This window comes from Miniopterus schreibersii, assembly GCF_964146895.1.
Source record: "Miniopterus schreibersii genome assembly, chromosome: 12".
Lineage (NCBI taxonomy): Eukaryota > Metazoa > Chordata > Mammalia > Chiroptera > Miniopteridae > Miniopterus > Miniopterus schreibersii.
The window spans coordinates 8,672,570-8,812,706 of NC_138112.1; the positions used below are offsets into that span (position 1 = coordinate 8,672,570).

At 41.9% G+C, this 140,137-nt stretch overlaps 5 protein-coding genes and 1 pseudogene across 9 annotated transcripts; 3 read left to right on the plus strand and 3 right to left on the minus strand.

The window, feature by feature from the left end:
• Positions 1–16,080: 16,080 nt before the first annotated feature.
• PLET1 (placenta expressed transcript 1) lies at positions 16,081–26,686 on the plus strand. Its single transcript, XM_081154460.1, has 4 exons — positions 16,081–16,412; positions 20,641–20,842; positions 23,855–23,916; positions 25,851–26,686. The coding sequence occupies exons 1-4, from the start codon at positions 16,241–16,243 to the stop codon at positions 26,081–26,083; spliced, it is 669 nt and encodes a 222-aa protein (XP_081010586.1). The 5' UTR covers positions 16,081–16,240; the 3' UTR covers positions 26,084–26,686.
• An 11,312-nt stretch (positions 26,687–37,998) lies between these two features.
• PTS (6-pyruvoyltetrahydropterin synthase) lies at positions 37,999–44,117 on the minus strand. Of its 3 annotated transcripts, XM_081153904.1 has the most exons (6): positions 43,975–44,113; positions 43,014–43,093; positions 41,459–41,481; positions 41,034–41,090; positions 38,495–38,565; positions 37,999–38,306 (listed from the first exon to the last, which is right to left on the minus strand). In XM_081153904.1, exons 1-6 carry the CDS (start codon positions 44,055–44,057, stop codon positions 38,183–38,185), a joined length of 438 nt encoding a protein of 145 aa, XP_081010030.1. In that variant the 5' UTR covers positions 44,058–44,113; the 3' UTR covers positions 37,999–38,182. The 3 variants fall into 3 exon arrangements, with proteins under 3 accessions (XP_081010030.1, XP_081010031.1, XP_081010032.1); XM_081153905.1 differs by lacking the exon at positions 41,459–41,481 and having other exon boundaries at positions 43,975–44,117; XM_081153906.1 differs by lacking the exons at positions 41,459–41,481; positions 43,014–43,093 and having other exon boundaries at positions 43,975–44,092.
• A 3,449-nt stretch (positions 44,118–47,566) lies between these two features.
• BCO2 (beta-carotene oxygenase 2) lies at positions 47,567–90,281 on the minus strand. 2 transcript variants are annotated; one of them, XM_081154360.1, is made up of 13 exons: positions 90,258–90,281; positions 90,110–90,161; positions 76,184–76,388; positions 66,992–67,203; positions 66,467–66,582; positions 65,501–65,603; positions 60,806–60,934; positions 59,636–59,796; positions 58,292–58,459; positions 50,250–50,387; positions 49,499–49,675; positions 48,868–48,978; positions 47,567–47,810 (listed from the first exon to the last, which is right to left on the minus strand). In XM_081154360.1, the coding sequence occupies exons 3-13, from the start codon at positions 76,384–76,386 to the stop codon at positions 47,697–47,699; spliced, it is 1,632 nt and encodes a 543-aa protein (XP_081010486.1). In that variant the 5' UTR covers positions 76,387–76,388; positions 90,110–90,161; positions 90,258–90,281; the 3' UTR covers positions 47,567–47,696. The 2 variants fall into 2 exon arrangements, with proteins under 2 accessions (XP_081010486.1, XP_081010487.1); XM_081154361.1 differs by lacking the exons at positions 90,110–90,161; positions 90,258–90,281 and adding an exon at positions 81,660–81,813.
• LOC308565665 (large ribosomal subunit protein uL4 pseudogene) lies at positions 55,063–56,337 on the plus strand (annotated as a pseudogene). Its single transcript has one exon. The product of its transcript is annotated as a large ribosomal subunit protein uL4 pseudogene (transcript).
• TEX12 (testis expressed 12) lies at positions 86,817–91,330 on the minus strand. The gene is made up of 4 exons (XM_081154362.1): positions 91,127–91,330; positions 90,258–90,369; positions 90,110–90,161; positions 86,817–87,520 (listed from the first exon to the last, which is right to left on the minus strand). The coding sequence occupies exons 1-4, from the start codon at positions 91,184–91,186 to the stop codon at positions 87,376–87,378; spliced, it is 369 nt and encodes a 122-aa protein (XP_081010488.1). The 5' UTR covers positions 91,187–91,330; the 3' UTR covers positions 86,817–87,375.
• Positions 91,331–92,934: 1,604 nt separating this feature from the next.
• Positions 92,935–111,476, plus strand: IL18 (interleukin 18). The gene is made up of 7 exons (XM_081154363.1): positions 92,935–93,495; positions 95,663–95,921; positions 98,079–98,197; positions 102,929–103,015; positions 105,459–105,593; positions 106,814–106,947; positions 110,913–111,476. The coding sequence occupies exons 3-7, from the start codon at positions 98,164–98,166 to the stop codon at positions 111,132–111,134; spliced, it is 612 nt and encodes a 203-aa protein (XP_081010489.1). The 5' UTR covers positions 92,935–93,495; positions 95,663–95,921; positions 98,079–98,163; the 3' UTR covers positions 111,135–111,476.
• Positions 111,477–140,137: the final 28,661 nt, after the last annotated feature.

Consider the following 140,137-nt stretch of genomic DNA (forward strand, 5'->3'; position numbering starts at 1 on the left):
GGAATTGAATGTGCCTATAGGACATCCATGTCCAGATGAATAGATGGGTCTAGCATCCAGGAGACAGGGCTGGGCTGGAAATCATGCAAAGGATTTTCAGTGATATCACTATCTCCATTTAATGAATTAAAAAATAGAATTTGGAGAAAGAACTTATTCAAACTTATATGACAGAAAGGAGTAGATTCCAGTAGTGGATTCCAGCTGACACTATCCTGCCCTGGAAGAGAAAAGGAGGCAGAGATTTTCCCTGGGAGATTCAGGAGACTTAGGATGCTACCGGTGACTCCAGTGGTTTGAGGCACATCCAGGCCTAAAGAAGCCTTTCTTTTGAGCCCCATGTCCTCAAAGGCAGACTAGTGTTGTTGAAAAAGCACTGGCTCTGGAAATGTGTAACCTGTGACTAATTTGTGTATAAGCTTAGGGAACTCACTTTCTCTCTCAGTATCTCAGTTACTTGAACTATAAAAGGAAGTTAAACAAATGATTCTTAAGGTCTCTTATAATTCTAACATAGATGAATTAGTTATTCATTTCTTTAATTCTTTTATTTTTAATCCAAGCCCGGGACCATTTCTCTTCTAAGTACTTTGTTTCTGATTAATATTAATATCATTTTTATAGTGTTCATTGTAGAAAATTTGCCAAAATGAAAAAGCCCAAAGAAAGGGAAAAAATCACTACAGTATCACTAGTTGGAAACATATTGCTAATGTCTTGCTGTAATTTCTACTGGTCTTTCTTTTATTGTGCAAATATACATATGTCTTTTTCCTTTTACAGAAACTGGGTGATAATATCCACTACTAACTGAACATCCGTTACACATCAGGCTCAGAACCAAGTGCTCTGCATACATATTACCAATCGCTGCAGGGCAGACAGCAATGTCCCCATTTTACAGAAAATAAAGCCACAGGATGAAAAATTCCAGAATTCCAGAATTCCTACCAGACTAGCTTTCTGAGCTGGTTTTTTTGTGTGTGATTCTTTTTTCACTTAATTCACCTTTAACATGTTCCCATTTTTCAAATACTTTTCTACCACATTATCTAGATACTCAATACACAGTCCCTTACTGTTTAGCATTTAAGATATTTTCCATTGTCACTATCATGGGCAATGCTATGATTATCTTCCTTCCATGTAATTCTTTCCACTCAGCCATAACTATTTCCTTAGAGCAAATTCACAAAGGTTGAATATCTAGGTCAAAGGATATGTGCATTCTTAAGGCTATTGACAAATGGTATCAGGGTGCCTTGCCCCGAAATTGAACAATTATTCTCCTTTTAACAATTTATAAAAATTTCATTTACCCGCAACCTCATTAATGTTGGGAAGTCCCTTATTTTTATGAATCTTTGATGATGCTATAAGTGAAATTTCTTGTCAATAAAGTTGAACTTTCTATGGTCATAGATTACATGATTCATTTTCATAAGCATTTCTTATATACATCCTTGGGAGATTTGAGAGAAATAAAGTATTGGGATGAAAGAAAGGGAAAATTAATTTTATTTATTTAACAAAGGCCAAGTACCTAACATAGACAAAGCATATTATAAGCCCTACAGGCATTAAAATGAGTAAGAGTGTACAAATATTGAGCTCCTACTCTATGCTCAATGCAGGCATGCTAGGTATCATGAGAGACAAAGAAAAAAAGGTACAATACTTACCCTCCAAAAACTTGCAATCTAGTTGGGAAGGGGAAAACCAGCACCCAAAAAGGTGTTTGGAACTTAAATTCTCCCTTCCCTGGTCTTTCATGGAACTGCCTTTCTATCTCCATGTAGCTTTTGAGTCAACATTAAACCAGTTACTTGTTTATGTTCCTCTCTTCCTGGGTCACCTGAGAGCCCCAGAGCACAGTGATGGTGTCTTACTCACACTTCTGTCACATCATGTCACACGAAGTCCGAATGACTTCATAATTTCTCCACAATTACTCAGTGCTGTAAAATAGTGGCAGGTTGCCATGTCCTCTACCCACTGCCCACCCCACCCCTGCCATTAGCCCACTGCGTGCCTGCCTGAGAGCATCAGAACCACAGGCGGCCACTCAAGCACAAGGTTTTAGGAGATACATTAAATTAGCATTAACAACATTAACTTACTGGTGTCATTAAACTACCACTCTCCCTTCAACTGCCGAAGTCCTAGGATTTCATGCCAATTCATCTGCATGGCTGAACATGTAGGGGGACTCAAGGGTTTGGGGTTTGTTTGCTTGTTACCCTTTCTCATACCTCACCGACGTTCACATGGCCTTCTGGCCCTCCCGGGACCTGCAGACCTCCTGATGGTCTGCTGAAGACCTCATGATTAACACCATGGAGGAATGTTCCCTGAGCTTTCCCTTTACTATTCACTGGCAATATTTTGTCTGTACAGCCCAAAGCATCTAGGACCAGCTCAGCTATATACACATTAGCTTCATTCAAACTCTGATTTTTATTTTGAATTGAATTAATTCAAATTTCAAGAGAGTTTCATATAGATGTGGGCTGGAGGGGTTGGCTGCCAAAGGTGGGACATGAACTGACTGGAAGTGTAAATAAGATTTAGGTGAAAAGATGAGCAGGGGTCCTTGTCCCCTCCTCCGCCCCTTTCTTTCCTTTTCCCCTCCACCCACTTCTTAGGAGCCTTCAATGAGACAGAGAAAAGAGGTAAATTGTTAGCAAAATACTGAAGGGAGTGAGGAGAGGCAGTCAGCGCTGTCTGTCCATGGGCTACACACAGCCTCAAGGGTGACCTGGCCCTCAGCCCCGCACGCAGCAGGGCCCTGAGATAGGCTGGCAGATAGAAAGACTACAAGGCTGCGGGAGAGGAAAGGAGAGGCCTGAGCAAGAGGGGGGTTCCCCGAAGTGTGACTGAGAGGTACTGTCAAGGGAAGAGTGAAGTCATATTTTCCCTACCTTCTGGGACGGCATGCACATCAGCTAATAACAAACCCTCCTCCTGGTGTGGATCCCGAGAAGAAAGATCCATTGATGAAAAGGAATCTACCTGCTGAGATGACACCCCATGGCCAACTGAGGGCTCAAATTTGCTGACAGGGACTCCTCACGTCCTTTGTGTAATGGGAAGAACCTCAGGCTGAACTCCCGGCTTCCCGCACTAGGCCTCATTCTTCACACAGTCTGAGTCAACCACCGCAGGGAGCCTGGTTTTATCTTTCTACCAAGGGACTGAGACCAGCCCCCTCCGAGCAGAACTGCACAATTTGGATACCTCATTTACATAAAACAGACCTCGTTGAGAACCTGGGGGAACCCTTGATGTAAAAGGTGGCCTCCCCTCCCTCTCGGTGGAACACAATTTAAGTTGCTACCTGACTGTGTCTCCCGGCCTGCAGCTCCTTTTTGCTCAAATAAATACTTTTTATTCTCTAATACAGTCTGAAATTAATTTGGTTTACACTGGTAATTGACTGTGCCTACACCTACACACCCTCCCATATGTCACCGACATGACCAAGGGGTTGGCAGTGTGAATAACTACCATTGACCAGGCAGGCCCTATGCTGGGTTTTGTATCAATGTGACCTCATTGGACACTACCAACTACACGCCCAAGACCACTAAGACTCCCAATCAGAGGTTCCCAGGCTTCAGGGTGCATAAGAATCACCATGGAGCTGACTAAAATGTCACACAGATGTGCATTTCCTCAGAGCAGGAGTGGAGTCCAGGAACACGAATTTTTAATAAGCATCCTGTGACAATGACTCAGATGTCCAAAGCCCACCATAGTCTACCCAAATGGGGTCACTCTGCAGTTCCACCTGACCCTGGGAGCTAGTAGCTTCCCTTCCGACCCTCAGAATCAGCCAGTGTATTAATGCCTCAGAGCTCTCCATCCCCAGTCACTGTCAACAGTGACATCCCCTCCTTCATGGGACACTTCAGTGTTGCTCCACCTTCCCTCTCTCACCTCTCTGTTTCCCTCTCTCACCAACTTGAAGGCCCCACTGTGGCATAAACTCCCCTAACATCTTTGACCTTTTCTCTGCACCCTGTCCTATTGATGGAACCCATCTCTGTGGAGGGCACCACTTCCCAGGCCACCACTAGCCTGTAGGTGCCCAGGATAAATTAGAGAAAGGTGGCCCTTCTGGGTGGGGAGATCATATTGGTTAAAGGTACCCCCCCTGGACAATCCAGTCCCTGAGGACCCAAAGCCTGGGGAAAGCTCAGATTTCAGCCCCTCCCATCCTCAGGGCACAAACTGTACAAATTGCAACCTGACCATTTCCTGTAACCTTGCACGGAGATTGCCCAAACTCCCACTCCCCACCACCAATAGGTCCAAGGAAGATTGTTGCCCTTTTCACTCCCCAAACCATTTCCAAACCTTTACTCTTCCCCTTCCTGTAAAAGCCTCTGCCACTCTGAGACTCGGCCAAGTGGTCATATCAGTATCTAATGTCCCTCATGTCAGTCAACTTCCAACCTCGTCACTGAAAACTGACAGCCTTCCTCTCCCCACCTTGCTATGTGACATGGATGCCCATAACCTGTCCAACGCTGAGCCTCACAGCTCACAGACCTCCAGTGGCCTTCACCTCCATTCCCTTCAGAAACCCTGGAACCCTGTCAGAACTGCCCCTCATCAGAAATCTCAAACTCCAGCAGCCCAGCCCCAACCAGCCACCCACTTCCCGCACAGCCCTCTCCTGAGCTCACTCCTGCTCCATCTGCTCCACACATCACAGAGACCCTGTCCCCTGAGCCCTTCATTTCCTGCCTGCCAGCCTAGACCGAGCAGGTAACCACGGGAACCATTCTCTTACACACACCTACCTTCAATCTCACTTTTCTGGGAAAATGCAACCCTAATGAATCCCATGACCCACTTTCTCCTCTCTCTGCCCAGGTGTGAGCGCTGCCGAAGAAAAGCACGTCGTTCTCCCCGGCACCCGGGTCTCCAGGCTCCACTGCGAGTGAGCGCGCACATCCAGGAGCCTTGCTTGTGCTTTGTAGGCCTCTCCCATCTCCTCAGGAGCCATCCAACCTCCACAGCCCTCCTCAAGCCCCCCAACCCCACCAAACCCAAGCCCTTCCATCTCAGCAGAAAACCTCTCTTCCTATTTTATAAGAAAATTAAACCCATAAAATAAGAACTACCTTAAATTTCCAGCCCCCACCTACGCCTCCTGGCAATCCCTGGCTCCTCCCATTTCCTTTCCCTGGGCTCCAGGATGGAGGCCTTCTTCCAACCCATGGCCAGCACTTCCATCTGTGTCCTTCACCTTTGCAACCTGTCCTCACCTGTTTATCCGATAACCTCGCCTCTTGAGCCTATAAACATGCTCAAGTTTCTAACATTTAAAAGCAAAAAGATCCTTCCTTCCCCTGGATCTCCTGGCCCCACTTATCTCCCTTCTTTCTCTCCTAAAACCTGTGCTTGCTCTCCCCGCGCCCTCGCTTCCCCTTCCCAGTCCAGCCCACCGCCGCCTCTGATCCCCCCATTCCCATTCCTCAGTCGAGAACCACCAGTACCTTCCCACTGCCAAATCCAGTGGATAATTTCCTATCCTTCTCTTATGGCTGAATTTCTTGAAAGTGTCTACCCCCTTGTGACTGCGATGCCACTCTCCGTGGCAGTGTGAGTCCCCACCTGGACTCCTCCTTCACGCACCACTTAACCAGTCAATCAGTCCTTAAACTTCTGCTTTTCACAGTCCACACAGGGTTCCTGGACAATGGCATCCACTAGTGACGTTTTCACTGTCACCTGGATCTGACAACTCACAAGTTTATACTCCAGCTTGGACGTCCTTTCTGAACATCAGAGTTGTATATACAGCTACACACTGGACACCTCCATTAGCACATCACCCCGGTACCTCAAACTATACCTGTCTAAAACTGAGCTCACCCTCTCCACCCTCGCCCCAAACTTGCTCCTCCTGTGATCCGCGTCTTAGTCACTCACACCATCTACCCACCATCCCAGGCAAGTCAGACACCTGATGTCATCCTTAACTCCACCCTGTCCCCAGCAGTCTACCTCTAGGACCTGCTCTTCTAACTGCCCTCATTTTTAAAATCTTTTCTCTCCCTTCTAGCCCTGCACCTGCTGACTATTTTGTGATAATTCATCACCACTCACCTGGACTATTGCAACAGCCTCCTAATTGGACTCCTGGTTTTTCCCTCTCGTATCTATTCCCCACGTAATCACTAAAGTGATTCATCTAAACCCAGATCTGGTACGTCGATCTCCTGCGTTAAAGCCCTGTCGCCTGTAAGATAGTTTTTAATTCTTGGCATGCATGATCTCCCTGCCCACTCTCCAGCATCAGCCCATCTTTCCACATCCTGAACATTGCATTTTAGCTATTCCCTGCTCACATCACGCTGTTTCATACATCGACACTTCTCTCGTCCAGGAACACCCACCCCAATCTCCCCCCACTTGAGTGGCTCATCTCCCCCCCAATCCTTCAGAACAACTCATCCACCATTCACCACAAAAAGCAACCTCGCCCTTCCTTTGTGCTCCTAAGACACCTGTGCTTACCTTTATCTTCGAATTTACCATTATTTTGAAATAACCTACACTTAACCTCCCAACACTTTATCAAATTCAAAAGCAGGAATCTTTGTGCTCCCCCCATATTCCCCCCCCCCCAGCGCTGAGCACAATGCCTAACACATAATAGGTGCTCAAAAAAGAATTACTGAATTGATTGTCAGGGCTGGGATATCAGGCAGGTTTTACAAATGAAAAAACTCAGACTCAGATAACAGGTTACACACTAGTAGCAGCGTGAAACCAGCTCTAAGGCCTACGCTCTTTCAGGTATAACCTGGAAAACAAGCTAAGCGTGCAGATGGAGATAAGAATGGGTGCTAGGGCACCAACCTAAGGGTGACGCTGTGAGTGAGCAATCTAGAGAAGTGGGGTTGGGGACAACTCTGGAGGAAGAAGAGTCTGGGCTTGGGCCTGGGCACTGTTGGTTCTAAGCAGAGCGCTGATATGAAAACCTGCCGGCGGCGCCAGGCCTGAGTTGCCCACTAGCTAAATCCAGATGCTGCGCCTGAAATAGCCAATGTCCCCCAAATCCTCACAACTCCGCTTCTCAACTATCTTCTGAGACCCACACGTATTCCTCCCCTGGAAACAAGCCTCCAGGAAGTTCCCGGGATAGATCAAGGCATGGAATAGCCAAAGGATGTTAGAGGAGAAATAAGCATGGACCTGTGTGAACCAAAGCTGCGGAGTCCCAGGAGGCCTCTACCCCCGCCCCAGCGGCCTTCCCCTCCAACCAGAAAAACTGAAGTCAGCCAACAGAAGAAGTGAAGAGTCAGAGGCATGAGATCAGCCAAGGAAAGCTCAGGAACCCACCGAAGGAAGGGGAACATTCTGAAACAGCAGCAAATGGGGGGGAGGCTGTACATGTAGCTAAAGGCCCATACCGAGTGCACAGAATGCGCCCTCCCGCACGCTGCCCCCTGGGCTCGTAGGCTAGAAGATGGTTGCTGTAAAGGAAGGCACAAGGACATAGGGTTGGAGTAACACCGGGGAAAGAAAACTAAAGATTCCATCCTGTGTGGACAAAACACAGAGGAGGGAAGCTATGGCATGGATGACAAAGGGCAAAGACAGGGCACCCTTTTCTGGTAAATCCCATATCAGACAAACATGAAGAGCCAGAATGACCTCATAGCAGAGAATCTGGCAGGTGTCCAAGGCAAGGACAGTCCCACCCTCTGTCCTCACCTGAATCTCTGGGGACCAGGCCAACCTCTCACACCTCCCCTAACCGGTTGTAGGAGCAGGAGAGGACGCTGCCTGCCTGGGGAAGGGGGCTGGGCAGAGGACAGCGGGCCTTGCAAAGGGGGACTTGCACACACCTGCTCGCCACCTCTTTCTGCTCTAAAGGTGTTCAGTTTGCAAAGATTCACAAGAAAAAGGAATTGGCTCTCCTCCTTTCCCACTGCCCCCAGCCGGCCAAGCCCAGCTCCACCCCAGCCCAGCTGCAGGGCGGGCTCACTGCCAGCGGGACAGCCTGTCCCCGAGCCCGAGCGGAGCCCTTGCAGCCGTGACTCACGTTGCGTTGCTCAAGGAGGGGAGAAGCCCACGCATCTTGCAAGTCTGGAGGTGTGGGCAGCTCCCAGGCACCGCCTCAGTGGGATCTCCCCCTGATAACAACGAGAAAAACAAGCATTTATCGAGCACTTTCTCTATGTGGGGCATCGCGCCTCACACGTACCAGCTCATTAAGAGCTTCCAACGAACCCATGAGGTGGGTGCTAGTGGCATTATCCTCATTTTATGGACTAGGAAATAGGGCGGCTCAGTACGGGCCTGAGTCACGCGGGCAGCAAATAGAGAAGCAGGGACAATCACAGGTCTTTCCTTCTGACGTCAGGGATCCTGCTCTCGGGCGCCCACACAGAAGGGGCCATCTTCCCTGCCTGTGTGTGTCTTGTCACTGCATGAACTATGACTTGACCCTTTCACAGCTGCTCAGCTTTTCAGAGCTACGGTTTCCTGCTGGAGTGTAAGCTTCCTAAGGTTAGGAATCACTTTCAAAGGTGCTTTGGGAGTGATACCAAGAGCATCAATGCTGACCGACCAACCGAAGGTTCAAAACACTATGGATGTTTAATAAATGCCACTTATTGGTTGTTATTAAAACCATAATGTTCCATATACCAGATAATTCGGTTCCTTTCTTCTAGAGCAGGGTTTGACAACCTCAGCCCTATTGACGCTTGGGCTGGATAATTCTTGTTGTGGGGGTGGTCCTGTGCCCTGTGGGATGTTTTACCGTACCCCTGGTCTCCACTCACTAGGTGCCAGTAGCACCCCTGCCAGTTGTGACAACTAAAAATGCCTCCAGACGGGGCCCAATACCCCACAGATGGCCAACCACCCCCAGTTGGGATCTATTGCTCTAGAGTAAGCGAACAAAAATAATAGCACTTACCTCCTGAGAGTAAAACAGCAAGAAAGCTTATTTCTACCTACAATAAAATGACACTCTTATTACTTATAGTTAATAAATACAAGAGATCCTGAGAATTACTTACCAAATAAAAGCCCCAGGGCACCAATATCAGAAAATCAAGATAATGTTCCTGTTCTGCCAGAACAAATCACTTCCTGTTTACAGAATTTTTGTAGGGTGATGTTATAGGCTGGTGGGAGCCCATAGCCAAAAAAGGATAGGACTGGATTCAAATCCCAGCTCACAGCCCGAAATTCATTGTTTTAACAGGACAGAGCAGACATAAATCTCAGCTTCTTTACTTACTGGCTTCTGGTCGATTCGCTTCACAGCACTGGGCCTCAATTTCTGTAAAATGGGTGTAGTTACCGAGCTCAGGATCATTGTGAGGATGAAATACAACTAGAAAGCAATGATCTAGAAAGGTTTGGCTCAACAGGGCTCAGAACATATGGCTCCTTTTCCTTCCCTCACTGGTTGCCAGGCCCTCGAGAGCATCGTGAATGTCTGACTGGGTTTCGTTTTCTTGTTTTTGCCCCCGGCTGCCCTGAGAATACCCGCAGAGCCTTTAAAACGCGATGTCTGGGCCCCACCGCAGACGGGATCAGAATCTCCGGCTTGAAAGTATATATTGTAATTTTTCAAATGCTTATTCATGATAAAGGTACTATATTATCTTTCCCATGACTTTATTGATGCCAAAAATAAAACAACAGTAATAGTTGAACCAGTTCTTAAAATAGTAATTGTGTATTAATCACTAATAATTAATACCTTATAAATAATTTAAGTATATCAGTATATCTCCAAATGGCATCTATTGTATTCTTAGGATCCATAAGTCCCATTAGAATTTTTAGATTTTATGTTTTAATTTCAATGATCATTTAAAAATAGACCTTTCATGTTATTTTTTTTTAGATCTTTGAAGTGATAATCCTCAACTGAAGGACATGTTCATAGAATAAACTTAATTTCTTAAGTCAGTGCTCTTCAAAGTGTAGGAAACAAAGCTATAGATAATTTGGAAATTAACATAACAATAACAAATTACATAAGTGAAAAATTCATTTCCACACAAGGCTAGAAATAGAGCCTGTTTGTTACCAGGAGAGTAGATGCTGACGTTTGTTTTATTTTTAGGAAAGATAAGGTGTTGTAGTACACAGTGATGATATTTAAATGCTACTATGTAATATCAGATTAGTACAAAAGGAAAAATCACAGTTCTCAACTAATGGTTAAGTTAGTGGCATCTAAGGGAATTAAGTGAATTAAAGGATGTTCCTGTGACTCCGCTAATGGAGTGTTACTGAAAAGGGAAGGTATGGGCTGGATTCATTTTGTGTTTGTAGCCTCGTTGTAACATAGGTGCTCATCCCTTGAAAGTGTGCACTACATCAGCCCATCATAGCCCCCGGGAGCAGCGTTGGCCTCCTCCCCGAGCCCACGACATCACCAAACCTGCAGAAACACTCAACAGACCTTTCTGAAAGAATAAGCCTGCCATCCTCTTATTACCTTGTTCTTTCTACCTTTATTTTCCCTATACCCTGAATTTCTTACTTTCTAACTCTTGTATTTCTGTAAGCTACCTGAAGACCTATGTGAATGAAGCAGCATATTTGAAAAACAATACACTTTTAAAGAATTGGATGGAAGGGAATTCCCATGAATGGCATGTATCCTTGACTTTGCCCTTGGAGCAGTATCTCCATCACGTTCTGGTCAGACCACACGCTGATCATGGCTAATCCTAGGGGCTCCCATTCCTGCCCTACTGATTAAACTGCACCATATTTTTTCACTATTGAGCTGTCTGGTTAAACAATAGGGACAATGCCTTTGAATTGCTTGATAAAATGGTTTGCCCTCCAAAGAAATTGTAAAGTGTAGCTAACAGGAGCTAAGGAGAGCCCTTCTTTGCAGAGGTCACTGACCTGGGCTTGCTACTCTGGCCTGGGCTCCCTGAAGTGCACTTCCCCTAAGGCAAGGAGTGCTTGCCTCTCTGGGAGGAACCCAGGCTGGCTGGCTGGCCGGTGAAGAAGGTGTCTGAACATCCCCCCTCCCTCTGCCAGGACACCTTTTCGAGTTCCTCTTCTATTGGGGGATTGGGAAGCACCGAGCCCTGACTTCCCTTCTTGTCTCATTTCACTTCCTCACCTACCAACCCGCTCTCTGGCCAGACCCCTAAGTGCCTTCGGCACTTTTATTTCTGCCTAAAAATGAATGGAATCGATTTCTAATTTGGGGGGAGGGGGCACATGGGTCCTAATACTGGAAGGGGAGCTTCAAAGGTCCATCCTCACATTGGCTAAGCCAGGGCCCTTTGAACAGTCTTCCTGAGTCAACTCTCCAGCTCCCCTTAACTGCCAGCAGTCCCTGCTTCCTGCCACAGCAACACAAGGCATTTCTGGGAGTTAGGACAGAAAATAAACCAGAGGGTGTCTGTGTTTCATTTTGCCAAGTAAGGACATTTAAACAATTAACAGATGGGAAATCTACTATCTATAATCTACAATGACCATAATTTCATAAAAGAAAGGATATTTTACAAATAAAATGTCAAAAAGCTGCGCTGTCAGAATAAAAGGCAGCCCTGTAAATTGGATAAATGTTTGCTTTCTTTTTTAAAATCTCTCCATTTTGTTCTCATGCCTCTCATTCTATTAAGACCTAGGAGCAGTTGATCAAGACTGTTCCAGGCTGGAATGTGGCAACAACTGACTATAGTGCAGGGGTCACTGTCCTCTAGAGCTGTGTAGCCCTGAGCAGCTTACTCAGTGCCCACAGCCCGAGTCCACTGACCACTGCATTCAAACCAGGTCCCGTGGGAAAAGCACTGTGTGAATCTGACTGTGCCCCTGACATGAGTTAGGACTAAATGAAGCCACAGATGTGATCAACAAAAATCCTCAAAGATATAACAACTGTTGCAATAGCAAATTTCTCTCCAAGCTCTATAAAATGAAAATTGACTGAGCAAGACCCCCAAATGAACTATGAGATGTACACATGGCATATTAAAATTAAAATGTACCATACTCACCTGAATCTTTCACTTTGACTCACCTGACTCTAAAATGCTACATTGAGCTGGCAGGTATCAACTAAACAGAGGAACTGTACAGTAGAGAACATAACCGGCCAGGAAGGAGGCCGGGGCCCGCCCGGAGTACGCCACTAAGAGGGCCTAGAGCCTCAGGTAACTTTAATCTTTCTATGTTAAGTTCCATTAACATGATCTCTTAGGGCCAATTCAGCTTGAAAATTCTGACCATAGTATACAGTAGCGTGTTATCTCTCTGAGAATTTATAAGGCCTCACGGAATGAGAAGGATGGTCTACATCTCCTAAAAAGCTCACCACTGGATTTTCCCCTAAAGCATAAGGATTCACATTAAGGGATCTTCAAAAGTTTAACACCCTCCCCCTGAACCACAGAGCTAAAGGGTACAACCTAATCAGCCCCTAAATCCACACGTTGACTTAAGAATCCACGGTGTGCAAACGAATGCACGTGAATGCTCTCCAGGCCCATGCTCCTAGAGTTGCACCGTGTCCCACCGTCAGTGGGTAAGAACTGCCATTCACCACGGCAGGCATGTCACCTGCTTTATCCCTTAAACCTGGACACAGTCCTGCGAGGCTGGCATCATTATCTTTATAACATGAATAAGAGAATTGAGGCTCAGGCTACAGTCCAAGGTCACAGCGTGAGGGACGGATTCAGACAGAGGCGTCTCCAATGCTAAAGCCCGTGTGCTTTCCCCCGTGGTGGCCACGTTGCATCCCTCACACCTTCGACACACCCAGGAGAAGACTGGACCAAAAACCCTGGGGTGCCTCAGACTGATGATCCCTGAACCCACCAGCGGGCCTTTCTGGTGAATTTCAGGAACCCTCCCTTCAGACTTTGACCTTGGGAAGACCGGCTGCTCTGTCCTCTCTGAGAGCTCTCCTTCCCAGAGAGGCCAACGAGGTATTGAAGTGCCCTCTGGATTTCGACAGTATGAATAGCCTTAGTATATAAGTTCTCGGCAGACTGGCAAGTTACGGGGCAGGGCAGGATCTGCCACTTAAAGCAAGGAGATCCGAGATTACGAGAAAACTCACCCAAGTTCACCCAGAGCAAACGGGGAGCTGGGGGCACAGTGGACCCTTGCTGGTACCAAGCACCTAGTCAGAGGCCACAGGGTGGTCCGGGGTGTGGGTTTCTCTGGAGTCCTGCCAGCTATGCCAAGTAAATGCTGACTTGTAGAGAATTTTTATAAGAACTTATTTGAGCCAAAATTGATGACAATGCTGGGAAACAAGATCTCAAATGCTCTAGAGAATAAAAGTTTTGGTTTCTTTTATACATTTGGGAGTAAGGAGGGAACATAAGGCTGATTACACAAGGGGATAAAGCAAGAAAGGGATTGGATTACAGGACAGTTAACAAGATTATGTGCTCTCTTAAGGGTGGTTAATACTTCTGAGGGGCCTGAAAAAAAGACGTTTCAAAGGTGTGTTAACCTAGATGCACAGAAAAATGAACAAGACTTGCTTAAGGCAAATATAAACCTTTTACCAACAAGTGATATGCCTGGGGTGTGACTACTCACCATGACCTGCCCAGTTAGGAATTTATGATCAGATCATCCTGTGAGGTTATTTCAGGTTAGATTTATTACAACGCCCCCTTTTTCCTCCACAGAACCTAGCTTTTCCAACTTTAACTATTAGTCTGACATTCAGTTCCAACCTGGTTTACTCAGATCAACTGTTAAACCCTTGCTATTTAAGGCATCACCTAGGGTCCTGTTAGAACCTGGTACAAATTAAGGAAGGAAGGAAGGAAAGAAGGGAGGGAGGGAGGAAGGGGGAATCAATTAACATGTGTTATAAACCTACTATGTGTCCAACCCATCCCATCCCCCAAAACAGCTTACAAATATTTCTCACTTAATATACAGAAAAATACATAAGATTAATATTAGTGCTCTCATTTTCAGAAGCGGAGACTAAAGCTCCGATAGGCTAAAATTCTCCCAAAGCCTGGATTTTAAGCCAGACCTAATACTCAATTTCTGCTGCATTCTTTGTACTATCCCAACTTGCCTACATGGAATATTATATAAAGAAACATCTGTAGTGAGATATAATTCACAAACAATAAAATTCAATTCACTGTTTTTAGTATAGTCACAAGATTATGAAACTATTACTACTATATAATTCCAGAACATTTCCATCACCCCAAAAAGAAACCCCAAACCAATTAGCAGTCACTTCCCAATCCCCCCCCCGCCCCCCCAGCCCTGGCAACCACTTTCTGTCTATAAATTTTCCTATTCTGGATATTTCATATAGGTGATATCATATAACATGTAGCCTTTTGTGTCTGGCTTCTTTTGCTTAGCATGTCTTCAAGGTTCATCCATGTTGTAGCATCTATCAGAACTTTATTCCTTTTTATAGTTGAATAATATTCCATTGGATGAAAATGCTGCATTTTTTATCCATTCAGGAGTTGGACATTTGGGTTGTTTCCACTTCTTGGCTATTATGAATAATGCTCCTATAAACATTTGTGTATCAGGTTTTTTGTGGATATATGTTTTTAATTGTCTTGAGTATATACCTAGGAGTGGAGTTGCTGGGTTATATAACAGTAACTCTATATTTAATTTTTTTGAAGAAATGTCAAACTGTTTTCCAGAGTGGCTGAATTATTTTACATTTCCACCAGCAGTGCATGAAGGTTCCAATTTCCCCATATCCTGCCAACACATCCCCTGTCATTTTCATCATAGCCATCCTAGAGGCTATAAATTGGTATTTCTTTGTAATTTTGATTTACATTTTCCTAATGACTAAAGATGTTGAGCATCTCTTCATGTATATATTGGCCATTTGTATATCTTCTTTGGAGAAAGTAGTCAAATCATTTGCCCATTTATTAATTGGGATATATGTCTTTTTATTGTTGAGTTGTAGGTGTTCTTTATATATTCTAGATACTAGGCCCTAATCAAATATATGATTTACAAACATTTTTTTCTATTATTTGGGTTGTCTGCACTTTCTTGGTAGTGTCCTTTGAAGAACAAAAGCTTTTAGTATTGATGAAGTTCAACTTACCTATCTGGGGGGGAGTGCTGTTTTTGCCCTAGGCAAAACCATTTCCTAATCCAAGCCAATGAAGATTTACACCTATGTTTTCTTCTAAGATTATAGTTTATATTCTTATACTTAAGTCCTTAATCCTTGTTGAGTTAGTGTGATGTGAGATAGAGGTCCAATTTCATTCTTTTGCATGTAGATATCCAGTTGCCCCAGCACCATGTGTTGAAGAGACTGTTCTTTCCCCAATCAAATTGTCCTGGCACCCTTGTGGAAAATCAACTGATCATAAATGTATGGGTTTTACTTCTGATCTCTCAACTGTATTCCATTGATCTATATGTCTACCCTTATGCCAATACCACACTGTCTTGATTACTATAACTTTGTAGTAAGTTTTGAAATTGGTAAGTGTGAGTCCTCCACCTTGGTTATCATTGTTTTTTCAAGATCATTTTGGCTATCCTGGGTCCCTTATTGTAGTTTTCAGTGTATAAGTCTTGCATTTCTTTTGTTAAATTTATTTAATATCTTTATTGAATATCTTCACTTCAGCTGATACTTTCTTTTACCAGTTCTAACAATCAGAGGAGAGATATGAAAAAACATGTTTTTTAGTAGTTCCCTTGTTCTATGGTGCTATGGAGGAAAGTGCCAGGAGCAAAATGGACCAAAGCTGTTTCTTTCCAAATAAATTAATCAATCCAGAAGCACGATGTTTTTAGTTCTATGCTAGTCACAAAATGAACTAGAGTTGGAGACATGTTCGATTAAGGAGAGTTGGAAATGGATATGTAATATTCCCAGAAAAGAGGGCTTTTATGCCTGAGTTTCCTACAGGGAGAAGACTGGACTTCTAAACGAGCCAGGTAGTGACGATTACTCACCCGTAATTTCACTTAGCCAGCATTAGACCTTTCTCAACAGCTCTCCTCAAATAGCAGGTACTGAGCGAATGAAATGCAAAATACATTCCCTTTCTTGAGCAAAACTGGAATTGATAAGGGATCATGGTGACAAATTCTAGAAGCCAGTTCATTCTAGGGAGCGGTTAGAGGAGAATTTGCATGTATGACCTCACCCAGAAACTTCAGCCCCGGAGCATATAAATAGGTGAGGTCTTCCCCAGCTCCAGGCCCGGCAGTTTCCAAACAGGTCGAGACCATGGCGGCGCTCGGTTCCACGCTGCTGCTTCTGTGCCTGGGAACGCTGCTCATCGCAGCCAGCTCTGCAGATTACCCCGAGAGATGCATGCTCTTCAACGCAGTCCGTCTGACCGCCACTCCAGGCATCCAGGCCAATACAGACGTCTATAAAAGCGGCACAGTCTACACAAGTAAGTAGGAGCCATTCTCTCTGGTGTCTTTTTTCTCTAAGGGGAGTTTACCAAAATTTCAGAACATAACTCTCCATCTCTGCTCTCAAAATATGTGATTTTGACCAGCGTGGGAAGTGGGGGCAGAAAGAATGAGAACAGCTGAGAGAGTGGGTTGCCTGGGGATGTTTCTGCATGTTCCCTGTGCCAACCTGAGCAACAAGGACTCATTAAGTCCCAACCCCTAGGTTAGCTGAGGCCCGGCAAGAGCACACCCACACCCACGTCAAGTTCTGACTTAAAATTGGCATGTTTATTATGTTAAGTGATAATGGTTGCATCACAGTTTGTAATCTTTCCACATCCATTTGATAAAGCAATGCCTCTGTGGATGACTGTATATTGCACAACTCCAGGAAGCACTGTTCGCATTTAGTCCAAATCTGAAAAATCCAGTTCACTGGACAGGGAAAGTATTACGATCCCACCTTCTCTGAATGGAGCCTGAAGCTGAGAGAAGATAAATGATTTGCTCAGTGTCTCACTGCTAGCAAGTGGCAGAACTGGCTCTTGAATCTTGTTATGGTCATTCCTAATCCAGTGCTTTACTTTCAAGTGCCTAGGAATATTATATAAATATCCCCTTTGGGATCAGCCAGACTTACGGCGTTTCATATGGTGGCTTCCAAGTATTAATTCATTTAACCCTCATAACAACCTATTAGGTAGAGACCACTGTCATTCCTGTTTTATAGATGAGAAGACAGAGGTAGAAATGCTAGTGACTTGCTCAAGCCACAGAGCTACTTGAGCGGTGGAGCTGGGACATGAACCTGAGCATTCTATCGTCAGAGACTCTGCCCTTAACCACTACACTATATGCTTCTCAGTTTTAGTGATAAGAGCTGATATTTCTCACTATGTGCTGGGTACTCTTCTAAGGGCCAATGCTATTATCTTCCCATTTTACAGATGAGACCTGAGGTACAGGTAACATAGCCAATATCTGAACCTAAATAACAGTCCAGCTGTGTTCAGCCAGCCTGCCTAGCTTCAGAGCCTGTCTTCTTATCTGCCGTGCTCTCCGGCCTCTCTTAGAACTCTAACCACAATCTGAGAGACCACCAGGGCGACATCCACACCCGCGGTCTATAGATCCCAGGCTTCAGCTCCAGCCTGCCTTCACACACCCATGCCAGCTTGTGCTTTTTCTATTTTTTTCACGAGGACTGTCACTAAATGCCTCAGTTGTGATAAAGCTCACTACATCCTACTCGCTCAGGCAGTGGATCTTGTCCTATAGGGCAGGGAGGATGCTCTTGTAATTCAAGATGAAGATAAGTAGGGCACGTGTGTGACCTTGTATATGAGAAAGGACCTGGGGGCCAGAGGGACTACTGACCTGAGATAACACATCACAAGGTAAAGGATGTTGCTGCTGAAATGGTAGAAATAGAAACCTACCTGGGAAGCCTGGGGGTATGGGGAGGGGGGATTGTGAGCCTCTGAAAGTAGGAAGACAGGAGAAAGAAGAGTCCAAAGAGGGTCAGTAAGAGGCCTGAAAAGGGAAAGCCCCCTTGGGAGGGGCCACGTGGGGAAAGGAAAATCCCGGCACTCACAGGGGCAGGGGGAGGAACGGGGCAAGGGGAAGGAGGAAAGACTATCAGGTTCATTCAAGGCCTGCTGCCTGCAGTGGCCGTCCCCGACCTTCACCTAGCTCACCGCAGAATGTGCTGCAGTCCTGTGACACGCTGACTGACTCACCGTAGGAATGATTTCAGTTGAGTCAAAATCCTGTGCCCTCAAGAGGCGTGAAGAGCCTATTGCACACCTAGGGTTCTCCGGATTTCCTTGTAGAGTGTCACTGCCAGACGGCTGGCCAGACTGAGTACATGCCCACACACGCCAACTTCTTTTGATTTCAAAGTTTTCTAAATTTCAGGGTTTGTGTCAACATTAGTTAGTCACGTATAAATGGCTTGGCAGGTCCCAAGACACGGTTGCAGCTCAGGCAGTGTCTTAGAACAAGTTCCCTGGGTCTGTCTTCGTATCACTGAAAGAAACCCATATGCAGCGGCATTTATGTTAGGGCTGGCCTGGGTAAGCATCTGCCTCCAGTGTTTACTTCTATGGCCAAGGGGGATGTAACCTGCCTGCCTTTATTCCTGAATCTTCAGCTTTAGGGGCACTCACTATGCAACACTGGATGCATAACTTTTTAAGTCACTCAATTAGTAGTTATTTACTGCCCTCCAGGTGCCCAGCACTGGGCTGGCCAGATACTGACACAGATGAAACCACAGTACGTAATTAAGCCTGAGTGTAATTACGCCTGAATGTAATTAAGCATTCAACTCTACAGTAAAAAAAGTAAATGTTTCAGGCGTGAGAGGGAAAGAAGGCCAAATCGGGCCGGAGGTGGGACATAGCAGGATCTTGGCGACTAAATGGGAATGAAATGTGTGACGAGAATGAAGTAAGGATTCCACACAGCCAGATGTGAGCCAAGGCCCAGAGCAGGTGTGAGCCACGCGTGTCTGCGGAACAGCAGGAAGGCTGGCCGGCCCCAGACGGGGAGCAAATGGCCGGGTGAGCTAGGTTAGCAGGGTCATGAAAGCTCGAGCCGGGTGCTGTGCCCAGCAGAACAGGAGCAGAAATGTTTCCATGCTCTAGAAATAAGCGCGCTTTGGCGGCTTGGGGGAGGCGTGTCTCCTGATGGACGTGAGTGTGGAAGTCTGATCTGGCCGCAGCCTGAGTGGAGGGGAACGTGGAGACCAGGATCCAAATAGTACAGGTGCCGAGGAGAGAGGAAAGGAAACCACAAGCCAGAGCGAGGGGGAAAGCAGAAGAAAGGACAGAGGTGAGAGCATGCCCAAGGGAGAGCTGACGGACGCGATGACTCCATCGATCGTCACAGTCCGCCTGACCATCACGCACTCGTCTAGGGCAAGTGCCAGGTTCTCACTGAGCAAGTCAGGGCCCATAGGATCTGACTCAGCCCACCTTCACTGGCAATAGCAAAGAAACAGAACAGAGAAGTGTTTTGTGCTAAAAATAATAATAATAATAATTAAACAATTGCAATTTCGCTAACAGCCATCATGTATCAAAGTCTGCATTGTTCTCGTGACTCCTCCCAGGAGCCTTTCAAGATAAGGTTAATGAGCTCCATATAACAAAGGATAGTGTCATCATCTCCAGACCTAGAACCGGGCCTGGTGCGAAGTGGGCATTCAACAAATATTTGTGGAGTGAAGGATGAAGAAGGGAACTGAGGCTCAGAGGCAAATCCCTGTTAGAGCTGGAATTCAGAACCAGGGCTGCCCGATCCTATTGTGCCACCTGTCCAGTTTCTTTGGTTTGTGAAGGAGAAGTCCTTGAGGAATTCTAGGTGTCTGAAGGTGCCCTGGACAACACCTTAGCACCGAGGAATTCATTCAGAAGGGATCTTCTAAGGAAGGAAATGAACCCAGTGAAATATTCTCTTGAAACCCCCTCCCCATTCCACATCAGAACGCTGGAATTAACCAGAGGAATTAACAAGTGTCAGTGGGGTCCCCTGTGAGTGCGTGTCAGGCGAGGTCATAAGAGACTCGCCTGAGTGGAGAAGGTTAGGGAACTCTAAGGGGTCACTTGACAGGTACCTGGATTAGGCCCCCAAGGGCTCAGAGGGCCCCCCTTCCCTCACCCTCAACAGACACCAAGAGCTTCAGCATATCTAGAACTAGGAAATGGGCTCTGCTTTAACTTGACAATAACATTCCCAATTTTCAGGGAATACTTCCCAGGGGGCCCATGTGACCCTTTTGCCTGCCCCAAGCCCTGCTCTCCCCACATGCCACACCCCCTTAAAGAAGAGCAGAGCACACTTACCCCCTCACCTGACAGATGAGAACCAGGCTCCCGAGGTTAGGAAGCAGTCCCGAAGCTCACCCCTGGTAAGTAGCAAAACCAGGGCCAAAGCATAGGTCTCCTTTTGTCTACCTTTTATTGTAGAAAATTTAGAAAACACAAGAAAGCACTAGGAAGGAAATAAAACACATCTGTAATCCCACTACCAAGAAGTCACCACACTTAATATCTTGATGGCTTTCCTTCCAGATGTTTTTCAACTCCTTTTACAAAAATGGGACCATACCCCACGGACATGCTATTTGTAACTTTTTTCACAGTGAGTTTTGACTTCATGACCCTCATGCCTTGTCTTACTACACAGATGGCTGATAGTCTCCTTATCGCTTCTTCCTAGTATTTGTTCCTGTGAACAACAACACCATCTCTGTGGTCTTGCGAGCACTGGACACTAACAACAGCACCGTAGGCCTCTGGGACAGAGCAGACCAGTATTGCAACAGCAGCGTCCTGTATTACATGAAGGACATGCGTGAAGGCTTCTTCAGGACCAGCTGGCAATCTCCACATTCCGTGAACATAACTACAGTCGAGATACAGTAAGAACCTATCTACATATGACTTGCTTTGGGCTTTTACAATTTCATACTGGGTTTATGCGGTTTTACAGTGATCTTGGAGGGCTCAGAATACAATCCAGGTACGATGTGGAGAATTCAGTACTTGCACTCCTTTTCTGCCTCTCCATTCTTTGTCCCACCTTTTATCTGTAGGAGTTTACACACACACACACACACACACACACACACACACACACACACACCAGGTATGCTCAACATAAACAGAAAGAACTGGCTTTAAAGAAAACCAGAGCCTGCCCAGCCAGGGGTGGCTCAGCAGTTGAGCATAGACCTAGAAGCCAGGAAATCGTGATTCGATTCCCAGTCAGGGCACATGCCTGGGTTGCGGGCTCGATCCCCAGTCAGGGGGGACAGGCATGCAGGAGGCAGCCGGTCAGTGACTCTCTCTCATCACTGGTGTTTCTATCTCTCTCTCCCTCTCCCTTCCTCTCTCTGAAATCAATAAAGATATTTTTTAAAAAATGAAAACCAGAGCCAGACAGCAGTTAAAGCAAAATGAATGAATACATACATACAAACATACCTAATATATACAGAGTGGGGCAAAAGTAGGTTTACAGTTGTTCTTATGGCAAATGATAGAATGAACTCTGTTTTGCATAGTCACGACTGTAAACCCATTTTTTTTCCCAACGTTGTATATACATAAAGATTGTATTCACGACTATTGCAATAGGAGAAAGGAGACCTCAGTACAGAACCAGGCTCAATTCTGGACACAACATGGGCAAGTAGAAATTTATAGCCAAGGAGCAGGGTGGGGGTCAGTGGATAGAAAATTACCAAGAGGAAACACCAAGACCCTGTAAGAGGGACTCTGGCTAAACTAACCAAACAGGATTGTTGCTGAGGGCAGGCAACGTGATCAGATATCAGGGGGATGGCAGAAAATGAGAAACTCTATCAGACATTAAGGGTTATCAGATAGTGAGGGTAAGAGGTTCTTGCTAGACCGACTTAGCAGGGTTCTCGCTAAAACTGGATTTTACCAGCAAGTGCACAGATGGGCCTAGGAGGAGGTCCCAGAACCTGACTGAAGTTTGGTCAAGCAAAGAACCTTTGTCACTAGGTACCCCGTTTGCTTCAAAACATTGATCATTTTTGGAAACAGCTTGCTAACAGAAAGTGTGATGATTGTGTAATAACTGGCCTCCTGGTACCACACTGAATGGACACACACTCCTTCGGAGTGGGCCCAACCCGGGGCTAAAGTCCCACTTTCACAAACCCCCCCCCTCCCAGCCAAGTTTACTTTGGAAACAATGTGGAGAGGCCCTTCCGGTCTCAGGCTGCCATTCTGTGCTGAAGGACAGGTCTGACCAGCAGGCCGTGTCCACTGTGAGCAGCCACCAAGTCCCCTGGGCAGTGGTGCTGAGGACGCTGTCGGGCCATCCGGCCCTCACCTGCCGCGCCCGCTCAGACCTGGCTGGCTCCCGCAGAGCCACTTGCAGGAGCAGAATCCCGGAGGAGCTGCTACAGTCCAGCCTCACACAAGGGCAGTCCCTTCGAGGCCAGGCCAGGCTGATTAGGACAGTGGCTTTGCTCACCTCTCATTAAAGCCTCCACACTCCGTGTAGCGACAGATACAAGACCGAGCAGCGACACCCTGCGATAGAAACAGCACATTCCCACTGGCACTGGTCCCCTGACCTTCCTGGCTGGCAGCCGCCACGATGCACTGGCTTCGCTGCTGGTTCATAATGTACACGCACACGCACACGCACACGCACACGCACACGTGCACACACAGCCTCGGTCAGCCAGGCTGATAGGGAGAGGGGAGCAGCACGTGTGAGGGGGACACAGAAAGCAGGGAGCTCCATCCACTGGGCTGGGGAGGGCCAGAAGCAACGTGAAGAGGTCCCTGGCCATGAACTTTACAGTGAGGCGTGGTGAGGAATGATTACCAGGTTAAACATCGCTTGCTCGAGGAAGCATTCCCTGAACTCCCCAATACGTTCCAGAGCCCTAGTTTCACCCTCACAGCTTCCCCTGCTCTGTCAGAGCACATGTCTCCACTGTGATCAATTCTTTAACCTGTTGGTTGTGAATTCACTTAAAATCTGCCTCTCTGAAGGGATGTTAAGTGCCACAAGGGTAAGACCATGCCTGTCTGGTTCACCACTGCCCCTCAGCACAACGCACGGTGACTGGCATGCTGTCCACTCTCATTAATTCATGTTGAATGTGTGAGCAAGAAGCTAGTATAATAACGGACCTACTAATGGAAGAACAACAGACCGAGCTCTACAGATCATTTAATGAACATTAAGCACCCACTGTGTGTCAGTCATTGTTGACAACGGAAACTGTTCTCAAGGAGCGGGCTCTCCAGTGTGGGGAGGGGCTCACAGCAAGATGATGCAGACAAGGAGCACGTCTGAGGGAGATCTGTCGGGGTTAATGACAATAGGGACAGCAACCCCATAGAGTTACTGTTAGATCTGTGGGCAGACGTAGTCTGGACTGGGTATCACAGGCAGAGGACTGGCCTGAACAAAGACCAGAGGTGTGTACCAGCCCATGGGGAGCTGAGGGTGGTGAAGTTGTTTGGGGTGGGTGTGGACATGACCTGGAGCAAGATCATGGAGGACTTCAGTTAAGACCATATAGAGGCCCTGGCTGGGTACCTCAGTTGGTTAGAGTGTCATCTCGATATGCCAAGGTTGGGGTTCGATCCTGGTTCAGGGCACATACAGAAGGCAACCAATGAATGCATGGATAGGTGGAACGACAAGTCCATGTTTCTCTTTCTCTCAAATCGATTGATTTTTTTTTTAATTTAATTTTTTAAAAAGACAAGATAGGGCAGACCAGTATTTACTGATCTGCTAGTTGTGCTGTAGAGAAAGCAAGCACAAAAGGAATTAAGAGGTTGGGATGCTCTGGGAGGGCAGAAATGTGAGCTGAACCTGTGAATTCCACGGCTGAAGTCCTCACCATTTTCTCTCATTGATTTACCCTCCACAGAGCCTTCGTTATCAATTCCCACAGAGAGGCCACATTTTCTTATCTGAAACTGAAAAAACAAGGTAAGTTCCTTTGCAACCCGTTTACATATCTGACAGTGAACTCAGTCTGCCTGGAGAGTTACTTTGTGCCCTAGAAAAAGTCTTCTAATTGTGTGTTACCCAGATACCAGCTGACCGTCTAGCACCTTGACACCCACATAAGATTAGCTCAACCCCTTATCCTATCCCCTGAAGAAAACAAAAGCCATCCCCAAGATTTCTGCCAATTCCTAGGGGCCTTATGTTCTCACAGGCAGCTGTGGCTCCAGAATCCTGCTTCCTCAGGAGCCATTTATATTCACATAGACACCAATATGAAAGTCAGCTCCTTCCTCAATTCCCACAAAGACTTCCAACTCACATAAAACCTTCATAGGTATAGCAGCCTTTATGGGGAGGAGGGGCAGGTGTGCACAAAGAAGGGCTGAAAGCATAAAAATACCAAAAATGGCCTTTGTTCTTAGGATGGCCTTTGGCCTCCGCCACTACCACCAGGAGTTTCTATTGGTCTTTCATAGGCTTTCACCCTCAACTTCAAACCATCCCAAGGCTCCTTGCCCTTCCCTCCCCACTCTGCCCCCTTCTTTCTCTCACTTCCCTCTAGGGAGCTAAACCATAAGGTGCAGCTCCCAAGAAACTGAGGTTCAGAAAGTAAATGGAAAAACTAGGACTTGAATTTCACACCTTATACTTTTTACACTTTTCTTAGACTTGTAGCAAGACTATAAAGACAATCCTTTTTTTAAAAGAAGTTTTTAAATACAAGGTTCAGCCAAGAACAAGACATCAGTCTTTCTCAGTGTCAGATAACAAGTCTTCCTCGGAAGCCCCGAACTCTGAAATGCATCTGCCGTGCTGCCCATTTTCCCGCCAGTCAGACGCTGCAAGTGTGACCAAAGGGATATCCATTTCAAAAACACATGCTGAAGTGACCATGCCTAAGGAAACCAGTATGTGAAAGCCTCAACTGTTTCCTCAGTGCTTTCCCTTCTGTGAAAAGACCGGATGTTCTTTTCTTCCTCAAGGACACTTTTGAGATGAACACAAGTGTAAATGTTAAGAAAGAGAAAAGTTTGCTTCTAGTCAGGACTCCTTACCTCCATGCTAATAAAATTCAGCTGAAAAAAAATAAAGATAAAGTGGTTGTGTCAGACTTTCTGGCTCAGTGAGATGCTAGAGAAACATTGGCCCTGGGGAAATGCTAAGTGAGATAAGATAGTGCCCCAGACTTCCGGCCCTCTCTGGGTGGGCAGAAGAACGCATGGGCCTAAGCAAATCACTGGACATGTCCCTTCTTCTTTTCAGTCCCCTCTGTGGTCCACTCAGACCCTTGCAGGTATCATTGCCAAGCACCAGTTCTTCAAGGATCAGACATCTCACCCCCACCCCCACCCCCACCCCCAGGGCTATAGGACTGGCTCTCTCTGCTTCTCAGGGAACCAATGTGTGGTCAGGTCCCTGCACAAGAAATGGCCGGTGCCTCAGAAACCAGAGATTCAGGGGTTCGGACAGCCTCTTTCCATTTGCCTTAAAGCAGGAATAGCCATCCTCAGGTCTGGATGGGAACTAGTTCTTACGAGCTTTACATGCAACCTTTGAAATTAGCAACCAAAAATAAAATGGTGCCATTCTGGATCATATTTGCACTGATGGATCTAATACAATATTAAGAACACTTGAGGGCTGACAACCTACCCAACAACAAATTCAGTAGTTATATAAATTCCTTCCCCTGTAGGATTGTGTAGACCTTAAGGGTAGATAGTGTTCTTTTTTCCCTTGACATTCTGTACGCCACAGTTTTCCCCTCCTCTACACACCCTTGGCCCTTGAGACATGCTTATTGAATTTTGCTCGTGAACTCTGGCTCCAGTGTTCCATCAGATTAGCCTCATTTCTCTAGTGCCCACCTACCACCCAACAGAGTTTCTGATGCCCTTTTTTTTTTTTTCCAGGAATGACCACCACATCACCCTCTATGAGCTCCATGACCAGGCCAACCACAACACGAATCCTATACCCAACCCAAAGTCCAACTACAACCCGAGTCGTAACCATGGCCCGAATCCTAAATGCAACCTCAACTCCAACCACAACCAAAAGCTTGGCCAACAGAATCTTCCTCAGCCCCATCACAGATGCCATTCAGATCCTGCTTGTCTTTCTCGCCAGCAAACTCCTCTTCTAGAAGGAAGCTAGGGGAGCAGTTGTTCCTGCCTCTGCCCCATCCTCCAGCATTCAGTGCCCAGCCAGGGCTCCGTCATGTGTGTGAACGAAGGCCTCATGTTCTTAAATATACAACTCTACTCCCGCTGCTTTGGGCCCAGAGGGAGACTTGGTTGAGAGTAGCCAGTCCACTCACTGGTGGACTTGGGGCACACAGATGTTCAACTGGATCTTTAAGGACATAAACTAGGCTTTTTGTAACTACTCAGACCGGGTCTTGCTATAATCTGGAATTCTGGCTCTATGTTGACAGCCAGTTTCATAGCCAGTCCGAACTTTTGTTCATTGCCAAATGATTCCTCGGTGTCCCCAAGTCTCTCTGGGAAGAATCTTTCCTCACTTTCAAGATGATCTCCGATTTCTGACCAAACTCACTCCGGTTACACAGAATGTGCTGACTCACATGACTCAGCAGGAAAGGAGAAACAGCCCTCACGCTGCGGGCAACACCAGCAGCATTTGAACGGCAAGGAAGTAGGATGTACCGCGTCTGAGCAGCCAAAGATAGGGGAAGATTATGGCATAAAGGCACTATTTTCTATGTCATACAAATAAACTATATTTCAAACAAGACGAATGTGTTAAATTCAAATGTCTTTAATAAGTGATTAACTTAAAATACAGAGAATGTCTAATTTATCCAAAAAACAGTAATAGAATGATAAGAGTATGTATGTTTTCAAGGCCAGATCTACAGGTAAAATTTTCTCAGTTTTAATATTCCTCAAGTGCAAACTCATCACTTTTCCCCTAACAGTGTTTTCCACTAAGAGAAATGAGCAAACTATTTATGATATTCATAATATAATGTAAAAGCAAAACAGAGCATGCTATTTCCAGTAATAGCCAACAAAGTTTTCTTTTAATAATTATGCTAAACTCCAGGATGCCAGCATCCAGGGACTGGCCTTCGTCAGGGACAGTGTCTGTCAGTTGCTTCTTTTTTCTCTGTCACTAGGCCGGACATTCCTATTTTGTAGGTGTTAAATTTTTTTAAAACTGGACCTTCTGAATATTGTAACGTGGTAACTCACGGTGGTGGTTTGTTGAGTCGTCCATTTGTTTAGTGACTTTTTCAAACCAGTTTTGCAAAGACTGCCTTCTTGTTGCGTGGTCACTGAAGTCTCTTTCCTGTTGCCGTAGCAGTCAGCCAGTGACCCGACAGATTTTCTCAAGCGTCCAGATTTGACAGCCTTTCTTCATTAAGCATTCCCCAACAGACATGAGGTGTCTGGTTTGGTTTTGGGGTTTTTAATTAAATTCTGGAGTTCTGAAAAGGGTGACTGACAGTTTTTGCCAGCCCAATGGCTGCTCCAGTGGAGGGACAGTTCTTGGAGTTCCTTATTCTACCGTTTTCCGTGACACCCCTCGGCAGCTGTTAGGCTCTGCCAAGCACCGTGCTACGCAGTTTGCACGCACTGTCTCATTTCATCCTCATAGCAGCCCTTTGAGATGGAGCCATTTTACAGACGAGGACATTGAGGCAGAGAAAGAAATAATCTGCTCAAAGCCACTCAAGGAGTAAATATGAAGCTGCACCCTTAACCGGGCACCCTAAGGGCTCCCTGAGAGGCTCCTGCATAACCCGAGATCCCCCAAACAACTGGCTCCCTGGGTTGTACGACAAGGAGAGGGTGCAGGGGTCCCTCGCTGACACAACGAGCAGCCGCGTGCTCCCCGGTGCTCCTCCACACCCCGTCCCTGCCGCCGCCTCCAGGGTCAACCGAGGTGAGGCCTGCCTGCGCGAGCCAGGAGCGAGTTTCACAGTGAGCATGTGGGCCAGCCTGGCCCCCTCTCGGGTTCAGTGTGGAAGGTGTGGCAGACATCCAGCAAAGATATTCTCGGAAGCTGGGAACCTTCTAGGCTCAAGGAAACTTGGGTGAATTCAGACGAGCGGTGCAGAGGCCCGGTAAATCCCAGCTGCACTAGCAGGCGGACGCCCGGTAAATCCCAGCTCTGCTGCAAAGCAGAAAGGTGGCTAACAGGGGCTTCACACTCTCCCGCCTCAGTTTCCTCATCTGTTAGGTAAGAGGCATCTGCAGGCCTCAATTCTGATTCCTCTGTCCTAGGCAGGCGTAGCTATAAGGCCTAGTCAGGGATGGTGAGCAGGTGCGATCTTAACGCCTATCTGGCTGATTGAGAGAGGTTCCGGGGGGCACTGCTGAGGACTCTGGGGCGAAAGCCAGGCTCAGAAACGGAGCATTGTACTCAAGCGATCTCTTCCTGGGGTCCGAGACAGGACTTGGAGCCCCACAGGTTCCAGGTAGCTGCCATTCCTGGTCACTCCCCAAGCGGGGTGGGTGGCGGAGTAAGAGGAAGGGCTACAGAAATACCCGCATTCTCACTCTCAGGAATAGCTCATCTTCATCCTCATATTTGTAATCAGCTACCCGATCCTCACAGGGAAGTGCGGTACCCCCACGGGAAAAACACGCACCAGGCAACTGACAGGAAGCCCAGGGGCTCTAACCTCAGGCACAGCAGAAAGAGGAACAATAGGTGGACTGTTTACTCTCACTTGCCCAACCCTGCTCGTCTACTTTTCTTGTCTGTAGCGTCAAGCTTTGTAAATTCAATGCATTTTTAGTCTGTGATAGAAACAGCAATTGCCTACCCATTATAATGTGTTTTGAGAACGTGGGAAAGAAAGCTGATGTCTTGCAAATCCCATTACCTCAAAGATCACACGCCAGAAAGAGTCCCAACTTGTCAATGATCAGCTCAAACACTAGCCATTCAGAGCAGGAAAAAATTTCAGAACAGGCAGAAAATGTAAATAGTATCCTATATTGTCTACCAACACCCATATTAGCCTGTAAAGTAAATGTTAAAAATATTAATAATGAAGTAAAGTTTATTACTTCATAAGAGCCAGAGTTTGGTAGTTATCTTAAAACATAAACTCTGAAGCTAGACTGCCTGGGCTTAATTTCATCTGATTTTGTCCCTTATTAATTGTGGGACCTGATACCAGTTACTTAACTTCCATGTGCCTTGGTTTCCTCATATGTAAAACAGGGAGAAAAACAGTAGTCACCTCATAGGTTATTGTGTTGACATTAAATATGTTAATATATGTAAAGCACTTTGAACAGCATCTGGCACAAAGTAAACACTATGTAATTATTTAATGCCTAAACAAGCATCACAAATGATACATTGATGTATAAGAAAGCCAAGTATTATAACAATATAAATATATTCAATAAAATAGTGTCTATAACAAAGACTAAAATTACTAATTTATAACTGTTATAAGTGGCTAGTGTCTGACTTTTCACAATCTTTCTCCCTCCAACCCTGCCTTCACCTCCACCCTTCAAGCTTCCAACTAGAGAGTACTCTAGCCTTCAGGGTCAGCTCCTAGGCTCTCTCCTTTCCTAGAGAATCTAAATAATGGGCAAAGGGCTTACATTATTCTACAGAATAAATAGTTGAATAAGGAGAGTGAAAATTAGAATTATTTTACTTCTGATTGCTGGGCTGTATTTCTTTGAATGAGGCTCAGCAGTGAAACTAGGACATATGGACTACCCTACCCCTTCTCTGCTTTTATGTAAGTTATACCCATATAAATATAGAGTGAAGGTAAATATATACCTGATATGTGGGAAATAATTTAACATATGCCAAAATATCCACATATTTGTCTATGTGTACTTATACAACCTATATTTAAAAATAACTTTAGACCAGATGCTTGAATTCAACAAACTCAAAAAGCCTTTGGCTAAAGTAACTAAATATGTAGACAAAGCAGATTTAAAGAGCTTGGGGAAATTTTTGAAATCATTATTTTAATTGTTGAGCATGTTTTTCTTTTTAAGCCAGACATAGGTTCAAATCCAGGCTCTTCCACTTACTGAGTGACTTCGAACAACATAACCCCAGATTCCTGGTCGGTGAACCAGAGCTAACTCCTGCCTTAAGAACATGGTGACTAAGACACCAACACGTAGTGGCTGGCATAATGTTCATTCACAAGCCAATGCATGCCAAAAAGCAGAAGTTAATTGCACAAATGTCAACACAATCTCAAATGTGGGCGGCATATGTTATACCCCACCATCTGGTTAGGGTGCATTGTTTTTCCTTTTCTAAACACAGGAATGGAGCCTTGACTTTCCCCCTAGTGCTTTGGGAATCATTAAGGGTTATGATGGCAACAAACTGACCCCTTGTTTGCTGAAAAACACACATTGCCTCGGTGTTGCCACAAATCTGTTCAGCTCTGCATTCCATGAGAAACCCTGTTCTCAGAGGCCAAACAGGTGGGACGATAGAAAGCATTCTCCGCAAGACGAGCTGAGGCCCCCTCCGCCTGGGTAAACCTACTCCCCACAAGCTGGGTCAATAATTATGAACCAAATTTGCTGTTTATCCTGTTATACAGGAAGAACCCTGTCAGTGAGCCCCTGAGCCTGGGCTGCTAACAGATGGCAGTGTGGTCTTCGGGACTGCAGTTTACTGAACTCTAGTTCATCTTTACTTAAATTGGTAGTTGGGGGCTAAAACAAATCTTACCCACAAATGGAAATGGAAAATTTTCAAGAAGGTAAAGTTAGCCAGATATACCGGTTCGGAGGATACTGAGTGGATTTCTTTGTGTTGTGGTGGCTGTTCTCTAAGCTGACACACATAAAGAATAAGCCCCCTTCTGAAGTATGTTTCAAAAGTTTAGTATTAAATTTCAAAAATTTTACCAAACCGAGTTCACCCGGTTCTTTAGAGATGGCAGGCACTGTCACTCGTTCAATAACTAACTGTTCAGTACCTGATATGTAGCAGGCACTGGGCTAGGTCCTGGGCAACAAGAGTAAATAAGGCAGACAGGGCTCTGCCCTCATGAAGTTGACATCCTTGTGGTTGGGATGGACAATAAACTAATAAGCAAATAAATAAAACGAAAGGAGACATAGATATATAATTTTAAAACTGCAAGATAGGGGAGTATATAGGTATTATAATAGAAAACAGAGGATTTCTACCTATACTGGGTGATCAAGAGGATGACATTTAGGCTGGGATCTGAAGAATTATAGGTTTTATGAAAAGGATGGGGCAGAGGATCAGGACAGCATTCCAGGCAGGAGAGCATGACAAAAGGAAAATTCCAAGATGTCTTATATTAAATTACAGCAGGCTAGAGGAAGTTTTCGAGGAGTAACATGGTGGGGGGAAGAGAACCAAAGTGAAAGCAGGAGACCAGGGAAGAGGCCATGTCAGTAACCAAGGAAGAAATGGTGACAGTTGGACTCAGGCAGTGGCATTGGACATGTAGATAGAAAAAATCATTATCTATTTTAAAGGTAAAACCTATAGTGCTTTCTGATAGTTTAAAGGTAAGAGGTAGGGATCAATACCAACTCCCAGATTTCTGGCTTGAAAAAAAATAAGCGGATGGTAGTGGCATTTTTAGGGAAGACTGGTGGAAGAATAAATTTTGAAGGAGGAACCAGAAACGGACTTTGGACATGTTTAAGTTTTTTGGCTGTTGTTTTTGTTGGGTTTTTTTTTTGGAAATGTCAAGTTTGAGATGCCCATGAGACATCCCACTGCCCATCTGTGGCTTTATCTGAGGGCAAATAAAACTCTGAAAGGTAACAGAAAATAAATAACCTTTATTTATTTTTAACATTTTTCATTTTTCATTTTCAATTACAGTTGACATACATTATTATATTAGTTTCAGGTGTACACCCCAGTGATTAGACATTCATATAAATTAATAAAGTGATCATTCCAATAAGTCTCGCACCCATCTGACACCATACATAGTTATTAGAATAGTATTGACTATATTCCTTAGGCTGTACTTTCAATCCCATGACTATTCTGTAACTACCAATTTGTACTTCTAAATCCCTTCACCTTTTCACCCATCCCTCTTAACCCCCAACCCATGTGGCAGCCATCTAAATGCTCTCTGTATCTATGAGTCTGTTTCTGCTCTGCTTGTTCATTTATTCTGTTTTTAGATTCAATTGTTGGTAGATATGTACTTATCGTTCATATTTTTTACCTTCTTCTTCTTTTTAAAGAAGACCCTTTAACATTTCATATAGTACTGTTTTGGTGGTGATGAACTCCTTCAGCTTTTTCTTGTCTGGGAAGCTCTTTATTTGACCTTCGATTCCAAATGATAGCTTTGCTGGGTAGAGTAATCTTGGTTGTAGGTCCTCGCTTTCCATCACTTTGAATATTTCTTGCCACTCCCTTCTGGCCTGAAAAGTTTCTGTTGAGAAATCAGCTGACAGTCTTATGGGAGCTCCCTTGTAGGTAACTAGCTGCTTTTCTCTTGCTGCTTTTAAAATTCTTTGTCTTTAACCTTTTGCATTTTAATTATGATGTGTCTTGGTGTGGGCCTCTTTGGGTTCATCTTGTTTGGGATTCTTTGTGCTTCCTGTACTTATATGTCTATTTCTTTCACCAAGTTAGGGAAGTTTTCTGTAATTATTTTTCATATAGGTTTTCAATTTCTTGCTTTCTCTCTTCTCCTTCTGGGTCCACCATTATGTGAATGTTGGTACACTTGATGTTTTCCCAGAGGCTCCTTACACTATCCTCATTTTTTTGGATTCTTTTTTCTTTCTGCTGTTCTGAGTGTGTTTTGCTTCCTTATATTCCAAATAGTTGATTTGATTCTCAGCTTCATCTACTGTACTGTTGATTCCCTGTAAATTATTCTTTATTTCAGTTAGTGTAGCCTTCATTTCTGACTGGTTCTTTTTTATGCTGTTGAGGTTCTCACTAAGTTCATTAAGCATCCTTATAACCAGCATTTTGAACTTTGTATCTAGTAGGTTGCTTGTCTCCATTTTGTTTAGTTATTTTTCTAGAGATTTGTTCTGTTCTATCGCTTGGGCCATGTTTCTTCATCTCATTTTGGCAGCCTCTCTGTTTGTTTCTATGTATTAGGTAGAGCTGCTACATCTCCCAGGCTTGGTAGAATGTCCTAATGTGGAAGATGTCCTGTAGGGTCCAGTGGCACATCCTCCCTGATCACCCAAGCTGGGTACTCAAGGTGCACCCCCTCTATGGGCTGTACACACTCCTGTTCTAGCTGAGTACTTATTGCTGTTAGCACATCAATGGGAGGGACTTACCTAGGCCAATCAGCTGGGAGGACTGGCTGTGACCACTGACTAACATGGAGGATCAGCTGTGCAGGAGCCCACCCCACAGTGCAGGACTTACTTCATCAGGGCTCTGGTGCCCACTGAGTCTGCCCGAGTGTGTAACTTGTGGAGGTAGTTGGGTGGTGGCTTCAATGTGGTCTGGCCCAGCCGGGCAAGGCTCAGCTATTGAGCATCGACCTAGGATCCAGGAGATCTCAGTTCGATTCCCAGTCAGGGCACATGCCTGGGTTGTGGGCTCAATCCCCAGTCGTGGGCATGCAGGAGGCAGCCAATCAATGGCTCTCTCATCATTGATGTTTCTATCTCTCTCTCTCCCCCTCTCCCTTCCTCTCTCTGAAATCAATATTTTTTTTTTTTTAATGTCTCAAGGTGTCCACTGGGTGTGCTTGCTCTGGGGCCTCCTAGGAAGTGCAAGCCAAGGTCAGCCACCACTTGTGTTCTGCCCAGGGTCGCTATGCATAAGCTACAAAGCGATCTACACATGGCTGCTTCTTGTGCTGGGCTTGGAGCTGCCCAGGGAAAGCCAAGCTGTGAACCAAGGATGGCTGCTGCTAGTTCCAGGCCTGGAGTCACTTAGTGAAAGATATGGGGCTCACTGATCACTGAGGCCAGATGCTGCTTATTTGAGAGATTTTAGGAAAATCTGAAGCATGAGTCAAGACAGGTCATCTGTATAGAAAAGCCACTGGAAACAGCTTGGGTGGACCCAAAAGTTGGATGGGGCAGGGCCTCAGGGAATCACTAGGGCTGGGTGAACAGTGTAAACCAGGTCGATGGAGACTCAAATATGGTGCCTGTCTGCTGGCTCTGTGGGGGGTGGGAAAAGGGCTCATTAAAGGAGCAATGGCCTCTCCCAGCACTTCTGTCTGGGAGAAAGCTGCCCCTCCAGCTCTTGCCCTGATGCCAAACAATTCAGTTCCTCCCTATGTGCTTCTGATGCCTTTCAAGATGCTGCCCCAAAGCTGGACCTCAGAGTGAATGAGTCTGAGTAAGTCTGTGTGTGGGCCCTTTACGAGGAACTGCCTGGGACTCCAGCAGCCTCATTCTCCCTCCACCTCAATCCCTGCTGATTTTTACAGCCAGAAATTATGGGAACTTCTCTTCCTGGCACTGGAACCCTGGGCTGGGGGTCTGGGGTGCGGGTGGTACCCCTCACTCCTCATAGGGGACTGCCACAGCCCCCTCCCAATTTTTACCCACCACACATGGGTATGGGACCAGCGCAATCTGAATCTCCGCCCCTCCTACCAATCTCAATGTGGCTTTTTCTTTAATTCTGTAGTTGTAGGGCTTCCATTCAGCTCACTTTCAGGTGGTTCTGAATGATGGTTGTTCTGTAGTTTAGTTGTAATTTTGATGTGGTTGTGGGAGGCGAGTACTGCATTTACCTATGTCACCATCTTGGCCAGAAGTCAAAACTAGCCCTTCTATTTCTTCAGGTTGTTGTTGGCCCCAGTGCTCATATTTAAGATATTTGTGAAAAATGAAAAGGGTCTTTCAACTTAATTCATACTTATTATACTAAATGGGGAATTTTTATTGACTCATAAACTGGTTGTGGTATCACTGTAATTAGCTAGTTATTAATATTAATAAAGAAAGCAAAGAGAAGTCAGACATTGTAAGCAAGGTCATCTGGGCAGCTTCACCAGGAAACTACAGCTTCACACTCCCCAGGGAACCACCAGTCCATTCCCTGCAAATCACTGGGAGAGGGCTCAAAGGGAGAAATGGGTGCATGTATAGAAGTCTGGGTGACAGAGGGAAGGTGCTTTGCCCGTCAGTCTAGCCTAGGAGACAATCCTGGAAGGTTAAAATCCCCAGATAGAGATCCTCCTCTCTTGTTCTGCATTTGCTTGCTCTTGCTCTGTGACCTGCACTCACCCGGCACTTGTATATTCTCTCCCCACAGCCATTTGGCCTTAGCAACCACATGGCCCATAGCCATGCGGATCCCATATGCAACCAACTGCAGCTGGGAACACAAGCTAAACTAGCCAGATGCTGGGCAGGACTGTACTTTAATATGGAGCAGAAATTCTGGGCCTTAATTCTGGCCCCGCTGAAGATAAGATGGGACTTTTACCCTGGCAAGGTGGGCAGAAATGAGACCTTGGAGGGGAACGGCCTTAATTTTGCATCATCAATAAAGCTTTCCACAAAACCCCATCCTCCCATGGGGGCCTCGGGGAATTCTTTTCCTTACGGCACCCCAAGAATTCCACTTCCACTGATAACAGTTGGATGAAAGTAAACTTGGGCTGAAGTACTGAGGACTTGTTTGTTGGACATCTTTAAAGAATACAAGCCTGGGATATTGTTTCTTTAGCCAACAACCAGGAAAAAAAAAAAAAGTGCTCTAATTCTCTTTTTTAAATGATAGTACTACTACTCCTGCCTCAACAGTCACTGGATGTTAATGGGAGTGGGTGGGTGGATTTTGAAGGGCACAAACCAACTGCAGAGTTACTTGAAAGAATAACTGCTGCATTAACATCCCCCAGTGCAAGAACCACCTTCCCTGCTTTTTTTTCCTGTGAGAGCAGTTCTCTCTGCAGCTATGTGGACACAGTTTATCTGGGACATTTTCCAGTGTCTTACAACAGAACCTTGCTATAAAGTTAAACTGTGTGAAACTAACAATGACTTTTCTATGTGCAAGGGAGGTTAGAAATATCCCAGACAGAACAAAAGCAAAATAAACACAATCTGTTTCCCATCTTTAAGATAATTCCATTTCCAGAAGGAATGTAAAAGTTTGGAGTTTAAATAACAAAACGGACAATTATCACAGATCTAGTCTATTAGTGACCACAGGTACACAACTGATATTATTCCGGCCATTTTTATAACCCACTAGTGACTACATCAATTAAGGTAACACAAATGACTGCTGAATTCTGGTCATTCTGTTCACAGTGATATGGTCAATATCATTTTTGTCATTCTGTTCACAGTAATATGGTCAAGCTAATTTTTCTTAACTTCTCACCTTGGAGTTTTCATTTCAAAAACCATGCTTCAAAGATTTATATTCATCTACCCACAAAACACCCCATTCCCATTAGAAACAATCGCTGCTGCGCTGGTATTTCACTCCTGCAAATCAAATGTGCTTTACTCCCCTGGAGTCCAAAAGGGTGGGACAGATACCACCTACCTCTCCAGCCTCACCACCTGCTGCTCTGCACATCGCACTACACACTAGCAGCATATGTGAAAATGTTTCTAGAAGAGTAATAACTGTGCAGATCCTTTTAGACTTTCAGGCAGCAACACTCTAGGAACCTACTGTTGACTAGGTGCTATGTAAAGAGAAAAATAAACTAAGTTCAGAACACAAACAAGAACAGAGCGCAAAGCAAGCAAATACACTCTTGAGGATTTGGCCCTGAGCGAAAGAAACCAGAGATAAATGTGAGAATATCGTTTAACTTAAGCAGGTATGTTTAATGGTCAGAACAAAACAAAATCAATTAGGAAAATTTATATACACAAGAGATGCTTTACAGAGCAGTCAGTCTTTTTCGTGTTGCTTATTTTAACAGGGTTTAATATATGATTATCCTTCAGTCTTCTGAGTTAAATTTTTCAGGTGGCTATAAGATCTGGAACATAAACAAATTTACGTAACAAGTAGTTTACTGATATTCTATGAGATGTCCAATGTGCTGTTCACTAGCAACTCCTACTTCATAAGCTGTGCAAAACTAATGAATGTGCACTGAAGCAGCATTTCCATTAGTCCTCCTGCATCCATCCATGATGCATTGCCTCAGATGATGTTTCTAACTTTCACTGAATAAACCTGTGTCTATAGCATGCCCTAGAAGTAATCAAAGAGCTCAAAAGAAATAGCACTCAACAGTGTGGAGAAGGCCTGGGGGGCGGGGGGCAGATACAGAGTGAAGGGGATTAATGGGGGGAAAAGGGGACATCTGTAATACTTTCAACAATAAAGATAAATCTTTTTAAAAGAAATAAATAACACTCTTCCTCTCGGGAGCTCGCCCACGCCTTTCTTCCCTCTCAGGCGTGCATCTCCTGAACTCTAAGGGACCCCAGGAGACTTGCGACCAGGGGAGCAATGGGCAGCAGCAGCTTGTCCAGGGCCAACCCCCTGAACCTGTTTCTAAGGCCCCTTTTCTCTGACTTTATAACGAGCCAAAGCAGCCCCACCTAGGCTCTCCTGTTGCTTCTTCTATCCTAAGCCCTTCCTTGTTTCACTGTAACCCAGTTTTAATAAATGTACTCTCAAAATTTAAAAAATAAAGAAAAAAATATATATGTAGCCTGTTTTCAGACTTTGTGGTCACCTGTATTTTAATTTTTAAAAGATTCACCTACTGTAAATCTTATAAACATTTCTGCCATTTACAATATACCAGAAAAAAATGAATACTAAAAGTAAGATAATGGAAAAACAAAAATAGATTGCTTTTGCTTCTACACCAGTTCTACACCAAAACATTTTGCTGAAATGAAGTCTTTTTTTTTTTTAATATGTCTTTATTGATTTCAGAGAGAGGAAGGGAGAGGGATAGAAACATCAATGATGAGAGAGTCACTGATTGGCAGCCAAGCCCATAATCTGGGAATGTGCCCTGACCAGGAATTGAACCTTGATCTCCTGGATCGGAGGTCGATGCTCAACTGCTGAACCACACCGGCTGGGCTGAAGTGATTGTTAATCTACACAAAACAGACCTTCTAAATGATACGCAGGATACATTACAAATTTGGTTTCAAAATTTATTTGAATTTAATATAAGTCTTACAATGATTTCAATAAATCAGTCACTCCCAAACACAACGTGGAGATGCAATGATTACGTGATGACTTCTTAATAGTCCAAGGGGATAAAAGTATTTTCCAAATATGGACAGAAATTAAATCTTTCTATAGTATTGACCCCTAAGGGCTATTCTCCTTTATAGACTACAATATTGTTGTCAGTTTCATACACTTTTACTTTATAAAGAAGTCCCACAGGAAGAAGTCTCTGGAGGTTGTCCCAGATGTATACAGCTACATTTTCTGACGTGCTGGAGAAGAAAAGAAAAAAGATCAAAAGACAAATTAATAAAATTTCACGTTTAATATTTACAGAGAATAGAAATTCTATTTTAAAAGGTGCGATTAAACTAAAACTTGAGAAATCACACAGCAATCAGATATAATGTTGAAATCAATTCTCCTTTCTTACTCTCTGTTAGGTAAGAGTCACACCCACCTCACGACATCTGCAAAGTAAGGCACATCTAGGTCCAGGTTCTTATGATCCAGGGGCTTCATGATGGCCTCCTACAGACAAAGCAAAGGGAAAAATCAATTCTGTCTATGACTCAGATTCCAAAGTGTTCCACCTTCGCCTCGAAAACTTTCATTCATCCACTAACTCAGTACTTTTACATATTTCACCTGTGTCTTACAAAGCAATTTCAGAAAGTTTAAATTATGAAATAAAGTTGGCTTTCCATGACTGGTTATCCTCCTTACTGAAAGCAAAGATGTTAAAAAGCCAAAAAGTAGAAAATTCACTAGAGCTTTCTCATAACAAGCCATTGTAATTCAGAATTCAGTTTAACACTCTCACGTTCTGTTCAAAAAGTTACCAGGAACACTACTCCATAACAGTCTCACCTTTAAGACAATGCCACAGTGTCATTAGGACAAAGGTTCAGTGAGTACTACATTTTATAAGGCAGACTAAAACTGAAAATTACATTAATAGTTCTAAATTTCTGCTGTAAGGAGTCATTTAAGAATGATCTTGAGCTCTTAGAAGAAAAAACATAAAACGTAAATGCTATTGCCTCCTAATGCTTATTAACCTGGTAAGAATTGTAATTGCCTTATTCTAAGTTTTTAGCTATATTGTACATAATCTAAGCAGTTTCTAAGTTTTTACTTTTAGCTATATTGTGCAAAATGGAAACAATCTAATTTTCCATATGGTGTGGTCCAATAAGGGTACATTAATTATAAAAATAGCAATCATTTTGTGAGCAAAACAACAATCATATAAAAATCGCAAGTCCTAGCCCGGCCAGTGTGGCCCAGTGGTTGAGCTTTGACCCATGAACCAAGATTCCAGGTCAGGGCACATGCCTGGGTTGTGTGCTCAATGCCCAGTAGGGGGCGTGCAGGAGACAGCCAACTGACGATGTTTCTCTCTCATCGATATTTCTCTCTCCATCTCCTAAAAAAAAATCAATAAAAAGATATTTTTTTTAAAAAATTTTAAATAGTAAGTCCTGAACTCAACGACCTTTAAAATAGATGAAATGGATATCAATAAAGTAAATATTTATCTTCAATTCCAGTTCAAGTCCCAACTTTCCCATTGAAGGGTCTTTAACAGGGCTCTTTCTAACTTTACTCTGTATGCCATAACAGGAGTGCGTGGTGTCCTCCAAGGTGGCGTACAAAGGTGTATTTAATCATACTGCTTGCTTGGGACATCTCATATTTCTCATAGTGTTGTCTTGTATTGTATAACACTCCATGTATACATATTTAATGTCCCTAGTAAATGCAAGAGCTCTGTCTTCGCAGCTTTCCAAAAGTACTTTGAGCACGGTGCTGTGTGTTCGTTCGCTCATTCTCATTCAGATACTCAACCAACTTACTGAGAACTTATTCTTTTTAATTTATTTTTTTGCATCTTTTTTCACTTACGCTTTACATTCAATATTATTTTGTATTAGTTTCAGGTGGACAGCATAATGGTTAGATAATCATATAATATCTTTCCTAAGTGATCCCCCTGATATTTCCAGTACCTGCCTGGCCCCATCCATAGTTATTACAATATGACTGACTGTATTCCCTGTGCTGTACTTTACAGCCCTGTGACTACTTTGTAACAGCCAATCCCTTCACCTTTTCACCTTGTGAGAACTTATTCTTTACCTCCTAGAAAAAAATAACATGAACACTCTGGGCAAGGGCGACGTCTCATTCGTCTCTGCACTCCTAGTACGCAGCTCAAACACTGATGCAAAGTAGGCAAACTTGAATATATGCATGATAAGTAATGTAGAAGTAGTAATGATTAATAACAGCCTTTTCATGAAACACATTTTAGAAAAGGAAGGAGCAGCCTGCAGCAGAGAACTAAACAAAAACAGGTGAAATGATGGCATAATAAAAACTAAGCTGGGTACAAGGAAATATACTCCCAACTTTGTAAAGGACTAACCATATGACCTAGAGCAAGTCAGTTAACTGTTTAGCATCTCTCAAACAATCTGTGGCATGAAGAAGTTGGCTTAGATATTATCTAAGGTCTCTTACAATGCAAGAATTCTAAAATGATACAATCAGTAAGTCCTTTGTTGAACACATTTTTTTGGGTTATCCTTATGATGAACTGCCCCAGTGACTTTATAATAAAGCTAGAGTGACTAAAACAGGGTACTGTTAAAATCTATGATCAAAGGCATAAGGAAAATTCAGAGAGAAAAAAAGAAAGCTTCAAAGACAAAGCTGTATCTTGAAAGAACAGTAGAATCTATTAAATGTAGATATGCCAGCAAGGAAGACAAGATGAGCATGCTACACTTATTTCCATCATTGTAATACAACTGCAACTGATTTCCATTAGAAGAACATGAAAGCAGTTCCTCCAACTGCTCCTCTACTCCCCACCCAACTGCGCTCACACCGTCAAGGAACCTCTGGAGCTACTTGGTTGGGAAAGTGAAAAGTGAGCCATCGAATATTACACTTAGAAGACAGCACATAATAAGCACCAAACATGCCATTACCTCCATATACCCTCTGAGGTCAGTCAAATTCATAACCATTCCTGTAACAGGATCCACCTAGAGAATAAACAGAGGTGAATATTACGATAATATGCTCTTCATATTTAAACCTCTGGTAAATTATTAAAGGCTGTACAATGTGCAGAAATTGTGCCCACATTTGTCTTCATCATCAGTCTCAGCAGGGAACACCAAGTGCTCTAGGCATCCTTTTCACTGTACTGCTCTTCTACCTGACCACATATAGCACATTAAAGATGACACTTTGGGAAAGGGAAGGCCTGGAATGGCAGCAGCTCACCATACAAAAGGACAACAGTGAAGCAATCCTGATTTGAATAGAATTTTTCAACACAGAATTATCACATTGGCAGCGAGAGGGCCCAGCAATCTGTACAAACCACACAGATATATTCAGCACGTACCTCTCCACGTATCGTCACCATAACTATGGGAAAGAAAACAAAATACCAAAAGACCAACATGACTTTCAACAGATTAACATCCAAGCACAGGTTAGCAACATAAATTATTAGATCTCTGCCCCGCAAAGCTATATTTATACTTCCCCCAAAACATGTTTTCTTAGTTAAGATCTTTTTACCAAAGCAAGAGTCAACCAAGACAGAGGAGCTTAGTAGCAGCTTTAGCTAAGGAGAGGAGCTTAGCCAAAGCCAAGAAGGGAGTAAATTCTGCTTATGATGCTGATGCACTAGTTAGGAATCTCCACGACGTAGGATCGAGATGCTGCCTGATCGCTGCCTGTAAAAGTAGAAAATTTACAGAAAGAGGTCCAGCTACCTGTCAGTCTGGTCCAACTTTGGGCAGTACCTTTCTAAGCAAGCAAAACTACTACTGGACCTAAAACTCTTTCTGGGGGGTTAAGAGGGAAGCCTAAAACTCTGATAAATGTATACCGTTTATAGTAATGCTTTGTAAATTAACAAGTGCTTGTATGAGGCATTTGAACAATCCTGATAATCAGAATGCTTTACAAATTAAGAACTTTTATATTTTTTTCAGCTCCATACAAACACTTAAGGCGTATATGATAAATGAACAAACTAAGAATGAAAGGTATCATAGATCAAGTAAAAGGCAGTAACTAAACTAGAAATCCTGATCTTCTGACACCTTTCCTGGTCTTAATCCACCATACCATATGCTGTCATACTCGATGGCTTACGTACCTGTTTTTTGAGACATCAGCTGTATTTCAAAGAATCAACTCTCTTATTCTTGCATAAATTACTTTATTAGAACTCCGCTGGCAGTTTTAGACCCAACTTATTTTCCTACCATCCAGCATATTCCTAGACAATATTCCCCTTTTGTCAGCCATTATTTATTCAAAGAATACAATTTAATTTTAACATTAGCCTCAGCAACACATAATTAGAATGAAACAAGAGCCAAAAGAATCTCATTATGTACACTAAGACCAAAGAAAAAATTATTTAAACCATTCATTGTTTTTGGACTCTCTGTAACAGAGCAGGCAATTAATTGCAAGGTAAAAAAGTTAAGACACATCCAACCAAGGCAACAGCTGTTTTCATTTTGAACTTCCATTTAACTTCTCATTCAAAGCTCAAAGCATTATTGCTCTGCCCAAAAGGATTTTTACTCATTAAGACTGTATTTGCACCCTGGCCGGTGTGGCCAAGTGGTTAGACCGTTGGCCCAAGCATTGAAGGGTCGAGGGCTGGATTCCCAGTCAAGGGCACATACTTGGTTTGCAGGTTCAATCCTGGCCCAGGTCCGGCGTGTGCAGGATGCAACCTATCAATGTGTCTCTCTCACATTAATGTTTCTCCTCTCTCTCCCCCCTCCCTCCCTTCTACTCTAAAAATCAATGGGAAAAATATCTTTGGGTGAAGATTAACATAAACAAAAAAGCAAACAAAAAAAAGACTGTATTTGCTAAATATTCTTCCACTCTTATTTTAAGGGCTAAAATGTCATTAGTTTTCCTCTCACCTTTGTAATTGTGCCCATGACCATTTGGATTGCTGCATTTCCCAAACAGTTTCAAGTTTTCTTCATTACTCAGAGATTTGCTGACCAAGAAAAAAGAAGTCAACATGATACAAGTTCAGACACCTTCTCTGTTCCCTACATTTATTATTTGTTCTAGCCTTTTGCACACGACTCTCACTGTACCTTCCACAACACTGACCAGACTACGCTGCGCACAGAAGGCAGTGCCAGGTGCGGGCTGATCGCTGCTGCACCCGTTACCCAGCAGCAGGCCTGACGCGCCCGCCACACACACCTGTCCGGTGAGCGAACGGGCAGGTCTTGTTAGGTGGAAACTACTACCCTTATTTTACAGACGGGGAAGTGGCCGCTCAGAGAGTGGAGCTCGCTAATGAGCGGCAAAACTCTCCTCAAAGTCAACTCTTTAGTGCCATAGGCCTGGGATCACATTCCACCCGCGCAGCGGCTCAGGGCCGCCTGAGGCAAGCGAGCATCCGCCTTCACTTCCTCCTCGGCGCAGAGGGGCGGATGCTGATTCCGTTAGTTACGGGAGCTAATACTCCGGGCGCGTAGCAGCAGCGAGCACCCGCGGCGTGTGGACCGGGGCCGGGCGCCGTGCAATCCGGGCGCGCTGAACCCCTTCGACGTTACAGCGACGCTCGGGTCACGTGGGGAACCGAGGGGCAGAGGCTGCTTCGGGGCGCGGGGCCAGCGAGAAGCCTCGGGGATCCGCGCCCAGGGCCGTCGCCCTCGCAGTCGGCTCGGTCACCCAGCACGCTTCGACACACACGCTCCTCTGGAGCCGGGTCACTCCAGTCGTCACCTAACGGTGTCGCCGGGGAAGCCCGGCGGCCCCAGGACCACACCCGGCGGGACCCCGGGCGCCCCCCGCCCCTCCGGGCGCGCACCTGCCCCTCCCGCACCGGGTCGCCCCCACGCTGGCGCTGCGGGCACCACCCACCAGTACAGCCGGTGGCTCGCGCTGAAGGAGACGACGCGGCACACTTGCACCCAGCGGCGACGGCCCGGCTCCGCGCCGCTCATCGCCTCGCTGTCCCGCACGCGCCCGCACCTCCTCTCCAGGCGGGCGGCGGGGGCGGGGGCGGGGGCGGAGCCTCCGCCGCGGCTGCGCAGTGCGCGCTGCGCCCCCACAGGGCTCCAGGCGACGCCCTGCGGCTGGGCTCCCCCTGCCGGCCTGGAGGCTGCAGCCGGGGTCCCCTGCTCGTGGGATCTGGGGACGGCAAGGATTCGGACAGCGGGGCGTCCTTAGCAGCGGTCGGTGAGTGGGGTTTTCATGCCGAGTTTTACGTCTGCTCAGCCTGAGGCCGCGTCCCGCGCTTAAGGTCAGTCTGGGCACATTTTCGGGCCTGGAGGGACCTTCTTTAAGCCGCCCCTCCCATCCACTCCTAGAAAGCCCTGGATTGCAATAGAAACTTCCAGTAGCTGGTTCTTCAGATAAACCCAAGGGCCAGTCTACTTAATCATAAAGGGAGCAGAATTCGAGGGCAAGTGAAGACCACGTGGCTGTCGGAGGCGATACCACCTTGGGACTGTGAAACTATCGCTGCGGGTTGGCACAGGGTGAATGCATGCACCCACGCGTACACACACACACAGGCAATTCTGTGTGGAATGGAGACACCTCCGGAGTGAAAGGACCTTGTTTCCTCACTTCTCACAAGGAATATCTAAACAACTTACAGCTCCCAATACCATGTCATGTCTTGCTTCCATTCACGCTTTCGTTAAATATTTATTGAATGTTTACTAAGAGGCTAGCACTGTTCCTGGCACTGGGAAACACAGATAAAATCATGGGTGTGGCACAAATATAAGCCCCAATGGTACTTTCTCTCGTGTCTCAAGTCTCCAGCTATATATTATTTGTTTTGTATTAAATTATTAATATGCTATGTAGCAAATATTCTTCACACATTTTTTCAAAAATGTTTCTCATCTCCCCTTTGTGCTGCAAAGAAAGAACTTTAAAGAACTATGAACTCCAGAGATTTCTTTGATACAAAGACTATCTAGTTCAGTCCTCTCACTTTATAGATAAGAAAGCACAGGCCCAGATAAGTGAATTACTTAACCGAGATCACTTATAAACAGTATTTCCCAGGCACTGACCTCATCAGTGATACTCATAGTCAGTGGTTACACAAACACTTATTCCAAAAATAGTTTGAAGAATCAAAATTAAAGGTAAGAAATAGAAGTAATTTCTGAGAAATTATTTTATCTATTTGCTTTAGCAAAATATATCATTGAATTTGCAGTTCTTGCTCTAAAATTTTTTGATTAAAGCTAACTCTATATAAAGGTACTCACAGAATTCACCCTCAGTGACCCAGTTATGGGTTAAATTATATCCCCCCCAAATTAATGTGTCGAAGTCCTAACCCCCAACACCCCATAATATAACCTTATTTGAAAATAGGGTCTTTACAGATATAATTAGTTAAGACAAGGTCACTAGGGTGGGCCCTAATTCCTTTTCCCCTCACTTGTGGACCACATACCCCTTTCCTTGAGTCTCTGGACACTGGCCAGTGATGAGTTGGGGTTAGGGAGAAGAAAAGGCCCTGCCTAGGCTTTGAGCCTTAGTCGTATATGCTCACTTGGTTTTACCGAAACTTTCTGCATTGGATTACCAGGCATATGCACCTGATTATAAAATGCCATTGATCCCCTTTTGTCCTCTCAGAACCTCATAGATGGCAGGGCCATGGCAGAATTCAGGCATCCTTGGGTCAAAAATCTTATGATTATACTACTAACCTTTATATGTTTGAACTTCCCTCCATGTGTATTAGGATGGAGTAAAGGTTTATAAACAGGGGAAAGACATGATCAGATCTGTGTATGTCCCAGATATAAACTAGTCTCCTTCACCCTTCAGATCCAGATAAAATCAAACCTCCATGTCTTGTCTGGGGGGGTACTATGTCTTTTTGAGGACTTATGTGAAAGATCAGGGGATCTTTGTTCTTATGGTTACCTCAGCCTCTAGGCTCCACATCTGATATACTAGTACTGTTTTGGTGTCTTCTCGCTATTGTGTACCTGCTACTACTGTTCTGTATCTCACTAACTCAAACACAAAACCTAGAACTTTGATTTTATTGTCACAATGTAAACCCTCCCATGTGGCATTTGTAGGTATGGAACTAACGAGGTAGGGTTTGTGATGTTGACAATAACTCTTCAAGAAAATTGAGCCCTGGGCAGTATGGCTTAGTTGGTTGGAGCACTGTCCAGTATACTGAAAGGTTGCAGGTTTGATCCCTGGTCAGGGTACATGCAGAAGGCAACCAATCAATGTTTCTCTCCCCCCGCCTTCTCCCTTCCCCTCTTTCTAAAATCAATAAGCATATTCTCAGATGAGAATTGAAAGAAAGAAAGAAAGAAAGAAAGAAAGAAAGAAAGAAAGAAAGAAAGAAAGAAAGAAAGAAAGAAAGAAAGAAAGAAGAAAGAAGGGAGGGAGGGAGGGAGGGAGGGAGGGAGGGAGGGAGGGAGGGAGGGAGGGAGGGAGGGAGGGAGGGAGGGAGGGAGGGAGGGAAGAAAGAAAGAAAGAAAGAAAGAAAGAAAGAAAGAAAGAAAGAAAGAAAGAAAGAAAGAAAGAAAGAGAAGAAAGAAAAAGAGAGAGAGAGAGAGAGAGAGGAGAGAGGGAGAGGGAGAGGGAAGGGAGGGAGGGAGGAAGGGAGGGAGAAAATTGAGAAGAAACTGACTCTGTTGGTGCATGACTGCTCAGTGAGCCTGATAATGAATTCACAGTTGCTTCTGAAAGACATGTCTGGGGGGGTTTTCTCCAGCGATGTGCAACATGCAGAGAGAGCATGGATCTGGCCCAGGACTGGAATTCAACAGAGGGCAGGTGTATAACAGAAGGAAAGGAGTACAAGGGATTTTGAGAGTGTTGGGAAGAGTGTGGCTTAAGTGACAGACCTAGGCTGATTTGGGCTATTAGTAAAAACTGGTGGGGTTTAGAAATGTGGAGATTAAATGGTCTCTAGTGCCACCTGTTGCCCAACTAAATGAAGAACTACCAATTTTTCATTAATTCAGAGGAAGAACTATACACCTGGAGATTAGAAGACATGCCTGATTTTAGCAATGTCCTTCAAAACAACAGCCTGCCAAGGCCGAGTTGGGGGCAGGGTGGGAGGTGGTCATGGGTGGTTCAACTGCAGTGGCGTCTGCTATGGACTGCAGGGACAGCCAGTCTAAAAGAAGCTGTCGAACATGACACAGCTGGCTTCCTGTACTCTGCGAGCACCTGGGGAGCAGTGGTAACAGGCAGGCTGTGACAGGACAAACCAGGTGCTTTTCAGATCTGTATTCTACTACCTATGACTACTGGTATTTCTTCTGCCAGGTGTGAGGATCTCTGTCACCACCTATCCCGTTCTGGTTTTCTTTCATGCATTCTCGTTACCTAGAGGAAGATGTATCCAGTAAATACAAATTTAAAACTCTCTTCAAAAGGTTGTAGCAACACTTGCTTAATGTTTTCAAGGAAGAGCCCTAAGAAAATAGAAAACCACCGTTCTCTCTTGAAGTCTGTTTTTAATAGAAATGTGGTTAAATTTCTATGGTTTGGAAGGTAAGGTGCCCCTTTTGGTCTCTCTTGTGCAGAGCACATTCATTTTAAACCCAGGCCCCAGACCTCGTGGTTCTTCCTCAGGTGGGTACGAAGGTGCCGTGAAACCCATAAGGCATTTGCACGGGCACCTCTGCTCGGCCCAGCTCTTCAAAGTTCTTGGCATCCAAGACGAGGAGGAAGTTGCTTTTATTCTAGAAAAGGAAAGACAACACTGAAAATTCTTGGGTTTTTCCTATCAGAACTATGCCTCTGTCCACTGCGCTGAAACTTCTAGGGGAGCGGGCACGTCTTCCTCCTGCTCGTGCCCACCCCAGCGCCTGGCCGAGTGGCCCACGCACCACTCACTAGTGCTCGCTTCGCCGCATTGCTGAACTGCACTGAAAAGGAAACTACGGCTCAAGGAGTTCACACCTAGACTGCAAAAATCACACTGCTTATATCACCTTCGTAGGATCTCCTTGAGTTTAAGGATCTTTTTAACCTGTTCCTTTTCGGTTTCCTAAGAGACACAGGAATTCTTTCTCCCACATTAGAAAGGCCTGCCTCCGTTCTGTGTTACTTGAGAGCTGCTCACAGGTAGCATTGCAGGGCAGACCGAGACTTGCCCTGGTATGATTACAGGGGTGGTGCGTGTGTGGCATGAGGGCGAACCCCTCCTAAGCCCATGGCGGCCCTGTCGAACTGATCGGAGCACATTTCTCACCAAGCCCTTTAAAAAGCTTAGAATTCTACACCCCAGGAGCCACTATGAATTAATCAAAGCTGGTTCTCAAGGGGAACCTATTTGCCACAGCATTGCCCCAGACGAGAAGTTAGATATTATTGAGACACCAGGTCAGGGCTTACCACATAAGACTGTTCGGCCACTCAGTTGAAACTGGCAGCACAGACGGTGGTGTGAATATTAGACTAGAAGTCAGAAGACTGGGACCTTAAGTTACACATTCCATGTGTGTAAATGGCATCCCACAAAGTTGTTTTGATGACTAAATAAGATCATCTGTATGAAAGTAGTTTGTAAATGCATTCCTATGCAAATATAAATTATTATAGTTCTACAAATGGAAATTTAGACCAATAAAAAGTATGGATTATGATAAAAGAGTACATAAGTGGTAAGGAAAGGAAGAAAAGAGCGAAGGTGCCACATTACAATCAAAATAAACTATTGGCAGCGTCATCAAGTAAAACCCTCAAAAGGCTCAGAGTCACTTTTCTTTATGACTGGTGACAGGGAAACACATTTACCTGGTTGGGGGTGATCACCACGGAAAGAATAACCCCCCCATCTTCTTCACTGGTCCCTGGTACTGGAACAAAAACAGGTTCTGCAGGATAAAAGCCATCTTCTCTCCAAACCTGTAAGACCCCAAAAAAGTATTTGATAGAAGGCTAGTTATGAACTGGAAGCTTCCAATAGCTTTTTTTTTTTTTTTTTTTTACCTCCCAGCATAAATTTGGCTGTCAATATAATATTCCAACAGTAAAAAAAAAAAAAAAGTCAGGCATATTGAGTTGAATATAGGGTGGAGAGAGGGAGCTTTCACAGCTGCCAGCTTCCATCATCTCAAACACAACTTGTGAAATTATCGTTTCCCACCAACCTGAAATACAGGTATGCTGACAGTCTTAGCCCTGTGATCTCTCTCAAAACAAAATCAAGCACAGAATTCTTTTTCTGGGCTGTGGTTCACTAAGATTCCCTAAAGAGAACACACACCTACCTAAGCAACCGCATGCTTCTCGCACTTAATAAAGCTAACTGGCTGAGCTGCTTAAATATTAAAGAATCTCAGAAGCTACCTTAAACAAAACAGACTCATTCCGAGGGCAGACCAGTTCTTTTCAGAGCTTAGAGAAGAAAAGGGATTTTCATTACCTTCAGTGTCTTGTTTACCACGTCAACCTTGACCAGAGAATCCCCTACCAAATGCTGAAAGCCACAGCCGTAGAAGAAACGATACTTTTTGCCGCTGACTTGGCCGTAGTTAATCTGGGGAAATTCAATACCTCCTTCCAAGTTCTCGGGATATAGATTCTCATAAGTGCACCAAATCTGAAAAGTTCCCAAAAGGATTTACAGTGGTTGCTTAATTCTCACTTTCTTCAGGTAGGTCCACGAGGGGGCTAATACTCTGCAGGAGTTTCTGACAGGGCTTAGAAACAGAGGCCCTATGGAATTTTTTATACTGGTCCTCCTTCCATCATGGGTATAAATGCATAAAAGATGATCAGGTCTTGTGACTCAGCTTACAGGAGGTAATACCAGTGCACTTTTTATTTTACTGAAGCTAAGACATCAACAGCTATGCCATGATATGCTTGTGATGAGCACAGATTATCTAAAAGACAGGGATGGGTGATACCAATCTCAAATTTCTAAACATTTTACAACCATTAGAAAGTTGCATGTATCTGTTTCAAAACACGAAAGGCGTCGGTAAGCACAGTGCTCACTCCCAACCAGAATTCTGCGGCTCTTGCGCAAGCAGCATAACAGGGCCTGCCCCTGCTCAGCTGAACGTGATGACACCTACTGCACACCGCGCACCAGACGTTGTGAGAACGGGCAATGAGTAAAAAAACCACTAAAATTCAAAGTCTTGGTCTAATGTCTGTTCGTAGCCTACCTTGCCATCAGCCTGCTTTGTAGCACTGGCCGAAGAATAGGACAGGGGGCTGAGGTTCTCTCCCTCGGGGGCATCCAAACTGACATGCAAGGGCAAAACAAACCTTCGAGGGAAAGATGTGGCTGCTGAATTATAGACCTGTGCAGGAGAGAGAAATGAACAGATGAGGAAATTGTCATTCAGAGAATAACTGCATGCCCCAATAATTTCAATCCAGGCAACATTATTGGCAATCCTAAGTAACTGCATAAATGATCGTTTTCATTCGTTCATTTATACAACGAATACCTGTTGAGTACCTACTACAGGTACTGTTTTAGACACTGGGAATACAGCAGTGAACAAAAAACCTCTGGCCTCATGCAACTTACAGTCTAGTGTAGAAAGCATGATAATAAATAATAAAATACGTGTTATTTAATTAGTGTCAAAAAAACAAATGATTATATAGCCCATGGTCTGATGGTGATAAGTGCCATAAAGAAACATACTGCAGGGTAAGGAACTACCCAGTAATAAGGGCTTCTTCCTTCTTTGGGTTTGGTCAGGATAGACCTCTACAAAGAAAAGGGTTAACTTAGGTAGGCCTGGGTTGCTCAAACCTTGCACATTCTCAAGAAAGACCTGTTTTCATGCTAGCCCGTGTCTGGAAACTGAGCTCTTTCTTGGATCATTCTGTCTGATAAAAGTATTTTGCCTGCCTGAGGCCTTGAGTCACACTGTACTCATTTATCCAGATAGTTTATGCTGATGATGTGATTTATAATGAGCCCCTGCTTTCTCTATGGGGTCTGGAGCTTCAGGAACTGAGGTTACCCATGTAGGGACTGTATGTCCATGTGCAGATCCCCACAAAAACCCTGGACAGCCAGATGCATGCTTCCAAGGACTCAGTTTCCTCCACACTCCACCCCCTGCACCTTTTCCTTTCGCCCGTTTTTCTGGAACCTGTGAGTCCTCCTAGTGAATTATCAAGGGAATGGTCCTAGGGATCCCCCAACACAGCCTCTCTGCTGTATTGATGATGTTTAAGTAATAGACCCTTCCAACAATAAGAATGCTTTAGCGCCGCCAGCGTGGCTCAGGGGCTGAGAGTCAGTCTGTGAACCAGGAGGTCACAGTTCGGTTCCAGTCAGGGCACCTGCAGGGTGCGGGCTCGATCCCCAGTAGGCAGCCGATCAGTGACTCTCTCTCATCATTGATGTTTCTGTCTCTCTCCCCCTCTCCCTTCCTCTCTCTGAGATAAAGAAAAACATACATTTTTAAAAGAATGCTTTAAGTACACTTTTCTCCCTTAAAATCTTGTAAGATGGAGAACAAACTGCCATTCCCCCCTTTTCCTAACCCATGTTATTTCCATCCCATGCAGAAATGTTTCTACTGAGTTTTTAAGCTGCACAAAGAGTTGGCTTTTTAAAAATTACTCTTAAGTTTATTTAAATTTTTTTTCTTTTGTAAAACCATAGCTGAACAAAAAGACATCCAATAATGGTAACTTAGGTCATGTGGATCAACTGTCCCATTGAGAAAAGCTGGACAAAATGTTTAAAACAGCTGTTTGAAGGCACTGGTGAGCTAAAAAGGCAGTAAGGAAAAAACGGGTGGAGATTTGGGAGGAGATAAGCTAGATATCGGGGGCACTTTTCCCCCTGAGGACATAAGCTGCTTTTAGGAAAAGGCAGCTGAAAGGCTGAGAAAAATCAAGCAATTTTTTTACTAAACTTTTTTATTCTGAGATCACTGCAGATCCACATGCAGTTGTAAGAATACAGAAAAACAACTGATTACAAAATGGGCGAAGGACTGAAAGAAATATCTTTCATCAAAGATACACAAATGGACAATAAGTACATGACAAGATACTCAACATCATTAGTCATTGAGGAAATGCGTATCAAAGCCACAATGAGACAGCGCTTCATGCTCATTAGGATGGCTGTTATAAGAAAATTTTTGAAAGAAAAACAGAAAATAAGTGTTGGTGAGAACATGAAGAAACTGGAACCCTTGTGCCTTTCTGATGGGAATGTAAAATTGTGCAGCTGCTGTGGAAAACAGTTTCACAGTTCCTCAAAAGTTAAACATAGAATTGTCATATGAGCCAGCAATTCTAGGTATATAGCAAAGAGAATTGAAAGCAGGGGCCCAAATAGATACTTGCATACCAGTGTCCTTAACAGCATTACTCACAGCAGCCAAAGAAATCCAAGTACCCACCAACAGATAGACAATAAAATGCAGAGTGTGTATGTATAACTCCATTATTCCTCCTTTATGAGGAATGAGATTCTCAAACTAAAAAGCTTCTGCACAGCAAAAGAAACCATCCACAAAACGAAAAGGGAGCCCACTGTATGGAAGAACATATTTGCCAATGATACATTGGATAAGCAGTTAATTTCCAAAATATATAAAGAACTCATACACTCAACAAAAGGAAGACAAACAATCCAATTTAAAAATGGGCAAAGGACCTGAATAGACACTTCGCCAAAGAGGACATAGAGATGGCCAAGAGATACATGAGAAAATGCTCAACATCAGTAAGCATCAGAGAGATGCAAATTAAAACCACAATGAAGTATCACTTCACACCTGCCAGAATGACTCCATCAACAAACCAATAAACAAGTGCTGGCGAGGGTGTGGAGAAAGGGGAGCCCTGGTGCACTGCTGGTGGGAATGCAGACTGGTGCAGCCACTATGGAAAATAGTATGGAGGTTCCTCAAACAAAAGGAAATGTGTATCAAATGGAGCTGATTCTTATATATCCTAAGAATCCACAAACACCAGTCAGAAAGAACATATGCAGCCCTATGTTCATAGCAGCACAGTTTACAATAGCCAAGATCTGGAAGCAGCCAAGTGCCCGTCAGTAGATGAGTGGATAAAAAAGCTGTGGCAGCCCTAGCTGTTTTTGCTCAGTAGTTAGAGCATCAGTCCAGGGACTGAAGGGTCCTGGGTTCGATTCTGGCCAAGGGCACGTACCTCAGTTGTAGGCTGGATCCCCAGCTCTGGTTGGGGCAAGTGAGAGATACAACCAATCAATGTGTCTCTCTCACCTCAATGTTTCTTTCTCTCTCCCTCTCTCTTTCTCTCTCTGCCCCCCCCCCCACCCTGTCACTCTATGAAAAGCAATGGAAAAAATATCCTCGGGTGAGGATTAAAACAGACAGACAGACAGACAAAAGCTGTGGCACATCTACACAATAGAATACTACGCAACTGTAAAAAAAGAATCTCTTACCTTTTGAGACAGCGTGGATGGACCTGGAGAGTATTATATTATGCTAAGTGAAATAAGCCAGTCAGAGAAAGACAAATATCACATGATCTCACTTATGAGTAGAATCTAAAGAACAAAATAAACTGACGAACAAAACAGGTCCAGAGGTATGGATGCATGGAACAGAATAACAGATTTCAGTGGGGGGGTGGGAGGGACAGGAAGAGATTAACCAAAGAACATATATGCATAAACCATGGCCACAGACAATAGCATGAGGAAGGCCTGGGGTGGGGTGGGGATTGGGTGAAGGGGGGCAAAAATGGAGAAAATGGGAGACATCTATAATACTGTCAACAATAAAATAAAATTTTTCAGAAAAAGAATGAGATTCTGATACATGTTACAACATGGATGACCTTAAAAAGATTACTGAATGAAATAAGCCAGACACGAAAGAACAAATCTTGTATGATTCCAGTTATATGAGCCAGCTAGAATAGGCAAATTTATAGAAACAAAAAGTAGAATAGAGGCTACCAAGCACTGGGGAGAGGGGGGAACAGGGAGCTGTTATTTAAGGGGTGCAGTGTTTCTGTTTGCAATGATGAAAAAGTTCTGGAAATGAACAGTGATGATGGTTGCGTAACATTGTTAAAGTACTTAATGCCACTTAATTGCACACCTAAAATAGTTAAAGTAGTAAATATTGTGTTATGTATATTTTACCACATAAAAAAAGAAATAATGCATCCTTCATCCATTTTTACCAATTATAATGTCTATCATAACCACAGTACAATATCACAACTGGGAGATTTATATTGACATAATCCACTAAGTTTATTCCGATTGCACCAGTTAACATGCATTCATGTATGTGTGTTTAGTTCTATGCAATTCTATCACAATGTAAATTCATGTGACCACCACCACACTCAAGATACAGAACAGTTCCATCACCACAAGGATCCTTCATGCTAGCTCCCCTTTTATAAGAAGAGAGCCACACCAACTCCACCACCACTTGACCCTAATGAGAAAAGATTTTGATAGTTTTGAGGAGCTAGGGAGACAAAAGTTCAAAGTCAAGATCTACCAATAAGGGGAAGCCCTGAAAAACCTCTAGCTGTTTGGGTCAAGACCCCTTAGGCCTACACCCTAGGAGTAAAAATAAATAAGAAATAGTACGGCTCATGCAGGGACTGTATCCTGCTTCAAATTATCTCAAGCCCTGTAACCAGATTAAGACTATCAGGGCCCTGACTGGGTCGCCCAGTTGGTTGGAGCATCATCCTATACACAAAAGGTTTGGGGTTCAATTCCTGGTCAGGGAACATACCTACATTTCAGGTTCAAACCCCAGTAGGGGCAGGCACGGGAGGCAATGACCAATGTTTCTCTCTCACATCTATGTGTGTCCCTCTCTCCCTTCCCCTCTCTCTATAATAAATTTTTAAAAAAACAAAAAACACATATCCTCGGGTGAGGATTTAAAAAAAAAAAGAATATCTGGAATTATCAACAAAACAAAAAGACAACCTACACCTTTTCCTGTGGGAGCCACTGGGTAGAGAAGAGTGTGGCCTCCTCTCCCCGCCATGGTGTGTGCTTGTCCACTGATTTCCATGTACTCCGAAAAGGGAGAAACATCTGGCAAAAATGTCACTTTGTCTGCTGTGTTCAAGGCTCCCATTTGACCAGATATCATGAACTTTGTTCACACCAACTTGTGCAAAAACAATAGACAGCCCTATGCTGCCAGTGAACTGGCAGGTCATAGACCGGTGCTGAGTCTTGGGTGCTGGCAGAGCAGTGGCTCGAATTCCCAGAGTCCAAGGTGGTGGAACTCAACGTTCTGGCCAGGGTGCTTTTGGAAATATGTGTTGTGGGGGCCGCATGTTTGCACCAACCAAAACCTGGCGCCATTGGCACTGCAGAGTGAACACAACACAGGAACGAAATGCCATCTGCTCTGCCCTGGCTGCCTCAGCCTTACCAGCGCTGGTCATGTCTAAAGGTCATCATACTGAGGAAGTTCCTGAACTTCCTTTGGTGGTTGAAAATAAAGTTGAAGGCTACACCAAAACCAAGGAGGCTGTTTTGCTTCTTAAGAAACATAAGGCCTGGAATGATATAAAAAGGTCTATGCCTCACAGCGAATGAGAGCTGGCAAAGGCAAAATGAGAAACCGTCATCGTATCCAGCGCAGGGGACCTTGTATCATCTATAACGAGACCAACAGCATCATCAAAGCCTTCAGAATCACCCCTGGAATTACTCTGCTTAATGTAAGCAAACGAAACATTTTGAAACTTGCTCCTGGTGGGCATGTGGGCATTTCTGCGTTTGCACTGGAAGTGTTTTCCGCAGATTAGATGAGCTGTATAGCACCTGGCGTAAAGCTGCCTCCCCCAAGGGTAACCACAACCTTCCCGTGCACACAATGCTCAGTACAGACCTGAGCAGAATCTTGAAAAGCACAGAGATCCAAACAGCCCTGCGAGCACCACGCAAGAAGATCCATGGCAGGGTCCTGAAGAAGAACCCCCTGAAGAGCCTGAGAGTCATGTTGAAGCTAAGCCAGCATGCAAAGGCCATGCGCCGGAGCACCAATCCTCGCCAGCCGAGAACCACAGGCCCCCGGCGGATGAAGCAGCTGCAGCGCTAGAAGCCAAATCAGACGAGATGGGGCCCCAGGCAAGAAGCCTTGGTGGGGAAGGGAGGAAAGAAGGCTGTTGGTGTTAAGAAGCAGAAGAAGCCTTTGGTGGGAAAGAAGGCTGCAGCTCCCAAGAAGCCAGCAGCTGAGAAGAATCCGCAGAAAAGAACCCGCCACAGAAGCAAAGAAGCCTGTGGCATAAACTTAAACTCGTTTATTCCATAAGGGTCAAATCACTCTGGACAGCGAATTTTGAATTAAAAAATGATGAAAGGCAGTGGGGGGGGGGGGGGAAGACAACCTACTAAACAGGAGAAGGTACTCACCAATAATACATCTGATAAGGGGTTAATATTCAAAATTGATAAAGAACTCAGACAACTCAACACCAGAAAAACAACCCAATTAAAAAGTGGGCAGAAGACCTGAATAGATCCTTCCAAACAGGACACACAGGTGGCCAACAGACATGAAAAGTTGCTCAACACCACTAATCATCAGAGAAATGCAAATCAAAACCACTGTGAGATATCACCGTACACCTGTGAGAGTGACTGCCATCAATAAGTCAAGGAGCAAGTGTTGGTGAGGGTGCAGAGAAAGAGGAGCCCTCGGGCAATGCTGGTGGGAATGCAGTTTGGTACAACCTCTATGGAAGCAGTGTGAAGGCGCCTCAAAAAATTTAAAATGGAACTTCCTTATGACCCAGAGGTTCCACTTCTGGGTATATATGTGAAGAAACCCAAAACATTAATTCAAAGAATATATGCACCCCTGCGCTCATTGCAGTATTATTTACAATAGCCAAGATATGGAAGCAGCCCAAGTGCCCATCAGTAGATGAGTGGGTAAAAAGCTGTGGGACATAAATATACAATGAAATAATACTTGGCCATAAAAAAGAATGAAATCTTGCCATTTGTGACAGCACGGATGGACCTAGAGGGTATTAGCTAAGTGAAATAAGCCAGTCAGAGAAAGACAAATACCAGATATCACTTATATGTGGAATCTAATGAACAAAAACAGAAACAGACTTACAGTTACAGAGAACAAACTTGTGGAGGCCAGAGGGAAGGGGTGTTGGGGGATGGGGTAAACAAAGGTGATGGGATTAAGAAATACTAATAGGTAGTTACCAAATAAACATGGGATGTAAGGTGCAGCACAGGGACTAGTCAGCAACATTGTAATAACTGCCTATGGTTCCAGGTGGGCACCTGCATTATCAGAGGGTACACTTTGTAACCTATATGGGTGCCTATCTGCTATGCTGTACTCCAGAAACTAATACACCAAAGTGTTGAATGCAAACTATAATCCTAAAATAAAAATTTTTTAAAAAGAATATCTGGAATTGATAATGTACCCTAGCCATCTACCAGAAGCAAGTGAAAATGTTATTTAAGGGAAGAAAACATCATCCCGGGTCTCAAATATTCCTACAATTCCTAAACACAATGTTCTGTATGTGATAAAAATTAACAGGCAAATAAGATGGCAAGGGGGTGTGATTAAAAAACAGTAATACTAAGATAAACAACAGATGATAGAAACAAAGCCACAGGGGATCCAGATAATAGAACCATCAGACTTTAACTATTCTGAATATGTTGAAGAAAATTGTTTTACATCGAGAATTGTAGCAGAGAACTAGAAATTATAAAAAAAAACAAAAACACAAATCAAAATTCTAGAAACTGAAAATGCAACGAGTTGAAGAAATTAGTGGCTAAAAACAATTTATATTACATAACCCCAGGGAAAATTTACCTTGGACTCAAGATCAGAAAAAAGTGAAATCCTTCAGCTAGACGGACTGATACACTTCATCAGAGAATTAAGGTTATGGTCCATTTTGCCATTCCTTCCAGTAAATTTAAATATGTTAGTGCTCAAGTGTAATAAGCATCTAATCACAGTGCTTCAAAACACACCTCTTGGCTTCCTTTAACGTGCTTTCTATTAGGTGTTAAGTAAGTACTTCAAATTATTTTTAAGTATTAAATAAATAAGCGACAAAGCTGTGTCTTTAAAATCATTCTCCCTCCTTACTTGCCAAAGAGACAAGAGAAATAGCTAATTCCAAAGCCAAAACCAGAAGTTGGCAAGTTCAAAATTATTTTGACGACACCTGACAACTCAAAGGTGCTTACCTGATCAAGCTCTTTCCCAGCTTTCCTAAGATTCTGTAGTTGGTAAATTTCTAGGGATCTTCCATCATCTTGACAGCACAGATCAATTACAACACAACCCTGGTCCTCAAAAGCATTGATTTGATGAAAAGTAACAAAAGGTTTACTGCAGTATTTCCCTGGAAGAAGCTGCAGGGAAAATACAAACATGAAAAAGAGACATTTTCTCTTATTTTCATTTTTTCCATTAGGGAACAGATGCACCAAGCTCAAATTAAGAAGATTCCCACCCCATCCCCCCGCATTACATGACAGGCCACGTAAGTGCCAAAGAAGAATTTGAAATGTAGAAGCAAATATGCTTTGATTTAAGCATTGCTTGCTTAAGTCATCTCTCACCTCATATTAATCAACAAACTAGAGCTGTTTAATACAGACCAATTAACTGTTACAACTCACTTAGAAGTCCTCATGAAATATGGTCCAGCGTTTTCAAGGACAGATAATTCCTGGACTCTACATGGTTAAATAGAAAACACTGCTATTAAGTAACTTATGATATATTTAAGTGATTAATTCTTTAAAAAATGCATTATTAAAATGGAATTTTTGTAATAAAATTACAGTACAGTAAATTTAGGATACTCTCTCTTTAGAGAAGGGGAAAATAAACAAATAAAATAGTGCTATTAACCAGGAGTATAGAAAGATATTTAACCGATGTGCTTTGGACTTTAGTAGGAGTATCATATTTACATATCAAGAAGTTGTAGAAGCAACTGATTAAAGTGTCATTGCAAAAGTTACAGAAGACCTTTGGCTGAACAACATCCTCTTTTGCAAATATTATGATGTGGAAAAACCCATGCTAAGAGGGTTTCTAGATGTCATTTAAATGAATCAGATAATTTAATGGATAAAGCCATTTCCTACAATGCTCTAATATGCTAAATGCACTGTATTAATTAATAAGTAGCTAGCCCTACCTATGGAAGGAGGTAATATCCTTGATTAAGAGTCATGCAAGTAGCCCGAGCCAGTTTGGCTCAGTGGTTAGAGCGTAGGCCCACGGACTGAAGGGTCCCAGGTTCGACTGCGGCCAAGGGCACATACCTTGGTTGCAGTCTCCATCCCTGTTGGGGCCAGTGTGGGAGGCAACAGATCGATGTGTCTGTCTTGTCTGTCTGTCTCCCCCCCTCCCCCCACTCTCTCTGAAAAGCAATGGAAAAACATCCTTGGGTAAGGGTAAGAATTAAAAAAAAAAAAGAGTCATGCAACTAATGCCCAGTGAAGGTAACATCAACCAAATGGAAACTTGCCTTTGTTTCCAGTCACTTTCACAATAAACATACTCAAAATACTGACCTCTCCACTGCACTTATTCACCACGTGAAACCGTGTGGTGCACTGGGGTTCCCAGCTTATTCCATCTGAAATGGCCTTTCCCTGAATCTTACAAGTGAGGATTTTCCACAGATTCATCTTGAGAGGTTGTTCAATGAAGATTATATAGTTCTCTGTCATTCCTAAAAGGTTCCAGCAAACATGAAAATGTTACCTGGTGAACTAGAGTTGTCTGAAATGTGACAGTTATGGGGACATGTCTGAACGCTGGCACACAGGACTGCTGACCTAGACAAGGCGAGCAAGAGTCAGTTCTTCACTGTTTCCCAGCTTTGTTATACAGATTTCCTGTTCTTACATAAAAAAGAGAACTGCTTAGAGCAGTTTGGGTTGAGATCCTCAACTAGCTTTTTTTATCGTTTTTTTCTTTCTCTTAAAATTGTTTTGGTTTAGAAACAAAGTAAAGAAGCATAATATGAAAGTGTGATTTATGATCTGAATGCTTATTTCATAGTCCTTTTGGTATTTATACTGAGGTAAGGATCCAGGAGCAGACTAACTATAAAGGTATAGAATGCAGAAGATAACTATTCTAAGAAAAGGCTGAAGCAATCTATATAGAATATGAATTTCCCCCAAAAAATATAGTCAAGATCTTTTCATGTATTATTATTTGTGGCCTTTAAAGTTACCTAAAATTTTGAATCCTGTCAATTAACTGTTATGGTCAAATGGTTTTTTTTCAATTAAGACTTTTCCTTTTTAGAGCTGTTTTAGGATCACAATAAAATTGAGGGGGAAGTATACAAATTTCTCATATACCCCGTCCCTACACCTGCATAGCCTCTGCATTATTGGCACCCCCACCAGAGTGGTACGTTTCTTATAATTGATGAACCTACATTGACACATTATAATCACCCAAAGCCCATAGTTTACATTACAGTTTATTCTTGATGTTGTCAATTAATTTTTTAGTAACTGCTTGCACTAAAATAATTACCCTTTCAAGCAGTCAGTTGGCTAGGGTAAGAACCATAATAAACTTAACTGGTATTAAAATGCAACCTTGGTCTCATTGTCACCATACTCAGATAAACTGTATTAACATAGTACTTGCCAAAGCTAGTCCCTCTGCTACAGTGACAGTAAAGCAGGCCCCATGCAATCTGCGTCATCTCTTGGACTCACCAAAGCTATGGTAGTAAGAAGGTTTCAATCTCTCCGCAGAAGCAATGGAACATATCACTTGGGCTCCATGGATTGTATCCCCAAGGTCCGCCTTCTCTGGAGGAACCCGAATAATATTATAGCAGGAACCTGGAAAACAGAAAGTTTTGTCTTAACTGTTTTACATACATTCTAAGAATAAAAGATAACCCTTGCATTTATGGACTAGGCAAAAGCAGTTAAGAGATGTATGCAATATGCATGATACCTATATTTCATGAAGGGTTATTTCAAACAGACTTAGGTATCAAACATATATGAACTTTATGAAAGTAATTAGTAAGGTTTTGAAACAACACACACAAAGTAATCCACCAACAGTTTATTATATTTTAATGTTCTCAGACAGTTACCTCTCTCTCCCTGAAGCTGAACTCAATCTCTACTTAATAAGAAAAATAAGGTAACAGCCAGGAATACTCTCAAATTCTATTTGTCCCTCTCCCCACCCCCCAACCCCAACAACTACGATCTCCATTTGCATCCATGTCCAAATCCTTCCCTCCAGGTTGCTTTAGGCCCCATCTCATCCTGTCTCATTAATATTGATTCATGCAATCATCCATCTGACTATTACTACTTCTTTAAGAATCAACTCAGGTACCCACCCACTCCTCAGGTAGCCTTCCCTGAATCTTCCCCACCCCAAAGTCACTTGGTGCCCCTCCTCTATGCCCGGATAATCTCTTATATAGCCTAGCACTATTATAATTATCTACTTGCTTGTCTGCTTCTACTGGGATAAGCAGATCAACAACCAGAGCTTTGCAAGAGCAGACTTATCTGCTTCACCTACACATTCTCAGTACCAAGAAAAGATTTCGCATTTAGTAAGTACACTAAAAATAACTATTGATGTATTGACCAACAACATGTCTGTTAAATCATTCAATAAATGAATAAATGTCGAGGTCATATTAAATTATCTTCCTGGCAGTATTAGAATTGCCAGCGTAGGTCCTGAAGAACTTGGGGAACTTAGAGTATTTTGCAACCATGAAGCTTCTTTTGGAACAAGATACCTATACAGTTCTCTAGTCATTTATTCAACAACTACTTGTTGGGTTTCAACTATATTCCAGGCACTCTTCTAAGTGTCATAAGTACCATATTCTAGACACTTATATATAGCAGTGTACAAAATGGACCAAAGACTTTTCTTTTATAAAGCTCAAGTTCTAATGACTCTTACAATAAGTAAAAATATAATGCATCAGATGATGATAAGAACTGTAATGGAAAATAAACCAGGAAATGGGGATCCGGAGTAAGTGTATAGGGATGGGTGCTGTTATTTACAATTTTAAATATGGTGGTCTGGGAAGAGTTCACTAAGAAGATGACATTTGAGTAAAGATCTGAAGAAGGTGAGGAAGAAAGTCTTGGAGATGTCTGGGAGAAATGACTTCCAAGAGGAAAGAAGAACAAATGCAGAGTCTCGGCCAACAGTAAGTTTAGAGTATTCAAGTACACAGCAGCAAGGAGGCCAGTGTGGCCCTGTCATATTGAGCAAGGAGAACAGTCTAGATGCTGTGGAGTGGGTTAAAAAATAATGGATGAGCCCTGGCCGGTGTGAATGGATTGGTTGGAGCTTCATCTCGTGGACCAAAGGGTCGTGGGTTCCATCCCCAGTTGGTGCAAGGACATGACTGCCAAACCATGTTTCTCTCTCACATCGTTGTTTCTCTCTCTCCCTTCCTCTCTCTCTAAAATCAATAAAAATGTATCCTAGGGTGAGGATTTTTTTAAAAATCAAAAAAAGGGAGCGACTGATATGCTGAGAATAAACTTAAGTGGGATAAGGGCAGAAGCAAGGAGATCAGTTAAGAAGCTATTATAATAATTCAAATGAGGGAGGTGGTGGCTCAGACCAGAGTTGTGGCCACGGGGTGATATGAGGTGGCTGGATTTTAGATATATTTTGAAGGAATTTTTGAAGTTACTTTTTCACCAATTGAATGTGGACGTGACAGACAGAGATATAAAGGATGATTCCAAAGTTACTGTCCTGAGAAATTGGAAGGATAGAGTTAATATCAACTGAGGTGAAAAATATTTTAAGCAGAGAAAGTGTAGGGGAAAAGATGAGTCTGGTTTTAGACAAGTTAATTTTGTAATGCCTAGTAGACATCCTAGTAAAAACAGTGAGCAAGCACTTAGATATAAAGTACTGGGGAGGTCTAGCTTGGGGATACAGATGTGTTTTGAGAGCTCATGTTACATAAAACATCATGATTTCATACAGTGATGGGTTATAAAAGAATTAAAAGTCGCCCGGCCGGGCATGGCTCAGCGGTTAAGCGTCGACCCAGGATCCAGGCGATCAGGGTTCGATTCCCGGTCAGGGCACATGCCCAGGTTGTGGGCTGCAGCCGATCAATGACTCTCTCATCATTGATGTTTCTATCTCTCTCTCCCTCTCCTTTCCTCTCTCTGAAATCAATAAAGATATATTTTTTAAAAAAAAAAAAGAATTAAAAGTCAAGTTCCATAGTTCCAAGAGTACAAAGTGATTATATATTTTACAATATTACTAAAAACTGGTTTGATTAATTGTTCTAGAAATTTTTTATTAATTTTAAAAAGCCTTTTTAAATATCTGGAAAAACTAAAACAATTAAAAGCCTTTTACTTACTAAAGTTAGAAATCACTAGCAAGCACTTTATTATAATAAGAATCTCTAAATTTCACCAAAACTAATCCTAGGTTGTTGAGCTCCCTGCAGCTACATGTACATTTGAGTTCCAGTTCAAACACCCCTCACCAAGCCAAATAATCAAGCAAAAAAAGAAAAAGCAAATCCAGTTTCAGTTGAGATTAAAAGATAAAAGAATTTCCTGTCTCGGCACTTGGATAATTGACGATTACTCAATTCACTAAATTTAAACACTACTAGTTGATGAACTGTTCTAATTGCAAGTCATGATGGCATGAGAAAGGCTGACAGACACCCAAGAAACACTCAGCAGAGAAATGTCCAGAAGAATGACCTCTGCCCAGTACTGTGAGCCTAACTCTGGAGACTCTTCAGGACTTTCTAAACAGCACCCTGAGGTGACATAACCAGCACAGCTTCTGATAATGGATGGTAGGGTTTCTCAAAGACCCAGAGGCCACCTGTGCCAAAATCACCTGGGGCCTTGTTAAAATGCACCAAGGGGTGAGGGAGTTGTAAATTCTTGGCCCCTTTTCAGGTCTACTGAACCACAATCTCTGAATATGAAATGCAGTAATCTACATGGCTAGGAAGCATTCCAGATGATTCTTAGACACACCACAGGCTGAGACAGATGGATCTAATGACTATGTTAGAAAATATAATTCAGAATGGTTAAACAGTATTTCTATTATGAACAAGTTGCAGTTATCCACTTGATTAACAGAGATAATTTATTAAGAAATGGATTTTTGTAGTGATCAAAAAAGATAAATGGACAAAAAACTGCTGAGTCAGTATATTCATTTGCTGAAACATTCTACCTAGAAAGGATGTTTGCTGCTTCCTGTTACAGCTTTGAAGAATACATTCCTACTGAGGTCAGGTAATAAAGAAGAGAGAGAGCTGGGTACCCCATCTCTACTTGAGCCAGTAAAAAACAACCCTTCAGTATTAATTTTCATATACACTCACATGTATAAATATGGAGAGGTAGAGATGAACAACTCACAAAGCCAATTGTCCACCTAAGTTACACACTAACCTGTTCAAAAGTTTTATAGGTTATAGATGAAAGACTGATTGACAGCTAAGATAGTCAGAAATATCTGATACTTAAACACGTTCCTTTCAAACAGAGACATGTGTACTCAGATATAGGAAGGTAAATGTGCATGTCCCTGACTTGTCTGTACTCAGAGATGAATAATTATTAAGGTGGCCTAACAGAGTGTGTGTTTCAGACTTGGTGCCAAGTCTGGTTTTAGACACCTAGGAGGTTGCCTAAGCAAGTATCTTAAACCTTCCTAAGGTTCACTGCCCTTGTCTGTAAAATGGAGCAATAATAGTACCTTTCTCAAAGAGGTGTTATAGGATTAAATGACAAAATATATAGAAAAATGCTTAACACCAGCACATACTAAGCATTCAGTAAATGTTAGCTCTCATTATTAGCTATTAGAACTTTCTGGAGCAAATTAGTGGGCAGTTGGGGAAGTATGTGGATGACCAGGAAAGAGATGTGATCTACGTGGTTGTAAATGCAACAACAGCAACATAACCTTAATTTACTTTGTAGTTATTATTCCCATTATAAAAATAAATTACACCCTAGGTGATAGACAAGGTATCTTCCCTATATCTTTGCTGCAGAATTCTACATTTCTTAAACTTATAACATGCACTTTGTAAAAATTCAAGTTTGAGAAATGCATATTGAAAATCCCTACAATGCTTGTGAGCCAAAAAGCACAATGGAACCTAAAAATGTGAGTGATGCTGAGGTCAAATAGGAAATCAGCTGCTAAGAATATTGCAAAAGGACCACAGAGTACATACTCAGTGATAAATGATGCACATTACATTCAGTAATGCACTTCGGAGATTTTTCTCTGAACCTTTCAAATGAAGTTTCATGTGTTTACATTTTCACCTTAATGGAACCCCAGGAAGAGAGTTAATTCCTAATTATTTCTAAAAAGACCTCCATCCACTTTACCATGTAGCCCATAGGAGTTCCCCATGTTGTATGCAGTTCCATCTGGGTCATAGTGAGGATGTGCAGTTGCTCCATTCACAGCAATGAATTTGCTCCAGTCTACCTGCAAATTTAAGACCATCAGAGACTTTTAACTGTTATACGGGCAGATCTCTATTTAGATGCATAGATAGTAAAGATGTGTCAAATACCTTAAAATAAGGTATGAAAACTATGCCTAGGCCCTCATATCTCACCTCTGAGAAATCAAAATCATTTTTCCTATTAAAGAAAAATAAACTAAGGCCAAAAAAAAACCAACCCCCCCCCACTAACAAACAAAAAATGGGCAAAAATTATTATCCGATAAGAGTAATTTCCACCACCCCCCCCAAGATCATAGGACAGTTCAAAAGAATAAGAATTAAAATTAAAATTCTGGGCACGCCCTCCCTCTCAGGGGTACACCCCCACCCCTTCCCTGCCCCTGTCTTCCCTCAGGCACCTTGCCTTCGCCTTTCCCAAGGGCCGTTCTGCTGCTTCTGTAACTTGTTTCCTGAGCCTGTGCAGCCCAGCTGGCTCACTTCTACTACCTCTGTAACTTTCTAAATAAACTTTCTCTTATATAAAAATAAAATTAAAATTCTGGTCCAAAATTTTACTTAACTTTTAAAGTGTTAAGCAAAAGCATGGGTCTAAACGATCTCCAGTCCAATTCAGCCTGTAGCCAGGAAGAACATGAGCTGGCCAAAGTAAATCTGTACCATTCTCTTTCTCCCTTACCCCAGGACTAAGGAAGAAGTCTAGGATTAAGGAAAACCAACCCCACAGGTCATTCTAATCAGGAGAGAGGGTGCATAGTGGGTAATTTTGGTTTTGTTTGGTTAAGGTTCCAATTTCTTATTCAGATACCTACTACACTGAAAAGTATTTGAATGGAAAGAAATTTGGGGGTCTATATTATTCCTTTTTTAACCTATATTTTACCTTTTCTGTTTTTTCCAGGGTTTCAATGTCCACTTTATTCATAAAGTTGACCTCGGTACTAACGTAGTAATCACCCTTGTACTGCACATAGTTGACATTGGTGTTGTCACTTATTGCTGAAACCAAACCTCAGAGTTATTGAAGCACCACAAGAGGAGGGAGGTAGCAGTTTAAACATCCTCTCATACCAAAAAAAATTGCAAGATTTATATAGATTGTCATATATCATAACAATTTAAATAATCATCATTGCCCAGATGGCATGGCTCAGTGGTTGAGCATTGACCTAGGATCCAGGAGATCGCAGTTCAATTCCCGGTCAGGGCACAGGCCCAGGTTGTGGGCTCGATCCCTGGCAGGGGGGCGTGCAGGAGGCAGCCGATCAATGACTCTCTCTCATCATTGATATTTCTGTCTCTCTCCCTCTCCCTTCCTCTCTCTGAAATCAATAAAAAATATATTAAAAATAATAATAATAAAAATCATTATCACCTGCAAATTCTGGGTACATTAGTAGCCACTTACTAGGCATTTCAAATTTGGACAGGAAACGTTCAAAAACATTCTTGCATGGGTCGGGGAGAGCCAGTGTGCCAAATTCTGAGACCACAATTCGATTATGAAGACTGTTGGCCTTGTAGGAATCACTCTGTAGAAACTTGCTCCGATATGTCACCGTGCCCTTCTCCATCCTAAACTGGTGAAGCAAAGCCATTCCATCAAACCAGTGGTTGTACCTTCAAATAGGAGCAAAAATAGAAAACAAATATTAGTAAGAAAAACATGAGATCAAAATGAGAGATTTCAAATATAGATAGATAAGGAAATGGCATGGGTTCCTAGCACAGCCTAATTAGTTAGAGAACCTGAAATGAAGGGATGATAGCTTAGATACATCCTGGATACAATAGGGAAGAGCCACTTACCTTCTCCTGAGCCTAACTCCCTGTCAAAAACCTCACAGTCAGAGGGCTTAAGAAAAATCCTAAGCTGGTGACTGCTAAAATAATTCTGATCTTTACTTTTGACAAGGAGGAAATTCTGAGATGTCCTAAGTTAAATTATAGCAGGCCAGAGGGTAGAAGGAAGAGACAAGAAGGGGTTAATCTGTTAACTTCAGGGCAAAACTAACAAAAGACTGCTCACATTCCTGTGTGTAAGTGGGAACTTTGAATTAACTTCCAGGTGGCTATTTTCATCGATATCTAACAGAGACTAGCCAGGCATCAATCACCCCACTGGAGGAGCCTCTGCTTCTTGCTTACACAGGAACTTTTCACAACCAATCCATAGAAGCAAATACAAACTCTACCCATCCCAGAACTGAGCCTCCTTCGCCTAATCCCACCCGCCTTATCTGTAGCCAATGTAAATTCTTTCTAAACAATTGACACTTTCTTCCCCCTACCTGATGTATACAAAAGCCCTTCAACTCCAGGACAGCAGGCATGGTTGTCTTTTCCACCTAGCTGTGCTGATTGTTTAGACTTCATGCCCCAGAACCTGGTCTTTCTTGCTAGCAATGGCCCAATAAATCCTTTCTTTTAAAAAGGCTTTCAGCAGAAGTTCTTTGTTTTATACCCTATAGCCAAGAGAACAGCATAAGGGGATATGGAATGCTTGACATCTCACATATTAAAATCGGTTTCTAAGCTTTTAGAAATCATTATCTCCATATCTTAGATGTATTACCTTGTTCATTTACTTTAAAATTTTTCAGATTTATCAAAATTATGCAAAAGTGTGTGTGTGTGTGTATGTACACATATATACATGTATGCAGGCACACCTATACACACAATCCTTATATAAATATACGTATATATAATATATACATGTGTGTATGAGAGAATGTGTGAGTATAGATATATGTTAAAGTATCCATCATGTTCTGTTTTCTTGAGTATTGTTATAAGGAATGGATGTTGAATTTTGTCAAAAGTTTGTCAACATTTATGGAGCTTATCCTATAATTAGTTTTCCTGAGACCTATTAATATGGCATATGATATTAATGGATTTCCAAATGATGAACCTACCTTGCATTCTTGGAAATAATCCTACCTAGTCATAGTGAATTATATTTGTAATGTAGTATTAGATTCTGTTTGTTAATAAAATATTTATTAGTACTATGTATTTTGTACTTTTTCAAGATATTCATGAACAATATGAATAAATAACACTGGGTTTTTTTGCACCATCTTTCTCATATATAGATATCAATATTATCTTTGCTTCAAAAAAAGAAATGGGGAGTTTCCTTTCATTTTCAATTCTCTGAAATAATGTCTGGAGCATTAAGACTACCTAATATTTGAAGGTTTGGGAGAATTTCCCCTTGAAATAACTGGGGCCTGGTACTTTTGAGAAATAGTTCCTTAATGAGTTTCTCTTTTCCTCTACAAAAATCAATCTGTTTAAACTTTCTCTATCAGTTTTGGTAATCTGTATTCCCCCAGGAAATTAGCTATTTCGTCAAGGTTATCATCTGTATTTGCATAGAAACCTGAAAAGTCTCTTGCAATTTTTTCTGTTTCAATGTCTGCTTCCCCACTGTCATTTCTTATTTTTGTGCTTCCTCCTCTTGTTCTTTATCATGTTAGATACTTTTTCTAATTTTAAAAATATTTTTCAAAAACATTAAGAACAAACTAGTTTCAATAATTATTCCTATTCTGGTCTAAATCCCTCTAAAACCATGATATGTAGAACCAAACACAAAATACTCTGGGTATAAAACCAGACACTCAGCTTCCTCAATTAAGACATTTCATATTCTTGCCCTGCCAGTGTTGCTCAGTGGTTAGAGCGTCAGCCCACACACCGAAGGGCCGTGGGTTCAATTCCTGGTCAAGGGCATGTACCTGGGTTGCAGGTTCATCCCTGGCCTAGATTGGGGCTTATGCGGGAGGCAACCAATTGATGTGTCTCTCTCACATTGATTTTTTTCTCTCTCCCCGCTCCTTCTATTCTCTCCAAAAAATCAATGGAAAAAATATCCTTAGATGAAGATTAAAAAAATAAAAATTAAAAAATATTGCATATTCTTTTCTTTCCTTCCTAGTTTTCTTTGTTACCATCTCATATTTTTGACCCATATTGAGCTGTCAACAAAAATCCCTAAGTAATTTTAATACATTCTGCTGTTAAGCCACATCTTTCATCCTTGTGCTTGTAAAATGTGTTTTCTTCACCCGCATCTACTTTTAATAATTTTTAACTTCTTAGATTCCATCTCCCAAGTTCCTTGCAGACCTTGTCATTTCATGCAATTCATTTATTCAAATCAACCAACACTGCCAGGAACTGTGCCAAACCCAGTGCTTACAGGCACATAAATAACTATGCCACAAGTGATCGCTGCAGCAAAGGACAAATGTTACAAATGCTATTCATGCACAGAAGGAGCAACAGGATGGAAGGATGTGGGCGTTAGGAAGGGTCAAGAGGGAAGGAAACATTTGGCTGGTTCGCTAAGGATGTTTGCCAGGTGGTGAGGAGAAGGGCATCCTAGAGACAGGTGATAAAAAAAAGAGCTATGAAGAAGGCCTATGGTGCCCTGGAGGAATCGCCAGTTAATAAATTAGTATGTGGGCAGAGCCATCAGTGGCAGGCAATGATGATGGAGGAATAGGTCAGCACAAGGCCTACCAGCACTTAGACTTAGGGCTTAAAGACCCTCAGCAGGAAAGCCTGGAGTCTGTAAGCAGGAGAGTGAGACCCGCACCTTAGAAAAGTCACTCTGGACACAGAGTAGCACATGGGATAGAAAGAGGGACATCCAGATTTGGAGAAACCCATGAGGGGACAAGGCAACAATCCCAGACAGAGCAGATGAGAGCCTAAACTGAAGCAATATAGTTAGAAAAGCACAAATTCCAGAAACAACTCAGAGGTGACTGATAGGATGTGGGCAGTGACAAAAAGAGAGGGTCCAAAAAGTCATGCCTGAATGACTGGCTGATGATGATGCTTTAACTGAGATGGAGAATGCGTGGCCTAAGAGCAAGTATTGGGGAAAAGAAATAGTTCAGTTTTGAAAAGAGTCTGAGCTCTTTGTAAAACATAAAAGCATCAGGGGAAAGTTGGCAAAATACAGGCCTAGAGCACAAGAGATGGGAGCGGGCAGGCGGTACACGTGTGAGAGCATCTGTGTGTGACAGGTACAGCCATAGGTGCAAATGAGAGATAATAACTACCATCCACTGAGCACTAACTACACGCCGGTACTGTGCTAAGCACTTTACCACATCTTTTCATATATTTTTATCTTTCTCTCTCTCTCTCTCTCTCTCTCTCTCTCTCTCTCTCTCATATACACACTAATCCTGCAAGAAACTATCGTCCCCATTTCACACACATGGAAACCAAGGTCAGAGCAACAACAAACCCAGGGTCACAGGACTCATAAGTGTCAGAACAAGAATCTGAACTCAATGCCAACTCCAAATCCTGGGCTTGCTTACAAGTGAACTGCAAGAAGTTACCTGGCAGGAAAGGGAGTGGGGAGAGGGCACTGAAGGGAAAGAAGAGATTAAAAATGCACTAAGTGGCAATTTTTGTCAGCTATTGAAAGAGGCACTTTATATGCCTGTCTCCTTTACTCTTCATACCGAGCCATTAGAATTGATATTATTGGCCCCATTTTCCATATGGGAAACTTGCTCAAGATCATAGCGCTGAGAAGTGATGAAAATGGATTTGAACCCGCTCCACCATACTCCAAAGAATACATTATTTCTATGATACCGAAGAAAGCATACAATGAGAGAAGAGAAGGGACCACTCAGGGCAGAGGATGGGATATGTCAACCATCAGCATTAAAGGAGCAAGTGACGTGAAACGAGCAACAACAAAAATTATTCTAGAACACGCAACCAGAAGGGTAGAGGAAATATGGGAATCAGGGGTGAGAGAATTTTAAGACAGGTGGTCAATAAGGACAAATGCTGTACAACAGCCTGCCTGAGGGCTCAGGAGCCCATTTCACTGAATAATGCACAGGCCTTGGAGACCTTCAGGAACAGATGCTGTCGAGTGGTGGGGTGAAAAGTCAGATGGCAGTGAACCGAGAAGACCTCAGAGAATATGAAACCAGAAGCGGTGAGGGGAGGGACAGGGGAGCTGGAGAGGAAGGTGGAACAGAGAATGAGGGTGTTGTAGGACGAGAGGACACTTGCTGGCCGAGATGGGGTCAGTGAAGGGGAACAGACACAAGGGGAGGAAAGTGATTGACCAGCAGGCTCCAGAGGCGGGGAAGTGGGCCCCTTCCTCCTCTGATCAGGAGGAGGCAGGGTGGGGACTACACACGGTAGGTACCTGGGGAGATTTGGAGGCGGGCAAGTGAGGGCGGGGGGGAGGGGGGGTGGTGTAATGGAAGTGACCGACTGCGGGATCTGCACGGGGAGAAGAAACGAAAGGGGAGCTGATGAACAGGACAGAGAAGAGTAGGAGAGAACCTGATGGGACTGAACATAAGCTTAATGGGAATGGAGGAGTTGGAGACTGCGATGTTAAGCAGAGAGCAGAGTTTCAGAGTTCAGGATTTCAAGGGCAGGGCAATTCTGTGCAGTAAGTTCCAGGATATAGCCTCACTATGAGGCATTGTTGTAGCAGCACAGAGGGGGACAATCATTTCGTGGGGATGGCCAAGGAACTCGGAGGCTTGACTGTCTTCATCACGGATCCTGAAATCATTCCAGGAAAGTGGGAGACATTGAAATGCTGAGGATACTTACTATTGTGCCCAGATTCATATAACTTAAAGACTCATAAGCATGCCTTCAATGAAATCATTGACAAAAAATGTTAATTGAAGAATGTCCTTTGTCATGTCACTACCATGTCTGCATGCTGACAGAGACCTACTGAATGGCATCTGACAGAGAGACCACAGATTCACAGCTGAGTGGGGCTATTCTTATCCGCAAGGTAAGGGTTACAATGACTTTAGGTCTCTGCCCCTCCTTTTATGTTTAATCTTGGGAGCCAGCCACTAAACTAGGTCTCAGTGCATTTCCCCTCTGACCTGAAGATATCTGTACTTGGTATCCAAGAGGTGGGCCAAGGCCCTACTCTTGCTATAAATGCCTGCTGCTGATTGAAAAAATTGATTTGAACGACAAAGTAGACACTCATGAGGACAAGCCACACCACCCACGTCCTCCACAAAGATGTCATCTTAAAAGCGGCCTGTAATGAAAGCCTAGGCCCTGATTTTAAATTTTTCTAGAGCCACTTCTGTAGCAGATGAAGCACCATGTGTTTCTGCAAGAGGCTGTTACTCTGTGGGGACTGAAATAGTTTTATTTTTCTCCCCCTCCTCCGCCTCTTCCTTTTCCCTCACAATCTTTTTCAAATTATACCTTGTATGACACCGAGAGATGTAGAACAGGGAAATCACAGCTTCTCTGGTTAGGGGCAGGATGCAGAACCTCGGGCCAGCTCGCTCACCTTTTTTTCCTACCCGCAAACCACCTCCCTGCCCCGAGCCCCACCCCCCAGTCTCCACCTGGGCACCTAAAGGAACTTCTCACAAGCTTCTTGCAGCAGCTGTTGGGGTGAGGGACCACTGCATTTTCTTGCCTTTTAGCACTATCATAATAAGTCTATTATTCAGTGAAGACAAGATGCGACAGGTTCAGCAAATTAAAATATCTGCAATATTAAGAAATATATCTTGAATATGCCCCTAATTATTGACCTGTTTCCAACAACAGCTAGGAAAGCACAATTAGACCATAATCAGATGCTCACCAAGCCCACAGGAAAGATTCAGCTAAAAGAAAGTAGAATGCATGGTTACCAGGGGCCTGGGTGGGGAAAGGAAATTACCGTTTAATGGGTACAGCATTTCAGTTTTACAAGATGAAAAATGTATACACTGTGATGACGAAAGCATCAATGTGAATGTACTTAATGCTACTGAACTGTACACTTAAAAATAGTGAAGATGGTGTGGTTCAGTTAGTTAGTGTCATCCCATACACCAAAAGGTGGCAGGTTTGATACCTGGTCAGGGCACATGTGGGAGGCAATGGATTGATGTTTCTCTCTCTCTCTCTCTCCCCCTTCTTCCTCACTTCTTCTCTCTAAGATCAATAAAATAATAATAATAAATAAAAATATAGTTAAGATGGTAAATTTTATATTCTGTGTATCTTACCACATTTTTTTAAAAGTTCATGGTTCTTGGAATATCATCCAGCCATTAAAAATAATTGTCATTCAGATTTCATAGCAACATGGATAAAAAGGCTGATGATAGTGTGAAGTTTTTTTAACTAGGGGATATCATATATATATATATATATATATATATATATATATATAGACTCACAATTGGGCAGAAGGCCTGAATAGACTTGTTCCCAAAGAAGGCATACAGATAACCAACAAGTACAATGAAAAGACGCTCAGCATCATTAATCATCAGGGAGATGCAAATCAAAACCACAATGAGATGTCACCTCACACTTATTAAACCAAGTATTATCAAAAAGACAAGAAATAACAAGTTTGGCAAAAATGTGGAGAAAGGGACACTTGTGCACTGTTGGTGGGAACATAAATTGGCATATCCAATATGGAAAAAAGTATGGAGGTTCATCAAAAAATTAAAAGTAGAACTACCATGTGACCAAGCAATCCCACTTGTGGGTATTTATCTGAAGAAAACAAAAACACTAGCTCAAGAAGGTATCTGCACCCCAGGGTTCACTGCAGCATTATTAACAATAGCCAAGAGATGAAAGCAACCTAAGTGTCCATCAATAGATAAATGGATAAAGAAAATCTGATAGATAGATAGATGATAGGTGATGATAGATAGATAGATAGATAGATAGATGATAGATAGATAGATAGATAGATAGATAGATAGATAGATAGATAGATAGATGATAGATAGATAGATAGACACATACATATATGTCTATATGATACAGATATATAGATATGCAATGGAATTGTATTCAGTTATAAAAAGAAGGAATTCTTGCCATTTGTGATAACATGGATGGACCCTGAAGTCATTATGCTGAGTGAGATAAGTCAGATAGAGAAAAATAGAGAAAGACAAGTACCATATGGATCTCACTTATATGTAGAATCTAAAACAAACAAACAACAAAAAAGCCACGTTCACAGATACAGAGAACTTACTGGTGCTTGGAAGAAGTGTGGGGCACAAAATGGGTGAAGGTGGTCAAAAAGTACAAACTTCCAGTTATAAAATAATTAAGTCGCAGGGATGCAGTATATAGCATGGGGACTGTGGTTAATAATATCGTGTTGCATATTTGAAAGTTGCTAAGAGATTATAGCCTCATCACAAGAAAAGAAAACTTTTGTAACTATGTATATGATGGATGTTGACTAGACTCATCGTGGTGGCCATTTCACAATATAAAGAAATATTAAATAATTATGCTATACACCTGAAACTAATAATGTTACATGTCAATTATACCACAATAAAAAAAATTCTACATATCATATGACTGTAATTATTTAAAACAAACCTATAGAAATGAGAAGACTAGCAGCAAAAACACCAAAGTGTTAACAGAGGATGTGGTACATACATTGCCCCACTCTCTTCTCTATTTATAAATGTTTCATATAGGCGAAAACTTTTAAATGAAAAAAAAATTCTAATATTTAAAAATGTTTAAAGCAAAGCAGATTTTCTCCTGACTATAGGGGTTTCTTCACATCACTTTATGTGCCTAGTAGACACACACAGAAATGATACACTAAAGAGCTATTGGGCCTGGCCAGCATGGCTCAGTGGTTGAGCATCAACCTATGAATCAGGAGGTCACCGTTTGATTCCCGGTCAGGGCACATGCCCGGGTTGCAGGCCCGATCCCCAGTGTGAAGCGTGCAGGAGGCAGCCGATCAATGACTCTCTCATCATTGATGTTTCTATCTCTCTCTCCCTCTCCCTTCCTCTCTCTGAAATCAGTAAAAACATATTTTTAAAAACAAGTTATTGGGGTTTTTCCATTTATTTACATATATATATTGCTATTTAAGTACAGGGCACTGTCCTAGATACTGGGGATATGAGGTGAACAAGAAGCCTCTGCCCTCATGGAACTTACTTTCTAGTGGAGAAACACAGCTAATAAACAAACAAATAAAAAACATTGATAGTGCTATGTAACGAATTAATATACCTATTGCATTATACATAATATAATAAATAATAGCATCTTTAGATTGGGAAATCAAGGAGGACTCAAATGATGAAATTTGAGCTGGTTTCTGAATGATGAGAATCAGACTTGGGAAGAGAGATGACAGAGCCAAAGCCAAGATCCTGAGTAAAAATAAACATGCCCAGTTTGAGGAACTGAAAGAGCCATTGTGTCTGGGAGGTGCTGGGTAAGGGAGTGGTATGAAGTGAAGACACTGTCCCTTCCTTCAGGAACTTGTGTTGAAATAGAGCTTGGCACACACAGTTCCTGACACTTCTCTTTTGGCATAAACCTTCAGAGAACTTCAAACTCATAATATCTACAGAGCAGAAATGTCAACTTTTTAAACAGAATTAACTTTCCATTTTCTCCCCATAGACTAGCTTCCTCATCTGGAACTAAAGAGACTGCGTGGCAATGTTAGCCTCAGAAAGGAAGCAGATATTAGTACATATGCCATAGACCAAGTTCATGCTAAGACATCCAAATTCTTCCAAAAATCAAGGCTTACTTGTCCTTCCCAAACTCAAACTTCCCAGGTCCAATTCGAAGTAGCGAGCCACTGAGCCACTTGGGAAAATGTCCTTGTACTTCAGCAGAGATGGTCTGTGGCGTCTCCTCCACTGTGGTTACCAGCGGTGCGATACAGGGAAGGCTCTCCTGCTTACCAAAGATCGCTTTTGTCTCATGACCACTTTCCGTGTACTTCTTCATAACTGAAAGGAAATCAAAAGCACAAAAATTTTCACCAATATTACATAAACACGCCTGGGCAGGTAAACATGAACCTAACACCAAATACAGTCCCCAAGTTCCTCTCTCTCCTTCCTCACTCTCAGATCAATTCTTTGAGTCTCCATTTTTTGACAATGACAATCTTCTTGTATTCTTGCAGTACAAATCTGCTTGAGAATTAATGCAGGACTTTAACTATTATTATTATCATTTCTCATACTTGAACAGTGCTCAAGATGGAATCTAACCTGAGATGTGCTAATAGCAACCTCATTGTTATGATAAAAAATGGCCACCATTCAATATTATCATAATTACATTGACCTCAGTATTTTATATACACCAGAAGGTGGTCCCAAAAATTTCATAGGGATTTCTGGAACATTTAGTAAGATCTACAATTTAATTTCTTCCATTTTAATGTACACGTGAATGTACATGGCATTTTCTAGGAGAAAGGTGTCATAAATTAAACTATGCAGTGATGCCTGGTCTAAAATTTCCTGAAGTTCAAAAGCCACAAGAAAAAATCATCATATAACAAAGAGCTGAAAATTGTTCCTATCGCAGTAAACCCTCGGTTTTGCAGACCTCGATTTAAATGACTTCAGATTTAATGGACAAAATTTCTGGTCTGTATGTCATATGTGAAAATTAACACCTTATTAATTTTAAAATGCTTTTAACCAAGATTTGCTAATAATTAAATTAACAGGTTATTTTTTTGTTATTCATTCACTGTTATTTTTAACAAATTTCAGCAAATATGCCCTATGTTGAAAAAAAACACTATAGTAATTTTGCCAACATAAATAAATATTACATATCTATGATTATAGTCTACATATTTGAATGCAAGAGTCATGTTCCTAAACAATGTTCCATGAATGACTAGCACATGATCACACCATATGGTGATCCCAGTAATTGGTTCTGTTGCCATGTGGCGTGACTTTCTGCAGCAGTTTTAACACACCCTGCTGATGTTCCCACCTGCACTCAGCCAAGCCCCAGCCATGAGCATTCGTTTACTCACGGTGCCTGGTGAATGCACACATTTACTAGACCTACTCAGTATAAATTTAAAATTACAGTAATACAGCCCGGCCGGGCATGGCTCAGCGGTTGAGCATCGACCTAGGATCCAGGAGATCGCGGTTCCATTCTCGATCAGGGCACAGGCCTGGGCTGCGGGCTCGATCCCCAGTTGGGGGCGTGCAGGAGGCAGCCGATCAACAACTCTCTCATCATTGATGTTTCAACTCTCTCTCTCTCTCTCCCTTCCTCTCTCTCTGAAATCAATAAAGATTAAAATAAAATAATAAAATAACAGTAATACATACAGAAAACTTTTCTGTGAAATTAAACTTTTCATACATTTTTTTTAATCCTCACTTGAGGATATTTTTTCCATTGCTTTTTCAGAAAGCGTGGAAGGGAGAGAGAGAGAGAGAGAAACAACAATGTGAGAGACACACGTCAATTGGTTGCCTCCCACACGAGCCCCAACCAGGGCAGGGATCAAGCCTGCAACTGAAGTACATGCCCTTGGCCACATGCGAACCTGCGACCTTTCAGTCCACAGGTCGACGTTCTAACCACTGAGCCAAAATGGCCAGGGCCATACTTAATTTTAATTATGCAAACATGTCTACATAAGTAAAAACAGGTAAACCAATTTGTCAATTTTTTAACATACACATTCAAAAACCTACTTTATTATATAACCGACTTTTGGCTTTAACGGACACCCCCTTGCCTGAAGTGGTCTGTTATATCGAGGTTTTACTGTATTTCATACTTACTTAGTGTTCACAAGGCAGTGTTGCCTCACAAAGAAGGGTGGTCAAATATATAACTAAGTACTACAAAATACAGTCCTTTATTTCATAAAACTTTAACAATGACATAAAAGTCTAAACTAGGACAATTAACCCACAGGGACACTGCTCCTCTGAAGTGAGATTTGCATTCTTTTAGCAAACTCTTTTACAGTATTATATATATTATCCCATTTCTTTCAAGTCTTTCAAAAATTTAGTTTATAGCACATGAAACCTTCTACTTTGCTATACATAACAATTCAGTCAAACCCAACTAGTTCCTGATTTCCCAAATAAAATTTGCTTTTACCCTGAATGCCCCTCCCAATAGTCAGTCCCTAAGGAAATTTTATCTATTGCTCAAAGTCTATCTCAAATACCACTTTCTTTAAGAGGCAACATAGTATTATACTTAAGTTTCTGCCTGGCTCCAGAGTGCTTGGGTTCAAATCTTGGCCCACCATTTTCAAAATAAATAGCCTTGAGCAAGACAGTTATCCTCTGCTTCTAAGGTGAGGAGAATAATAATTCTTATTGCTCCTAAGGCCATAAATAATAAGTGAATTAGGTTATGTCAAATTTTAGAAATTATAAATATTCAAAAAATGTTAGCTATTATTCATGTAGCTTTTTTTTTTAAGCCTCACCCAAGGATATGTTTTATTGATTTTTAGAGCAAGAGGAAGGGAAAGAGAGAGAGAAACATCAATGTGCGAGGGAAACATCAGTCACCTCCAGTACACACCCCGACCAGGGATGGAACCCACAACCCAGGTATGTGCCCTGACTGGGAAACAAACTCACAACCTTTTGGTGTACAGGACAACGCTCCAACCAGCTGAGCCACCCAGCCAGGGCTATTCATGTAGCTTTTAATGATCAATTCAACAAGGTGGAATATCTTCTTTCGCTGAATTATTTACTTATTCAACAAAGTGCTGGGCACTGCTGAGGGATAAAAAGTATTATAATCCTGATGTAAAGGAACTCACCACCTAGTAAACAGACATACAAAGAGGTCATTTACACTGTAATCGGTGTTTTATTTGAGCATTATTTCTCAAAGTATAGCCTGAGGACTATTTGAAACAGAAATACCTGGTGCTACTGCTAAAATGCAGATTCAAGGACTCCACTCTGGGACTAATAAATCAGAATCTCTGGGGGAGTGTAAGCAGGTGTTCTTAGGCATACTAAAATTTGAGAACCACAATATTAGAGGTATAAAGAGAATGCTTTGAAAACTTGGAGGAAACCCTCGGGTATTTATCGTACTACTTTTATTAATATTATGTATATTTATCTTGTTCTTATCTTAGACTAAAATAAACTCCCTGAGATCAGGTATTTTACTTCTCCTATTTAAGTAGAATTAAGTTGAATACCTGGTAGGGCATTTGTCTGTCTGAATAGAGATTCACGAATTTAAAACATTTTACATTTTAGAAGACATTGAATGTCTGTATGTTCTGTAAGCCACTGCATGCTGTTGGCAGTTTATTATATACTCTTCAAACTTTCCGAAGTACCTGATATTGTTATCAGCACCTCCTTGAACCCCTTTCTGTTGCTGGCTTCCCAGACACTGCACTTTTCAAAAGCTCCTGCTCCCTCTTGTTTGCTTTATGGCAGTTTCACTACTTACTAGCTGACACTTTGGGCAAGTTACTAATCACCCTGAACCTCAGGATTTTAAATAATTAAATGAGGATAATAGTGATAAAAGGAAAATAATACGTTCCACTCATGTCTATCATCATAAGCAAATATAATGATAGTACTAATTTTCAAATGTTAATTCCCTCTATTGGCTCCTTTTCCCCTTATCGCCTCATGAATGTGTTCCTAAAATCTGACCTTGGACCTTTACTCTTTAATCTCAGCACTCTTCCTTGGTAATCACATCTAGACTCTTAATTTCACCACTTACTTTTTGCAGGTGACTCAACATGTCAAAAGAGAATTCCTAATTTTCCCCCTTCCAGATCAATTTTCCCACCTTCTAAATCACCCAGCTTCAAAATCTCTGTGGGCCTCGAATTCTTCCTTGCATCACTAAGTGGTAAATTCTGGGACTGTATCCACAGAGGGCTAGAAAGAAGATGCTAAGGGGATGACATAGAGTAGCCAGTAAAAATTACTAGGGCTCAGAAGTTTGCAAGGGTGTCTGGAGCAAATTCTTTGCAAAAAATTTTACCAGTCCACCCATCCTGGGCAACCCTACAAATTTTTCTTCTGGCTTGAACCTGTCCTCATCAGCACTGATGCTTTGACCTTTCTTGCCTATCAGTCACTTCTTTTCTACTGTCCTTTAGGCCTTTACAATCTGTTAGGTGGATATTATCAGTCTCTTATTTAGAAGGAGAAATTAGATTAGGAAGCTATCTCCTAAACCAGAGCTTCCTAATTGATGGGCCTCTTGATCCCCTTCGATGGCCGGAGGCCCCAGGACAAGGCCTCCTGCTCTAAGCAGTTCACTGGGGCTCCAGATTCCATCCAATTTACTGTGGGAAAGGCTGGGAAACACTGCTACTAAAGTAATCTTCCTAAGAACAGATTTGATTATATCACATATTCCTCCAGAAAACCTTTACAAAGTACTCATTGTCTACCAAATAAAGTCTAAACTGCTTGACCAGGCACTGATGAAGGCACTGTATAGCCTCACACCAACCCACCCGTCCAGTTGTGCCTCTCACTGATGCCTTCCACCCAGGCCAACCTGGACCACTCCCCATTCTCTTCTCAGCCTAGTTCCTGTAGCAAGAACTGATTCTCCTTTGTCTGAACACACACTGCACCCATTTTGGCTCTCATGGCACTCACCACATTGTGTCTTGTGTAATATGGATGAATATATTTTATAGCCTCTATTACGAGTACTCCTTGAGCACAGCATCTTGGTTTTGCCTTCACCCCAGCACCTAACACACTGCCTTGCACTGAATTAGTGAATTAAATAATTTTAAAGTGTGTAGTCTATATCAGTATGATTACTCATAGCTCCATATCAGCCAACTTCAAGAAATAAAATCATGTGACAATAGTAACTATAATAGAAAGCTACAAAGCAATAAACAGGTTTTGAGGAAGCCCCCCAGAATATAAATAGAACCAAGTATTTACATTAGAAGGTATAGCAGTGATTTTCAATTAAGAAAGGTTTAAATAATGAATATTCTTCCGATTGCAGATCCAAGAGAACCCAAAACCCTGAATCCTGCCCCTATATATTGTATAAAACAGCCTCTGGAAAGGCTGTTTCCAGAACAAGTAAACAAATCCTGACTCTGTCTTCAACTCCCAGCTCTGCACTTGCTGCCTGTATCTGCTCCAAAAAGAGTGGAAAACTTGAGAAGCTCCCAGATTTCTTCAGAAAAGGCACAGAATTCTAAGTTCCAGCTGGCAGGAAGAAGAGGGTAAATCTACCTGGGATCTGTTGTGCTATCACAGATCCGAAACCCACCACAGTGGAAGATTGCTGACGAAATGCAGAGTTGAAATTTTTGCATTGAACTTAAGTACCAGCAGATCCTGTGGTTTCCACATTCTCACAACTCAGCAGCCGTGCCAAGGAACACACTTCCTGAGCTAATAGAATAGAGGGAAAGGGGAAGGAGGCAAGGCTTCAAAACATGGGCCCTCTCTCTTACTCTTATTTCCAGGACAAGTATCCCAGCAACCTAGCTATAATAAGTAACTGTTTGAAATAGGAGTCTCCCTCCCTAAACTCTCTTCCAAGTCTATCCTTGCACTACAATCAAGTCAGTTGATCCATGGATGAATTCATTAAGCCACTCCTTCCTCTGAAAGATTCTTTCCTTACAGAATAAAGTCCAAATGTAATGTCAACAAAGGGCTCTCCAATGAGGTCACAACCTACCTTTAATCCTGTCTCTCTGTTTTTCTAGCATTTCATTCTGTTTTCTTTTTTAGTCATTTAATTTACAAAACATTCTCTCACACCCTAGTTTGAATAAGGCCCTGTGAAAGTATGCCCTTTAAAAACTTATAACCATATATAATCTCATTAATTTAACAAACACTTTTGAGCACCAATGTATCAAATGCTGTGCTACAAATTGAGAATATCAAAAAAGGACATTCAATCCCTATTTTAGATAATACATTATTTCCCTCTTGAATTCTCAGTCCAGCAAAATGACTATAAATATACCATGTTTTTGTTCTTCTGAGCCTTTGAACAAACTTTTCCCTGCCTGAAATAGCCTCCCTCTTTCCTTTTCAAAAACCCATGTCAAAATCTACCTCTGACCTCCTTGCCAAAGCCCTACTTTCACTAGCAGTTACTAGCACCAACACAGGTATTTTTAACACTTACATATCAAGTTTTCCTAGCAAAGGTATGTAAGTGTATTTCAAGAAAGGAGTGGTTAAAGGAGGGAGAATAAAGAGTATCTTAAACTATTCTGTATTTCCTACAGTGCTTAGCATATGATGTACAAAGATATTCAATATATATTTTGATTCGTAATGTTTAAAATATAAACTTGTGAAATTTTATTGAAATGAGTGATATTAGAAGTGTAAATTTAAAGGGCAGTGGTATTCCTGTAATAGCATATCTGCAGTGGTGAAATAATTATTCTTGTTTATTTGGATGGGTACCAAAGATATCAAAATTTGATAAAAATAAGTCTTAATTAGACATTAAGGAAATTTTGCCTTAGGAGGTAAATGTTCTGACCAGTAAATACAGTTTCACTAAAACCTAGTTCCACGGTCTTTATCATGCCAAACGAAGAGATCGAATCAATCCTCGGACCCTACGCAGGGAAGAATCAGATGCTGGACAGAGGTGACACCAGCAAAATATAACAAGTCTATTATGAAATCCACTCTGCAAGTGTTAGCCTTGGCTTTCTCATTAATAATAAGTGCTAAGAAAACAATAACTCAAGGACACTTCTAATGGTGATGGTCCAAGAGTCACCCTTGCATTTGGAATATTCAAGAACTCTATCAGGTGACAGAGTAACTCACAATCCAGGTGACAAGGCGTATCAAGTCAAAGGCAGTCTTCTGCTTGCATTTAATATTCAAAAACCCCATTTCTAATAGTTACTTCATTGACTTCTACTAGCATACCATCCTCTACAAACCTAATAATTTTTCCATTTAATAACCAATATTTTTAGTAAATATTATCTTACTGTATTTTTTTTAACTATATCTCTATTGATTTCAGAGAGAGGAAGGGAGAGAGAGATAGAAACATCAATGATGAGAGTCATTGATTGGCTGCCTCCTGCACACCCCCTACTGGGGGTCGAGCCTGGAACCCGGGCATGTGCCCTGACCGGGAATCTGATGGTGATCTCCTGGATCCTAGGTAGATGCTCAGGCGCTGAGCCACACCAGCTGGGCTGTCTTATTGTTTTTAATCCTTCCTTGTGTAAGTATTTATGTTATATGGTAGGTATATACCTTGAAACAGTCATTTCATGAAATGAGATTTTATTTTAACATTCAAAAGGCAGCAAGGTAAGCATGCTACCCACCTAAAGAATACCAAATTCCTTATGGTATTGTTTATAAATATGTCCAAATTTTTTATTGCTTTTATCAGCAAAATATACATACAAAAGAATGAATTATCTATATGATTTAAAAATGGGTACAATGACTTTTTTAAATTTATTTTTATTGTTAAAAGTATTACAGATGTCCCATTTTCCCCCCATTGACCCCCTTTCACCTCGCTCCTACCCCCTCCTCAGGCCTTCACCCCATTACTGTCTGTGTCCATGGGTTATGCATATATGCATATAACTTCTTTGGTTAATCTCTTCTCACCCCCCACATTCCTTCCCCCTTCCCTCTGAGATATGACTGACCATCTGTTGCAGGCTTCAATATCTCTAGGTCTATTTTGTCAGACTTTTGTTCATTAGCTTCTTCTTAAAGAAGACCCTTCAACATTTCCTGTAGTGCTGGTCTGGTGGTGGTGAACTCCTTTAGCTTTTTCTTATCTGTAAAGCTCTTTATCTGACTTTCAGTTCTAAATGATAGCTTTTGCTGGGTAGAGTAATCTTGGCTATAGGTTCTTGTTTTTCATCACTTTGAATACTTTTTCCCACTCCTTTCTGGCCTGCAAGGTTTCTGTTGAGAAATCAGCTGACAGTCATATGGGTGCTCCCTTGTAGGTAACTGCTTTTCTCTTGCTGCTTTTAAGATTCTCTGTCTTTAAACTTTGGCATTTTAATTATGATGTGTCTTGCTGTGGGCCTCTTTGCGTTCCTCATGTTTGGGACACTCTGTGCTTCCTGGACTTGTAAATCTCTTTCTTTCCCCAGGTAGAGGAAGTTTTCTGACGTTAATTTTTCAAATAGGTTTTCAACTTCTTGCTCTCTTTCTTCCCCTTCTGGCACCCCCATAATGCAAATGTTGGGCTGCTTAAATATGTCCCAAAGACTCCTTACACTATCTTCATATTCCTGGATTCTTTTTTCTTTTTGCTCTTCTGGTTGGGTGTTTTTTCCTTCCTCATATTCCAAATTGCTGATTTAATTCTCTGCTCTACTGTTGATTCCCTGTAAATTATTCTTCATTTCAGTTCATGTAGCCTTCATTTCTGATTGGTACTTATTATGTCATCGATGATCTCACTAATTTCCTTACTAGTCTTACTAAGATTCTTGCGCATCCTTATAACCATTATTTTGAACTCTGTATCTAGTAGCTTGCTCAGCTCCATTTCATTTAGTTCTTCTGTTCTTTCCTTTGTGACATATTTCTTTGCCTCTGCATTTTGGCTGCTTCCTGGTGTTTGTTTCTATGTATTAGGTGGAGCTGCTACATCTCCCGGAATTTGCAGAGTGGCTTTGTGTAGCAGGTGTCCTGTAGGGTTGTGGCTCAGCCTCCCGTCACCTGAGCTAGGCCTTCTAGGTGCTCCCATGTGGGCTGTGTGCACTGCCTTGTTGTAGTTGAGCCTTGGTTGCTATTGGCATCACTGGGAGGAATTGATCCTCAGGCCAATCAGCTATAAGGACCAGCTGCAGCTACAGCCAAAGAGCTGCTGTGCTCGAGACATCCCTAGGGAGCAGGATTTACTTCAGTGAAGTTTGGTGTTCACTGAGTGCACCCCTTGAATGTGTCATTCATGAATGTACTAGGGTATAATCGAAAAGTGGTGGTCTGACCATCAGGTGCACTGTCTGTGGGGCCTCCCTGGAGGTGCAAAGTCAGCCGCTGCCTATGCCTTGCCCAGGGCCACCCAGCATGAGCTACACAGTAAACCATAGATGGTTGCCACTTGTGCTGGGCTTGGAGGTGTCCAGAAGCAGCCAAGCTATGAACCAATGGAGGCTGCTACTAGTGCCAGGCCTGGGGCCACTTATCGAGAGGTATGGGGCATGCTGAGACCAGCTGCTGCTTGTTTTGAGAGATTTTAGGAAAGTCCTAAGCATGAGGCTAGAGAGGCCACTTGCGTAGAAAAGCCGCTGGTAAGAGCTTAGGTGAGCTTGCAAGCAGGGAGGGGGAAGGTCTCCAGGAATCACCAGGGTGGGGCAAAAGGTATGAGTCAGGTTACTAGAGATTCAAATATGGCACCCGCCTGCTGGCTCTAAGGGGAGAGGGCTCACCAAAGGAGCAACGCCCTCTGCCAGCTCTTATCTGTGAGAAAGCTGCCCCTCCAGCTCTCACCCTGATTCCAGGTAAGTTCGTGCCTCCCTGAATGTCTCAACTTCCCTTCAAGTGGCTGCCCAGTGCTGGCACTCAGAGGGAGTGCATCTGAGTAAGTCCATGTACCAGCCCTTTAAGAGGAACTGCCTGGGACTCCAGCAGCCTCCGCATCACTCAGCAACAATCCCTGCTGGTTTTCACAGCCCTAAGCTGTGGGGACTTCTCTTCCCAGCACTGGAACCCTGGGCTGGGGTCCTGATGTGCGGCTGGGATCCCTCACTCCTCTGGGAAAACTCCACCAACCGAGATATCCCTCCAGGTTTTAATCCGCAGCCCCCGGGTCTGGGACCACAGTGGTGTTCCCATGATTCAGTCCAGATTCCGCCCCGCATCTCCACCCCTCCTACTAGTCTCGATGCTTCTTCAGTTCCCTCATTGTAGGACTTCTGTTCAGCTAGATTTCAGGAGGTTCTGAACGATGGTTGTTCTGTATTTTAGTTGTAATCTTGATGTAGGTTGTGGGAGGTGGCAGGTACCGCTGTTACCTACGCCATCTTGTTGTCTCTCCCCTAAAAACAGGTGCTACGATTTTTAAAAATCTGATTAATATAATTACACAAACTACATAACATATGGAAAATTTTCAATAAACTCATAGCAGTACCTTCCATCAAAGGGAGGATTTTTTTAGCAGGATAATTATTAAAGATCCACTAGTCCAAATTCAATTTCTGAATTACAATAGGATTGAAATGACTCAACAAAGTCGCCTTGTTAAGTCAATCTTTTTACATCTGTACCATTAATTTTATCCCATACTACACAACTGCTAAAGCTTCTAAGTATCATTCAATAACCACATTATTGATATGGTTGTATAAAAAAGAGCCAACTCATATAAGGTTCTGGTTATTTCTGGTTTTCATGTTACCACAAGAAAATAACTTTAAACAAAAAACTTTTATTAATCATATATAATAGTGAAAATAATCAAATGATTATATTAAATAGCAAGAGTACACAGTTTATTACATATTGAGAAATTGGACAAATTACCTTGAGGTTTTAATTTTTTATAATACTGACTATGAAAAGCATTTTAAAACTATCTCCAAAGCTAACTGCTATTTAAATAAAATATTCCAAAAAAAAGTACAATACTGTTAAACATTATCAAATTAACTCTTTGAGTCCTCTTTTAGAAGCTGAAGGCTAGGGGGTTTTAAAAATAGAAAGAAAAGAATCCGTATATAATTTTAATAATTTACACTTTTATAAACTACACTAAATATTTGACCCTCAAAAGAAAAGCTACATACTCCATATTAATATCCAGTTTAAAGCCCCCATTAAATCTAGAAAAGAAATTCAAGGAGTTTCACCTTCTATGTTTAAGGTATACATTATCTTTAACAACTAGAGAGCTTTCAGAGCATAAATGTCATTCTTTCCTTACAACAATAATAGGTTTAAATTCTCAGCTTATTTTAAGTACACAATTTTATCTGTGCAGTGTGTTTGCAATCACTGTAAACCTCTGTCTCAGGAGCTCTCTTTTTTGTATTAGAAAGTTTTCAATAGTATTGGCTTCTTTGAAGAGTCCATCTATCTCGTCAATGTAAGAAGCATCAACTGCTGCTCTCTCACTAATAGGGAAAAGAAAGACTTATGTTAAACTAAATAGTTATAACATTGAAACACACTATCATAGTGATGTTCTTTATTATGCTATATTTGTTAGCTATTTAATTTAGATAGCTTTGTACATCGGAAAGCTTTACTAATTTACAAACGCTCCTCAGTAAAAGTTAAATTAGTCTCATACTTTTTACTACTCAAATTCTCCTGACACAGCAGAAAGTGTATTTTATACACTTTGATTCTAATTATCAAACTATATGCAGTCATACTTCACTTAGTGATGAGGATATGTTAGGAGGAATGTGTCATCAGGCAACTGGATCACTGTGGGAACATCACAGAGCATGCTTACACAAACCTAGGTATATAACCTACTACACACCTAGGCTATATGGTATAGTCTATTGCTCCTATTCTACATGCCTGTACAGCAAATTACTATACTGAATACTGTAGGCAATTGTAACACAAAGTATTTACCTAAACATAAAAAAGGTACACTAAATATACAGTATAAAAGATCTTAAAATTTATAGGACACTTACCACTAATGGAGCTTGCAGAACTGACAGTTGCTCTGGTTGAGTCAGTGAGTGGTGAGTGAATGTGAGGGCCTAGGACATTACCGTATACTACACTACTATAGAGTTTATAAACACTGTTCCACAAGTCCTCCCCCATACATCCTTCTGACAGGGTCTCAAATAGAACATGGAAGATGTCAATGCTGCTCCATGAACAGAAATGTGGGCTGGCTTGACTGAATATGCCAAGGAGAAACTCGCTGAGGAAGGTGTAAATCACAACAACAGTGACTGTCAAGAGGGAATGAAAGGTGGCCTGAGGATTAACAGGAATAAAAAAATCAAGATGGAAAGATAAGGAACATGGGGGACTGCCAGGGCAATGTGGTTTGGCTATTGCATGTTGGAGCAGTGATCATATTAAGGAACTTTGTGATACTCACTTCTCTAAAATAAGGGAGTATTTAACACGGAAAGTGTATAGTACTAAGGACTCAATATTTTGACTTTGGAAATTTATTTGTGGTTCCATTGACTTTTTCTGGCATAAAGGACTCTCTCTGGCATTGAATTGATGAAAAATAAAGTTTATCTATGTTTTACATGATTACAACCTGAAAATATTTCTAAAGCACAGGGACAGGCTGCCTCCACAACACCACAGAAAGCTTTTTCTAAAGTGGCAGTGTCACTTAATATTTAAGATAGTTCCTACAGAACTGTGTCGTTTTACCGGATCTTAGGTCCTCAACAAAGAATTTATAGCAAAGTACTCAGAAGACTATCAACCTACATCTGGGAGGACTATAGCACCCTCTGAATATGTAACACAGGAGGAACAGGCTCCTCTGTGCTGGATCAGGCCAGTGCCTGACTGGGATATAATCTGTGCACTCAAAATTGAATTTCCATGGCCCTGGCCAGGTAGCTCAATTGGTTAGAGCATTGTACCAATACGCCAAGGCAGCAGATTCTATCCCCAGTCAGGGTACATACAAGAATCAACCAATGAACGCATAACTAAGTAGAACAACAAATCGATGCTTTTCTCTCTATCAATACATAAAGAAAAAATGATTGATTGATCTATTTTTTTAAATTGAACCCTGACCAGTGTTGCTCTGTGGTTAGAGCATCAGCTCACACACAGAAGGGTCCCAGTCAGGGGTACAGTATCTGGGTTGCAGGTTCAATCCCCAGCCAGGATCAGAGCACGTGAGGGAGGCAACCAATCACATCAATGTTTCTCTCTCTCTCCCTCTCTCTCTCCCCCTCTCTGTCTCTCTTCCTCTCCTCCTCCCTCCTTCCCACTCTCTAAAAATCAATGGAAGAAATATCCTCAGGTGAGAATTAACAACAACAACAAAATCTGAGGTTCAGTGAGTGAGAGGGAATCTACTGTCAAACTCCACAGATACTGGTCCCATCGGAGGAAAAGAAAAAATTCCTCCTTAGCCACATATCCTTCCATTTCTTATAAAAAATTTTGCTCCATTAGAATCTTATGGAAGTACTGTCATACATGTGATCTGTTGTTGACTGAAACATCATTATGCGGTGCATGACTCTACATTATTTTAACAGCCACACAACCATTATTCAAATATAATGACTGTCCAGTAGTTTTACAACTTATAGAACATGATAACCTCAGGTCAATAAAATATTAAAATGCAGCCTTCAAATATATGGAAAATACTTAAATATTTCACAAATATATTTATCTTTAATATCATTCTATTATCATTAACTTCACCAAATGGTAGTTTTCTCAAAGAGGTTTATCATAAAATTTTTAATGTTTTATCATCTAATTAGAGACCAAAATATATCCAGCCTAGTATTCATTCTGGCATAGCAAAACAAAGAATGCTTAGTGAAAAAGTTTCTTAATCTTTGAAAATAACAAAATAACTTATTATAAAAAATTGAGGTAGAATAAAAAATTCCAAAATTATAATAGTAATTGGATAGGTTCTGCAGCCACTAAACATAAGTTCCCATGATGGAATTTCCAGAAGAAAACTTCTAAAAGATAAAGACTCAAGGGAATATATTCTAAGTACTTACCTTAAGATCTTTGCATATGTAGACAACATTAAATTAATTTCCTTGCTCATATCTATAAAAAAAAATCACTGAGTTAAGTTGTGAAATATAACAAACCCTCTGTATTATAAAAATAAATATATAGAAATATAAGCATTTTATACATCACCATTCAAATCTTTCTCCAGGGTTTCATCTTTATAAAATAGTCCAGAGCTTTCAGAGAAAGAGGAATCAGATTTTCCAAGAGAGGACAGTTGTGGACTATCTGGCATTTGAGGCTAATACAAGAAAGTAAAAGAAAATAGGTAAACAGTCAACAAGATCCTTAAGATATATACATTCCATTTTTTAAAAAGCAAATCAAACATCTTTCAGAAAAGAGCAAACATGCTAGAAATTATATGCTCTTGTGTCCTAGTCATTTGAAATTTTATTACCAACAAAACTTTTAGTCCCAACAAGCACCTTGTTCAATACACTAAATTTTATTTTGACTTTTTTGATTAGACTTTGAATATGTTATTAACCCCCAATGAAAAAAGTATCTTGAACCAGATGCTTCTTTCCACAGAAAAACTTTCATTTACACAATAGTCAAAAGTTTGAAAATTTTTGCAAGATAACAATGATTAAAGGAGCAAATAATGTCCCAAATGCAAACATCAATTGGCGGAGATAGTAGTGAAGAAAGGCAGAATACAGTGTTCTTATTTAAAAAGATCAGCAACTCCAGTACCTAGGTATCCTACTTATTACAGCAAAATAATTATTTAAGTCCTAGATATCATAAAGATATGAACCCACTTGTGTCTCCAGATACAAATTACCACAGAGAAATCTCCCAATAGTTTCTTGGAGGCTTTCCCATATACTTCGTAAAAAAGCAGCTGGAGTCAATATAGTTCCTGCTGGGACAATCCCAGCTCTGGGAATATGAAAACTTACATTCCATTTATCTACAGAACTTTCTTAAAGGGGAGAAATTTGAGAAGTACATAAAATAAAATATTAAGGTTCTAGGAGCATATAGATTACCTCCAACTCTCTTGGTCTCTTGCAATTTCTAGTATCAGGTTTTACAAGGTGACTTGCCATATTCTGGAGGCAAGAGCTGCAAAATTTTGAGCAATGCCAAACTTAAGCACAAACTCCATGCTGCACAGATTTCTTGAATCTTTTCCCTTTCTTTCCATTCACTGCCACTGTTAATTTAGGCTCTCATTTAGGCTGTCACTTACCTAACCTACACGATTTCTCCCTTCTCTAAGTCATCCTACCAACTGCTGTTTGGGTAGTCTTTCAAAACTCTGATTACCATATTCCCTTAACCTTTCAAAACTGTAGTTACTGCATTCCCTAATCTCAAAAACCTCGTCTATTCATTGCTCCAGAATAAGTTCAAATTCCATCCAAAGTCCTACATCACCTGGGGCTAACCTACCCTTCCCATGATTTTCATCTACTCCCTCTATGTACAGTCAGCCAAAACAGTGTCTTTGGCACTTCTGCCTTGTTTCAGGATTCACTTAAGATTCTTCTACCTTCACAATATCTTAATGTTCAAACAGACACCACTGTTTATCTAAGTCTGTCTCATTTTTTACAGACATGAAAACAGGGGCAGAGATAGTTGACCAAATTCAAACAAGTAAACCTGGACAAGACCAGATCTTTTCTAGCCTGAAGTTATTTCCACTCTCGTCTTCTACCTTCATACAGCATCAGATTTTACTTTTAAGTTACTTTTCTATAAATTCTAAAGATAATGTCCCTAGAAATCTGAAAGATTAAGCTTAAAGAAAAAAATGTTGAAACCTAGAATGGTACAGTCTCTACAGCTCAAGAGAGGAGGAGCCCTGTCTACACTCAACGTTCTCAATTTACTTAGCTTGATTTTTGAGAAAGTATGATGTCGGTAATAGTAATTAATCTGTTTGATCAGTCACATATAATCTTCATATATACAAGACAGCAACAACAAATGCTTGTTTAGTAAATTCCATAGAACGCTCCTGCGTTCCTGGCAGTGCCTGCGGTGTATCAGTTTACGCGCCATCACGTGGAAACTACTACTCGAGCCCCGCAGCGCTGGCGGTGCCCTGGGAAGTCTGCGATGTTTCACAGAAGCCAACGTGAAGGCCGGTCTCTTCTCCCTTCCCCTTTTCTCTTGCCTTTCCCTCTCCCACCTCTTCTCTCCTCTCTCAAAGCAACGGCGCGTGCACATACGCCAAATTAAAACTTTTAGAACTACGTAATTCTCTTTCTGGAAAAAATAAATTTTCTGTCACCACATAGGGCCTCAGAAGAATCCAGGCCGGGCCAAGAGTTTGGGCCTTGTCCTGTGACAAACGCCACTGACGGCTACTGGCCCTGGGTGTGGGGCCGACGGCGGAGGCGGCTCAGCGGTGGCGGAGCACTACGCCCCGCGCGCCGCGCCGCGCCCCGCACACCTAGCTTCCCGAGGCTCCTCTTCTCCTCACCGCCGCCTCGGCCCTCAGGCCGCTGCACCTACCTGGCTTCTCACCCGCCCCGTGATGCAGCCCCTGGAGACCCCTGAGGCAGCGCTCATCCTCTCCCACTGCCTGCCTTCCCACTGCGCCGGCCGGCGTCCCTGCAGCCCCACCCAAAACCAGTCTACCGCGGGGTGGCCAGGACCTCTCCTCCTCAGCTCGCAGAGAACGCGAGAACGAAAACGCCGGAAGCGGGCTACTGCGCAGACTCCGGGGGCGGGGCGGTCCCGGCAGTCAGCACGTGCTGATCACGTGACGGGCAGCCGCCCTCTCTCGGAGTCCTCCCGCCCTGTCCCGGAAAGGCGGCTTTTTTCTGCTTGTCTCCTAGGAATCCCTTCGACAGACAATCTCCAGAAAACAAAAACCTCGCCCCCGCCTCCCGGGGTGTCTTTGGGGAAGAAGAGAGAAATGTGAGACTGATAATCTCCCGAGAGAACGTGGAAGAACTGGCAGAGCAAGGCCAGACTGTGCCCCGCCGCTTGGAATTCCAGCGAAGGAACGCAAACCGGGCCCCCCCCCCTTCCGCCCCCCCCTTTACACCCTGCGCCAGACGCTCCGCGTGGAGAAGGGTTTCCCTGAGCTCCCGTCCCGGGGCCTGCAAGCAGGACTTCTACCAGAGCCTCCCTTGCTTAACCTCTTTTTCTTTGGTGCAGCCACACTGAGAATCACACCCTGTTCGAAAACTGCTTTCTTGATGTGTCAGTGCGTTTAGTCCACTTAATTGACAGCTTTCGAAAACTGTTTTGTCACACACATGACCCACATACTTGAAGCTTAGCCTCCTGGGCCTTTCATGCGGCGACTTTGACCTGCAGTATCAAAGAGAGATATTCTAAACGTATGCCCAGTTAGGTGATGTGGAAGGAAACGAGGATATCAGCTCATAAAACAAAGGTCAGTAACACCCCCCATAAATTCCAGGTACCCAATCTGTCAAAATTTATGGCCCATACCGCAAACCGAGACCGGAATAGGAGGACCCGTGGGCGAAGCTGTCACACCCTGTGTCCCTAGACGGGGCAGCCCCTCACCCTAACTCCCCCCCCCCCCCCCCCCCGTCTGCAAAGGGGCCCCTGCTCGTCCCGCCCGAGGCCCCCAGGCCGCCACGGCTGCACCGCTTGGATTGTGACCTTTCTTTTTCCCGAATAAATACTCTTCTGTGAGGGAATAACTACTCGATTTTTGTTAACAGTTGCCACCCCTTAGCAAATGATATTTAACGTATAAAATGTAATGTTTTCCCCTTTGGGCATATGTAAATGTTAGTTGTCATACAGACTCGTAAGTGTCTTGTGTCGATGTTTGTTTATTGGCTGGCTGTGGAAAAGCCAACTGTTTTAAATAAGTGCCTAGAAAACACACAGTTCGTTTAACTTTATTTGCTAATATTGTGAAATATCAGTCAAACTAGGCTAGATCATTATGGTGCAGTTATCGACAGTCTTAAAAGGATCGCAGTCGTTGTGTAAGGGCTGATAACAATCTATGTTGAAATTTCCCCCATCTGTGGTCAAGTGAGGGAAAAAGTAATGAAAATCTCATAATGCCAATGTATTTAAAGAATTGCCATATATTCTAATACTATGTCTCTCCTAAATTTTTTTGGTGTTAAAGTGCCCTTTCATGAACTAAAAATATAAAGATTTTTAGGTTTTTAACATCCTTAGTAAGATATAAAGCTATCTACTTAGCGCTTACCTATTCTTCATTATTATCATTATCGTTATTATTTTTATGGCCCGTTAAACCCCAAAGTGTGGAAAATACTTATCTAATTCCTCTCCCTGCCCTCACAGTGTATGATCTCTAAAACAGGTAGTCACCCAGTTCTTAAACTATGTCCAGGAAAAATGATTCCACCTAATACATAAGTGTTTACATCAGATTAAGAGAACACTACAGACATTTTATTTCATTTTTTAGATCTTGTCTCCCTTGTATAAGCTAAATGAGTAAAAATAAGTGCGAGAGTGTGGAGGGTTATAGCTGTCTAGTGCTTTAAAGTATTCAAAGGGCTGTCCTGTCTCATTTAATCTTCACAAACAACCCTAGGAAACAGGCAGGACATGGAGGCGTTTGGGTTACTCTGTATCAAAGAAAAAAAATGTGTGCCCCCAAACTCAGAAACGGCTTAAGCTGTGCACTCTACATCTTTACAGCTGAGGGAGAATGACTGGCAATAAGCCGTTTCAGATGAATTTGTCTGTCCCTCTGCTGACCCCTGTGACTCCCCTTGGCACTTTCATGTTAGACGGGTGACCGGGCATTGTGGCTGGAGGGTGAAAACCTGTTTCAGTTTCAGCCCTGCGCTACTCTTGTCTTACCTGGCATGTGTGTGCGTCTCCTTTCTGTCACACGCTTCCTAAATGTGTACGGTTTTCTCCTGAGAACCGCCACACCAAGCACCTACAACCATCCGGCCGCAGACTTCTTTTGAATCAGTACCGTGGGCATGATGCCTTTATGACCTTATAAAATGAAAACACCCTTGTTGAAAATAAAACAAACGAATTTAACTAGCTGCTAATGGAAGCATTTTGTTTCCTAACTCTAGAACCCCTGTTTCCATACAGTCTCTGTACTGGCAAGAAAGCAAACACCAAAAATCACTTTGCTAATGACCCTGCTAGCGAGGTAGTACAATTTAGCACATGTTCAAGAAAAAAAAAAAAAAAAATTGTCTAAAAGCTTTGTTTCTACTGATTATTTTCAAGGCTGTGATATTTACACTCTACTTTTCAAAAGTTATGTTTTAGGTGTTACAATTACATCCCATGGATTATTCTAATAGAGCTAATGACTCAGCACTGTTAAATAGGAAAGTTTTGTGTTGAAGTATGAGTAGAAAGCCTCAAACAGATTAGCATGAGAAAGATGCTTCTAATTGACCACGCAGGTGCTTTTTAAAAAGTTGTTTGCATGTACTTCTGAAAGAGGTACAAACTTTGGACAGTCAGAACTCCAACTTTTAAAGAAGAAATGGTTTCGTTAAAATGATGATTTTACATTAAAGAAATACCGCTATTCTCTGACAACTTATTTCAAGTTCTATTGCCCTAAGAAAGCGCAGGGTTGAAGGCGGGCCCAAGGCGGGCCAGAAGTCTCCTCCCTCCAGTTTTCTTCCTCATTCCTCCCTCTTCCTCTGACGTTGCGGGATCCAGACGGCCCAGCAGCTAGGACTCTGCCTGCCAATGCTTTCTGCATTCCTGGCTGCCAGCTGAAGGAGGCTGTCACCTTCCACCATCCACAGAGCCTCAGGAAGAGAAAGGGACCTCAAACCGTCCAGATCGCTTTTTCTTCTAGGAAAGTTTTGAGCACAGGTAAGAAATATCATTCCTCTTTATTTGCAAACCCAAGCGTGGAGATTAGAGGTAAATAAACTAGAAAGCAACTCAGAGAAATTTAAGTTTTCTGGCATCACTATGATGGGCAGTCAGTAACTACGTAAGGAACATAGCCAAGTCAGATTAGAAACCTCTCTTTTAGCCACCATTAGAGAGTACCACTTTAGAGCAAATTTTCTCAAACTTTTTGGTCTCATGACTTCTTTACATATCTAAAAATTATTAAGGACCCTGAAGAATTTTTCTTTCTCTGGGTTATTTACTGTATTACTGTCATTTACTGTATATGAAATTAAAACTGAGAAATTTTTAAAATAGCAACCTATTGATTTATTTTAAAATAACAACAAACATATCACAGGTTAGCATAAATAACATTTTTAATTATAGATCCCTTTTAAAAAAAATCTGTGAAGAGTGACGTTTTTTATTTCTACAATTGTCTTTCATGTCTGGCTTAATAGAAGATAACTGCATTCTCATGTGCTTCTGGCTCAGTCTATGTATATCACACAGAAGGGAGCCTCCAGTTAACTCCATTATATACTCGTGAGGGAATAAGAATGAAAAAGAGAAAGTACATCCTGGAATTACTATAACAACTTTTACCTCAGAAACCCCCTGAGAACTGCTGCTTTAGAATGATAAAATAAGTGTTTTTTTTTAAAAAAGGGAGTCTCAACTCTGAATCAATTATTTTAAAAGCAAACAAAAAATTGGCCAAAGGTTGATAATCTTGATGGAATCTGCATCAGCACCTTCAGGCCGGGCTGCAGCTGGACAATATTATAGCATTCCCCAGAAGAATTTTATTTCACAATGAGAAAGGGGCTGAATAAATATCTCTATTTTGAAGTATGAATAACAAAAATTAGGACACCCTTAAAAATCCTCTTCTTTTTGCCTATATCCAGCTATTTCAAGTTCTATTTAATCTTCCTTTAAAATATCTTTTTAAATGTGATTTGTTCATATAATCCCTACATGAATATTATGAATTCTTGCTTGAATTCCTACATGAATTCTTACAGTAGTTTCATAGCCTGTCTCTAATCTCTTTCATAATGCACTGTCAGCTCAGTAGCCTGTGAGATTAAATTCAAATGCTTCTATGTGACTTCTCCAAAGCCCTCAATAATTTAACCCCACTCTACCTTGTGTTTACTGTAGGGCAGCCGGATTGATCCCATAGTGTAAAAAATATGATCCTATTCAGTCCACACCCCACCACCAACATAACTTTGTTTTAGTGATCACATAAATGCCCTTCCATCTGTATAAATTTTAAGCATGCTTTAAGATTAAATTCTATTTTCCTTTTCACACAAGGCCAGTCCCACTATATCAGTTCTGTTTTGGCTTTTCGCTTTTAGTCTGTATTTAGCAGTTAATTATATATATTTTATTCATTATTTACCTAAATCTTTACCTAGGCCTTTTTCCACCCTCACCTCCACCATACCCACATACATTAATAAGATGGCCACATTTTCAAGGACAAAATGATTTGCAGAACTAAAAAGCTGGGTTTTGAATCTTGTTGCTGTCAACATGACTACATACCTGATTTCAGGGAATTAGGTAATATGCTTCTTCATTTTATCACAGAATTGGAACATTTTTACTTTTAATCTAATAGTATGTTTTTAAACTCCTACTAGCTTAACAATGCTGGCTATTCAATCAATACATGTTGTTTTAGACTTACGAGGAAGTGGTTACTAGGGCATTTGCCACAGATAAATGGTTCTTTCCTTCCAGCCTTATCTAGAATCTAGAATTACAAAATGCTGGAGCTGGAAAAGACCTTAAAGACTGACCACTCAACTCCCTGTTTACCCAAATGAGAAAACTGAGATCCTCCAAATTAAATGACTAGCCCCGGACAAGTGTGGAGCACATGTGGCCTAATTTCCATCGTAATTTTCTACCATCCACCAGCCTCTAGCTGGTTTCCAAGGTTTGCATAACTAAAACTGTTTTGTTTCCAAGAACAAATTGTCACTGCATATTCCTGGGAGAATCTTTCTGAAGTGGTTTATAACTCTTAAAAAAATAAAAGTCAATAATCTAGGTATCTTAGATGAAATATTCTTAAACATTTTTATCCGATGGAAACTGTGATTCTTATAGATTGGAGTTAAGAAAGCAAAGGAACACAGATGAGAAAGAAAAAGGAAAGTTGGAGGAAGAGGAGTGAAGGGACACCATCCTCATAATGACAAATGTATTAAGATCTAACAAAAAGAGTGGTAAGAGAATAAAGAATTCAAAATAAACTCACATGAAGTAAAGAGAAACTCCTAGGGGGAAAAATCAAGAGGAAGAACATTAGAGAAATTATTCTATTTTTCAAAATCTGCCTTTAGACTTCCCTTGTTTTCTTTTTCTGGTTTTAAGATGGAGTGAAAGCTTTAAGACAGAAAAAAATTCTAGCCCTGGCAGGTGTGGCTCAGTTGGTTGGGCATCGTCCTGTGCACTGAAAGATTGCAGGTCGATTTTCCATCAGGGCACATGCCCTGGTAGCGCTTGGTAGGGGGCATGCAGGAGGCAGCTGATCAACATAGATGTTTCCCTCTCTCCCTCTCCCTTCTTCTCTCTCTAAAAATCAACAAAGAAAAAAAATCTTTAGAAAAAAATTCTACTCGCCCTTTACACATTGTTGTCATGGTGACAAGTTTTGTCGTAGCAAACACTTATTTACTGTGTGTAAGTTCTTTCCAGGTGTTGAAAATTAAAAAAAAAAAAAAAAAAGCATAACTCATCTTAAAGAAATTCAAATTAAAGCTGGGAAGAACTATTTGTCATCAAAATAATCTGAAAGGGGAAGGATTGGGGAAGGTGGGTACTGAGGAAAGAATTATTAGCTAGGAATGTCTGAGTCAGGGAAGTTTTTCTGGAGGAGATGTTGAGCTTCGACTTAAAGAAAGAAGGGCTTGGGGGCGGGGGAGCAGGGGGATGACTCAGGCGGAATGTAGTAAGGGAAAGTCTGGAAGCAAGAAAACCAAGAAGAGTAGAGTATTACAGTAGAAGATTCCAGAACTGATAAGTGATGACGGCTTGATTTTTTGAAGTGCTGGTGGAGATGGAGAGGTGACACCAAATTGCAAAGCCACTTCTGAGTTATAATCTACAGTATTTATGAGACAGAGAAAAGAATAGGCAAAGGAGTCAGGAAGGACTTGCAGGTTTCAGTTTTGAGCAGGTCATTTGGACATGTTCGGGAAAGTAATTCTTTAGTATACCTTACATTTGGAAATGTGGATCTGTAGCCAGAAATTGAAATTTGCAAGTTCTATATCCCCCAATAGATAACACCCTTTCTCTTCACTTTATAGCCAAACTTCCTAAAAGAATAGTTTGTATCCACTGTCTATACTGTTTGCCCATCCCATTCTGTCCTAGATCTTTGTCAACCTGCCTTTTTTTACCTCCACTTTCCCTAAACTGTTCTACAGATACCAAAACTTCCTAATCATCAAGGTCAGTGAACAAGCTTAAGCTCGTATTCAAGTTATGGGCTCTGATGTTTCTGATTTCAAGCAGCCCCTCCCTGAAGCTCCTTTTCCCTTGAATCCTGTGACGCTTCTTAGATTTGTGAAACTGAACTAATTATTTTCCACTCAAGCCTCTCTTTTATTCTTGTTAGCTAATAAGGTAACGCTCAACAAATTGCTCAAGTCAGAAACTTTGAAGTCATTCTCAGTTCCTCCTTCTTCCACCTGACCCACAGCCAGTCAGCTAAAAAACATCCTGCTGTTCGAGTCCATCTTCTCCCTTCCATCCCCCTCAGGTGCCACCTTAGTGTAGCAGGCTCACCAACTCTTACCTTCACTGGTAAAATTGCTTCTTCTAAGGTGGTTTTCTAGCCTCTGTCCGGTCTTGTCCCATCAGATCCACTCTCTACACTACTGCCAGATTATTGACTTTTTAAAACATAAATTGGAAAACGTATTTCTCCTACTAAAAGTTAGGCAGTATTTTTTCAGAAAAAAACTGCAAACGCTTTAGCTTAAACAGGCCTTTATAATCTGACTCTCCTTTACAAGCTTTTACCAAACCAAACTTCATTGCAAGTTGCATTTTATGTGACTTGAATTAGACAGAATCAAACTAATGTCATATAAAAATAATACCCTCACTCTCTAGGCAAAGTGGAAATATGTGAGCTCCAAATTAGTTTATCTACAATAACATCATTTCAAAGTGGTAGGCCAAGTAAGTTGTGCACTGTAAACACTTGCCACATGGAAGGGTCTCTTATACCTGGTAGAATTACCTGCTTCCATGTCAGTATTATGTAAGTGAGACTATTTATCTCAGAAATTCTTGAGACACACAGCTATTGTGCTGTTAATCTTTTAAAATTCACTACTATTATAATTTTAAATATTTTTATACCTGATAATGATGTTAGCAGAGTGCTGCAGGATATTATTACTGCTTGTGCTGAAAAACAAAGAAAGAAAGTGGGACAAAATTTAGATGCAAGTAAACAATATTAAAAAGGCCAAAGTACCATTCATGATAGCTGGTATGGAGAGAGCACTCTGCAAAACATTAGTCATAATACTGAGAAAGTTGAAAAAAAAGAAAACAAGAATCCACTTTGGTTGTTGTAGATTTATGGACTCCAAAGGTATCTCCTCACATACTTTTATATTTATTCCCAAGGAAAAATTCATCTTGATCTATGTGAGATCTTCAGAAATGCATTCTTTCTATAAAATGTAACTGCATTTGCATTAATTAGGGTACAAATGATGAGGCTCTAGACAAGCCGTTCTCTCAGCTTCCTGCTCTCTGGCTTCTGCTCACAATCCGCTCTGTGGAGTGCTCTCCCCGGCCTCGAAAATGCCTGCCTCTCTTTCAAGGCAGCACAATCATCTTTTCTTCTAAGAAGACTTCTTCAACACCATCACACAGAGAGGATCTCTTGTAAATCCAGTTATTATAACATTTATTATACTATTTTGTAATTGTTTATATATTTGTCTTTCCCACTAGACTCTGAGTAATCAGAGGGTGGGAACGAAATCTCCTGCATGTGTCTCTGTCAACTTTCTAGCCCCCTATCTAATACATAGTGGATACTCAACGATGAATAGATGAATGAACTCAAATATTGTGTAGTATTATTATTTTTAAGGTAATTATGTCCTCTAAATCCATTCACTCATTGACTAAATAAAAACTATAGCAAACACTAGTAATTTCATCAAATTCCTACACATACTACTTAGTACTTTTCAGGTGAATTATTTTTATAAAATATGTGTGCATTACATAATACTAAAGTTTGTAGAAAAGACCATGCTATCCTTTATGTCACCAATTTATATGTGTGTGTGTGTGTATATTATCTATCTACAATTTAATAACCACATTTGTATGTGTGTAAGGAACCACACCTAGATAGAACTGTTACATAACCACCAAATGACAAGTATTTAGGGTTAGCTTAATTTAGATTACGTTTTTGCAACTGGGGTTTAATTTCCTGATTCCTCTATCATACATGGTTGGCCATAGCAGACTATACTAGAAAAAATTTGAGTCAGTTCTCTACCTCTGAGCATAAGCTTATAAATACGCCTATATATACCAGTGACAATTATGACTTAACCACCTTCTTTGGAGCCCCAACTATAACTGCCCTCAGGGACCCAAGATATTCCTGAACTCTAGAGTAGAGCTTCTTAATCATTTCTGTAGTATAGACCCCCATGGGCAATCCGGTAAAGTCTGTGGACCCCTTCTCAGATGTTTTTACCTGCATAAAATTAAATACTTAAGATTATAAAAGAAACTCATTATATTAAAAGAGTGTTATCAAAAAAATTTTTCTAACAAATTGTAATACAGTACATATATGCTTCTTTATTGGTGCATTAAACAACAAGATCTACCAGTGGGACTAATAATTTTCATATATTTTGAAGAAGTAATGAATTTAAACCATATATTTCAAGATCTCTGCAACAGTTACAACACAATAGGAAATCTGTATTTCTATTAGTGACAGTTACTAATAATAATACTGTGGTTTGTCTCCTATAACATAATGGAAGGAACTGCTAAATTTTAGTCAGAAGTTGGTGAAAATAAATATAGGGTAGGGCAAAAGTAGGTTTACGGTTGTGCATACACGAAACACAGCTTATTCTTGTATTACTATGTATTGATTATTGTATTATTTTCATACAAACAACTGAAAACCTACTTTTGTTCCCATCAAAGTTCACAAATTTTGCAGACTTAGAACCCCTCTTTCAGACAAAAATCTGAAAGTAGGCACACCATATTGGAGTGGGGTGGGGTAGGCTGGGGCAGGGGAGAAAAGCAAAATGAAGAATTTTTTACATTTTCCATTCCTGTGTTATTGGATTATTTACAGAAAGATTGCATTTATGTATTACTTGTGTAAAAAGCATAATGTCCAGATTTCAGATCAAAAATTGCTGCTGCTTCGGGAGGAAGGGGGCCATCAGATGCCAGAGCCCGCAGCCTCCCCCGACTTTGCCCCCACTCCCAAGTGGAAGCACCATTTTTTTCATTACCTCACCTTTAGCACTTTGATAGCAAACCATCCGTCTCTCACTCCCAGGAACCCACTGCTTGTAAGACAGTAGAACCAATCCGTAGTTAAAGGACAGGATTAGGTGTGTTTCTGGAATCTTAAATTTATATTGATAATATAGTTCAGTGATGGGCCACTTATCCACCCTTTGTAACACTGTTTAATGAGAAAATGCTGTCTGGATTCTAAATATCTGGTGGTTTGCACGAGAATGCTTGAGCATGTGTATACATAAGGGGAAGGCTCCCGGCATCTTTTAAACGCCTAGAGGGTTCGTCAGCATCTGGGCGATACACTGACTTCTGAGTTTGGGAGTAGGACAAGGCAGTAAGGGGTAAAAGATTCCTTTTGTGTCAAAGGAACAATCACTACCTTTTAACAGACAACTGTTTACTTTCATTAGGAATAAAGATGGCTGTTGAACCAGTAGAAAATGATTGCATCGATTTTGTGAAAATGAAATTTATTGACAACACACTTTACTTTAAAGGTAAGTCTAAAGCAATAGGCCAAATACAGGGTTCAGATAAATGTAGTCAACTAGAAAAGGCATTGTGAGATGAACTACTAAGTGACTCCTTACTGTCATCAAATTCCATTGTAATGCTAATGATATTCCTCTCTGGGAAAATATATATATATATATATATATATATTGGGCTTCTAGAAGTTAACCATTATATATCCAAGGTCCCAGCACTTTGTCCCACCACATGCCCCTGCATTTTATTTAGCAGCAGCCCACTTACAAGGTGGAAGCTGGTGCACATCATGAAAATTCCACAAAATTTAGTACATTTAGGGAATACAGTTCCCAAAAGTGAATTGGCAAATTATATAAGAGATACCTTAAATCTAGAGCTCTGTGAGTGAGCTGTACCATATCATGTAAGTATATTTGACAAATAAAAACAGATTCTTATGATTAGTCTTCCGTGGGCTGTTTGGCTTCATTTGAAAGCTTCAAGAAAGTCCTGAGACAACCTTCCATTGAAGCAATAAATTTAAGAGTAAAGTCTATCATTCTATAAAATTTATTTTTAGTTACAAATTTATATTTATAAACCCTGGATTTAGGTTTTATGTCTAACTTACCAGAGAACACACTAAGTCTAATGAGCTTCATTTTATGGGACCTTTTAGATGATTAGATAATATTTCTGATGGGGCCAACAACAGAAAGCACCTCCTGTAAGAGGGGTGTTAAATAATGGGGAGTGGCAGAAAAGAGTAATAAAAGGCAGGGTGAGAGGAGATTCTGAGTTGAAATAAAGAATTTAACATATTTTTTCTCTTTTTTCCCCTTTAGCTGAAAGTGATGGTAAAGTATAAATTTTTTTCTCTTTCTTTGCAAAAGTAAAAATAGCTACTTAAGTAAGCATCGCACAAACACCCCGTATCACCATTCTTAGTGGACAGAATCTGGTACCAATCTATCTGAGAAGCTGATCTTCCCTCAAAGCAGTGTGGACCCAATAGCACAGCCTTGGAATAAAGCTGACCGTAAAGGATACAAAAGAGAACCTCTAACAAAGTTGCTTCTCTACCCTTCAGGAAATTCTCCAGCTCTTAGAATCTACAAAACAGACTTTGCCGTTACACAGATTCTGAGATTAGCAGGAGGTCATGGATGCTCTAGAGTACATGGGAAAAGGGGATCGAAGCAAGAGGAGTGTAGTCCAAAATCCAGAACATCTTTCTTCTTCAACTCTCTCTCTCTCAGAAATGCTAGGGAAGAAGCCTGGGAGGCTCCCAGGGAAAGAACACACTCAAGGTCGAGGAGATGGGGAGGGCTGGAGCCCGCGAGAACTGTAAGGCTGTCATTAAGTCTTCCCAGGAAGTGGGTGTGCCCAGCCCTTGTCCTTCTGGCATTCAGAGGGCATCATACCCATATCTAGCTTGTGATCCTCTTACAGATCCCAGGTTGTTAAAGGTCATTAGTTTATTATACTTTTCCTTAAAAATGGCACTTTCCCCATTTTTAATAAAGGTGATCTTTACTGGCCTAGAAATAGAAAAAATAACTTTTTTAAAAATACTATTCCTTCATGTTTCTTTTTTCCCAGCTTTATTGAGATATAATGACATGTAACTCCTCATGTTTCTTAGAGATTGCCCTACTCTCCATTTATTAATTCATACAGGGTAGGGTAAAAGTAGGTTTACAATATTTATTATTGTAATAAATAATAATACAAGAATAAACTCTGTTTCACGCACTCACAGCTGTAAACCTGCCCTTGCCCACCCTGTCCTGGCGTCTGTCTCCCCCAGGCACTGTCAGGCACTGCGGCACAGTGATAAGAAAAACACAGCCCCTAGAGGGAAAGGCAAGCACTTACGGAAGGCGATTCGAATAGAGTGCGTTAAGGCACAGGGCGCCACGGGAGCAGGTGGATGGGCACCTACTTCAGTCCAGGAGATTCTGGGAGGAGGGCACCAGTTTGCACATTTGTATAATTGTTTACCAGTGACACTCAGCAGCCAGGTTTGGGGTTGTGTAGTAGAAAGACAAATGAACAAGTGAGTCCGGGATTGGAGAGACTGGCACAGGGTAGACGGAATGATGAACCATAAGGCCCAGACTGCATAGAGAATGAAGGGAAGACGGTAAGGTTAGGTAAGGAGAAAATGCCTGTTTTAGAATCAGGAGGACTCAGTGAAGCGGAGGAAAAGTATAAAACAGGTAGGATAGGAGATTGAGATCAGAAAGCAGAATATTTGAATTTAAAATTCAGAGGTGGAGGAGTTCAGGGTGATGACGGGAAGCATGGTGTGCCCTGGGAAGTGGGTTTAAAAACATTGTGCAACTTTATCTCAGCTGCTTCTGTAGCCGAAGATTGTGATCAATGGAAAACTGAAATATAGAGTATGCCTACTTGTGAATTTAGAAAAAAACTTATTTTTAATGAGATTTAAAATGTGCATTCTAGAAAACCTGGAATCAGATTACTTCGGCAAGCTCGAACCTAGATTGTCAATCATACGAAATCTGAACAACCAAGTTCTCTTCGTTTACCAGGGAAAACAACCTATGTTTGAAGATATGACTGATTCTGAGTGTCGAGGTATTTTTTTTTAATATATTTACAAACATAGAAATGACAAGCTACTTCTTATTCCATTTTACTGCCAACATTTTCTATTATAGACCTAGTCCTTAAATGAAAAGTAATAGCAATAGTAATAATTTCACTTACAAGAAACTTTGTAGGGTATCCAAATATTTTAGTTGGGATGAAAACTTGACACAATAAAGATGTTGCTGGGGGTTGGGAGGAGAATGAAGAGGGTAAAGGGAATCCAATATGTGGTGACGAAAGATTGGTTTCAGGTGGTGGGCACACAAGAGAGTGTACAAATATGTAAAATTGTACACCTGAAATTTATACAATGTTATTAACCAATGTTACCCCAATAAATTTAATTTTAAAAATGTTTAAGATATTGCTAGGGGTCATGCTACTCTGGGTCTGCATTTGGATCACCAATTCCTTCACTGTAATTGCATGAACTAAGATCTCTATAGAGTCAGGTCCTTAATACCTGCTGGCTATAGCTGAAATTGCTGACAGCATTTTCAAACACGAAATTAAAAATAAATACACAGGCATTTCAAATAAGTCTGTCTTCCACCAGAAATATAGAGTGCTTAGAAAATAAGTAAATTCGCTGTGTTTTCCAAGCTTTAAATTCCAAATAGCAGAGTTTAGGCAGAGTTGAAACAGTGAATGTGGACTCTTGAAAAATCCTGAATCTTTACCTTAACAGGTAGATATTTTTTTAAATATATTTTTATTGATTTCAGAGGGAGGAAGGAAGAGGGAGAGAGAGATAGAAACATCAATTATGAGAGAGTCATTGATTGGCTGCCTCCTACACACACCCCTACTGGGGATAGAACCTGCAACCCGGACATGTACCCTGACCGGGAATCAAACTGCTATCTCCTGGATCCTAGGTCAATACTCAACCACAGGGCCAAACTGGCCGGGCAACAGGTAGATTTTTAATATTGTATTTAGCATTTAAAAATTAAATACAATCTTTTAGAATTCAGAATATCCTTTAAATACTCAAAAAGTTGCTATTTTTGTGTTGTGATACATATTTAAATGTTTTAAAGGATGTGTGAGCAGCTGCATATGGCCTCCAGCTAACTGGCCAAATCTCAGGCTGTGAGATTGGTATCGGGTCTATTAAGTATTATCATTTGGCTAATTTCCATAAATATTGATTTGCAAAAATTCTTCTAACTAATGTTCTCATTTGTTAATGTTTATTTCAGATAATGCATCCCAGACTGAAATTATCATATATATATATAAAGATAGCAACCCTAGAAGTATGGCAGTAACCCTCTCAGTGAAGTGTAAAACAATTTTTACTCTCTCCTGTAGGAACAAAAATATTTCCTTTCAGGTAAGACTGAACCTGAATTTGTTTTAGTTATATATATCTGGAAAATTAGAAAACCTGAATATCCTCAGTCCAACTTTTTGTCTAGAACAAGAATGGCAAGAAGCAGAGAACCATTAAAATAGTTACTAAAAATTGTCCAACTCTTTAACCCATCACGCTTTTTCTAAGTCTGTCATGAGGAAGAAGGGGTACAACACTTGTTTCATAACCTGGGTCTTCTGAATAATCTACCTATAGGTAAACAATAATATAGAAGACATATGTGAATTATTATATTTATTTGAGAATTGCATGACTTTCCAAAATGTCTTACTAAACAAAATGAAACTAGTTATCCTTCTATAAATCCTCTACATACTTTGTGAATTATGATGATAATATTTTAATCCTAATTGTTTTATTCCTGCTTCTTGGCTGTATCCTTCAGCTTTCAGTTGATGTATATTATTTTTAATGTAAATCTAAGTGAATAAAATTAACAAGATTAGCTGTAAAAGCATAATGTATAAATGTATCTCAAAGCCAAGTATAAATTATTTCTGGCCACTGCTTTTTTTCTTCTATTCTCCATGTTTTTCTCTTGAAGAGTTTCTGAGTGGGGATTTGCCAGTAAAGTACTGCTGTGGGAACTGAAGGTCAGAGTATGACCTAGTGGGCAACTTGGGAGGGAGGGAAAAGCCACTTTAAAATATAATCCAAGTAAAATCAGTGTGTATGCCACAAATACAGCCTCCAAACAAATACCTTAGTCATCCCCTTCCAACCAGAGTGCCAACCTTTTGGGTGGCAATTTAGAATACCCATTCTCTGACCTGACAAGCTTAGTTATCATAATGGCCTTAGAGGCCTGAGGATGGACCAGCAGGGTGGAGGGGATTAAGCATGTTGTTACCTAGCAACAAAATCAGAAGGGAAGGAGGGAGCTGGCCAAGCTCAAGCCATGTGGGGTAAAGGAAAAGTAATTCATCTGCAGAGGCATATTCAGAAATTGGGATAAGCCTGAACTATAAGTGGATTATTATTGAGAGACTGGGGAGTGTTAAAAAAAAATGATGGAAATAATGCTTGGCAAAACAAAAAAGAGGAGGGGAGGGGCAGGAGGAAGGGAGAGGGGAGGGGAGGGGAGGGGAGGGGAGGGGAGGGGAGGGGAGGGGAGGGGAGGGGAGGGGAGGGGAGGGGAGGGGAGGGGAGGGGAGGGGAGGGGAGGGGAGGGGAGGGGAGGGGAGGGAGAGGTGGGAAATAATGCTTGGTATACAGTAGGAATTGGAGCAAATCAGGTTTAGGGGAGCCTGAATCTTATACAATTTGGACAGGCCTTTTCAAAAAAGAGAATATAAAATTACCAAAGGCATAAAGTTGACTATTTAGAATAAGAAAATAAGGGGCCTTAGAAGAGATCTGTGCAAATGGGGAGCTCTGACATTTAAGCTTCATTAGCTTCATAGCAAACCTGCTTCTGAAAGGAACTCATGTTAGTTGGAGAGAGGGAGAGAGGGTGGAAGGAAGGAAGCTAGTTTTAGCTCATGCTCTTTAACCCCTTTACCCCACTAATAAGGATCTGAGCAGTGATCATAAATTAGACTAAGTCCTACTAGATAATAAGACACAACTGGCTGCCATTATGTGCTCGCCTTTCTGTGTCAATTACTAGCTGTAAAGTCCTAGTGCTTATGGAGACCTGTTGTCTTTGGGTAAGAACCTTCATGATACCAAGAGGGATTTCTTCAAGAAGTTACTGTTAGTGTCTGTTTCTGGATATACATCCAGGCACGGTCAGGATTCTCTCAAACCTGCTCATGCACTTGGGAAAGGGAAACAACAGCAACAGATGTTAGCTCAAGCTTAACATTCTCTGGGTTCAGATTCAACCCCTCCTGGTATGAATAAGCCCTTAGGCCCTTGGAGCACTCTAGTTTCATTACATAGGGCTGTGTCCATATCCAGTTACTACTATGCGCCTTCCCTACGATGGCTATGACTAATCAACACCCAACCAGGGACAGCTACTGCCCCGGGATTTCCTTGCCCCAATTCTGAGCTCCCAATTCTGAGCTATGATTACAGGTGGCCTATCTACCTATCCATACCCCCACTTTCAACTACTACTTTCCATGCCAGCTTTGAACTAACAGGTTCACTGCCCTCTAATATTTCTTTTGAAGCTTTTGAAGTTTTGGCTAAAAATTATTTCTCACTTATACATTAGAGTAGCTTAGTCCCAAACTGGTTCCCCAGCTTAAGATCTCTTCCTAAAGTCTGGAGTACTGTAGGCAGTTGCAAAATATATGTCATTGGGAGAACTAGTTTATACTGTCATCATTTTAAGACTCCCACTTATTGATAAAGGACAAAGGTTAAGAGTTATGACTATAAATTCCATAATTGATTGAGAAGTTGGGAGGCACCCAAACTGCTTTCAGGCATCTTAGAAAGAAGCTGAAAGGCTATTTTGGATCTGTCCCAGCAGGTTTTTGGGTTTTTTTAATCACAGATACATTTTATTTTATTTTTTTGTTAATCCTCACCAGAGGATATTTTTTCCATTGTGTTTTTTTTTTTTTTTTTTGAGAGAGAGTGGATAGGAGGGAGGGAGGGAGAGACAGACAAAGACAGAGACATCAATATGAGAGAAACACATTGATTGATTGCTTCCCACACATGCCCCAACTGGGGCCAGGGATCGAACCTGCAACCGTTCAGTACATGGGCCAAAGCTCTAACCACTGGGCCACACTGGCCAGGGCTATTTTGGATCTGGACCTCTCTCCGTCAGTTCTTAGTTAGGATCATGAGAATTTTTGCTACTGTGGGGTCAAAATTAAATTCAGATATCTACTGGTTCCAGGATTAACATGGAAAGAACCTTGGATGGTCCTCAGATTTTCTAGTCCATCTTGAAACGTAGGTATGATACAATAATAAAAAACATATAGACAGTACTGCCAGTTAGGTGACCAGCAGGATTATAGTTTCAAATGATCTAGCCATTCGTGAGAAAACCCTATTCTGTGTCTGAGAGATATTGGAATCAGAATTTGGCCTTCCAGGGCAGGGCCTAGCCCATAGACTACTTTCAGGATAGACATTCAGGACTCCTGTGGAACTGGATTACTTGGTAGGAAAAAGTCAGAGGCTGCTGACTAAGCCCATACAGCGAGGTCAAACAGGAATCAAGGACTCAGTGCTAGAACAGCTGCAGTGAGTCTATTTACAGCAAGCTGCAGTTCTAGCCTCCACTGAAAGAAGGAAGAAGCTGAGATTCCTGCCACTTTCTGCCTCTCTCACAGTTGGCTCACAAACTAGAGCCAGGCTAGGCTATGGCTGCAGGTCATCAGTGTCTTTAGCTCTGAATGGCTGGAAAAGACAGGAACTCACATTAGCCCAAAAAGGCTGTGGTCTTTGCTAGAATTCTACTCCATCTTGAGCAGTAGGAGGAGGAGAGAAGGAAGCTATGTGATTAATAAATTGGGAAAAACCAGAGAACTAAACCTGAGTGAGCATTCCATGGCGGGAACAGCCAAAGTGGACAAGAACAGGAGATTAGGAATTAAGAGGGAGAGGAGCCCTGGCCAGTGTTGCTCAGTAGTTACAGTGTTGGCGTGTGCACTGAAAAGTCACAGGTTCAATTCCCGGTCAAGGGCACATTACCTGGGTTGCAGGTTCAATCCCCAGCCCAGTTGGGGTACATGTTGGAGGCAACCAATCGATGTGTCTCTCTCGCATTGATGTTTCTCTCTCTCTCTCTCGCTTGCTCCTTCCCTCCCTTTTTCCTTACCTCCCTCCCGTCCACTCTATCTAAAATCAGTGGAGAAATATCCTCAGGTGAGGATTAACCAAAAAAGAGAGAAAGAGAGAGGAGATCAGAGATATTTTTTTTTCTTGTGGAAATAAGTAATAGAATTCAAAATAAACACATATTCTGATGGTTCATGTCCTCAAAAAATTAACATTTTTTTCCTCCATAGGAAATGAGCCCTCCTGACAGCATCAGCGGCGAAGAAAATGAAATGATCTTCTTCATGAGAAGCTTGCCAGGGTACAGCAGCAGGATGGAATTTGAGTCTTCGTTGTATAAAGAGCATTTTCTGGCTTGTAAGAAGGAGAACGATCTCTTTAAACTCATTTTGAAAAAGAAGGACGAACACGGGGATCAATCTGTAATATTCACCGTTGACTACAAGGACTAGGTATTAAAATGTCATAGCTCGGACTTTGAGTTTTTGTCTTTCAGAAACGTTATAAGTTTGAGTCTGTAAATGTAGTGATGAAATAAAATGAATAGTAGTCTTGAAAGATACCACTAAGAAATTAATAAGTTTTCACAAAGTTGAAATGACTCCCCTTTAGGCAGATGAATAAAACATTTGTATAACGTAAAGAAGGCATCGTTTGAAAACACAGTCTACGTTGTTACTTGGAACACAGATTATACTCAACAGAAGTGTTTTGAATCTTTTGGGTTATGATGAAAGATACTGGTATGTGAATTTTCTCATTGCTAAGAATATCATTAAAACCGTTCGAATTTTTTTTTTTTAAAATATATCTTTATTGATTTCAGAGAGAGGAAAGGAGAGGGAGAGAGAGAGATAGAAACATCAATGATGAGAAAGTCATTGATCGGCTGCCTCCTGCACGCCCCGAACTGGGGATGGAGCCCGCAATCCGGGCATGTGCCCTGACCGGGAATCGAACCCTGATCGCCTTGATCCCAGGTCGACACTCAACTGCTGAGCCACGCCCGGCCGGGCAAAACCGTTCGAATTTTATAGAGAGACCACTTCAGTTGACTAATTTCTCATTTCTTCGAAAGTCAAAATACTAAAGTCAGATCGATCCTGTGACATAGAAAAAGGATTATACACCCTGAGCAAGTGGCATTCAACCCAAGAGTGCAAATGCTTTCATATTCCAAAATCAATTAATGTAATACATCATATTAATAAAGGGTAAAAACCACACGACCATCCCAATAGATGAAGGAAAGCATTTGGCAAAAGCCAGCTCATAATAAAAATTCTCAACAAATTGAAAGAGAAGAGAATTTCCTCAATGTGATAAAGGGCATCTGTGAAAAACCTACAGCTAGCATCATACTTAATGGTGAAAAAATAATGCAAGAGCGTCAGCTCCTCTACTCGGTGCACTGGGGGTTCCAGCCAGTTCAATCACAAAAATAAAAGGCATCTAGATTAGAAAGGAAGACGTAAAACCGTCCTTGTCTGAAGACAACATGATTCTGTATGTAGGAGATCGGAATACACGTGTGTGCACGCACAGAACCCCTATTAAAATTCAACAAGCTCAGCAAGGCTGCAGAATACAAGATTAATGTATGGAAATAAATTATATTTCTATATACAAGAGTGAACAATCTGTAAATAAATATAGAACAATCCATTCCCAAGAGTGCTAAAAAGAAATATAAAAATAAATATAACAAAAGAAGTGCAAGATTTGTACAATAAGGTTTTCAAAACATTGCTGAGGGAAATTAAATATGATCTAAATAAATGAAGAGATATGCCACATTCACTGATTGGGAAACTCAATATTGTTAAGATGACAGTTCTCCCCAAATTGATCTATAGATTCAACTCAATCTCCATCAAAATTCCAGCAGGATTTTTTGTATAAATTGGCAAGCTCTACCTAAAATGGAAATAAAAAAAGACACAGAATAGCCAAAAATTTTTTAAAAGAACAAAGTTGGAAAACTTTCATTTCCTAATCTTAAAACTTAATATAAGTTATCAGAACTGCTTGGTACTGATATAAGAATAAACATAGATGAATGGGACAGATTTGAAAGTTTAGAAATAAGGCCTTATATTTATGGCCAGTTGATTTTGGACAAGGGCAGCTTGATGGAAAGGAGAGTTTTCAACAAATGGTGCTGGGTCAATTGGATATCCACATTCTAAAAAATGAACGTAGACCCTTACCTCACACTTTACAAAAAGTAATTCAAAATGGATCAGAGGCATTAATGTAAACTAAAGCTATAAAACTTTTAGAATAGAACAGGATTGGGCAAAGATTTTTTAAACCCAACCAGGAAGTATGATCTATAAAAGAAAAAAATGATAAATTGGACTTAATAAAAATTCAAAATTTGGGAGTAAAACTGGGTGAAGGGTACATAGGACCTCTCTATATCATCTTTGCAACTTTCTGTGAATCTACTTATTTCAAAATTAAATTTTTTTTAAAAAAATGTATCTTTACTGATTTTAGAGACAGGAAGGGAGAGGAAGAGAGAGATAAAAACATCAATGATGAGAGAGTCATTGATCAGCTGCCTCCTGCACGCCCCCACTGGGAATCGAGCCAGCAGCCCCGGCCTGTGCCCTGACCAAAAATCAAACCGCGATCTCCGGGATCCTAGGTCAATGCTCAACAGCTCAGCCACGTCAGTCAAGCAAAATTGAAATTTTTTTAGAAACAACTTTACACTCAAAAGGAATTGTTAAGAAAATGAAAAGACAAACCACAGACTGGAGAAAATATGTATAAATCACATATATGGGAAAAAAAAAAAATGTATCCAGGTTATACAAAGAACTCTTACAACTCAATAACAAGACAATCCAATTTTTTAATGGGCAAAGATTTGAACAGGCATATCTAAAAAAATGCACAAATGGCTCATAAGCACATGAAAAGATGCTTAACATCATTAGTCACTAGAGAAATGAACATTAAAACGACAGTGAGTTACCACTTTGTAACCACCAGGGTGGTTATGGTCAGAAAGACAGACAATAACAAGTGGCAAAAATGTTAAGAACAGAAATTCTCATGCGTGGCTGATGGGAATGTGAAAAAGTACAGCCACTTTGGAATAGTTCTTCAGTTTCTGAGAAGTTGAAATGTTTCATATGAGCCAGCGATTCCATTCCTACCTATCTATTCAAAAGAAAGAAAACCTATGTTCACACAAAGATTCCTACAGTAATGTTTATATCAGCATTATTCCTAAGAGCCAAAAAGTGGACAGAGCCTAAATACCCATGAGCTGGTGAAGGGATAAACGAAATATGGTATATCCATAACGGAACACCAATACTAATAAAAAGGTGTAAAATACAGATACATGCTACAACATGAGTGAACTTTAAAAAGGCACTAAGTTAAAGAAGCCAAACACAAAAGATTACATGTTATATGATTCCGTGTACATGAAATGTCCAGAGAAGGAAAATCTATAGTGACAGAAAAGTAGATGCATATTTCCCTAGGGTCGTGGTGGGAATGGGGATCCATTATAAACAGATTATGAAAGATCTTATTGGGGAAAAAAAATGTTCTAAAGCTGGATATGGTGACGGCTGCACAGTGAGATAAATTTACTAAAAACCATTAAATGGTATGCTTCAAATAGGTGAATTTATGGTATGTAAATTATAAAGTTATTTTTAAAAAGTCAGTTTGGTCAAATTCTTATATTAACTTTTATTGTTTTTTTTCCTTACTACAAAATGAAGACATACTTGTCACAGAAATTTTGGAAAATACAAAGAAACTTTTAAAATCAAAAATGAGTAAATTTGAGGATATAACTGGCTTTACTCAATGATTCATGATCAGGTGGCAGCCCATCTAGCAGACAGGAGCTCCGAGGAGCTGCACAAAATTGAAGGCTTGTATAAGCAGAAGGGGGTAGGGACAAGGCAAGAGCAGATAACCTCATCTTTCTTTGGGGTCCACTAGGTGGGTTACCTCACTACTGCTGACCAGGAAATGCAAGATGGACTGGAGAGGCTGAAACTGCAAGTTAGGTACTAAGTGTTGGTTTGGTGACGTCGGCCTAGGCCATTCTCTCTTTTTCTAATAGAAAAAAAAAAAAGAAAATTTAAACCACCCATCCTTCTATCTTCAGATGACCATTTTTGACATTTTGGTATAGGTCCTTACAGTTTTTCTTTCTTTAGGAATTTAGGCTGAAAAATTAAAACACCGGGGTTTTTTTGGTTTTTTTTATTTTTAAATATTTATATTGATTTCAGAGAGAGGAAGGGAGAGTGAGAGAGAGAAACATCAATGATGAGAGTCATTGGTCAGCTCCCTCCTGCACACCCACTGCTAGGAATCAAGCCCACAACCCGGGCATGTGCCCTCACCTGGAATCCAACCACAATCTCCTGGATCCTAGGTCGATGCTCAACCTCTGAACCACACTGGCCGGGCCACTCTATTTTATTTTTAAATCCTCACCCAAGGATATGTTTTTATTGATTTGGGAGAGAAAGAGAGAGAAACATTGAAATGAGAGAGGAACATCGATCTGTTGCCTCTTGTACATGACCTGACTGGGGATCGAACCCACAACCTAGGTATATGCCCTGACCCAGAATTGAACTTGCAACCTTTTTGGTGTACGGGACGACATTCCAACGAGCCACCCAGCCAGGGCTAAAACACTCTTTACCTCTGGTCCTAGACAGAATCTGGTATACCTTTCAAAACTACAGTTGAGGTCGTAGATATGCAAATAGGAGCCTGAGCTGAATCCGGACTTAAGGATTGGAAAGAGCTGATGGTTCTGCACAAGGAAAGGGGGGGCCCTGAGAGGGAGATTACAAAAAGAATTCTAACTTGAGTTCCTCCCCACCAAAAGCAGGGTGGAAGGGGTCAGAGGGCGGAAAAGGGGGGACATCTGTAATACTTTCAACAATAAAGATAAATTTAAAATAAGTAAAACCATACCAGAGCCTGAAACAAGGATTGGGGTGCAGGTAATTTGTTTGAGAGGTGACCCTAGAGAGCAGCAGTGAGAAAGCTAGGAGGGTGAGAAAGGGAAGGTGCAACGCCTAGTGCAAGGTATGTTATCAGGTTGTCACTGTGGGCCTGATTTGTCCAGAACCTCCTGAGGTGCATGTAGAATGCCCCAAAATTATCCCCCTGGAGCAAGGGAGGCGGGGGCATTTACCCACCAGCTCCTGACACCCATAACTGAACATTGCCCTTAGGGATGTTAACCCCCACACTCCTGAGCTGTGCTTGTGTTACCAAACAGAAAGAGTTCATCCATCCAGCACGAGCAGAGTCAAATACTAAACACCAAGAATCGCAGTGGAGAAAGACTGGCAATTTTATTATGAATGGTGCCACTCAGGAGAGCAGGAAGCTAATGCTCAAAAGCCCAAACTCCCTGATCCAGGGTTCAGGCGGGTTTTTAAGGGGTTGGGGGAACAGGTAAGTGGAAGCCCTGGAGGGACAAGTTTTAATTGGAGGACCTTGGAGCTTAATCATTTATGGTAAAGGGGCATCAGCACTGGATGTTCCAGGACAAGGGACCTTTCACCTCTGAAAATGTTCCTGTGCTCAATGTCAGCTTATGTCCAAGTCTGTGGTTCCCTGGGGATTGGGGGAGGTGGCGGGGACAGGGACGGGCCAGACTTTGGTTCTGGGTGCAGCTGGAGGTCAAAGTTCTCTCCTCTACGCATGCTTCAGCTGCATGACTTGCAGTTTTGGTCTGTCACCTTGTTAAAAAAGATAGGATCATTTTGAGCTGTTTCTGTTACAGTTGGCCAGGCAGATTTATCTGCATCAAAGAGTGAAATGACACAGCACACTTGTGATATTATCTGAGCTGGCGTGGGACTGTCCGCAGCAGCTACTGCTGAAATCAGAAGTGGGCTGAAGAAATGGATCAAAGCACCATGGCAAGTGGGTAGAGCTTAAGTAGTAGAAATTACCAGGGAACTTCCTAAAAACAGAGAAGTCGAATTTTCTTTTTCATTGAATCTATGATGCCACTGATTGTAAAATGTACCGCTACTTTACATACCACTAAGAAAGAAAAGACATTGCCAACTAAACTGTGACATGCCTTCAATTGTGAGGTGCATTCTTATTTCAGAGATATTAAAGAGTGAAAAGTTCCATGTCTTAGAATTGATGAAATATAGATGCAATTTAAAATTACTCTAATGTAAATGTCTCCATCTCCATAAGCCTTTAACACAGGCTGCTAGACAAACAACACTTTATGTGCCTTGTTTTGGGTGGAAATTAGGCGAAACACCTGAATTTCACATGTGAATCAGTGTGAACAGAAAAAGAGCGACATGCTTTGGATGTCAAAATAATCACTGTTGGAGGAAGCAGGAGCATCGAACCAAAGATGGCCCTGAATCTCAGAAATCTGAAGAAACTTTGAGAATGTTGGACTTTTTTCAGTTCATAGAGGGGAGTTTGAGCCAATTTCAACAAGAACTTAACAGATCAGGAATGTAATTTTTTAAAAAATACAAAACTAGTTTCATATTAAACAGACTGTTTTATGTTCTTTTCCTCTTAATTATATAATTTGATCACTTTTTTAATTGGCTGGAAGCTAAAATCAGTTTGCCACAGGCCTGTGTCAACATAAGAAACATCGAAACCTATCAAGAATCTTTATGAGTTTGTTTGAGCCAAACTGATGGCAATTGCCAGGAAGTAAAATCTCAACAAATTGAGATGATGCTCCAGAGAGTGGTAGTTTTGCGCTTTGTTTTATACACTACAATCAAAGGAGACGTGAACGGGGTTACATGAAATCCATTGGTGATGGGTTAGGGAGGCGGGAGAAAGCAAAGCGGGGAAATCTCTGGGATTGGGTAAAAAGTAAACTGAAGAGGCCAATGCTTCTGTTACACTGTTGGATATAGGACCGTTAGCAATGAACATTTACAGCACGTAGAGGTGGTATTTGGGGAACACCATGACGGCGCGATCACGTGCGCTGGTGTGGTGGGTGTCTTAGAGGGTCTGGAAAAAGGGGGTTACTCTGCCTTTCCAAGGGTATGTTATCTTAGATTCAAAAAGACGATACACATACTTAAGGTAACAAGTGACCTTTGTCAAGGACGCTACAGGCCTAGGATGTGACTACCCACCGTGACTGGCTTTTAGTTCGGAATTTTTATGTTCAGACCATCCGGTGTGGTTGCTTTAGGTCTCTGATTTTGTAGGGCCTGCCGTGCAGGCCTCCCTGGAGCTTGTCAGGTTTAGTATGTTGCCCCTTTTTTGTCCATATCTGGGTCTTAGACATACAAACAGCCAACAGATATCTGAAAAGATATTCAACCTCACTAGCAATTAGGGAAATGCAAATCAAAATTACAATGAGATACCACCTCATACCTGTTAGAGTGGCTGTTATCACCAAAACAAGTAATAAGTGCTGGAGAGGCTGTGGAGAAAAGGGACCCTCACTCACTGCTGCTGGGAATGTAGACTGGCACAGCCACTATGGAAAACAGTCTGGCAATTCCTCAAAAAATTAATAATAGAACTACCATATGATGCAGCTATCCTTCTCCCTGGCATATACCTGAAAAACTCGAAAACATGTATTCGCAAAGATACATGCACCCCTATGTTCAGTGCAGCATTACTCACGGTGGCCAAGACATGGAGACAACCAAGGTGTCCTTCCACAGAGGACTGGGTGAAGGAGACGTGGGACACGGACATGATGGATACTACTCACCGTAAGAAAGGATGAAACACTGTCATTCGCCACCACATGGATGGACTTGGAGGACATTATGCTAAGTGAAATAAATCAGGCAGAAAAGGCTAAGAACTAGATGATTTCACCCATATGTAGGATATAAAACTGAAACTAAAGAACACAATCGGCCGTGTGGTGGTTGCCAGAGGGAAGGGGGTTGGGGGGACGGAGGGTGAAGGGGGCCTAATATATACGGTGACGGAACATGATTTAACTTCGCGTGGTGGGCACACAGTGCAATACACAGATCTCGTAACATAGAAATCCACACCTGAAACCTAGATGATCCTATTAACCAACGTCACTCCAATAAATTTAATTTTAAAAATAGGGGAGAAATCTGATCATGTGCTGCTATCTTATGTGCAAGCCTTCTTTCAACAAAGTTGAAATTCTTAAACTTTCTTACAAAATAAAAAAGTAATGATTCATACAGAACGTACTGTATTTAAGAACAGTTTTGCTTCACCACCCCTGAGTAGCTGTCTCAGGCCTTGCCAGGTTTAAGAAACCGAAGGACTGAGTCATGCCCCTTTGCTTTCTAAACTCCTTTAGGCTTGCTTCCTTATATTTTGACTCCTGAAAATATAATGTGGCTATTTCAAGAGGCAGTGTGATGTGATGAAATGAGGAGAATGTGTTTTGGAGACATGCAACCTTGTTTGAATCTTGTCCTGTAACCCAAGACTTGTCCCAGAAGCAAAGTGCATGCCTCTTGTGTACTTTGGACTCATCTCTCGGAGGCTCATTTTTCTCACATGTAAAATGGGAATATGGGGAGGGGGGAGGGATGGGGTGGAACTGGTCATTGGGGAGAAAAGGGGACATCTGTAATATTTTAAACAAAAATAAAAATTTTTTTAAAACGGGAATAAAAAGAAATAGCTACTTCATAGAGTAGTTGTGAGATAATGTCAATCTCTCAGTAGTATCTGGCACTGGAATGTGGTATTTAATAAGTATTCTTTCCCTTCCTAAACTTCTCCATGCACCTGCCACCAGCTTCCCCCACACTCTCATGCACACACGCACAACCTGTCAGAAAGAAACGGGACCTTTCCTTCCTACAAGAACTAAACCCAGCCTGCTTTGGGTAATTTCTTTTCCTGCAGTGTGTAAACTCATTGCTCACTCTGAGGGAATAGAAGCATCCCTGTTTTCCCTGCCATCCCTTCCAGCTCTTAGACCTATGTAGCTTTTCCCTTAACTACTCACAGCATGTGGGTTTCCTAATTGAAGAGAACATGTCAGGTCATAAAAGCCTGTTTTGTTTTGCTTTTCATTACCCAAATTTTAAACCCGTGGTTTTGTTGCACAAAAGAAATACAATTTCGCCTAGTCCACAAAACAGAGCAATTCACAGTCTGCAATTTTGCTAAATCTGCTTATGATTGTCTCTGAAGCCACAAAACCCATACAGTAGAAAACATTTTCTATTCACATCTGAAAGCATGCTCAAAATTCAGCCTTTGACTTTCCTTCCAATGGCAATGGGTTTGCTCGTGGATGGGCCCTCACCCCCATGAGTGGAGCAGGTTTTTTTTTCTAGGACCTAAATTAAGCATATCTCACAGAGCTTAGTTCAGGAAACTCGAAAGTAAAAACAATCAAAGGCATAGGCATTGGGAACTGTCAAATTTGGGGCAGATACCATGAGACTCCACCTGCCCCAAAACAGTTCCTCAACTGACCTACAAAGGAAGAGCTTTCACTTTCTGGCTCTTAAACTGCAGGATAGCCTGCAAGATATTTTAGAAACATTAACTCTTTTTTTTAAGTCATTTGACAAAAACAAAATAACATACTTGTTGGAGATATTTCCAGAAATACCTGGACATCAGAAATATCAAAAACAGATAGAGTACTATATTCTTTTTTGCCTTTTTATTGAATTTATTGGGGTGACACTATTTAACAAAATTATACAGGTTTCAGGTGCACAATTCCACAACATATCATCTGTACTCTGTATTGTGTGTTCACCACCCCAAGTTAAGTCTCCATCCATCACCATTTATCCCCCCATACCCTCCTCCACCTCTCCCCATCCCACCTCCCCCCGGCAATCACCACATCATTGTCCATCAGATACTATATTCTGAACACAATGCCTTTGAGACCAGAGGTATATATCAGACAGAGCTTGGAAACTTCCAAAGATGTTCAGCAACAAAAGGTATAAAAGCAAAGCACAGAACAGAGAAGGACCTCTGGTTGGGGAAGGCTTCACAGAAAAAAAATAAACCTTGAAAGACAAGAAGAATTTCAATGAACAAATCTGAGGAAGGACTCTTTCCTCCTAGCATGTGAACCTGGATTTGTTGGGAGTTATCTCCCAAGGTCAGAGTACTAATTGACACAGCAGGTATGAGTCTTAGCCCTTAAACTGATGGGTAAGAAATGCAACCTATTTTCTATATCTTACTTTCTACTCCAAGTTCTCATGAAGCTGAGGTAGTGGAAACTTAATTTTAGCCATTGCTGGGTGCCCCTCCTTCTCCACAGTTGTATGTAAGTTGCGTAGAGTCAATAATACCAGGGTGTCAACAATGGGATGGGCAGGGAATCTAGTCATTGGTCATTATCTCGGATTCTGATATTTGCTGAGATGTCCATCACTCCCTTTTGGTCCCTGACCAACTGTCCCCAGATTTGTCATTGAACAGGCCCTTACTTCTGTCCACAAGCCCCTTTGGGAGTATGGCTTTCTCCATCTACATGGTTGCTGCTCCGGGATCCATGTGACCCTTCTCCATTATGAAGTGTGATTGAGATGGGATTGACATAAACCACCACCCCTCCCAGGCATAATCCCATCCTTCTTTCCTTCATGGCAAGTCCTTAATCACAGTGGTTCTTTTAGGGGTAAGCATGTAACTGACCTTGGTGAAGTCCAAGAATATTTTCCAAGTTCTCCTAAGTATCGAGCCCCCCTAGGTAACAGTTCCAGCTTTCTGAGCTGAGGGGCAGAGGACAGCATCTGTGGCTTTTTATTGTGCCTGTCACTCAGCAGTGGCTGGTAGCCTCAGCGTCTTACAGGGTTAAATACTTACAATAGAAGAGAGAACGCCAACACCTGCTGGACCAGGGCACTGAGGAGAGCTGTGTAGGTGGTACACAATGTACAAACTAAGGCAGTGGCCTGGCTTGTCAGCAGTCCTCTCTCACCTCACACCCTCACCTTTCCTCTTGGAGCTTTGACAAAGATGGTTATACCCAGGGAAGGGTAATAAAACTCCACCTTATTGAATGCCTATCACATGCCAAACATTATTTCACTTAACTACATAGATATCCATGAATGGAGTTCCTAATGCAGAGGCCCCAAAGGCTGGTATAGTCTATGGCAGGTGCTCACAAATTGCTTAAGGAAGCAATAACAACCTGAAGTGTTTGGGGAGTAGGGCAGAGTTTCCCTGTTTCTCTAAGTAACTTAGTGATTAAGCCTGGGCTGCCTGCCAAAGTCACAAGTTTTGTCAGTGGGTGGTGCCACGAAGACAAGATCCTGTTTTCCTCCCCTTCCCAGCCTCTAATCTGACTACCAGTCTTTGATATGCAACCTTACCACCTCACCTCATTGCTTTCAGCCAACCCATGAAGGTTGGAAGCCATGTGTTGCATCCCTGAAGCTCACATTAGTTTCAACCACAGGTAAAGGAAGACAAACCAACTTAAGAATTATTTGAGTGCCTTTCACGCATCTGACAAATATTTATTGCGTGCCCACTATGAGCCAAGACCTTTTATAGACGCAAATAATTCAGCAAGTAAGAGAGACATACCCCTGTTCCCAGGAGCTTACATTCTAGTAGAGGGAAATGAGACTAATTTTTCTTACACATCAAAATATCAGATAGTGAAAAATGCTGTGTGTAGAATTCAGAACCTCTATGAAGGGGTGACAGTTAAGCTAAAACCTGAAGACCAAGACAGAGGTTTCCATGCTAAGATTATGAGAAAGTACATTCTAAGCAACGAAAACAGCTAGTGCAAAGGCCTGAGGTTAGAATGAGCTTGGGTATGTGTGAGGCAGAGAAAGAGGTCACTGTGGGTGGAGGAGAGTTGGCAGAGGGAAAGTGGCCATAGATGGGGTGGAAGAGGTAGTTGGGGCTTGGTCAGAGGCTTTGTGGACTTAGGTAAGGAGTGTGAATTTTATCTAAATAGAAGGCTTGAAGCAGGGGAATGATGTGACCTAATTTAAGTTTCTAAAAGATCATTCTGGAGACTAGGAGGAGAATGGATTTTAGTGGGTAAAGGTGAAAGTAGGGAGACAGGAGGCAATGCATTAGCACAGGCGAGGGATGATCATAGTAGTGAGGACATAGCAGTGGAGATAGAGAGAACTCTGATTCACTTGTGTTTTGGAGGAGAAGCAGCAGGAATTGCTGGTGGATTCGACATGAGGTTAAGAGTAGTGACCCCTAATTTGGGGTCTGACATCACTGTGCTCACAGACAAATGGCTTATCTGACCTTACCTCTCAAGCGAGCTGAATACCTGAAGGATATAGTTCATTTACTATTTGCTTTCTCTACAAAAACCTGACCACTACATTTACAATGAAGTTGTCCATGGGCAAAGCCACACACACACACATCTTCAGAAAGGCCTCCAGACAGCCTTTCAATATTGATTATTGAATTGTTGTATGTTTGCAAAGGAAGTGTATCTTCAATCTTCAATACAACTGAGAGAGAAACCTACCATGTGTGTGTTCATAATAACATACACAACCAACACACATGCTGTGACTTTAAAAATCAGTTGAGACCAAAAATTAAACTGTAGCCCATACATTTCCAGATTCTTTAATTGCTCCCATAGAATTTAACATACAGAACGGGTCTTGTTTATAATCACAATGCCCCAATTTTAAAAAAGATAAAAGTTGTTATTTCTATTGCATAGAAGAGTAAACTGAGGTGCGGAGGAAATAAAAGATGGGAGCTCAGCAAGTGAAATATTTTGCCCAAAGATCACAAAGTAGTCCCTGGTAATGCCAGACCTCCTGCCCTTAGTCAATCCAGGCACAGCACCTGTTTTTAAGAAATTTGACTGCCTATAAGAGAAAATAAAACAAATATATTCAAAAAATGTTAAAAGCAAACAAACAAAAGTGACACTATAGACTGGGTCTATATCAACCCAGAATCATCCATCAGTTTCTTAAATTCATCTTTTACTTATGTATTTATTTATTTATTTCTCACACAACTATATTTATTGATTTTTAGAGAAAGAGAGGAAGAGAGAGAGAGAGAACTATTGATGTGAGAGAGAAACATCAATCAGCTGCCTCCCATACGGGCCCAAACCCGGGATGGAACCCGCAACCAAGGTATGTGCAGCGATCAGGAATCAAACTCACAACCTTTTGGTGCACGTGACAACGCTCCAACTAACTAAACCACCCGGGTAGGGCAGTAAACTCACCTCTTAAAACTGGTTTGTTTGTGGGGGTTTTTTAAATTAGGAGGGTTATTTGGCACTTTGCAATTGAAGAAAAGCAATTGTTTAATTGTTTTTACCTTTATTAATATTCCTAATAACTATTGCAATTATTCATGGCCTCACAGAGTTATAATTATTTATACTGACAATAAGTGTCAGACAGCAACAGCATATTAAACACTAAAAGTGTTTATTAATGATCGTGGCAGTAACAGGGGAGCCAAGCCATGTAAGGTTAATCAGTGAACTCTTCTGAGAAAAGGTGACTTTTAATCACACTGAAGGTAAGAGACTTGTTTGGCAGAGAAAAAGAGGAAACAATTACTGCATACTGCCAACTTCTCGAAAGTGTCAAAACATGTTTTGGTTTTTTACAGTAAAAAGAATAAGACTAGGGAAATTTTGTGTTCAGTGGAAGCCTGCATTGCTTTTTTTTATTGAGGCATAATTGATAAATAACATATTCATTTCAGGAGTAAAATATAATAATTTGATATTTGTATATTTGCAAAATGATCACCACAATAAGTCATTAATATCCATCACTACACATAGTTATAGAATTTTTCTCTTGTGATGAAAACTTTTAAGATCTACTCTCTTAGCAACTACCAAATATGCAATATAGTATTATTAATTATAGTTGCCATACTGTACATTACATCCCCATGACATATTTATTTTATAACTGGAAGTTTATACCTTTTGACCCCCTTTCCCCTTTTATTCCATCACCACCACCCACTCCTCACCTTTGTCAACCACCAATCTGTTCTCTGTATCTATGAGCTTGGTTTTTTTGTTTTTGTTTTGTATTTTAATTCCACATACAGGTGAGATCATATGGTATTTGTCCTTCTCTGTTTGACTTATTTCACTTCATACAATGCCCTCCAAGGTCCATCCGAGTTGTCACAAATGGCAAGATTTCATTCCTTTTCATGGCTGGCTATACTCCATTGTGTATACATACCACATTATCATTACCCATTCATCCATTAATGGACCTAAGGAGACTCCTCCACTTGTCTGATTCCAAATCTATGGGAGCTATTTTGCCACTCTGTAAGTTACATATACCTGCTAGCAATACAAAGCAATTCTTATCTATAGACATGCAAGTTCTGTCCTGTCCAGAAGAAGAGCAATTGACTTCCCTCCTCCCTCTGAAAAGACAGTCTTGCCACCATTTGCACATTTATTTCAATATTCATAGCACCATTTATCACATATAGTTCATCCTAAACTCACCTGGTAATTGGGGTGCCCATCTGTGTTAGTTAACTGGTTTCATATTTTAAAAAATGAACTTCTGTCTTATGGCAGGAGGTAGTTTTGTAGCTGGGAACCAGGTGCCTGGGGAAGTGGAGCTCCTCCTGCCCACAGCTGCTGGGAGATGGGGGCACTGTCTTCCATGGATGTTTACATTTATAAGGGACTGACACACTCCCCCTAGCCCCTCCTTGAGAAAAACATTCCTGAGTTGTAAAACTGACAAAATGGTTATTTAACTCTTAAAGGGCTGAGCGTGGCTCAGTGGTTGAGCATCAACCTAGGATCCAGGAGATCGCAGTTTGATTCCCGGTCAGGGCACAGGCCCGGGTTGTGGCTGGATCCCCAGTTGGAGGGGTGCAGGAGGCAGCCAATCAGTGACTCTCATCACTGATGTTTCTTTCTCTCTCTCCCCTCTTTCCTTTCACCTCTCTGAAATCAATAAAGATATGTTAAAAAAAAAAAAGCATATATTTCAAAAAGGCTGTGAAAGAACCTACAATTACACGTTTTCTAAAGTAAATGCTCTAAGAAAAAGGGGGGGAGGAAACAAGTGAGACCATCGATGACATAATAAAGTACCAATCAGAAATGAAGGCTACACGGACTGAAATGGAGAATGATTTACAGGGAATCAACAGTAGAGTAGAGGACGCTGAGAATCAAATCAGCAATTTGGAACATGAGGAAACAAAAAATACCCAACCAGAAGAGCAAAAAGAAAAAAGAATCCAGAAATATGAAGATAGTATACAGAGCCTCTGGGACAACTTCAAGCAGTCTGAAATTCATATTATTGGGGTACCAGAAGGAGAAAAAAGAGAGCAAGAAATTGAAAACCTATTTGAAAAAATAATTACAGAAAACTTCCCCTACCTGGGGAAAGAAACAGATTTACAAGTCCAGGAAGCACAGAGGGTCCCAAACAGGAGGAACCAAAAAAGGCCCACACAAAGACATATCATCATTAAAATGTCAAAGGTTAAAAAAAAAGAAGAAGAAAGAAAAGAAAACCAAAATTTCAATAAATAAATAAATAAATATAAAATGTCAAAGGTTAAAGACAAAGAGAGAATCTTAAAAGCAGCAAGAGAAAAGCAGTTAGTTATCTACAAGGGAGCACCCATACAACTGTCAACTGATTTCTCAACAGAAACTTTGCAGGACAGAAGAGAGTGGCAAGAAATATTCAAAGTGATGAAAAACAAGGAACTACAACCAAGATTGCTCTACCCAGCAAAGTTATCATTTAGAACTGAAGGTCAGATAAAGAGCTTCACAGATAAGAAAAAGCTAAAGGAGTTCATCACCACCAGACCGGCACTACAGGAAATGTTGAAGGGTCTTCTTTATCAAGAAGCTAATGAACAAAAGAATCTGATGAACTAAATAGACCCAGAGACATTGACACATGTAACAGACTGTCATATTTCAGAGGAAAGAGGGAAGGAGAGTGGAGAGTGGGAAGAGATTAACCAAAGAAGTTATAAGCATATATGCATAACCCATGGACACAGTCAATAATGGGGTGAAGGCCTGGGGAGGGGGTGGGAGCGAGGTGGAAGGGGTCAACTGGGGGGGGGGGGGAATGGGACATCTGTAATACTTTCAACAATAAAGATAAATCAAAAAACCAAAAAAGGGGAATAAAAGAAAAAGGGGGCATCTCTTCCTTTATTTTTCACAGAAAGAATTAAAGCTCTTATTTTAAATGTTCATTTGCTCTTATATGTGTAAATCATTACTTGTATAACCATAGTATCCAATCCCAGTTGGAGGTGTGAACAGTGCCCTCCCCACCAGAATGTAGTGGTCAGCCCCAAAGCACAAGTCCAGCGAAGTGTGCAGAAACCCTGTGTGAGTATAGTGTCCAAAGAGGGAGGAAGGGCTCAAGCCTGCTTTACCTGTGCCACTGAAGGATGCCTCTATCTCCACCCATGAGGTGTTCCTGGAAGGGTCTTCTGGGGACTAGTGTCTCGGAGGCCCCCAAGGAAGTCTGAGGAACTTTCTATTTCCATTTGCTGTGTCTAACTAAAAGAGTTCCTCGAGAGAGGACATGCTTGTGCCTCACTGTGAAGTCAGGGGTTCTCAAAATGACAGCTCTTTTGACCCAGCTACTTCCCCAGGAGTTGAGTCTGTCCCAAGAGAGCTGGGTGAGGCCAGGTTTCAGCACTGGCCACCTCACAGACCCAGAGCTGTGCCCTCCTCCTCACTTCACGAGCAGAGGCCAGCTCACTGGTTCCATCTCCAGCCATCGTGGCTATTCTATAGCAGGGAACTGGAGCTCCTGGCCTTACCTGCCACCAAGACTTGAACTGGGCCATGCAGTTTCCCTCCTACTAGACTCCCTAACCTTGAATGTTGGGACAAGAGATGGGACTCTTAGAGTCTATCCTTTCAAGAGGTTCCTGAGTTCCTTATATAAATGTTTCACCTCCTCAGAGCCATGTGCATTAATGAAAGTGCGAGAGGGGAGGCAGGATATACTTACACTGGGCATATCCTTGGGCAATGAAGAAAAAAGTCACAACTGCATAGCTAAGAAAGGCCAAGCAAGTGATTTCTTTGGGTAATTTCTGCTGAGACTTGCTGTCTCCACCAAAAAGTCAAGACGCAGCATAATCCTAAAGTTCTGCCTCACCAAGCATCCAATTAGCTTAGAAGTTGAGAAATAACCTTTCTGTGTTCTCAATGCAGAAATTCAGGTTTGAAATTAAAGTTTACTTTTCCTTTGCAATGGGGAAATAAAATAGGTAACTTTTATAAGTAGACTTTAAGATCTTGAGATAGGTAATCAGCCTACTAACTAGCCTCATTGACATTCAAAAGGAGTCACGCTGACCCTCCTTTTTTAAAAATTTAATTTATTGGGGTGACTGGTTCACAAGACCATATAGGTTTCAAGTGTACATTTCTATGATGCATGATCTGCATTGGTTTTTTGAAAGCACAGAACTGCTTCATTCCAAAACATCCAAATTAGAAGTAATTTGCTATGGTGCTGAGTACTTTTCTCAGTCATCTTTACTTTTGATTGGCTATTACAATACTCATAATAACTCATACTTTTTTGGTGCATATCAAGGAAAAGTTCTAATTAAAGTAAGTTAACTCCTGTGATTATTCAAATAGTTGCAACTATCACTATAGTGTTGCCAGGGTACTATTGCCATAGGTCATCCTTGCAGCTGTCAAATTGAGCAAGAGCTATGGGGATTTCCACCCAATTTCAAGGGAAATTATCTGAAGAGAAAGTTATAATCAGATTAAGCAGCCCCACTACTCATGTGACTAATCTTGGTTCATAAATTTCTCGGGCTCTGCTAACTCACTTCTCTATTTAAGATGTTTATTACCCAGGAAATAACACTTACACCATCAAATCCATTTCCACTTTGAGTGATGCCAAAGTTACAGGACAGCATGGGAAAAGGCTCAGTTCCTTCTGTGTGGGTTACCATATTAATGCTAGTAAAGGGGAAAAGTTTCACTTGTTACAGGAATCCTTTGCTATCTGGCGCTGTTAACCAAGGTTGAGAAGTGAAGAGGGGACAGTTGATTGACCAGACTGAGCTCTCTTGTTTGTCTGAGCCTTGGTGGGATCACTGAGTGTTATGGATAGGGGCTTCAAGTTCAAGGATCAGATCCTTACATTTGTCCAGATACCAATAGAGATTTAATGCTGACCATGCTCTTAAGAGACTAATTCATAAGCCAAAATGACAATTTATTCATATTTTTGTTTCTTAATTTTTATTTATTGGTTTTTTTAGAAAGAGAGAGATCATTTGTTGTTCCACTTAGTTATACATTCATTGGTTGCTTCTTGTTTGTGCCCTGACAGGGGATCAAACTTGCAACCTTGAAGTATCAGGACTACACCCTAACCCACTAAGCTGCCCAGCACACAATAAAACTGTCAAAGGGACAAAATTCCAGTGTACATAATCAATATAATCACTTCCCAGTTTTAAAAAAATCTATTCAGAAACCAAACCATTAGCGGAAGTTTACTTTTGAGTATAGCATCCTGTCTTTTGTCTAATGTGCCTCCCCATTGCACCTGGGAGCTCCTGCAAATCAGGAGCTGTGCCTTTCTCATGTTTATGTTGCCAGGGCCTGGCACAGTGCTTAGTGCATAGGAGATACTTAAATATTTTTTAAGTGAATGAATAATAATGATGTGTGTGAAATCTCCGCAAGTTCTAAGGCACTATGTAAACAAAGAATTAGGATTATGAATAGGAATAGTGTCACTAAGCTACGACAGACCAATATACCCAGCTTCACAGTAGGAGCAATGGAAGAAGGCAAGCACATGAATGGGCACGTGGAGAAAAGCAAGATTCATGGATTAATGTCAATTATGGTTTTAAGATAACACTATGAGAGATATAAAGTACAGAAAAGGAGATTTTAAAAGCATTTTAGATGGCCAAAATATAAGAATGGATGGATGTGAAGAGAGAGAAGGGAAACCCCAAAAATAAAACTTCATACGTCTGTACCATGTGTCCACCAACTCAGAAACTCAGGTTCTAGATCTAATAGGAAACCAGGCAACATCTCCTTAGAAGATTGTTAAATGCTTCCTGTTTGCATTTCTTTTACCTTGGAAGGTGGAAATGAGGAAAAACAAAAATACGGGTCAATCAATGAGTGAAAAATTTCCAAAGAATATTTTGAGGAGCATTCTATCTCAGAAAAAGATAGAAATCACATGGATTGTGTTTAGGTGAGATGTCAAGTATATTTGGGTTAAAATGTACACTGAGTCAGAGATAATCTCTGTGGTTAGACTCTGATCTGACCAGAATATTTTAATTTTCTAAACTTATTAAAGTAAGACAAAGAAGCTAAATAAAAAGTTATTGAATTCCCCAAGCATCTAAGTCACAGGAAGAAATAAACCAATAACAAATAACCGCCAAATTCTGCCACCAGAATCTTGAAGGAGAGGAACCAGAGATGGTCATAATTTGGAAACGGGAAGGAGGTGCCCGGCCGCAGACTTGGCAGCGCCACTGACACGATGTCATGGTTCAGAAGGCACCATTAATTCAATGCCAGCCATCAGCCACATCTGCTTATGGGATGAGTGTTAAGACCAGAAGCAGGAGAGTTGGTAGACAACAGAAAGTGCCAGTTCCTTCTTTATCCACGACATCCTAATTTACTTTTATTTTAAGTGTATGGTATTTTTAAAATAAAATTTTATATGGTAAAATATTGAGATAGGCCAGGAAATATTTGGATAAGCTAGTCCTAAAGTAGCAAAAATATCCCTTTCTTTCCACCAAAAGGAGCAATTTTCTATTGTCCACAGTCTCTCTCTCCTGTAAGTCACCTTTTCTGCTCCACAACCACCTTCTCAAAAAAGAAAAAATCATACTTTAGATGTTTCTGTTCTTTGTTTTTGTTTGTCTTTCAAGAGCATGAATGTCAAAAAACAACTGGGCAGCCCAACCAGCGCGGCTCAGCAGGTGAGCACTGACCTAGGATCCAGGAGATGGAGGTTCGATTCCCGATCAGGGCACACACCCTGGTTGCGGGTGTCGGGCTCGATTCCCACTGGGGAGCATGCAGGAGGCAGCCGATCAATGACTCTCTCATATCATTGATATTTCTACCTCTCTCTTCCTCTCCCTTCTTCTCTCTGAAATCAATAAAGATTTTAGAAAATAAATAAAATTTGAAAACTGGGCAGAAAGTTTCAAGAAACTAGTCCTTGAATATTGCCCCGGTGTAACTTACAGTTAAGGGAGGGAGCCAGGGAAATCTTCTAGGAGAGCAGTTTTTTAAAATCATGATTCCTCGTGTAGTAGATTAGCTGAGACTAGTAGAAAACCAGGCAATAGGTGTAAGAGAGAAATGCACTTTCGCCAGAGCAGTTTCCTAACTGAAAAGTTGCTGTAAACTGGGACTGAGGTTGGGCCACGTGCCTATCAGTAAGTCCTCCAGACACAGGTTTCAAAGACTTCAGCCGTCCTGCGGCTAAACAGAAGTCAGGACCAAAGGGCAAAAACCCTCGCTCACTCTGCCTGGCAACGGACGCTGAAGCCGAGCAGATATCACCTCGCCCAAAGCTGAGAACAGAAAAAGAAAGTCATCATGGAAACTCTTAAAAAGCAAAACAATAAAACAACAGAAGGGAACAGTGCTGCAGAGATTCAGAAGCTTTACATGCATCCGAATGACTTTTCTCTGGAACCAGATAAAAAAGTATAGGAAATTGTTGGGCATCTCAAGTGGAGCTGAAGAAGACATGAATGTACGGGAGTGGGGAAATAGAAAAAATACGATACGCGAAATTTTGGTAATTGTTGAAGTTGGTGATGGGTACTTGTGTAAGTTTTAATTTAAAAGAAAATATTTTTAAATTCATTTTTAGAGAGAGAGGAAGGGAGAGGAAGAGAGAGAGAGAAACATTGATGTGAGAGCAAAGCATCAATCGGCTGCCTCCCACATGCCCCCTACCGGGGACTGAACCTGCGACCTAGGTATGTGCCCTGACGGAGTCAAATCGCGACCTTTTGGCGCACGGCCGATGCTCCAACCAACTGAACCACCTGGCCGGAGCCATTACAACACGTCTTTCATGGTATGTCTGAGAAGCCTCTCTCCTAACTTTCACTACAACTATTAAAGCATCTTTCAGGGCGCTGGCCTGGGAGCTTTGCTCTTAATCAATCTTTCCCCACACCGAAACTTTACAATGCTATGTGGGGAAATTAAGTTCTGTGTGACTCCCACTGCCCATTCTTTGTCCTCAGACTCACCTCGTGTACTTGTTCATATTATCGCCCTTTACAGCCTGTATCATAAACTTACACTTCCCTACCTGTCTCCCCTGCCAGACTAGGAGCTCCTGGGGCCCAGAAAGTCTTTTTCCTGTGACTGTTTATGTGTGTCGAACGGAACCAGACAGGACATAGAGCGCCTCTAACGTCTCTGTCTCACGGATCCTTGTCAAGCTGGGTTTTCTCCCTCCTCTCTGCTTTCCTCCTGCCTCGCTGTAATTTCATCAATTGTGTTATTAAGCTTTCTCATCTTTGGTAATTGCATAAGTGCCATGGTGTCTGATTATGGTTTTCATTACTATAAATAAAGGTGCTATAATTTTCATATATTTTAAAGCCATTCATCTATAATCTTTGCTCATTTTTCTATAGAGTTGTTTGTATATCTCTGATTTAAAATAAATCTGATTTATTTGCTAAGACAATTAGTTAGTCCGCAAGTCCATTAAAATGCTGTTTAGTGCATTAAAAGGATACTTTTGGAGTCGGGTGGCTCTGTGTTTAATTGCTGGCTCTGGGTATTTGTCATCATTTCTGAAATGGAGATGAAATAATACCTCCTGTCCCATAGATATACTCATGGAGATGTCATGAGTATTAGATGAGAAAAGTAGCAACGTACCTGGTATAAAATTATAGATAGCCATCTTATGTTTACTATCATCATTATTAGAAATTAAAACAGTAATAACACAATAACCAAAGTTCACATTGGTGTAGCATTTTATTTATTTTAATATGTTTTTATTGATTTCAGAGAGAGGAAGGGAGAGGGAGAGAGAGAGAGAAACATCAATGATGAGAGCCATTGGTCGGCTGGCTCCTGCACGCTCCCTGCTGGGGATCGAGCCCGCAACCCGGGCCTGTGCCCTGACCGGGAATCTAATCGCTATGTCCTGGTTCATAGGTCGATACTCAACCGCTGAGCCACGCCGGCCAGGCTGGTGTAGCATTTTAAAATGTTCTAAGTATTTTCATATCTTTGAAAATTTTATAGCAGTCCTGGAAAGTAGGTAAAACTTTGCTGAAGTAATGCCTCACTCATGCCCTCTAGACTACAAAAGTCAACGGAGCTGCAGGTAAGGTTTTTACACCAGATAGAAAGACAAAGCCCAAATAGGCTAGGTCTAGGAGCTAATTCAAATTGCACCTTGGAAGTGATGGGGAAAATGCACAAGGCTGAGCCTGGGTGCTATAGACAGGAGCACTGGACAGGAGTTTCGCATAGTGTGACTTCAATGTCACCTGAAGTTTTCTTGAGATCTAATAATCTATGCAATGTGGAAGCTCCAAGTCCCCAACCCCTGACCCAAAGATTTCTGCAAATTTCTAGGAGACCTACATTCTCATGGTCCCACCTGGCTCCAAACTCCTTCTTCCAGGGAATTGGTACAATCTGTGGCTCATCCTGGCACCTAACATGCTCTGCAATAAGGACAATGCTTTGACTCTCATAGAAATTCACTCCTGACACAGTTTCCAAAATAAAATCAAATAAAGCAAATTTTTTCAAGACACTGAAAATATTACTGAAAATTTGTGAGCGTCAAAGAATGACTTACAGACTGCCGCCAGGGCCAGTCCATCGCCGGGCATCCAGCAGCCGCTGCAGACCGAGAAACGGGCCGCCTAGAAGGTGTCCGAGGCCCTCGAGTGAAAGCAGCAGAGGCTGAAGCAGGCCAGAGGCTCCGGCTGAGACTGAACAGTGCCACCTGCAGAGGGAAGGAGCGCACGGCCAAGGAGCCAGGCTCTGGGGTCCCAGGGCAGCTGCAGCACGACATGGAGAAGCACACCCAGGAGAAGGCGACTGCTCCAGACCTACTCCCAGAACAGGGATGAAGCTCCGGACCACCTCGGCCTTCGCCTGCAACATCCAGCCAGAAGGCCATGGAAACCACCGCAGAACTGTTAGGGGACGAGGAAAGGAGCGCCTGTTCCAGGGGTTGGCGCTTGGGGTGCCTCCACGGAGTAGGACGCTTTTGCAAAGCTTGAGTCATTTTCTGTGAAAAGAAATTAACTTATTTCTGTATATTATATAGTAGATCCCTTTACTTTTTAGAGAACAGCAAATCTAGTTTCTTTGTACAACCTTGACTTCATCTTTTTACATCATATTTCTTAGAAATTTAATGGGTCTACATTACATTGTCTGTTTTCTTTTAACTCAAGCAATATACATGCATATAGATATATATAAACAATACTGACTTTTTCTTTCTTAGATGTAACAAGAAACATTTCTTTTAAAAATATGTCTTGCCCGCCCCAGCGTGGCTCAGCGGTTGAGCGTCGACCTAGGATCCAGGCGATCGGGGTTCGATTCCCGGTCAGGGCACAGGCCCGGGCTGCGGGCCTGATCCTCAGTCAGGGGCGTGCAGGAGGCAGCCGATCAATGACTCTCTCATCATCGATGTTTCTATCTCTCTCTCTCCCTCTCCCTTTCTCTCTCTGATGTCAATAAAAACATTTTAAAAAAATAAACAAACATAAAAATATATAATGTTATCACTGCTAATCATATGGTTATTATGTGTGTACTTTGGGAAGAAGACAAAAACTATGAAGAACATTCTCCTAAAATTATTCCTTTAAATCACATTGCTTGGAGTGTTAGATTATATCCAGACCAATCCCGACTATATTGCCTCCACCGAGTTATGGACACTTCTTTAATGTCTGTGGAAGCCCAGAAAACAATCTAAACCATTAAGGCATGATAGAAGATCTAAGTGTGTTGTCATTTCTTTGAATGTGTTAAATGGATCTTATTTGCTGTAAAGAAATAAATAGTTGAGACTAGAATCCGCAATGAAGTGAAATGTAAGCCTTTGCCTACAGTCAAATCCTTACAAATTCATCCTGTTTAGTGTTGTTTCTGACTAAGGCAGACTAATTTTCAATCTGCCCTTCCATTCTGTTTAGAAAACCATATACATAGTTTCTAAGGATGCCTGACTAAACAAAAGTTTTGCTGTACATCAATTTTAATTATACATTTTCTATTACCCAATTTCCACTATAACTCATTCTTTGACCTATGAATTATTTTGAAGTATCTCTCTTATTTTACAAATAGATCACACTGGGGATTGTTTCAGCTATCTTTATTGTTAGTAAATTGTACTTTTAATTCATTATGATCAGAAAATGTGATCTCTATGATACTGATTCTTTGGTATTCGTTGAGGCTTTTTTTGTAGCCTACATACATGGTCAGGTGTGTTCTTGAAAAGAATGTGTATTCTCTAATTGCCGGGTCCAAAGTTCTATGTATGTCTACTAACTCAAACTTGTTAATTTTATTGTTTAAATCTATGTCATTGTTAATTTTTATCTAACTGATCCATTCAACTCTGAAAGACACTTGAAGTTGTTCACACTTTCTGTTGATTTTGTCAATAGAATTCTGTCAAGTTTTGTTTTAGAAATTTCGAGGCCATTATTATCAGCTGTACAGGGTCACGGTTGCTGAACCTGTACAGAGCTGACGAATTTTTTATTTTTTCATCATATAATGACCTTCTATTCTTAACAATGCCTTTTGCCTTAACGTCCACCTGGACCGATATAATCACAGATATAGAGCTTCTTTCGGTTTGTAGAGCACTGTTTTCTAGCCCCCGCCTTTCATCCTTTCAGGGCTCTTGTATTTTAGGCACATCTCTCACACAGAATGTAGCTACGGTTCACTCACCTCACCTGAGACTCAACGTTTTCACCGCGAGTTTAACCCATTTCTCCCAGCGATCAATGCTGGATGGGGATTTCATTTCTGCCATCTTTGGGCGATTTATCATGCACTGCTTCTCTTTTCCCTTTTATCTTCTTTTTTAAAATATCCTCACCTTAGGATATGTTTTATTGGTTTTTAGAGAGAGAGAGGAAGGGAGAGAGGGAGGAGAGGGAAACATCAACCAGTTGCCTCCTGCATTCACCCCGACCTGGGCCAAGGATCAAACCTGCAACCAGATACGTGCCCTTGACCATGAATGGAACCTGAGACCCTTTGGTGCCCAGGCCGACACTCTAACCACTGAGCAACCTGTCCAGGGCTTCCCTCCTAATAAGTAAATTAATTAGTTGGACACCAGGACAATTTCTAAGTAAGAGAGAGAACACAAAATACTGGCCACCAATCACGGTTTTAATATACCTTTAACTATTTTTATACATTATATACTGACCATCAACTAACATGTTTAATAGAATGTTTCTATGCCCTTGGGTGACATTAGTGTTTACTGAGGTACTTTGAAAGTCAGCTCTTAGTCACCTGCTTTTGGTTTTCTCCCTGTGAGGGAGCATATATTTATTGCTGTGGTTAAAGGCTGTAACTAATATGGAGAATTAAGACTGTATTAAATAGAGTAGCTGCAATAAAAGACTATATACATTTGAAAAAATCAATGTTTATTAATCAAGGGAATTTTTATAGCCTACTAAGGTAGAAAATTCAACAAGATATATGTTTGCCTAATAGGTTAAAATTAATTACATTTTAAAACTAAAGGCAAAAAGCTTTAAATCTATCATCTATTTGTGTATATATAGCCATATACATATGAAGATATATTAAGATTAGTAGACAAAAAAGCTTATAGCTTATAATTCATTTTTTTTAATGTTTTTATTGATTTTAGAGAGAGAGGAAGGGAGAGGGAGAGAGAGATAGAAACATCAGTGAGAGAGAAACATTAGTCACCTGCCTGCTGCACACCCCCGACTGGGAACTGAGCTGGCAGCCCAGGCATGTGCTCTGACCGGAATTGAACCGGTGACTTCTTGGTGAAGGGAATGTTGCTCAACCACACCAGCTGGGCAAACTTATAACTCCTTTTTTTTTTAAATATATCTTTATTGATTTCAGAGAGAGGAAAGGAGAGGGAGAGAGAGAGATAGAAACATCAATGATGAGAGAGTCATTGATCGAGCCCACAACCCAGGCATGTGCCCTGACCGGGAATCGAACCCTGATCGCCTGGATCCTAGGTCGACGCTCAACCCCTGAGCCATGCCCGGCCGGGCTATAATTCATTTTTAAAGAGAAATGCAATAGTACAGAATAAGACTGATCTTTAAATACAGTCTTTGTGCCTTTGTCATTCTCTTGAATCAGCCTTAACAAAAGTTCCTCATTTCTTAAGAACAACAAAAAAGCTTCCTTGTATGTACTGTCACCCTAAACAAGAGGTTTTCTTGTATTTTGGAATCTGTGACTTATATCTATATTTAATAACCAATTTTCTGTGATTTTTTTCATTTCCTAAACAGAAGGCTGAAATTCAGAATAATAGAATTGTCAAAAGGCCTTTTACCTGTAACCTTTATTTTCTCACCTCATGAAAGGAGAGTTGCTAAAATAATTAGGTATGTTTGGCATCCTTCATATTTTGATTAGGTCAAACACTGCACGAGCTGACCTTACAAGGTCCCAGAGCTCCGCCCAGGAGATACAGGTTTCCCACAGGACACTCCTTTCTCCTTCCTCCCTCCCTCCCTCCCTCTCTACTTCCATTCTCTTATTTTAAACTTTTGTTTTATTTAATCAAAAATTTTTAACATTGACATTATTGCAGAGGGCCCCCCCCCCATTTTACCCCCTTTGCCCAGGGCCTTTTCTTTCTTAAATAATAATCTGTCTTATAATAATCTCTAACTTGGGGCATCCCTAATATGCTAAACCCTTCTCATTGTACGCGCAAGATGGGTTGTTTTTTTAGTGACGTTTACTCGAAAGTAGGGACCATATAAGCTAATCCCCTTCCACAATACTCCATTGCCGCCTCCTTCCTAACTGCTGACTGCTGTGCAACCTAAGCCGGCCGTCTCCCCTCCCCACCGAGTCCTTCAGTGCTGTTCAGCCGCTGAACCTAAGTCCTCAGTTAGCCGATGTTATTTATCAAGTACAATCCTAATGCATTACCATTTGATGAAGACTCCTAACTTAAAAAGAACCAATATATACTTTGTTCTAAATAAGCTCTCACTCTGGGAATACCCTATTTGGGGACATTTTGTAGCTGACCCCTCCGACTGGGCTGATGGCCCTCTTCAGGGCGCGCCTTCTGCTGACCGGGGTGGCTCGGGGAGTCCGCGTGCGGCGCAGCCAGGACTCTGGAACCCGCCCCGCTGCGGAGGAGGGGGCCTCCCGCCGCCGGCTCCCGCAGCGGACGGCGTCCGGGCTTTGCGGCTGAGCGGCGGCGCGGCCGGCTTGGAGCACCGGGTGCAGCCGGTGACCGCGGGCTGCAGAGGGCGAGGCGGCTCGGAGGGTGGGCCGCTGGGAAGCCGAGGGCCCCCGCCCCGCTCGGGGATCCCCGATTCGGGAAAACAGCCACGGGCAGGGGAACCGCGCAGCCCCGGGCGGGGGAGCAGGGGAGATGCGTCCGCCTGGGCGGCTCGCCCGCAGCGTCGCAGACACGGCGCGGGCTCGGCTGCGGCCCCGCGGGGAACCGCTGCCACCGGCGCCGCAGGCGGGGCTGCGCCCGACGCCCAGGTGGCTCGGGGGGTCCTCCATGCCCGGGGTGGTCTGTGGGCCTCGGGGGAAAGGAGATTCGACTAGCCCGCACCCTGCGCCGCCCCGGGAAGCGGCTGGGTCCCTTCTGCTCTGCCGTGATCAGAGCCAAAGGAAATGGCGCAGGGCGACAGTCTGCACCCCCGCTGCTCGGTGCGTGGGCGCAGGGACGCGGGCACTGGGCAGTGAGAGCCTGGACCGAGGCCCCGCCTGGGGGCGCGGCAGGGATCGCAGCGCCCCTCCGTTCCCGCCTGCGCCGGGGCAGGGAGGGGGCGCCAGGAGGGGGCGCCAGGAGGCCCGACGGAGCTGAGGTGCGGCAACAGCGTCTCCTGGGCCAGGTTCTGTCCGGGAGACAGAGGAGCAAGGGCTGGGCCCTGTGGCCACATTGTGGGGCAAGTAGATCCGAGCTCCCCAGCGAGGGCAGCCCTGGAAAGGAGATTTATTTTTTTTTTAGAGAGTGTATAAGGGAGGGAGGGAGGGAGTGGGGGAGAGAGAGAACCATCCATGTGAGAGTCACATCGACTGGTTTGCCTCCCACACACATCCCGACCAGGGGCAGGGAGGGAACCCACAACTGAGGTGCACGCCCTTGACGAGGATCGAACCCATGACCCTTCAATGCACAGGCTGATGCGCTAACCACTGCGCCACACCAGCCAGGGCCCAGGCTAATTCTCACTGACTCTAAGTCCTAAATACCTCTTGAATTTGTTTTGTCCATTGTGGCTCCTACTGCCTTCAGAATACATTTCTTTTCTGGAGCGCTGAAACAATCTCTGTTTCCATGCTTACCTCCTTCAAACCCATACTTCACACAGCCCCCGGCATATTTTAAATGAACATGACCATGTTATTTGCATAATTAACAATCTTCAGTGACTCCCCATTGCCATCAAAATTGTCTCAATTACTTCCCATGGCATGTAAGGTCCTCTACAATCAGTCCCTCTCTGCTGCACTCATACCAAATCATGTGCAATCCTCTGCTTAATCTAGCAACCTCCAGTCAGCCTCACAACTCACCCCAGATTCCCTGGGCATGTGTCAGCTCCTTATTTCAGAACCCAGGTCAAGACTTCTCTTCCAGGAAACTTGCAAGCAAATTCTTACTGCACCCTTTGTTACATCACTGTTTGATGTGCTTCACCATTATTGCACTTATCACACTGAACTGTAATCATTTACCTGATGTTCCAATTAGACTATAAATTCCTTTTAAGGGCAGAGGAATTATTATTGCCATCCACAGTACTTGACACAGTGTCAATTACATGAGATACTTAGTACCTTCAATGAATGAATGTTGACTTCCACAATATTTTATGAAATTGGATCCTATCTTCCACTGTCAGTATCCAAGCCCAAGCCCTTCCTTCTACCTCTGTACTCGTACAAGTCCTGCCTCTTATAAATCCTGCCTCTAGTTTATTAACCTTCCTAATGTCACCTAAATTCTTTCTGAAGCAGTTCTGATCAAATCCTGCTTAACCTCAGAAACCTCCTATTGCTGTTAGGTCCTGCCTTTTTCCCTGCTGCCCTAGCAGCTCACAGCAACCCACTTTTCCCAAAGTGACAGCTCAGCTCTATCCTAATTAAAAAACCAACCAGGAGGGGCAGACAGTACCCAGCCAGCCTCCACTTAAATCTCTC

Coding starts and splice junctions, on each gene's coding strand:
- PLET1 (XM_081154460.1), top strand. CDS start 16,241: ATGGCGGCGCTCGGTTCCACGCTGCTGCTTCTGTGCCTGGGAACGCTG. Junction 16,413..20,640: donor AAGCGGCACAGTCTACACAA/GTAAGTAGGAGC, acceptor GCTTCTTCCTAG/TATTTGTTCCTGTGAACAAC. Junction 23,917..25,850: donor TCTGAAACTGAAAAAACAAG/GTAAGTTCCTTT, acceptor TTTTTTTTCCAG/GAATGACCACCACATCACCC.
- PTS (XM_081153904.1), bottom strand. CDS start 44,057: ATGAGCGGCGCGGAGCCGGGCCGTCGCCGCTGGGTGCAAGTGTGCCGC. Junction 43,094..43,974: donor GCGAGCCACCGGCTGTACTG/GTGGGTGGTGCC, acceptor TTTCTTGGTCAG/CAAATCTCTGAGTAATGAAG. Junction 38,307..38,494: donor TACTTTGCAGATGTCGTGAG/GTGGGTGTGACT, acceptor TTTCTTCTCCAG/CACGTCAGAAAATGTAGCTG.
- BCO2 (XM_081154360.1), bottom strand. CDS start 76,386: ATGAAGAAGTACACGGAAAGTGGTCATGAGACAAAAGCGATCTTTGGT. Junction 66,583..66,991: donor GTCCAAATTTGAAATGCCTA/GTAAGTGGCTAC, acceptor GTTTGGTTTCAG/CAATAAGTGACAACACCAAT. Junction 59,797..60,805: donor TTCTTACTACCATAGCTTTG/GTGAGTCCAAGA, acceptor GGAACCTTTTAG/GAATGACAGAGAACTATATA.
- TEX12 (XM_081154362.1), bottom strand. CDS start 91,186: ATGGCAAGTCACCTTGTAAAACCTGATACTAGAAATTGCAAGAGACCA. Junction 90,370..91,126: donor AGAGACCAAGAGAGTTGGAG/GTAATCTATATG, acceptor TTCTTGTATTAG/CCTCAAATGCCAGATAGTCC. Junction 87,521..90,109: donor ACATATGCAAAGATCTTAAG/GTAAGTACTTAG, acceptor TTTCCCTATTAG/TGAGAGAGCAGCAGTTGATG.
- IL18 (XM_081154363.1), top strand. CDS start 98,164: ATGACAAATGTATTAAGATCTAACAAAAAGAGTG. Junction 103,016..105,458: donor CAACACACTTTACTTTAAAG/GTAAGTCTAAAG, acceptor TGTGCATTCTAG/AAAACCTGGAATCAGATTAC. Junction 105,594..106,813: donor GACTGATTCTGAGTGTCGAG/GTATTTTTTTTT, acceptor TGTTTATTTCAG/ATAATGCATCCCAGACTGAA.